A 144,179-nucleotide genomic window follows, 5' to 3' on the forward strand; every position below is an offset into this window, starting at 1 on the left:
TCAATGAAAATGTAATTTATGGAGTTTGAGTTTGTATTCATTTTTCCACTGGTAATTACTTTACCCACCCAAGAGACAGTTATTGAAGAGGTTCAAAATATTAAGCTATTTTTTTAACTCTAGATTTGTAAGTTTTCACTCCTCTGCAGAGACCACATTTTTCCCTCTTAAATCACCTCTTAATTTAAGAATGCAATAATAATAAAATATTAACAGTCAGCAGAACACAAGGATTAGGCTTTTCTGAAGGGCAGTCCTGACTCTTCCAGTATTCACAACATGCCCAGCAGTGTGCAATGAGCTTCATATGTGACTTAAGTGACTATTTACAATAACTCATGAAGTTTGTATTATAATTTACTACTCACTTTACAGGTGGGAAAACTGGGGCTTAGTGAGTTGTCCAGTGTCAAAGAGCTAATAACATGATTCAAATTCAATCAGTCTAATCCCCAAAGCAAGCTCTCCAACCACACCCAACCTGTAGTGTAGTCAGTGAAATTAACCCAACTGACAAGAAACACAAAAACAGACAGTAGAATTTAAGCAGCCACAGACAGGTGAACTTGGAGTAAAGAGGCAACTCCTAGAGTCTAGCAAGCCCCTCGGGGCTGAGTAGAGGCTCAGAGTGTCGCCTTCAGGTATATACAGAAGAAGTCCCTCAGTTGACATGTCCAAGGATGTTATAGCTCAGAAAGTGCTTCTGAACCTGGAGAGTCAAGGAGAGCTCAGACGTAAAGACCACATGCTGCTTCAGTGCAATCCTGAGGGAAAGGACAAATCCTCAGAGGTCCAAACAGGCTTCCAGCAGGTGAAGATCAGGAGACTGGGAGCCCAGAGTGAACAGAACACTCGCAAAGAGCCTTCATCGATGGGGCTCGACATCTAGCGATCGGGATCTGGGGCAGATATAAACCATGGGAAGGAACCACTGACGGCCAGGGATTATGATTGTGGATTATCCTAGAATGATCCAGGATGCTGACAAGAAAGCTCCTTGAGAAGGGCTTCCTGTGTCCCTGCCCCTATCCCACACACCACTCCCACATGACCAGCCCCCTCAGGCCTGGGATGTTTCCCTTACTTCATGGGGTGAGGTGGAGATAACCAGTGGAAGAGAGCAGCGGAAAGGGAAGCAAATTATCACTCTTACAGAAAGAACAATCATGGACTATTCTATTGTTGCTCTCCATACACAAGACTTATAGGGAACTGAGTATGAATAATAATTGCTATCCATTATTGATACTACCAGACCACCACGTATATTAGTCTTGAGGCTATTGAAGACCCTCTTTAACTAAACAAGTAAATACATGAATAAACAGTGTCTTCCCAACTTCTTAAATACCCCTGCACATTTCCTACTGAATTCTTCTTTATTATCTCTGAATATTTCTCACTCACGGGCACAAGTTCTCTCATTGTTGATCCTGCAATTACTTGGCTTTTGTTACAGCAACAAAGCTTGTATTTATGAGTAGAAAGAATTTCATTTCATTTCTGAAATGCCGAGCAGTTATTGATAGAATCTATTCAATTCACATCCTGAACCCATATACACCTATTAAAAAATCAATCAAGGTCTATGCACATGTAAATAACTAATTATTGGTTTTATTATTTTCTGATAAAGCTGAGTTCTCATTTCCTTTTAACAAATCCTAGATCTTAGAACTACTTAATAGGGATTTAAATATAAGTTGTGGCCAATTGCTGATCAGTAGGGGTTGGGAGAATCTGAAGAGTATCTTTTAATTTAGTTAATGACCTAAAAATGAATAGACAGGATATTCATAGAATTTTTAAAAATATTGTCACAAGATTTCAAGCCTGCAAGTGTTTAAATACTGGAAGTTTCCTGCTTGAATTTAAGTGTTTGATTATTTTTTATTATTATTATTGAGTCATAAGGAACATTTAGAGATTGAGTAAGTCGGTGGAACCTCCTGGGAAATAAATGAATCTCAACAGTGAGATACACATGTTTAATGCAAGCACAAGTTCAATGCACAGTATCAGAGAGAAAAAGGGGTTGGTGACCTGAATTCTCAAAGATTCCAACAGGAATTCCTGGGGCAGGGAAAAGGTGTGTGGCAAAGAAGCAGGTACAGGCCCATGTCATTTTAATGTGTTCACGTTATTGTGCTTCAGAGAAAATTGCACATTTTACAAATTGAAGGTTTGAGGCAACTCTGATGGAGCAAGTCTATTGAACCATTTATCCAACAGCATGTAATCACCTCATGTCTCTGGATTGTGATCATAAATTCTTACAATATTTCAAACTTTTTATTATTATTATATTTGTTACAGTGGTCTGTCATCAGTGATCTTTGGTGTTACTACGTAATTGCTTTGGGACACCACACACCACAACCATATGAGACAGCAAACTTAATATGTATGTGTTCTGACTGCTCCACCGGCCAGCAGTTCCATCTCTCTCACTCTACTCCAGCTTTCTTATTTCCTGAGACACAACAATATTGAAATTACACCAACTAATAACCCCACAATAGCCTATAAGACTCAGCGAAAGAAGCACAAGTTTCTCACTTTAAATCAAAAGCTAGAAATCGTTAAGCTTAGTAAGAAAGGCATATTGAAAGCTGTGATAGGCTGAAAAGCTGGACCTTTTTCACCAGTTAGCCAAATTGTGAATGCAAAGGCAAAACTCCTAGAGAAAATTAAAAGTGCTACTCCAGTGATAGCATGAATGGTAAGAAAGTGAAACAGCCTTATTACTAACAGGGAGAAAGTTTCAGTGGTCTGGACAGAACATCAAACCAGCCACAACATTCCAACTCTCTTCAAGTCTGTGAAGTATGAGAGAAATGAGGAAGCTAGTAGAGGATGGTTCCTGAGATTTAAGGAAAGAAGCCCCCTCCATAATATAAAAGTGCAAGATGAAGCAGCAAGAGCTACTTCTTGTACTTCGGTTGAAGCTACAGAAAGTTATCCAGAAGATCTAGTTAAGGTCATTGATGAAGGTGGCTGTAGCTGCCATAGATAGTGATTCCTCCACGGATATGGGCAAAGTAATTTAGAAAACTACTAAACAACAGACTCTCAGGGAAGATAAAATAGCCTAGAGAGAAGACAATGCCTAGCTTCAAAGGACAGGAGTTTCTTGTGAGGGGCTAACACAACTGGTAACTTTTGGTTGAAGCTGATGCTCATCCACCATTCTGAAAATCCTAGGGCCTTCAAGAATTATGCCAAATGGCTCAGCACCCGTAGCCCAGTGGTTACAGCACCAGCCACATACACCAAGAGTGGCGGGTTCAAACCTGGCCTGGGCCAGCTAAACAACTGCAACAAAAAATATCTGGGCATTGTGGTGGGTGCCTATAGTCCCAACTACTTGGGAGGCTGAGGCAAGAGAATCACTTAAGCCCAAGAGTTTGAGGTGGCTGTGAGCTGTGATGCCACGCACTCTACTGAGGGCGACATAGTGAGACTCTGTCTCAACAAAAAAAAAAAAGTGGGGGGGGGTTGATTATGCTAAATCAACTCTGTCTGTGTTCTAGAAATGCAAAAACAAAGCCTGGATAACAGCATATCTGTTGACAGTATAACTGAATACCACCTATTTTTAAGCCTACTATTAAAACCTACTGCTAAGAACAAAAGAGTCCTTTTGAAACATTACTTCTCATTGATAATACACCCAGTCATCCAAAACCTCTGATGGAGATGTACAAAGAGATTAACATTGTTTGGTGTCTGCTAATATAGCGTCCATTCTGCAGCCGTGGGATCAATGAGTAATTTTGACTTTCACATCTTATTAGTTAAGAAATACATTTTGTAAAGCTGAAGCAGCTGTAGATAGTGATTGCTCCATGGATCTGGGCAAAGTAATTTAGAAAACCTTCTAGAAAGGATTCACCATTCTAGATACCATTAAGAATATTTATGATTCATGGGAGGAGGTCAAAATATCACCATTGATGGGAGTTTAGAAATTGATTCCAAATCTTATGGAAAACTTTGAGGAGTTTAAGACTTTCACAGAGAAAGTAACTGCAGATGTGGTGGAACAAGAAGGCAACTAGAATTCTAAGTGCAGCCTGAACATGTGACTGAATTGCTGCATTCTCATAATCAGACTTGAATGGACGAGATGCTGTTTTTTATAGATGAACAAAGAAAGTCACTTCTTGAGATGGAAACTACTCCTGTTGGAGATGCTACCAATATTGTAGAAATGACAGCAAAAGACTTAGAACATTACATTGACTTCACTGATGAGGTCATGGCAGGGTTTAAAGGACTGACTCCAATTTGGAAAGAAGTTCTATTGAGGGTCAAAAGCTATCAACAGCATCACATGCTACAGAGAAATCTTTGATGAGCATCAACCAATGTGGTGAACTTCATTGTTAAAATGAAGAATTCATTGTGAAAATAAGAATTTTAAGAAATTGCCTCTGCCAACCTAACCTTCAACAACAACCACCCTTATCAGCCAGCAGCCACCCACAGTGACAAAAGACCCTCTACCAAAAAAAAGATTATGACTCACTGAAGGTTCAGGTGACTGTTAGCATGTTTTAGCAATGAAGTGGTTTGACATTAAGGTAGGTACATTGTTTTTCATAATGCTATTTCACACTAATGGACTATGGTACTAATGGACTATGCACTGGGAAACAAAAATATCCTGTGACGTGCTTTACTTTTGGTATCTGTCTTACTTAGTGGTCTGAAGCAGAACAAGCAGCAACTCCACGGTGCTCCCGCAGGGTGGAGGAGGCAGCAGCACCAGGAGCTGGCTCTCTGGGCAGCCCAGAAGTGCTGCTGCTGCTGTGTTTTGGCATCAGCAACCAGAAGTATTCCTACAGTTATAAGGGGGAGGCCGTTTCCTCGTAGCTTGGTGTGCTGAACACAAGTGACATCCCTTAGAAACCTCAAAACTGGAGAGGGACTGGCTCGTTCTGTGACTGTGCCTGTGATCTCACTTCCCCCTCCAAATGAGGGTGTAAGTCCTCAGCTTCTGACTGATGGAGTGCAGAGAACACATCACAAAATACATACTCAGTATTTTAACCTAAAGGAAACTGAGATGGTTCTAGAAGCAGGAAAGTCACTCTGACCTTTTCCTGCCCTTCTCCCCTAAAACAAGGCCATAAAAAAATTCTCTGACCTACTTGCCTGAAAGTAAACCATTAAGAACTTCACTCCAAGGAGTCCTGCCGACACCCAGAGGCTAAGAAGAATGAGATCAAACAGGCCTTGCTATGTATCCACCCCCTCACCATGCACACACCCCCCACTACCATTAGATCACACCCTTTTGTCCTCCAATCTCACTTCTGCACAACTGTCCCTAAAAATACACCATCTAGTTACATGACTTTCACTATGAGCCATTCTCTGTTAGGAGGGGCTGAACCCTAAAACAGTCAGGGGGGCCTTCAGTAAATGTCACTTAAACTTCCACCTGTGCCTTAGTTAATTTCCTTTGCTTTGTTATCTGCATGGCCTATGTCTGAGAAAGACTGTCTTTGACCAGACTTGAATGAGGATTCTGAGTTCTTTCTGAGGAGGCCCATCCTGGGACTTCCTTGTCGACCTTTGTAGAATCCTGTTTGAGCAAGAATGCTGCTGAGTCTATTTTAGGGAAGTCCTCCACCCTTAGTGTCTGACCACCCTCTATCCCTTGTCACCCTGGCCTGCTTTCAGCAAGAATGCAAGTTAGTTTCGCCAGAAACCCACCTGTCCTGGATGTTTCCTTTCGGTAATTCTCCATCCACTGACCCCAACTCTGCCCCTTGCTTATAAATCACTTGCCTCCTGGGAGTTGAACCCAATCCCTCTCCTACACTTCAGGACTCCATTGTGGTGGTCCCTAAACCTACCTCATGGCCTCTCCTTGAGTAAAATCTGCCTTACCATCTTAAGCAAGTGCCAGGGGATAACATATTCTTTAACAGACCTGAACATCCTCCTAGATACTAAGTCATAAATTGCTTATGAGTGGAGGGTGTCTAGGTAAAGAGTGTTTTCTACCACATGTTTACATGTCACTGTATCCTTAAACAGGCAAATGCTAGTAGCCATGATGACAGTTGAAGAAAATTCAGAGCCAAGTAGAAATAGTGCACAACATTTACTGGGCACTCTAAAACTGAGCATAAATAAATCCCCATCCCCACCCGTGGTCTCCCTGTCATTTACCAAACCTCCACATGCCCCTTCCTTCTGTAGGTATGGCAGTCCAACTCATCTCACTCATGAGTGAACTGCTCATGGTGTGAATGCTGGTGTCCCCCCAAGATTTATGGGTTGCAACTTAATCACCAATGCAATGGCATTAAGAGGTGAGACCTTTTGAAAGTGCTTAAATCATGAGAGCTCTGTGCTCATATATGGGATTAGAGGCTTTATAAAAGAGGTTCAAAGGAGCTGCCTTACCCTTCCTCCCTTCCCATCACAAGATGATATGGCATGAGGAGCCATGTAAGAAACCTTCCCTTTAGAGAGAGAGCCTTCCCTAAATACTGAACATGCTGGCACCTTGATCTTGGACTTCCCAACCTCCAAAACTATGAGAAATTAAATTTCCATTGTTTACAAATTAACCAGTCTAAGGTTTTTTTGTTAAAGCGGCCCAAACAGACTAAGACAATCACTTTCAGGTTTTCTTTTCTGCACCCCAGTCAAACAAGACACTTCTGTCAGTAGGACTGCACTGGCCAGTGTTTTAAGCTAACTGGGAGAATTGCATAAATGACTATTTCTTTCCACTGTAATGTTATATAAATCATTTTCTCCAGAAATAATTGCTGGGCTTAAGAAATGTATTGGGTTATTTAGAAAGGAAAACAAAGTCATGAGTTCTTACGCTTAGTGACCAAAGTGTCTCATACCAGAACAACAGACAGAACTTTAGATGTTCAGGAATTCAGAACTCTACGCAGAAAGACATGTGAAGGAAAATGGTGAAAACTTAACTGGATCTATAAAAATAGTGAGTAGATTTCACGGGCCTTCAGCAATCCCAGCATAGCAGAGTAACTTTTTTGGCACATTTAGAGACAGGCTGTTTCAAACTCCTTTCCCCCTTTCCTATCACAAATAGACCACATGGTAGTCATTGCCTCAGGTAATCGCAGAATAAAAGAATCAAATGTTTTAAAACTCTAGTCCAGGTTGAAAACAGGAAAGATGTGAAGGGTCCTCAACCAAGAAAAAAGTCAGTTTTTCCTAGATCCAAAGAGAAAAGAGGCAGGATAAGGGAAGAAGAAGAGAGTTGGAAGCAGATAAGATAATTAGACACCAATGAGTGTCCCTGGGAAGAGGTCCTAAGCCCTACCCCATCTCACCTGGGTGGATTCTGGGTGGGAGATGAATCAAAAGCATTCCCGATTACCTTGGCAAGACAAAAGCAGAGATGTAACCAGGGCCTCCTATTACACTCCAGCATGGGGCTCGAGCAAGTGAGTAGACCTGCATGGGGTGTCCAGGATAAAAGGCCCAAGGCAGCTTCCTGAAAAAATAAAATGCTTTCAGTGCAGACAAGAGCAGCCTAAGAATGATCCTGAGAGAGGCTGAGCCACTGGAGCTGCCAGCAGGATGAAACACAACACTGGATGAGCTCAAGGACACACAGGACCACAGAGAGTGCAAGAGCTGCCTGGACAAGCACGTGACTTCATGGCAGCATGTGCCCTGGCCTCCCTGCTTCCTGAACCCTGTGAGAAAAGGGAAAACCATGAATGAACAGAACAAGTGGTGAAATGGTTGTGAAAATGAAATGATGAAGGGAACCATCTACAACTTGAAAACAACTCCATTGGACACAATTGAATGAATACTTTCATATCTATTGTAATTTCATTTATCAAGGCTTTTGCAAGTTTGCATGCAGTTTTTGTCTTGTTAGGATGCTGAAATTGGTGGGAATCAGGGAAGGAGGCCCTCCTGCTTGAGCAGAAGCTCTGGGAGCTGATTGATCTATCTCAGGTGGCCAGGAGGTCCCAGCCAGCTCTCCAGCCATAGCAAAATATTTTGTCTACACAAGTTAATTCATCTCTTTCTGAGCCTGCATTACTGACAGGTAAAAATGATCCATTTTTAAATGAAAGCTATGTTACAAATAGACAATTACTAGTTTGGGTGGGATTAATCGTATAGTTCATTTCTCTATTCAGGATGAGTTCTTGTTTCAGCAATATCCTTTTGACAAAATAATGAGAACTTTGAAGCATTTTGTTTTTCTTTTTATTTGGACATGGGGAAGAACTGACACTAAGTGGGATTTATTGGGGTATAAATGTAGTTACCTAAATAAAAGATTGTTGTTGTAAAGTCTATCAATAAAAATTTAGTGATTATAAACAGAAGTGTCAGGCTTATTTCAAGTCCCATGGCTCCAATTGAATTAGAGTAGATTTTAAAATATTCTTTTAATAGAATTTTTCATGAATGAATTTAATTGGGTTTTAAGATATGCTGCTGTCTATGTGTTTTTAATATAGAAAAGAATAGAACTAAAAATCATATGAAAGAAGGAATAAAGAGGAAAGTGGGAAGGAAAGGAGAGAGGGAGGGAGGATGGAAGGAAGGAAGGAAGGAAGGAAGGAAGGAAGGAAGCTGACTGGAAACCTGCTAATGCTCTATAGCACCTGTAAAATCCTGCTCTCATTTTGTCAATTTTCCAAAAATGACAGTGATGTTTATAAAGCACACACAACATGCTATATACAGTCCTGGTTCTTCTGCTCCCACAGACCTAATCACTTTACTATTACACTAACAAAAAAAAAATGTGTGCTGTCTTGCAAAAATATTGATAATCAGAATCACAGTATATACTAGAGTACACTAACAAAAAGTTTATTTTATCTATCAAAATTTAAAGGTCAAAATTAACACAATAATTCAGAGGTCAAGCCTATTAAATGGGGAATGCATGTGAAACCCAGATTGTCACACCCTTTCTTCCCTTGTTTCCCTACATGTCTAACCTTCTCCAACTCTTCCCAGAATCTATAAAAAATTCATCATCATTGATAAACTTTAGGTATTATTACCCAGTCCAAATTAATCCAAATGTTTAAGTCAGTTCAGTCTTATCTCAAGTTTCATAATTCAAGAGTTTAAGCTATTTATGAAACCCCTAATCAAAATTTTCAAGCAATACCAACCAGAAGTATACATTACTCATGTCACCCTCTGCATGGGAGATGGCCTAAATTATACATATTAAATATTGATGTATTGATTCATCCTCTTAGAAAAAAATAGCTCCCTTTAGTGGGCAGTAGGGTCCAATTGGCTGCATTCCTACAAGTTCTGTGACATACACTCAAATATTTCCCAACTCAGAAAAGTCACCCACAACTAATAGTTTCTTTGGAGATAGGCTAAATAGCTTTCTTTCTGGTTTTTCTCATTCAAAAGTTCTTCCTGTGTATATTATTATTGTATCATTGAGTACTACTTACATGTGCTGGACACTGTTCTAGGTGCCTCAAGTATTTAAGGGAATAGAACAGAGTTACTGCCTTCATGGCTTTGCATTCCAAACAGTAAACAAGGAATGAGACTTGGGAGAGTTTTTCATGAAGTTTAACCCAGGTTTGTTTCTTCAACCCTCCCAATGATTCTGTGAATCAATTAACTTCCTGTACTGCTAAAACTAGCTACACTGGATTTTTTTTTCAACAACAAAACCTCAAGTAATATGATAAGCCAGACTGCTTTGAGAAGTCTCTACCTTGACCTCTCTTTTTCTTCTTAGCAAGGTATCTCAAGAATGGAAGAAAAAGTATCCAGTGTACTCAGCCCTACTATGAAATCTATAACCCAATTATAGCCCATATGAAAGCTACAACGCAATTATAGCCCAAGAATATGGGGAAAGGGGATAGGCAGGGGAGGGGAGAGGGGAGGATGGGTGGAGGGAGTGTAATCGGTGGGACCACATCTACGGTGCATCTTACAAGGGTACATGTGAAATTTACCCTACATGTAGAATCCAAATGCCTTAACACAATAACTAAGAAAATGCCATGAAGGCTATGTTAACCTGTTTGACGAAAATATTTCAAATTGTATATAAAACCAGCACATTGCACTCCACGATTGCATTAATGTACACAGCTATGATTTAATAAAAAAAAAAAAAAACTGTAATAATGGCTGAGCATGGTAGCTCACACCTGCAATCCCAGCACTGAGGGATGCGAAGGTGAGTGGATGGCTCAGGGCTCAGGAGTTTAAGACCAGCCTGAGCAAAAGTGAGGTCCCATCTCTACTAAAAGTAATAGAAAAATTAGCCTGACATATTGATGGGTGCCTGTAGTCCCAGCTACTCTCTTGAGCCCAAGGTTGAGGTTGCTGTGAGCTGATGATACCACGGCACTCTACCCAGGGTAACAGAGCGAGATTCTGTCTTGAAAAATAAAAATAAAATAATAAAATAAAAATGATAGTAAAACTTCAATAAGTATTTCAGTTGACATCCTTTCTTTCAAGTAACTACTTCATTTAAAGGAAATAAAGCCACTGAAAGGATACCAGATCCTAGAGTTGCCTGGAGGGCTAGAGATCCAGGCTTGGAGAACAGACAGGACCAAACAGAGACCAAGCAACCAGACCACTGTGAAGCAGGCTCACTGTTCATCGGTTCCCACTCAGCCCACCCTGCCTTGGGCTTCACTTTGACTACTTGCCCAAGTCCAGTGAAGCAGAACATTCACGCACACAACATGTGATTATACATGAAGTGGGTTTATGACTTGCAGGTACATTGCAAGTGAAAAGTCTAGGATTTATGATGCAAGTGAGAAGTCTAGGATTTATGATGAGCTGATCCTCCAAGGTTCAGGAAAGCTGCTTGGAGTGGATGGAGTCTCATTTGTATGTGCCCCACTTGTGCTACAGCACAGGACCCCTGGAAAGCAGCCTGCCCTCAGGAAATAGGACTGCTAGGCCAACGCATTGGAGGACATTCCATTTCTAGAAGGAACTGGAGCGAAGCCCTCGCTGTCTCAGCCAGTCCCTTCTTATCTCAGGTTGTTGCATTCCTAGCAAAATCTACAGTTATTCTTGAGACTTTTTACAAAGCAAGAATAGAGGGAGAAACTGGGTCAGCTACCCAGGGAAACAAGGCCACTCAGAGAACTATCCTGCAACCTCAGTCCAAGGTCTGAGACAAAACAAGGTCTCTCACACTGCTAACTCCAAGACACTGCCCCCCTCCTGCCTCGGCACACTGTAAATTTCCACAGCTGAGCAGAATTCCCCATGACCACTAGTTCTTCACATCACTGGTTCCATGGGCAACATCCTCAAGGGACTGCTCTGATTGGACAACCCCGCTGACTGCCTCCAGTTGACAAATTTATTTTTCACCTTCTCAAAATGGGAGAGATTATGCCAAGTGTCATATGTTGATGAATTCCCCACATTTAGGAAGAGTGTTTCAAAGCCAGGCAGCTCCTCCAAAATGACAAACATCTTTAACAAATAACTTTTTCTAAACTTTCTCCTTAAATGTGCTGTCTTTTTTTATTAGACAAGGTAGTACTTGCACCTGCTATAAACCCTTCACACACAACTGTAAGACACACAGCAAGGCTTCTTGAAATTCAGATATGAAACCAAATATACAAGAGGAAAAACAAAGCAATCACAAGGCTCAGCATGTGGCCAAACAGCCAGGTTGTGAAGCCCTGGTACTTCTGGTCACAAGGCAGGGGAAGATGTAACCCCATTTTCTGGACCTCAGGCTGGCGTTGATCTAGCACACCTGTGCTTCCCCCATCAAAAACATATTTAAACTCAATAGAAAGCAAGTCTGAAAAATAAATTAAAAGTAAGGGGGGATCCTGTACCTCAATATTTATCCATATCATCACCCTATACTGAATTCTGTAGTCAGCTGAGCCAGAGGACTACAGTATGGGAAGCCTCAGAGCTCCTATTCTTGGAAAACCACCCTTCCCTTCACCCTCACCTATAGGCCAAGCCAGGTCTTCCTGTGCCCCCCACAGAGGCCATCCTTACCTTTATCACTGCTTTCTGTAGATATCTGTTCTGTTCACTTCTCTGTTAACCCTACTGGACTGCATACACTTTGAGAAAATAGGTTTTGTATCTCTAGCACCAAATGGAAATACTTGGTACCTATAGGAAATAAGTACTCTTTGTTAAACAAACAAATGGAATAAAATTTAGTGTTATGACTCTAAAAGGCAAAAACTAAAAATAAGTGCTTCTGTATTATTCCTTACCAACTTCAGAGCATTAGTCAGAATAAATTCTTAGCGTTGTTTCTGCAAAGTGACCTTGCAAGTCATGATGCACCCATGACCTTCAGAAAAGAGTTTCTTAAAACACCAAAACTTTAGAACACCAAAGCTTTGAGAGATGGCCTTCATCGAAAGTCCTCTCCATCTGGGCACCACACTCTATGCTCCTGAGTCCCAACCCCAGCACATTCCACCCCACCAACAAATCATCTTACCGTTATCCTATTTCCCACTTTCCTCTGCAAGTGAATGAGCTACACTGAAGGACCAAAAGTGACAAACATCCCGAGGCTGAAATCAATTACTTTTTGACAACTTTTCCCCACCATACCCCATGCTGAGTAGTCATCCAGTAGCATTTCCAGTGAAATATCTGGTCTCCCAGATGCTGTCCTGAGTAGCTAGAATGGAGGTAATATTTGCTACCTTGCATCAGTTACCTTTCTCTGCATAACACACCATACAAAACTTAGTGGCTTCCTATAACAGCCATTTATTATTGTTCACATGTCTTGGGCAGGCTGTGTGCTGCTGCTAATCTGGGCCAGCATCGGCTGCTGTTGGCTGGGCTTGCTCATGGGTCTGTGGTCAGCTGGCTGGGCAGCTGGGCACTGGCTAGCCTAGGACATCCAGAAGATGGTGTGCAGTAGGCTGGAGCCATGCTGGTGACCCAGCCATGTGTCTCTCATCAACCAGCAGGCTAGATCAAGCTTCTTTCTGGGATAGCCATAGTAGTGGCCCTATGTGTGACAAAAGAGGACGAGCCCCAACGTTCAAGAACTTCTTATACCTCTGACTGTCTCACATTTGCTACCATATCACTGGCCAAAGCAAGTTACCTGGTCAAGGTCAGGGTCAGCGTGAAAGGGGACTTCCCGGGGATATAGGTACAAGGAAACCATGAACAAACTGAAGGCCTTTACCACAACAATATATACACACCCTTGGCCCAGAGCATCTTCATTCTTCAACCTCTTTAAAATATTTGCCTTTCAGAGAAGCTTTTGTTTAAGTCGCTTGCCCATAATGAAATGGCATCACTTGTTCTTTTCTTATGAATTAGTTTGAGTTCTCTGTGGATTCTAGTTACCAAACTTTATGTTTTGTCAGAAACATAACTTGCAAATATCTTCTCCCATTCTGAGGGTTGTCTGCTTGCTTTACTTACTATGTTATTGGCTTTGCAGAAGCTTTTTAAAATTGTGGTATATGTATACCATGGAATATTATGCAACCATAAAAAAGATGGAGACTTTATGTTTACATGGATGGTGCTGGAACATATTCTTCTTAGTAAAATATGTCAAGATTGGAAGAAAAAGTATCCAATGTACTCAGTACTATTATGAAATCAATATATGATCACCCACAGTTTCTATAAATGATAAAACACAACTATAGCCCAGAATGAAGGAGAGAGGAGGGGAGAGGGAAGGCTGTGGGGGGAGGGTAATAAGTGGGACCTCACCTATTGTGCATAATGCAAGGATACATGTCAAATCTATTAAGAATAAAGTATATGGGCAGTGCCTACGGCTCAGTGGGTAGGGCGCCGGCCCCATATACCGAGGGTGGTAGGTTCAAACCCAACCACAGCCAAACTGCAACAAAACAATTGCCAGACATTCTAGCGGCTTCCTGTAGTCCCAGCTACTCAGGAGGCTGAGGCAAGAGAATCGCCTAAGCCCAGGAGTTGGAAGTTGCTGTGAGCTGTGACGCCACAGCACTCTACGGAGGGAAATAAAGTGAGACTCTGTCTCTAAAAAAAATAAATAAATAAAGTATAAATGTCTTAACACAATATTTAAGTAGGAGAGGTGAAGGCTATGTTAACTAGTTTGATGTAAGCATTCCAAATTGTATATAAAATCAGCACATTGTACCCCATAAATGCATTAACGTACACAGCTATGATTTAATAAAAAAAAAATAAAATAAATAGTTGCCCTTCAGATATACATGATGTAAATCTGATGCCTAATTTGAGGGTTGGAAAGTTTCTCTGTGAACAAGGCTTAAATATTTCACAAAGTAGCCAAGGTGGGCTTTGGGATCAACTATCCATTTGCATGTTCATTTACACGAGTCTGAAGTTCACAAAAGACAGATTTTTATGAGTCCCATTCCTTACTCTGTCCCCAGATCCTAGAGCAGAGACAAACATATGGTATGAGGTAATTTGCTCAGCTTTTTATTTTTCTTGCATTCCCACTGTGTGCACTGTGCTAGGGATAGTGGTGCAGAAGTGAAAGATCGTGTTCCTGTCATCAAATATTTCACAGCCAAACAAGAAAGATGAGGAAATCGATAAAGATGTTATAGTGTGACAAATGGGACAGCAGCAAAAGGCAGGCTGCTAAAGGCAGGGTTGGAGGAGCTAAGGTAAAGGGGGAGAGTTCACATAAGAGGCCTTTGCCACAGTCTAGCAAGAACTGATGTAGGTCCAGACTAAGATGAGGCCGAGTGGGTGGAGAGAGGGTGAGAAATGAAGCCGGGAATTGACATGTCTTGGCACTGGATTAAACGGAAAGCCAGTGTGAAGGAGGATCCAGGATGACCACCAGGTGACTGCTGGGTGGAGAGTGGAAACAATGTGTCCCCATTTTATAAGCTCAATTGCAAATAACAGTGTGCAGTTTCCAACTGGCTACTCTATTGTTCTGATAACACTTGTAACTAGAGGAAAACCTCCCCATAAACATAGATGACTTCCCATAGCCCTACACATCTTAAAGAATCCTTCAAATTGGGCGGCGCCTGTGGCTCAAGGGGTAGGGTGCCGGTCCCATATGCCGGAGGTGGCAGGTTCAAACCCAGCCCCGGCTAAAAAAAAAAAAGAATCCTTCAAACTCACAAGTCTCCAACATCCTTGCAACAGCCTTTTCAATTGCTATACCATCTCAAACATGTAATCAAACCTAAACTTGGTAAGATTATTTTTCTAGAGTAATATATTTTTATTGTCCATGTCCACTGAAGCTAGAAGCTTCAGAAGCTAACGATCTTTTTTTTTTATTATTATTGCTATTATCTTACAATCATAAAAGCTCTGTGATCGGGTTGTGATTGCTTCAAATGAAGAAACTTAGTCCAGGTAATTTCTCATGACAGGAGTCCACGAGGAAGGTTAAGTCTGAAATCAAGCATATCAGACGATGCATCCAAGTCCAGACATTTGATTTATTGCCTAGCCTTCCTAATGATTAAATATTCAGCTGCCCCATTGAAACTCCACATATATTCATAGTATCCTCAAAGCAGGTGAACTTAACTGTATACTAACTTTCCACCTTAATCCTCTGGAGGAAAACCTCAGCCTGCGTACAGCTCATAACAAAGAAGGATTGGAGACTAAAATCTAAGAAAGAGTACAAGCAGTTAATGAGGATGCGAGTGTCAAATTTCGTTCCCCAAACACCAGGTTCTAGCAAAGTTTTTCTTTGTGGTGAAGGAACTCAAGAACAGCTGTCAAAAATATGGCATGCCTAACCCTCTGACAAATTAAAAAGTACCATCTGCAGGCACCTCAGTCTGGTTACACAGATGTGCCCCAGTACAAAGCCCAGGGAAGAGAAAGTGGGTTGGCGGTGCCGAGGTTAACGGGTCTGAAAGCAGACAGCATATGTTTCTCCAATAAAAGGAGCACACTGCTACGGAAGCCAACAATTTGTTATTGAACCTCTAAGGCACCTCTAAATACCTGCATTCATGTTTTTAAAGTTTCTTTAACAGTAAGTAGATCCATTACAGAGGACTACAAGTTCAGCAGCTTTCCATGTGTTAGTCGTTCCTGAGTTTAGCTGAAGAAGGTCCCTACACTATCTTTAATCCGTTTCTCCGCCCCCCCCCAACCTCCTACCCAGTAACGCCTCTCATTAAAACTAACTCTTTTGAAATATGCAACACTGGCTAGCTTGTCCCACTTGCTAATGGTCCTGAATTGATTCTTAATTAGTTGCAGTTTTGGAAAGGATCCAATTAAAATAGTGGGGGATTCCAAAAGCAGAAAAGAACTGGCTAATGCGTGTTATGCTCAGAGCTGCTGATCTTTGCATTAAACTTTGCTCAAGCAAAAGGCAGCTATGCAAAATATGGCAGGATTCAAATCATACTAAACATGTTCAGGTTTTAAACAGAAACCTTCACATGGTAATTTATTCTCTAGCCATAAAACATGATCAAAGAAAGGCAGCCAAATGCTGTTAGAAAAATTACATTCCTTCATTCCACTTTCTCTCTCTTCCTAAAAGGACAGTTGACTAATATAGGAGAAGACAGCAGAATCTTTTCAATAAATTATACCATATTTTTTACTTTCTGCGTATTTTCCAGCCCTCTACTTAAATTCCAAAACAGGAGAGGAAGCTTAGTATGGGGAGAATTGGAAAGAAAGGTAGAGTGGGCAAGCTAAATAGGATATTTTCCTACATTCTTTCCTAAAGCAAAGAGTTGCTACCAGTAGAATTCCCAGTGTTGTTTATGAGGGCAACCAGAGGTCATTTGACAGGTATGGCTTTTATGGTTCAGATTTAATTATAGAAAAGCCAGGGCTCTGAACAGCAAGGTCTCAGGAAGCCCAGGAAGGAGAAGGACTGTGCTACTGCTGGTAGGTGACAGTCACGTGGCCAGCTTTTGTATTCAGCAGTAATAACTCACTGCCGGTACTGGGAGGGAGCCCAGCTTGGCTATCCCCTGAGGAACTTCCACCAGGCGTGGATTCATGGAGTCTTTGATCTGCAGATTAACAGGATCAGGAACACAGGCTTTGTCTTTTACAAACATCCTCAGTCCCTAAATTTGTACCCAATGAAAAGTTGAGCCCATTTTTATTTGAGTAATGAATTGCAGTAATTAATGTACACATTGATTTTTTTTTCAGGTCTTCCTAAAGGCTATTTCCATTTTTAATTTATAGAAAATACATACCATTCCCTTAATAAGAGACTGCTCTATATTTCAAAATACACATGGAAAAGAGACACAATCAAGCAAACGACACAAATATTTTAAAAAGTGATAATAAGGATCAGCAGTGACCAAATTAAGCAAAGTCACTTAAAAATCACTGAGAAAAGGACTTGTCTGCGGAATTTCAATATCTACTCTGGATCTGTTCAAACATTTCAGAATGTTCTTTAAAGAAGCTATCATTTGAAGCGTTAAGTATTTGCATGGATAAATATCCTCTTCCTTTCAAACTAAGCTTTTTTCCAACTACTAATATTGTTAGCAATAAAAGAAAGAGATGAAGAAGAGAATTAAATCTGAACCAGATAAAATTGTTGTGAAATTTTAATTTTGCTTTAAAAAGATGTCATATTGTTTCTACCAGTGCCCCTGAAAAACAAAAACAAAAACAAAAAAACCCCAGCAGTTTAAACAGAAAGGGAGAGGGAGAGGCCCCTTGTCTGAGCTGATCCTTAATAAAGTATCCCTAGGGCTCGAAATGATGAGATTTTTCTTACTTGAGAAATAATTTTTTTCTTGCACTGGGGTTCTTAATAAATACCAATACAGTCAGGAAAGTGTGTGTGTGTAACACAATCTGATATTTATCTGAAAGTCACAGGTACCAAATAGTAGAAAATCTCCTATGGCAGGTCTTCAGCAACGGCAGGGTGGCTGCAAGGCAGGTTGGAGCCACATGCAAACGAAAGGATACCTGATTAACCTTTCACTGACTCTGAGCCACGTGATGCGCAGTGAGCCTTCTTAGAGTGATGGTTTTAGAAGAAGATGTTAAATTTAACCTCTGGCGCAATGATAAATTGACAATAAAAAATTCAATGGCTTGGTAATTACCAATCACTTTGGACATCGGCAACATTTTTCAGTTCTGTCACTGCGCATTGGCACAAAAGCTTCAGCTGAAATTCTCTCTATCTTCCTCTTTTTAACTTTGTTTTCATGATGCAGATTAAATCTGCCACCCTATTACTGATTCATTTTCCTAATTTTTCATGTCTGCACCATGCCCCAGCTGCACCAGGCTGATAATTGTGGAGCCCAGCCCTGATGATTAACATCAGAAGAATTAATTATGCCTGCCATTAAAATTCTGGGTTGCACATGGTGATCAAGAAAAATTAAGTTTCTCTAGACCTCTAAATCATTTCACCTTTGCAGGGAAGGATAGCGCCTGGACAGCTAGGCTGCAGCCTGTGTTCCTGCCGAGGTCGAAACCACATGCCCTTTGTGTAATTCAACAAATGCCTTCCTCGTTATTTTTTCCATTATTTGGACTAAAAGATTTAATGCTTAAAAAATAAAACAAACCTAAAAGATATTCTTGATGTTTTGCTTTGAGAGGGAGAAAAAATTCTTTTTCACCAGCTCGGCTGCCGTTTCTGAAATATCTGCTATACTAATTTGTAGATGAATGCATCCCATGGAAAAATGTGCAGCCCTTGGAAATAGTTGATGAAATGAGGGCGGAAAAGGGTCTAGCTTTACAGTCGTTACAAATGGGAAGAAAGGAAATGTTCATTCAAGTAGACAAAGGCAGTGGCATTTCTTGGAAATAAATTGATAACAGAATAAAAACAGATTCCTCAGATCTTTAGGCTAAATAATAATGAGTAAAAGAAGCCTGTTGACTGACGCATTTCCAAAATGATTGTTGCATGAGAAACTCAAAATGTATTCATTCAGTCTAGCCTAAGGTACGAAATTTACTAGAGCTATAAAGAGTAAGATGATATGCATTTATCATGTTCTTTTTCTACTCTATGTTCCATTTTTAAATTACCATAATAATGTATATTACAGGAATGGCTTTAGAAGACTACAAAGGGAGTCATATTTTGATGAACAGATGTAAATATCTTATACCAAATGGTAAATCTCTTGTTCACCTCTATGCAAAGAGTATGCATAAGCTATGCATCATATCTGTTTCATTTATTATATTTAAGAAGTGATATCACAAGACAAGTATTTCCATGCAGATATTCTTGTTAGTTTTTGCTGGCAGTAAATTTATAGAATCATGTTAACCACTCACCCATCCCAGGTGAGGCTGCGGGAGGAAAGGAGGGGGAAGGTGTTAGAGAACAATGTAAAACTAACTCTACTTTTCTAAAAGCTATATTGGAAAATTTTTGAAAGCATATATATTTTGAAGTTGGTTCACTTTCACAGAAAATCTTGGACTCAGTGACATGATAAAATACCAAACTTAATGATTTTAATAGCTTGAACTGAATATTTCTTATATTTCTTGTAGTAACTACTTTCTGTACTAATTAGCCAGGATTATTTAATAACACAGTTTTACAAATGACAAGTTCTACGTGCAAGGCTAACTACCAATTTATTCATCTTGCAGGCATTTTTCAAAGATGATCAAACAAAAACAAGAAAATTCTATTGAAATAACAAAATCTGAAAAGTCATAAAATACATTTAGAGGACCTAAAGAACAGATGAAATAAAAACAGCAGGCTATAAAAATTCCTCAAACTCTCCTTCACAGTGCACAAAACTGACTTTTGAGTATCTAGTTTGTTAATAATATTCTAATCTTTCAGGAGGTTTAGAAACAGGAGGAAATGTTGCCTGCCGACTTTCATATCTACTCCAGATTTAAAACTCTAGAATTAAAAAATACAAGCAAAGAATGAAATATATTCTGCCTTTTCAAAAGCCAGGAAGTTAAAAGTACAAAAGGTGAAAAGTGACGGAATAGAGGCAGCAGAAAGAGGAAGGGAGGAAGAGAAGGAAAAAAAGAAGGAAGGGAGGGAAGGAACAGAATCTGCAAAAAATATATAAATCACACAAGCACCAAGGTTGCATAATGTAAAAGTATATAATGCAACAACTTTGTGATGATCGAGGAAACGAATGTAAGATAAAAATAGGAAAAAGAAAGATTTAACCAGGAGTGAAATGCCTAATACTAAGGGTGCTGCAGAAGGGAATCAAGATGGTGGCTCAGAGGAAATGCCTGGATTTTTCTTGCTGATATTATAAGGAAAAGTAGATTTGGGGGAAGGGAGTGGAGAGGAGAAAATACTCTCAAGAGCAAGAAACAGAAAATAAATGACGGATTTGTGCAACTGTATTGAATAACAAGAATAGAACAAAAAGATGCAAAGATTTCCCACCTGCATTCCTTTTCCCTTTCAAACAGACTAATTTGTTGGTAAATCCGAAATAGACTCACTTTATTCCTCTTTATTTAGGGCGAAGAAAAAAAAAGAGCTTAAGAAATTGGGGTATCATAAATAATTAAATTTTGTTTTTGTTTGATGTACCATTTCTAATGTTCTATTGGTTCTTATTGTTACCGCTGGTCCATATGCTACAAGGATCTGGTGTGAGCTCAGGTGTGTGCTTTACAAGACTGCAAAGGGAGTCATGTTTTGATGAACAGATGTAAATTTCTTATACCAAATGGTAAATCTTTTGTTCACCTCTATGCAAAGAGTATGCATGTGTATGTGTGTTTGTGTATTCCTCCGAGTGAAAATGTGTTTACAATGTTCCTCTAAGGTTGGGGGAGAGGGATAGGAAAATAATTATACTGCTTGAAGGAATTGCCCAACAACATCTATGTAGGTCAAACATGCGTGTGCAGATCTTATCAGAGAATGATGCTGGTACATGGTTTACCGATATACATATAATCATAATAGTGCTGTTCTCTAAATAGGAAAGAATAGTGAACGGTTCACTCAAATTCATATAATTCGTGTTACTAGTAATCAATCAAATAAAATATTTAGGTGTCTTTGTTACTTTCCTCGCACTGTTATAACCAATACCAATGAATTAACATTCTAAGGAACAGTCAGGGCCACTGCCTTGCTGGTGGCACAATTGCCTCCTGACAGGTACAAATAAGACATGTGGCATCACTTACAAAGAATTCTTGCCAAAATTGTTTAACCTGAATTAATCAAGCTTTAGACTCCTGACATATAGGAAATACAGATAATAGAGGGGAAAGTTAAAGTTCTACCAAGTAGAACGTTGTACAGAAAAATGAGTCAAGAGGTCAATGTCATTGCAAATAAAACTAAAAGGGGAACTCTTGATTAAGAGACACTATAAATAAATACATTATAATATATTCTGGTTTGGACAAAATAGCTATAAAAGACAGTAGGGGAAAACAGTAGAAATCAGAAGATGGGCTGAGTGTTAAATGATATTAGAGAATTGTTGTTCATTTCATAAGATGGGATACTGCTACTGTGGTGATATAGAAAAATGTCATTTTTTTATCCTTTTCTTAAAATTACAGGTTAATGTGAGGGTACAAACAACCAAGTCATAATATTTGAATTTGTTAGGTAGAGTCCCTCTTGTAGTTATGTCCTGCACCCAAAGTTGTGCCATGCACCTCTACTTTGTGCCCATTCAGTGGGAGCACCCCAACCTCCCTCTGTTATTTCCCCTCCCCCCAACTTGAATTGAAATGAGTTTTTCTCCTATGTGAGCATGAATTAGATCAGCTACTGGCTTCATATTAGGATGGAGTATATGGGATATTTGGTTTTCCATTCTTGTGATACTTTACTGAGAGGAATGTGGAAAAATGTCATATTTAAAATGTATTAATTCCAGAATATTTAGTGTGAAATATTGTCAGTAACTTTCCTTAAAACAGTCCAGGAAGAAAGATTAAAAATACGGCAAATTATTCTGTAAGATGAGCTTACGGTTGTTTATTCTAATTATCCTCTCTGCTTTTCTGTATGTTTGGAAATTTATTCTAATCAAAAGGTTACCATTGGGCAGAGAGTTTGGGGAGGTAGATGTCACAGAGATGATTGGATCTGAGTAATAACTATCAATAAATTGAATAAAATGGTTCTGAAGGTGATACAATGAATGTCAAGATGGAGTTAGTGCACCCCACTGGGGGTCGTACAGTCATTCTACAAGTCATAGAATCATTGATTTACATAACTTTTTTCAACTGAAAGTTATTTAGTTGTCACCTGGTCCAGCCACAACATTTCACAGAATAGAAAAGAGACATCAGAATAAGTGAGGCTGCTGAGTAGTTTGCGGGGCCACCAGAAGAAGAACCAATGTTCTTGGCTTTCAGCCCACTCCTTCCACTCCATGATCCTGCTTTTCAACAATAATAAGATAAATTTTACTTTTTCACATTGTTTAATTTGAGGTATAATTTTCATAAGTTATTTCTTTTCATTCTTCCAACAACCCTTGGAGGTAGATCATTTTACAGATAGGAGATGAAACAACTTGCCTCACATCCCAAAGAAAAAAACTTGAGGAGGAATCAGAGCATGTCACCAGCCCTACCTCTGTGTCTCCTCATTCCTCGATAAGCAGCACCTCTGCTTTCTCAACGGCATACGTCCAAAATCCACATGTCTGAAAACCCAGTTAGGGGGACCACAGCTGACAGCAGCAAGTTTCATGTGACCTTTACTTGCAATATCAGATAAAAGTCAAATGCATAACATGAAATAACTCACTGAAGGTGATAAGCTAAACTAGTGGTTCTCTCTCAGGCTGCACCTCAGGGACTGTACAGCAGAGCCGCAAACTCTGGGTTTTCTAAAAGTTCCATGGGGCGAGTGGGGGGGCGGGGTGCTGGTGTGTGGCCATGAAACCTTAGAAACCTCTGGGGTAAACTACCACCATCCCAGGGTGCAGCCTTCTAGCCTTCTATCCCTTGATCCAGGGATAGAATTTGGAAACCTGAAAAAATAAATGACATGCTACAACATTGAAGAATCCTGAAAATTATCCCAAAGAAAAGTAGCCATTCACCTAGGATAACACATTCCATGTTTTCATTTATATGAAATGCCCAGAATAGGAAAATCTACATAGAAATAGAAAGTAGATTGCTGGGGGTTATAGGTGTATTGAGGTGATGGTAAAAATGCTAAAAGGCAATTTTACTCTAAAAAGCAATACTGTTGGCAGGTATTAAGCTGGATTACAGAGAGTGAAATTGTCCCCTCTGAGGGGTCCCCAGAGCTGACTCTTGATTAGGAAGATTGAAGATGGAAATGGCTCGGGCAGGTGGCAAGTTTGGCATCTGTTATAAAATCTGGAGGTGCCTACGACCACCCCACCGCATGGGGATGGGCTGCAGGAGTCCCAGCAGCAAGACCAGCCAGAATTGTCCTCTGTCAGCATCTTAGGGCCAGTTCCAGTACATGAAGAAAGTTCTGCTCTATCCCCAGGGTTCCGGGTGAGGCAGCACAGCAGAAATCATTTTGGCTTGGAAAATTTTCAAAGCAGGTGTTGCCAGTCATCTACTGGCTTCAAAAAATGCTCTCAAGCTTCATCTGACGCAGAGCATGAGAATTCTGTTGCTTCCCAGGGGGCTCACAAGGAAGACTGTGCTATAAAAATGCGTTCCCAATTAAACACTTGCAGTCGGGTAACAGGTTTACCCAGTTTTGGAGCTTGGCTACCAAAACCAATCATTTTCATCTTGTACGGGTGATGCTGAATTATTCTTTCTGGCTCTGTTTAGATACCAGAATGTTATTAAGTAAATGAGAAATATGTAGCAAAAACCAACCATTTTCCCCCATAAAATCTTGCTTTGGAAACAGTATTTAGGAAAGGATGGAGGAATTTCAATTGCAGGAAGCATCTTTAAGGCCCCTAAAAGTCTTTTTGAAAGCAAGTTAATACAGTTACGATTTATTGAGTAGCTATATGTGTCAGCCATTATACTGGTTACCTTACTACGTTCACGTGTCTAAAACTCTGTACTATAAACTAGCAAGATGTGTGTGTGTTATTCTCATTTTATCAATGAGGAAACAGAGTCTCTAGAAGGTTAAGTCATTTTCCCAAAATTATATCTTTAATTAACTTTAAATTTGAGGCTAAAAATGAATTCATGTTTATTTCAAAAATGCCCTGACTTGTTCTCCTCCGATGAAGTATAACATATTTTATTATTTACATAAATACGCAAATAACCCATGTGCACTCTCTTTTAAAAACTTAGTATTGTATACAAAAATCCAAATAATATAGAACAACTAAATTAAGAGTTATTGTTAACATTTAAGTAGGTTTTACTTCACTGATTTTTAATAGAAGTGGCTTTTTAAAGGTGATCTGTTTCCCGAGTTTTCATTTACATACACCTATTCTGGAATGTATCTTCTGACTACACTGACGTATAGATTTATAGCCCATTCTGTAGCATCTCCATTTTTGCGTTTTCTTATACTGCACCCCTTTGCACAAAACATGTATAAACCCAGGTGGTTACCATAAAATTCCCAGAGCTTTGGCAAATATGCCAAAGCCTCTTTAAACATTATTATTCATAGTGGCCTGTGGCATATGCATTTATTCAGCCAAGTGCTCCCTTGCCCTTAACACAAATCCAAACTTCTTAGCCTGGTTTACAAGGCCCCCACACTCTCCCAGTGTCTCCCAATCCTGGCTGCCTGCTGCAGATAGAGGGAGGAGCTGCATTTTGGCAAATGGAACAGGCAGGAGGCAGGGAGGGCATCCTGTTAGGTCCAAAGGCACCTCCACCACATAGAGGCCCATTAAATCAGACCAAGGAGGGTGCCCGGGCCTAGCTGTATCTTTTTTTTCCCTTTTTATTAAGACATATACACATTGATCATGAATACATTTATGCATTTGTGGGGAACAATGTGTTGATTTTTTTATACAATTTGGAATGATTACATCAAACTAATTAATATAGCTTTCACCTCATTTATTTAATTATTGTGTTAAGACATTTATGTTCTGTACTTGATAGATTTGACCTGTACCCTTGTGATATGCTCCATAGGGATGGTCCCCCATTTACCCTCCCTCTATTAACCCTCTCCCTTCTCCTCCTTCCCCCTCCACTTCTATCCTTCATCCTGGGCTATAGTTGTGATTCATCTTTCATAAAAAAGTGTGAGTAATTACACATTGTTTTCATAAAAAGTACTGAGTACATCAGATACTTTTTCTTCCATACTATGCAGCCTAAAAAAAAGATGGAGACTTTACCTCTTTTACGTTTACATGGATGGAGCTGGAACATATTCTTCTTAGTAACGTATCTCAAGCATAGCTGCATCTTTTACATGTTTGCTCACCGTTTGTTTATCTTAATCTCTCAGTGATGTCAATGTGCAGACAGGGTTCAAACCCTCCAGCCTCAGCTCACTGTGCTTGCTTTTCCTACTCAAAGCCCCATCCTTCCTTTTGTTCTCACCTCCAGACTCTGCAAAAAATGGTCCCCCTGCCTGAAACACTTTCTTCTTCTGGTCTCCTGTGGCATGCCTCATACCCACTAACTACTGCTCATGTCTCAGACATTCTTTGGGGTACACTGTCTAGGAAGGCTTCCCACTCCCTACCAAATTGGTTAGGATAGAGTCTCCAAAGCACCCTAAGCTCAACTCTAATCCTCAACCCTCATAAGTGCTTCTGAAAATTAATCTGCTTACCACCAACCCCGTGAGTTCCTGGAGGGCAAGGTTTGTGTGCATTCAATTTTGCATTTCTGGTGCCTAGCACAGTGCCTGGCACAGAGTGCATGCTCAAGGACTATCTCTCAAATGACTGAAGAAGTGACTGAGCTCTATTTCCCAGCTTAAAGAGCTTGCCAGTTGATTAGAAGTGACTGAGCTCTATTTCCCAGCTTAAAGAGCTTGCCAGTTGATTAGAAGTGCCTGTAAAACACTGCTAGACGTGTTAAATGCTTCCAGGAGTACATAGAACACCCTTTCAGAGGACGACATCACTCCTGGCTGGCTCATACACATTCCTTGTCCCTTGCTTTGTTCTTAATGACTTGTATTCTCAATCTCAGACAATAGTATTATTTTAGAATTCAAAGTCACGTTCATTAAGAAATCCTGCAAATGTGAACTTGTCTTTGAAGTGACCTTAAGAAGCGGATGTGGGAATGTCATTTCTATAAAATGATTTGTATGAATAATATCTATGAGTATGGACAGAAACACATTTGGTATATTTTCTCCAAACTAAAAACAGATTTGTTACTTTTTTCCCATGATCATTTTTTATTTATAGCCTTTAAATATTTTTTCTATTTTCCCACATTAATAAATACAGATTTCCATCATCATTTTTAATGCCTGTAGGTAATCTGTGGTGTTGTACCTGTAAGTATTGAACAAACCATTATTGGCAGGCATTTAGATTGATTGCCATTTCTGTTATAAACAATGCTGTGACAAATGTCCTCACAAACACATTTTTATGTGTTTATCCAAGTATCACATCCCCTTAAAATAAATTTCCAGAAGTGGAATTTCTAACCCATACATATATCTTTAAATCTTTTTGCTAAATTTCTAATAGAAATGTTAGGCCAGTTTTTATGACTATCAAAAGTTTGTAAAGATGTATGTTTCTCTATTTTCTATCAACATTGAATATTTGTTCATTTCATAGGAGAAAATACCTATGGCTATTTTAATTTGCAGTTCTTCAATTATTCATGGACCTTCATATTCTTTTGTGCATATTTTATAGGAGTTCTTTATATATTAGGAATATAATTCCTCATCATATGTTTGATTATTTCAGTTTGTCTTTATCTTTTAGATTTGTTTATAGGGTGTGTTTTTGTTTTACTATGGTTTTGTTTCAAATGTAGTCAAATTATTAGTCTTTCCTGAAACAAACAAAGCCAGTGTGTTTCTGGCTTGGATGGCATACAATTTTAGTATTTTTATGTAGATTTAAGATGAAATGTTAATTTTGTCAACAATAAAATGTCACCTGGAAATTAAATTAGAACTTTTGAAAATACATTTTAGACTATTTATTACATGACCATAGTCCTTACCACAACTAGAGAAACAAATCTTAATGATGGCTAAAGTTAACATCTCTATCAATATTTTTGAAAAGAAAAAAAAATCAATCTTTTCAAAATCTTATTTGTGTCAATTAGCAGGTGATACTTTGTGTATTCCACATTTACTACCTGAAATAAAGCAATCCCAGTAGAAAACCTAATTTGGTCAGAAAATTATTTTATAAGCTGTCACAGAATATGGATACGAGTATCACAGCTTCAAACTGTGAGGAGAGATCCAGCCCACGCTTGGCTGGAAATGTTTCAATAATGACCACACAGGGGATAAAACAACTGAAAATCATTTGCTCTCCTTGGCAGGTAAAGCATTCTAGAAATGTTTTTCCTTCCTTTCCCAGAGATGCTACTGTAGAAACCCCAAATTGCATGAAAGATACTGTGATGATTATGCCACAGCCTGCCACACCATTCACAGATGAGGACCTGCTCCATGAGCCAACATTTGTCTTCGTCAGCCTTTCTTGTTACATGTCATTAATCTAGACCCTGGTCAGGAGAGTGGATTGGGCTTTTAAATCCAAATGGTTCTGATTTCTTAAAAATAAGTTCCCTTTAAATTCTGGAACAAAACAGCCTTCTTGATGGGTCATAAAATAATGGACTCATAAAAGCCAATAGTAATTCTAAATTTTCTGTTTTAAATCAATAAAATTAAAAGTAACAGCAATAAAGAAATAATTGTGGCAGCATGAGTCAAAGGAACACTCTAACAAAAACAGCTTTGTAAAATAAATATTTTAATATCTTGAGAATATTTTAAAAATTATAGCTGTCTTCTTATTCTTTGTATGCTATTATTAAGTGCTCTTAAAAAACAAATGTTGGATCAGCCTTGGTGGCTCATATCTGTAACGATAGTACTTTGGAAGGTCAAGGCAAGAGGATCACCTGAAGCCAGGAGTTTGAGACCTGCCTGAGCTACAGAGTAAGACCCTGCCCCTACAAAAAACAAAACAAAACAAAAAAGTGGAAACACTAGCCAAGCTTGGTAGGCACCTGTAGTCCCAGCTACGTGTGAGGCTGAGGCAGGGAGGAGCCCTTGAGCCTAGGAGTTTGAGGTTGCTGTGAGCTATGATGGAACCACTACATTCTAACCCAGGCAACAGAGTAAGATCCTGTCTCAAAAACGAACAAACAAACAAATGTTAATAGTTAACTAATAATCTCATATTCACTACCTTTACTGCTGTGCCCTCACCTATGACAGAAACAATGCCTGGTCAGTGATGGTTAAATGCTGACCAGGGGATGTAGAGAACCATTATAGTGCATTTTACAAAGGTATGTGTTAAATCTACTAAGTGTAGAATATAAATGTCTTAACACAATAACTAAGAAAATGCCGTGAAGGCTATGTTAACCAGTTTCAAATTGTATATAAAACCAGCATATTGTACCCCATAATTGCATTAATGTACACAGCTATGATTTAATAAAATAAATAAACAAAGTTGCAGTCTACAAGGAAATTGTCATCCCTCAGGTGGGGCACAGAGACTTAACGGGAAACAATTCAATAACTACACAATACATAGAAAATACAAGTAAGAGGAGCTTATGGTTCAGGAAGGAGAGAGTAAGTATAAATGAGAGTGTAAGATGGCTCAAATGAGAACATGGATATTCAAGAATGGGTTGACACACTTTATGGAGGCAAGACATGATTGCAAGAGGGACTTTACCTAACAATTGCAATCAGTGTAACCTGGCTTATTGTACCCTCAATGAATCCCCAACAATAAAAAAAAAAAAAAAAGAATGGGTTGGCAGAAAGGAGGGAGAAACACTGTGTCCAAGGAGACAAGAAGGCACAGCTCCAACAAGAGCAACAAGGTGGAAATGATCGTGACACATGTGAAGAACAATGAGCCAAACATGGTTTGCTCTGGGGAGCCACAGAACACTCTACTGCATGAAAGACAAGTGCTGTGCACAGGGAAGGTGTGGAGAGTAAGACATGGAGAAGCAAAAGATCCTTGAGGACCAAGATTAGAAGTTTCCTCAGGATCAGTCAGCTATCCCCAGCCCATGTTCCAACTTCCCAGAGTGAAAAAATGAAAAGCTTCTTTTAAAATGTCAAAGCTACTTAGAGTCAGAGGAGTGTGGTGGGAAGGAGAGGCTTGTTCATGTGCTAAAATACTGTGCTCCTCCCCTCCGCCCCCACTACAGCATACTTGGACAATCCCCTTCTACAGGGCAGGTACTCAAGACAATTTCAGAATAAATGAATGAACAAAAGAATGCATGAATAAGGTAATGAACAAACAAAAATGGTAATTATTTTCAGGCACTCATATATATCTGGACATGAACTTCTGGGGGAAACTGAGGGGAGGGAGAGAGGAAATGATAGGAGAAAGGAACACCAGAACTACATAAAAGCAATTATATTATGATAAGGACCTAAATTTTGGAGGTAGAAATGGGAATAAAAACACAGACATTAATCTGAGAAAATTATGGCAAGTCATTAAGCAATTTTAACTCATTGCTGTTTTGTCTAACAGCCAGGTCAAGTTTAAGTGATCTGATCAACTACTAAAATCATGCATCCTCGTGGAAAATAACTATTGAGGACCAGGCCCTCTTCTGGCTCCAGGGGCCAAAGTGAGTTTCAAATTTATTCTCCTCAAATTTCTGACTAATTGCATAAAAGCCTAACGACTCGACTCGTGTGCAATTGCCCATTATCACAGTAATCACCCCTGATTGCCAAAATAACCTGGCAGTTTTTAGGAAAAAAGTTTAAAAGAGTACATTTTAAGGCTGAGTAGCATCAAGATAGTCTCAACTATGTACCTACTGGAAACATTAAACAAGCAATTAAGCACCTAATCTCCAGTCATTCCACATTATTTATCCAGGTGAGACAACGTCCGGGCCAGATACAACATTCCTTCAGGAAGCATGAATTCAGCTATGATTTTTTTATTTGCATAATAATTAAATATGGGTCATGAGTCACTAAATCCAACTTTGAACATATAGTTTAAGTTTGATATTCTTCCTACCATTTAACTCTACTTCCAGGTTCTACCCATCAGTGTCATCCTAAACGTCTACGTTGAGGTTAACCTTCCTAAAACATCATTCAGCAAATCAGTCCTCACAGGAATAAAGCTTAGTGATTTCTTCCTCCATCCCTTACCTTCATCCTCTTTTTCTCACACCTCTCATGCGTTAGGCATGGTCCCAGGCACTGGGGACCCCCACAAGGAACAAATCAAACATAGTCTGTGATCTCACAAGACTGATGGTCAGCTGGAAGGGCCCCTTGACTACAGCCAAGCCCTCCAAAGTAAATACCACCTTCCCCTAGGCTTATCTCCTGATTGTTCCCCAAAATGACCCAATCCTCCTAATCATAGCAATGGACCTGCATGTTAAACTTGGAATTTCTGGAGTGTGTGCTTATGCATTGTTCCTTGGTTTTTTCACCACTCCCTGATAATGCTATTTCCCAACTTGGCATCATCAGACTCGAGTTTGAATCCTGACTACTTTTTTCTAGCTGTGTTGTCTTAGATAAGTCACTTAATCTCTGGGACCTTCAATTTTGACATCAGATAAATGAAAATAATAATATCTACATATCAGAGATGTTGAAAGACTAAATGCAATAATGTCTGTGAAAGCATCCAACACAGACTTTGTGATGAGTTTCTCTGTCTCGGCTACGTGTGAGCAGGCCTTACAAGCTCCCAGAGGATGATTGTGCCACCACACATGTGAGTCTCTGCCCATTATTAGATATCTTTTTTGTATCCGCTTTGACTCCCTACTTAGGATCAGAAGATGGCATGAACTTCTTCACATCTTCCTGATACCTGAAATAGCACCTGACACATAATCAGTCATATGGGAGAAAGGGTGGGTCTGCGTAATGATCCTTGATGCCTCACAGATGGGAGCAGTAGTTTAGAGATGTTGCTGAATTTGAAGACTTCTCATATTCAGATTGTCCCACTGCTGAGTTTTAGATAAGAAAGCAGATGGGGACTTTCCTCAGAATGACTTGCTTTTTTTTTGCTCCTTTGTTAGCCAGTTTAAGTCCAAATGCACAGACTAAAAATATTCATATTTAAGTGTTAGCCACTTAATTTCACACTGCTTTCTCAATGGTGATGGAATGTTTGTGAAGACCAAACCAAAAAGAGTATTTTTGCAAAACAACCCTTAGGTCATCAGGGTAGGAAACAAAGAAGAAAGTTAAAAGGTTAATGAAGAGTCAACCCAGCCCTACAGTCCTTGGTTTCAGCTAGCATTTTAGGACAGTGACTTGGCCACCTCACAAGAAGGGAATTGCAAGCCTATCCCTTCAAAGAAATAATGGAGGCTGAAGGATCTGCTTTTCTCAACCATCTCATGGCCAAACTTACTTTTGCTCTACTTCAGGAAAACTTCTATAAACCTTGCTCAATAAGCTTCAGAACACTTTCCAGAATCAATCACTGTGCTGGCTGATAGTCCCTGCCTCTGTAGAAGTAATTTATATCCTCCTGGATCAAAGCCCTTCCCCTGTTCAATAAAACTCTCTCCTAAATTATAACAGTGGTCATAGTAACTTCACCTACATGGGGCAACATGCAACCCAAAGCTCTCAGCGGCCTTCAGAGAGGGCAAAAGCCCAGATACCTGCTCACCCGCCTCATACCTCTCTGCTCCCCAAGTGGTTTATAGTGGTTTCTCCCCTGTGCCAGAAATCTGGAAAAGATCCACCATGACAACAACCTGCCTTCTTGGATCTAGCTCAGGGGGCGTCTTGCTTCTTCACCAACAAAAGAACATAACCACTTTCCATGAGACTGAAAAGAGACCAAAGGGAATCGACTAAAACAGTTATTTAACTACACCATAAGCTCATTCTGAGTTGTAATTGCTTCATGTGGAAAGGAACCAAGGCTCTCCCAATAGAAAACTCAGATGGTCTAGGAAGGTGACAGGACTGAGAGATTAGAACAGGTTGGCAAGATTCTCAGGACACATTTGGATGCAATTGCTCATTCTGTTTTTCCCCCCCAGAAAAGCCAAAGCAACAGAGAAGGAACCCCACCTTGCCCCCTTCCAGTAAATTCTCCTCATAGCACTTTGTATCTCCTCAGAGACCTTTAGAGGCTGCCATTCATTTAATTGCTTAAAATGCCCAAACCAAACAAGAGTCTCTGGAGCTCAGCCCGCTGTTTGTTGGCTGTCTGCAGGTTTACAATTTAGCACCATGTGGATCTTCAGGGCCAACATGTTAGAAATCTATGGGGCTCATTCTACCCCTCAAAATACAATAGGCAAGAGCAGGAAAAGCTTCAAAGTCCCCAGAAAGCATCAAACCCAATTACATTGCAACACGTGTGCAGCCTTTTAAGCTGCTCATTAACATTTGGAAAATTCTTCTGGTAAATGTCTTCATATCCAATTTAGCCTTCTTTTCCCTCCTCTACCACCCTCATTTCATAGACAGGCACCAGTAATGAGCTATATAAATGTAACTCTTGAAACGAAGAATGTCATCACTTAAAAATACAAGAGAGCCGTACACGTTGTGTATGTCTACAAACTGCAGTTGCTGTCTGTTAGAGTTTGTAGCAACTTTTAAATCTGTCATCACAGCATGAATTTCATACTAAGCTCCTTCCCGGAGCTCGAGCCAGGAAGCAAAAGGGGAACAGGCTGTGTCATTTATGGGCAGACTAGTATTGGGTTGAGTGTGACATCACACTCTGCTTGGGCCATAATGAGGTGAAGAGGTGAGGCTCCAACAACATGACACTCTGTTTACTGGAATAATTAAAGTGGGGCTGTATTTCAATTTATGATTAAAATGAAACAAAGGATGTGGATTATAAACTTTTAACAGTTCCAAACAGAGGAAAGGGGAAAAGAGAGGAAGCATTTAGAAACTTAATAAAAAATGCAAAAAGCCAAGGGATGAAAGTATCTCCAAGCAGGCTGGTTCCTTAGCGTTTATACTAACACGTTGTTCACCCGAAACACCAGCACGTCAGCCAGCTGTCTAATTTTGCCTTCTTCCCGTTGTTAACATTTAAGCAAGGAAGAGAAACTTTAAACCTAAAATAGATGTGTGTATTTGTGAAAATCTAAGTCCTATGTTTAATATTCTAGCAGTATCAATCAAAAAAAAAATGTTTTATTTAAAGGAAGCAAGAATATAATCTCACCTATCACATTCCCTAAGGAGGTTTTTTTGTCTACATTGATAGTGGACACCATGATCAATTTCCATTTTTCCATGTTACTACCTACGTGAACACTTGAAAGTTTAAATAACACATCCAGTACTACATTACACACACAGCAAATGAGACAGAAAAATTTTCAAGACTTAGCTTTATGTACAGTGAGGACAATTTTGTTGGAATTGGAACTAATACCTACATCTTCATGTATTTATTACACCTAATGTGGAGCCCCATAATTAAACAGTACATAGTCTGTGGGGAACTGATTTGTAAACAACTGGCTGTAGGACAAAGTGGAGTGAAATTAGTACAGGTGCTAATGGCAGCTCAGAAGGAAAAGTCATCAAATCCACCTAAATTATTTTGTCTTCTGCAGAAAAAATCCTTACTCTAAAGTTGCTTCTTTTCCTGTATATCAATAAAGCAAAAGGCTTGAGACATTCCCACTGGAATGGTCCAAAGACTTGTGAGGAGCTATGACCCCACTCAAGTGAGAAAGATGCAAGGCTTCACATCACTCAAATTGCATGGAATTCTATGGAGGAGCATGTTTTTCAAATTGCTCTAAATCATTCTACTTTGCTTAAGTGAGAAATTTATTCTAAGAGAAAATATCCCATTGTAGGACTAAAAATCTATAATCATTATTTTGTTCTTAATATTCTCAGCTCTAATAGAATGGAGTAGAAATGGAGTAAAAATTTTACCAATTCTTCCCCTGACTTTTCTGAAATGCTGCTTTCTTCCCACAGGCCCAACAGCAAGCCAAATGTTAATTGGACACGTGCTTTCTTCCCCCTCATTATGGGCCTATTGGAAACCTTGCCTATCTCCATGGTGACCATAGGGTTCTTCATCAGCTGTAGGTTAACTCCTTCTTAGCTGTTTTCCACCTCCTACAGAAAATGTTTCCCTACCCAGATGCTTAGCTGGGAGCACAGACTACTTGATCCTCATTCTCTGCCAAGGGTAGTTAGACTGCTTGATTCTTCAAATAATCAGAATAATAAAGTGGTTAAGGACATGATGCCTAAAATTTTTTTTAAATAGCTCTAATCTCTGTGCTACCTTTGACAAATTATTTTATCCCTCTGAGTCTTAGTTTACTCGCCCCCCAAAATGGGAAGAATAAAGCACCCACAGTACAGCAGTTGTAAAGATTAAATGACATGTGAAGTCCTTAGCACAAGAGCAGTACGTGGTAAATGCTCAATAAATTAGATGTTGATAAAATAATAATTTCATAGTGATGAGAATATAGTAATAACAATTATATGATAATCATATATTATATCATAATCATTATGGGTGGAAACTCATAGACTAACAATATCCATAGCCACAGTCTTTTCTTAGCTAATTCTAAGACCCTAGTATTTTCAATCTTTCTACCTGTAGGGCAAAAACAGTAGAGAAAGAGAAAGACAATGGAAACAAAATGCAGAGGCAGCCAATCAGTCAGCAAAGCCCCCACCCCATGTGCTTACAATCAGCACCAGCTGTAGTCCAATTAAACTTAATCTAGTCACATGCTCATGTGCTCCTCAGAAATTAGAGGAAATCAATTCAAATGCTAATGAGAAAGTCCATAATTTATTATCTGCTGAGGAATGCATGTTACATTAATTTTAACTGTAAACAATTATTTTTATTGCAAGATTAATTACCCTATCTTATACAACTTCCTTTTTTCATATTCTTTTAAGGAATTAGTTTTCAGTTGCTGTTTTGTGGCTCTGTCACAGTTCTTTAGTTTGAGAAAAGTATAATTAATTTAGGGATGCTGCAAATGTTGTTTTCTATTCTTCTGCCAAAAGAAAGTTGGATAAATGGCTAGGTCAAGCATGGAGAAAAATAGCTTCAGCTTCTGGCCAGGATGAAAAGACATTAGAACTCAAGTGGGGATGGGGCGGGGGGCTACACAGAATTTAAAACGTGGGTTAATATTGGTCAGTTCTGACCAAAACATTTCCCAAAGTCTTCGACAACCCATAAGCGAAATCTTCAAATTATTCCGAAGTCTCTGAAAGTCAATGAGACTTGCATGAACTAAAGTTTTCAGAGCAAGAAAGAGACTAAACATTTTTTCTCAAAGTAGCAGGAAGCCTGGACTTTCACGTGCCTGTTGAGGTAACTGGTCCTTTGAGCACTCTGACAGGAATGAAATTTGTGCTATGAGAATTCTCTTCCTTGACAAAGCTGCCCTAACTCTGACTTGGCTCCCAAGGTCAAGGAATATTCAGTACAGTGGCTTGTGGGAAATTATTCTTAAACCAAACACTTCTCAATACAGAGACTAGGATATCACACAGTGGATCACACTCATAAGATGGATAGGGAGTATTCTATTGTTTCTTACAAATCATTTGCTTGATTCTTATTATGCTTTCTAAGTATTAAACAGGTCTGTTTCCTTAGGGGAACAACTATACTTAGCATTTTAAGGGTAAATATTTATGAAATGCAAAATCCATTGATTTGCTTGTTGGGGCTTTCTTAATTTAAACTTCCAGTGAAAGCAACCACAAGTCATTGATTAAAATTAAATTAGTTTAAATTAAATCAATAAGCCTAGTTGTTGATTTCAGTGGGAATTTGGTTAGAAAATGAATGAGAGAATTCAGCCCAGGGAAGATTCAACTGCTAATTACTTGTAAAAGTTTAGGCTTAACGGATGATAAACATTTGACCCAAGAGTGGAAACAGAGGAAGTGGTATCGGCTATGAAGACCCCAGGCCACAGACTCAGACACAGGTTCAGTCATGACTTCCTACCAAGGGGATTGAATCCTAGTTAGTCCTAAGATGTTCCAAACTGATCTGCTCTCAGTACTATGGCCTGGGAGGCCATGAACACACACCACAATCGGCTGGCCTGGAGAAGACAGGATGAAAAATAATCTTGCCCATCAGCAACAAGCTCTCAACATTCCACACTGTAAATTCAAACCAAAAAGAGTGGGGGATGCCTTTCTACATACTTTTGTGATTTCTATTGAATATTTCAGCAAGTCCTTACCAGGAAAGCATGTGCTACTTATCAGAATCACACTTAGTCGCTACAAAAACCAGGAAAGGGTTGGAAGGGACAGGCTGCGGTGATACAGGTTACACCTGGTTTTAATTTGATTGTCAGATGTCATAGGGCAGAGTTATGAGACTAAACTTCATTTCTGCTCTAAACCAATAGGGAATTATTACTGATTTATTTTAGCAAAGAATGTTTCATGCTCATGATTTCCATTCCAATTTCTCTGCTTAATAAAATAAGATGTCACGTGTCAAGCTACATTGCAATGAATTATTTCAACAACCCAAAGCCATTCAATTCAGCTTGAAAATTTGCTACAAAGCCAAGGTCTGTCACAAAGCATTAGGATTAGTTGCCCCTGGAAAACACTCCTACTATCAGACGAGCCAGTATGCAGCTCATAAGAAGAAATCCATGAAGGATTTCCAAACTTTGCACACCAAAGAGCTCTGGTTCAATATGAATCAGGGTTCCATGGCCCCTTGAATTACTCAGTGCTTAGACTTTAGTTCCTCTGATTTTGATCAAACAAAAATCATCTTATCATCAGTCAAATTTGTGACAGACTTTTTAAGATTAGTTTCAATGTGAAGTTCCACAAAATACATAGACAGAGCTTCCAATAATTTCACAGATTTAATATAATAGGAATTTGCATTCTGTTAAAGCCCTCTGATTGATGAAGAGCAAGGCAGTCGAGTAATAAGCCATAGGTCACATTTCAAAACCCTTGTTTTCTTATAGCAGAGCAGGGAGGCCATTCAAGTGAATGCTCGTACTAACCAAGGTGAGTCGGAGCACCCCCACTCAGTATTTCACACATTCCAAACCAAAGTGGTTGAATAAAAAACTACTTTGGAGAGAATCTATAGAACATAAATGTGATGAATGAACCCAGGGAAGCCCTTCTGTAAGCGCTTATGTGTTCCATATGAAATGAAAGAGCGTCAATGCTCTAAACTCTCTTCAAGACAGATTCTTTATTATGACAAGTACATGTGGAGTGTCCTGCAGAACTCCAGGATTTCATTTCTTGAATGTTGGTGTGTATGGGAATAAAAATGAACCAGGAGAATCACAGGTACCATGTGACACTTCCTTCCTAAACTTTCTTTGTCTGTTGGGAAGCAGGAAGCCCCAAACATCTCACCAGAAAGTATTCTCTTTCACAATTCCCAGCACAGAAATAATTCAGTCTTTAATAAAAACAGTGATTTGGATCTGGTTCAAGGAAGCATCCCTAGATCCTCAGTTCTAAGAAGCTTTTTCAATCTCTGGTCACATTCGAGGGTTCTCATAATGCCAGGTTTTGGCAATAGTTTGTTGTCAATTATCTCCCTGTGTGGCTCCAGCTCTGTGGCCCCATCTGTCCTTGGAGGAGCTGATGGACTTCCACCTCCAAGCCCTGCCCCATCAGGGGTCTAAACAAACTCCCCAGAAGTCAATGGGTAGAATTCAGGATATCTGTGTACTTGGGTAAGGAAAAGATATTTTTGCTACATTCCAACTAAATGTATTATTTCCTTACATTGTGAAAACAGACAACAAACTACAGTGGAATTAGTGCATTAGGACTTACAGAAGTCATACATTTTTTTCATTTCAGCATTATTGTTAAAGGCATCTTAAAATACCATTTATACTCATTGCTACTTCAAAATTCTGATAGTTATTAGAGCCATTGCTAGATTTTGTTTTTAATCTACCAATAACAGATGTGTTATTATATCACAATTTTAGAATATTTTGTCACTATGTCGATTTGGGTTTGTTGTGATTCTAGATATTTTATGCATTCAAAACATTTTTCTGAGAAAGGATTTAATCGCTTTATCAGACTTCCAAAGAAGTCACACACACACAAAAAAAGATATACACACACAAAGAATTCTGATCCTAGCATGACTCTGGAATTTCTTACAGGATCATTATCACATAACCCAGTTCCAAAAAATACTTTCTATTTGGTCCTTCCAAGCATAGTACTATGGTATTTATAGCCCAATCCTTCTATTTTTATTGCTTCAATCTCTGTCTTCGAAACTTGGTTCATTCTCTCTTCCTTCCAGGACTGGATCCTCTGATTTGCTCATTGGTTGATCAATAAGTACTCACTAAGCACCTACCATGTGTCAGGTACTGTGTGATATGGAAGAAGAGATAGAACAGAAAGAGCAAGAGAGACAAGTTCCCTGTTCCAGCAGAGCTCACATTCTAGTGGGAGGTTGGGTAGATCAAGAATGATTTAACAATAAAAATAAATTAATTTTTAAAAAAAGAATAGATAGACGATGATGATGATGTGTAGATAGATTGGTTTTGTTTTGTTTTTTTTAAGAAAGGCAGGAAGCTATGTAGGAAATTAGAATAAGCTAATGTCATAGAAATTGACCTATGATCATGGACAACCTCTCTATGATTTGTATGTTAGAAGGAGCAGCCATGTGACATCCAGGGAGGAAAACCATTGGAGTGTTTGAGTGATCAGGGAAGACACAGCCCTGAGGTGGACAGCAGTCACAGATGAGATCTGAGTGGAAAGAAGGGGCTATTTCATAAAGGACTTCCTAAGCCAGAGTAAGAATGTTGATTTTTTTTTTAAATTCTGGACAGCCATTCATGGTTTTTAAGCAGGGGAATATCATGATATGATTTACAATTATAAAAACATTGTTTGGCTGATGTATAGAGAGTGAATAGGCTGTGGAAACATGGCAGCAAAATCAGGGAGTGAAGGAGAAGGCTGTTGGCGGTAACAGTGGAGCCCGGAAGAGTGATGGATGAATCAGGGTGAGCATCAGGCAGGGTCAGGACAGGAAGCCAACCATGGGCCATGGACCAAAACCAAGATAATTTGAGTTTAAAAAGAGACAGTTTGTAAATGTGTGGTCTGGGTATAAAGAAACTACAAGGATTGTGCAGTAGCTCAAGGCTATTACCCCAGGCCCACAGTTTGCAAAGTGAAGCAAGTTATCAGTGCCTCGGGGGAGAAAGTGTGTAAGATAAGCAGATCTGACCTTCAGGCAGGGGGGACAGCCAGCCCTTGGCTATGCAGCTGCTTTGGAATAAACATCCTGACCCCACCAACTCTCCTCCTTCCAATCTCCTGTCAGGACTCACTATTGTCCAGAGGGAAAGCAAGTCCAGCAACGAGTCCACACAGAGAAAAGGATGAGTGATTTCGGATGGGGAAATGGAATGTACTGGACATGTGCTATGTCTGGAGGTACTGTGGACTCAGCTACTGGAATTGTTCTTCCCAGCCTGCCCCCAAGCATTGTTGATGAACTCTGAGGCTGCTTGCCTGAAAGTCCACCTGCTCGGTGGAGGAACACTCTAGGACTTGTGCACCCATCAGCTGTGGAAGTTTATCTCCTTGATTTTGAATTATTTATTTACATCCCTTTTCCCCATAAGACAATAAGCTTTTGAGGATATCCACTTGTATCTGCTGCTCCCAGGACAGTTCCTGTTTAATGAAAAACCATGATTGGTGAATGAGTGAATAGGCCCTTCTAGGTTCCTATGGAACGCTGTCACTCCATGTTGGACAGGTGACAGGCACCTCCAGATCACAAATTGTGACGACTGACACACTGGCTCTCCTCCCAGTTCCCTTTGTCTATCTCTAGGTCTCACTCACCTCTTTTATCCCCTCATGTACCTAGTGAATGCTGCCAAGTTGCTCAAAGACAATTATCTGAATTTTTACAGGTTTTGTTCAAAGGACTCTTAACTTTTCAGAAATAACAGATACTGTTCTACATCAAATTAGTGGTCTTATCATTGTCTCTTCAAACCTTGGTGAATACACACACACATATATATCATCTATATCTCAAAGCCAAAGAGACACAGTCTGTTGCTGTATTCTGTGTTGGAGTTTCATGCTAATGTATGTCATTGTAAAAACATTACAACCAGATCTCCTTTGGAGATATATACTGAGCCTCTGCTTTAGCTGATGAAAATAAAATACCAAATATCCATGTACAAATGACTTATTTCAGCAAAGAACAAACTACTTTATACTTACCAACTGCCATATCTTGCCCGTCCAGTACAGTAGCATACACAACTTTTCAGCTCTGTCTTCAAAATGTGATAAATCTTCCCTCTGGAGCAAAGAGTGTATCTCTGTATTTACCCAGAGAAAGAATTTAACTCTTGTCTACATGTTTTTAAAAAAAGGGAGGGGGGAGAAGGAAGAAAAAAATAACAGATTGTGAAGGATTGATTAGTATAGCAAAAAAAATCAATCTTGATACTTTGATGATTTAACCAGCCACAAAAGCATAGAAATGTGTGAGAAAGCCCTGATTGATTTTAACTCCACAATCCTTCCCACCCCATCTATTATCCTGTATGGATCATATTAACCATCATTATGACTAAGACAAGATAGGACGCTGACATCCCTCTGACATGATATAACTGTAAATGGAATCGGCTTATACACAAAGGCTTTTACCTGGTTATTAATAGTGTTCTCTATGGGTGATGGACTGGACTGATACTAAAACCCCCATCACCTGTGTGGAGCCATTGCAATTTGATTTCGGTCCAAGAAGCAGCTTCTCAAGGTAGTTATCTCACAGTGCCCTGACAAACTGCTTGAGTATCATTCCTGGATACTCACCCTTTTAAGAGGCTAATAAATACTAGGGGGGATGACGTCTTGTTGGCACTGAGAATTCCAAGCCCTTCCTGCTAGGCTGAGCGACACCAAGTATGTTCACAGGTGCCTTGATGACATCCCTAATCTGCTTGGTGTGAATGCCAAGCAGAGGAAGAGTCAAGGTTTCCAGCTGTCAGGTGACAGGCATTGTAGTAAAACACAGATGAATATGTGCCAAGAGGTCACTTGATGACTTTTGCTTGTTTCATTTATCTTTGATGACTCGATGAAAAATATTTACATCTTAAGAGCGCTGCCTACTTTCTCAGCTCTCTAAGGCATCCAGGGCGGCACCTGTGGCTCAGTCAGTAGGGCGCCGGCCCCATATACTGAGGGTGGTGGGTTCAAACCCGGCCCCGGCCAAACTGCAACCAAAAAAATAGCCGGGCGTTGTGGCAGGCGCCTGTAGTCCCAGCTACTTGGGAGGCTGAGGCAAGAGAATCGCTTAAGCCCAGGAGTTGGAGGTTGCTGTGAGCTGTGTGAGGCCACGGCACTCTACTGAGGGCCATAAAGTGAGACTCTGTCTCTACAAAAAAAAAAAAATGTCTAAGGCATCCAGCCACTATTTCATTTCTAACCAAACTAAATAGGTAAGAGGGAATAAATTAGAAATACTAGATGACTTGCCCAAGATTACACAGAGATTTATAAGCAGTTCCAAAGAGAAAATCTAGATTTTCCTTACTTTATTTAACAAAATGCCCTCTTTTTACTCAACAAATATTTACTGAGCATTTACTATGTGCCAGGTACTTTCTTTTTTCTTTTTTTTTTTTTTTTTTTTTTGGCCAGGGCTGGGTTTGAACCCGCCACCTCCAGCATATGGGGCCGGCGCCCTACTCCTTTGAGCCACAGGCACCACCCGTGCCAGGTACTTTGTAATGAGTGGAGGAAAAGCCCTGAAAAAGTGGAAGAAACTCCTGCTCTCCTGGGGCTCGCAGTAGCAGTTGCTGTCAACCTGCAAAACTGCTGGGATGCTGGATATACAATTATGTATTGTGTGACCCCGGTGTCTGTTAAGTCCAAGAACTGAACACATTTCCCCAAAATACAGTAGCTTCCTCCCACCCACAAAGCCAAATGGGGCTGTCAAATTCTGAATAACATCCTGAGGGACAGGTGGGCAGGTTGGGGAGGGGCACACTTTGTATTTAAAAACATTGACTCTTACCTTTTGGAAACTTGAAAATATCTCCCCATTTGTAATAAGGATAAGTTTGAAAATTCCTGTTCTAGAGAATTACATTGATGCGTTCTGAGAAGCAAATAAGGTTTTAGACAGACAAATGATAAATAGGACTTAAAACAGTGCCTGACGTGCAAAATTTCCATAAATGTTGTCCATGAGGGGAGTGGGAGGGTGTGCGGATATGATCCATCTGGGTCAGCTAATAACACATTGTCATTTCCACTCCCTTACCCACTGACATGGAGGCAGAAATGCTATATATGAATATATATAAAGCTATTTTATGACCTTTCAGGTGCTATGATACTGCCACCAGTGTGTCACATATTCTTGGACATGCCCTCGCCCTCTGCCTCCCGGACTAACATTGCACCCAGGGCTCAGCCAGATGCCCCTCTCTTCTGTACCCTTTGACAATCCATCCAACTTGGGACCTTTGGTGTCCTTCTCAGGGGAGTCCTGGAAACGCTAGAGTACCAGAATCAGGTTCACCAGCTCACAGATACCATCATGCAGAGAGAAAACACTCTGTTCAGAGACACTTCTTTCTTTTAAAAAAAAAAAATTGTTTATTTTATTAGCATATTGACAATTTTAATTATTATGGGTACATATTAGTTTATGTTTACAGAGTACATATGATGTTTTGATACAGACATAAAATGGGAATTAATCAAATCAGGGTACTGTCATATCCTTCACATTAGGCATTTAATGTTAACTAGTTTCTTCTTGATGTGATGTTTCCCAATGGTCAGAGGGTGCCACGGTGATCAATAATTTTTAATCCACCTAGGTGTAGGAGTGGGAAGGGAATGCCTTAATATGTATAATACATCTGCTTGGAGATACACTACATTTCCGTCTCATTTACACACACCTATTCTCAGTTACACAATGGTCATCATCATTAATTTATAAGCAGCTAGCCAGAACTGTATAATTTAATAGCTGGTGTAAGGGAACTTCTATTTCCTTGAGACAGTCACATACAGATTTGATGATTAGTAGAGATACAATGTTCATTTATTTCTAGACTCTCAAAGAGAGTCATTAGCATCCACACGACGTTACAGTCTTTTCTAGCCCACTGCCCCAATTTTTCTGGAAAAAGAAAATAATCAATATCCATTTAAATTTGTTCCCTTGTTACATTCTTTTAAAGAAGAGCACATTTTTCTTTCAGATCTCTCATCCCAGCCAAGTATACTACATATGTGGTATGTGGGTGATGACTTCTGCCTCCCCGCTGACTGGAAGCTCCCTAGAGCCTCTTTGTTCCTTGCTATAGATGGGAATAGCCCAGGACCAGGAACATAGTAGTCATTCAAAGAATAATTGTGGAATAGAAAAAACGATGAATTTTGATTTACCCAAGTCAGGGGAATAGCTAAGTATTTGCTTGTTTTCATGGGTTCACCCTCACATGTCACTAAACACAGATCCTTATTATCTCCCCCTTAGACCTTCTGCTATGTAAACAGCATTCATGCAGACACTGACACTCAGATAAATGAAGGGAAGAGATTTATTGAACTGATATTTGGTGTAGATGTCATTAGCAGTGCTCCTCTGGAGCTACTGCATCAGATTAGATGCAGTCTCTCCCCAAGAGCATGTAGAAAATCATTTAACTGCTTTTCTGAAGTTGTTTATATGGCACCAAACCTCTCTGAATCGTTGAATTTGTGTGAGACAATCATGAACCTTCTATGATTGTTCTTCATTGATGCTGCTGTGTCTTTTCTGAAAAATATGTTCTGCATTAAATCACATTGTTGTGGTTTTACCTTTTCTTGTCTCCCTTCTTCCATCTTCTCCATTAAAGACTAGAAAAAAATGGCAATAGTGAAACAAGATCAACAGAGCTTCAAATAACTTTATCAACAGGGTGACACGTGCCAAGTGGTCTTAGAAGCTAGGAATAAGGGCTTCATAGGTTCAGGTGGTCTTAGAAGCTAGGAATAAGGGCCAGATAGGTTCAGGTGGTCTTAAAAACGAGGAATAAGGGCCTGATAGGTTCAGATGGTCTTAGAAGTTAGGAATAAGGGCCTGATAGGTTCAGGTGGTTTTGCTAGTTCATCAGAAAGTTATGGACTGGGATCATTGACTCAGCGCCCGGGAGAAGACCACACATAAGGTCGGTGAGGGCTGTGGAGGCCCTCTGAAAATTCACCATCTGAATTTTCAGATGATGGCGGATGGGACGGACATATAACCCACCTCTCCCAAGTCATCAGTTGAGAGGAAGAGGGATCTGGACCCTTTCCAAGGTGGATTATTGGTGTGGAGAGACAGCTGGAGATGCACAGCAAATTGGCAGATTGCTATATATGAGGTGTAATTTAAAACCACGGACTCTGTTGTAGAGATTTTCCCCGCTTGGCCATGCTGGCCAGCGGGCCCCTCCCTCATGAAGGACAGCAGCCTGCAACTCCTAGCAAAACCCAATTGACAAAAATTTATTCCTGAGCTGAATGTGGCACCCGAAAGGGGAGCCAGTCAGAACCACAAGGTGCTAAGCAACCTGATAGAAAATTGAAGGGAAGGGATCCCACCTGGGAAACAGACATTTTGAATTATCTGAAATGGCGGGCACCTTCCCCCAGAACAACAGGAGTGATTAAATAGACCAGACCATTCCTGGTGGGGAATATTGGAGTGGGCTGGCAGTTCAGGCTATGTGGCAAACTGGCAGGTGGCTGGACTCAAAATTCCATATTCAAAAGTGAGACTCTGAGCCACAAAAACTGAGGGTACGTTTTCCATGTGCTGCAGCCGCGGGGCTGTCGGCTGCTGTGGGAGCCAGCAGCAGCTAAAGCCTGCAGCAGCCAGCACCCTTCCCCACAGGCGATTGCACTCGCCAGTCTGCAGGATAAGGTGGGAGCAGAATGGAAAGATTTGTGAAGCATGGACTCTTGCACTGAGTTGGAAGGTCGGATAGGAGTGCTGTCTGGAAGAGAGCAGCTGAGGTTACACAACAATTAGATAATAAACTTTTACAGAAATTCCATAATGGCAACCAGCCAGGTAGAGTAGTTACCGTGGTAACAGTATAAACTGTGAATCAGGTATAAGCCTGGGAACCACTCACAGCGCCACCTGGTGTGCAGAAAGTAAATGACAAAATATATATATATTCCTACGAAAGTCGATCCCTACATCATACATATAGATGTATATTTCTACATATATACAAGAATAATACTTATGTGGTTGCTGCCTTTTTTTTTCTTTCCTCCCTATTTTCTTAGAGGAGCTATTGTTAATTTTTATTATATTTTATATATATATACTTTTTTATTTTTATTTTTAATTTTTAATTTTTTCTTTCTTCTATTTTAACATTTTTATGAACACCACTTTTTTTCTCTCTTCCTTCTCACTTCCTCTACTTCCCTCCTTATGGTTTCTGAGAGTGCTTACATTGGATTTTTAGAGGTTATTTGTTTGTTCATTTTGTTTGTATGATTTTTAGCATTTTTTTCCAATTTTTTACGATTATCATTATTTTTATTGTAGTTGTTTTTTGTTGTTGTTGTCATTGTTATTATCTGTATGTCCATGTGTGTCTGATTGTTTGTGCATCTATGGGCTTGTGTGTCTGGTAGCCTTTTTATCTGTTTATTTGCTCATTTGGTCTCAATGAGTTTGGTGTTTCGACCTACAATTCTGAGCCCCCAGAACTCCCCTCTACTCTCATTCTGAGGTCTGGAGGCCTGCCCCCAGGAGTCCAGATTCTTGGGTGATTTCTCAAGGGGCGTGGGGGCCTGGACTGCAGCTGGTCAGTGCAGATTCTGTGGCACGGGAGTGAGGAGATGATGGTCAGCTGAGAGGAAATCACACCGGAATGGCAGTGCCCTGAGGTACAGAGCAGCTGCCGATTTAGACAACAATAAGGCCAACCCCCGGATATCCTGAAGCCACACCCCCTGTCTCCCTGGGCAACCAGAGGAGGCCAAGCATCTTCTCAGATGGCAACCACCCTGAAACAGACCTGGGACTGAAACATGGGCTCCATGAATAAAGGGTTTGCCTGAGGCGGTATAGGCCTGGGTAGAGTGCAGGGACTAGAAAACGCATGCACAGAGCCGGGAAATTCCCAGGATGGGGCTGACCCAGAGGACTGCTTTACTGAGCCTAAGACACACCTGGCCCTCAGGGGATCATCAGCCTATAGACAAAGGAAGGCAGGAAGCTACAGCTGACAGCTAACCATGCTGCGAATACAAACCTGCAGGGGTAAAGACAAGTCCTAAGGCACAGGTTCTGGGAACTCAAATCACCTCCTCTTCTACAGAGAAATTTAGCATGGACAGAAACAAACTCCCACAAAGTTGTTCTGTTCTGCCAGTAACATCAATCAGAGGTGGGGCTGGAACTGAGTGAACACCCCCCAGCCTCCATCAAGTGCCCGAGGTTGTCAGGCCTCACTGCCCCCTAATGGATAGAGGCAGAGAGCAGCAGGCTGGCTGAGCAGATACAGATTTCCTTGTGATTCAGGCAGGTGCAAACCTCGGGAGAATCTGCTGACTGGAGACAACTGGGTCACAGCCCTGTGCGGCTATCAGTGACTGGGTGTGACAGAGGTGCAAGGTGGGGAAGGAGGCATCAAACTTCACAGACTAATATATTTGCTGGGTGGGTCCTCCTGACTTCACAGAGCACCGGAGCAAGTCATATCTTACTTGACACCAGACCCCTGCGATCCAGTTGCCAAAGACCTTTTAAACTCTCCCACCTGAGACAGGTGCTGACTGAGACAATTGATTTAGACCTTTTGAACTGAGCCAATCGCCTAAGGACTATTCAAGTGGTGCCCTGGGTGTGTAGTTGTAGGAAGGTTTGATTTTCCTTTTCCAATTGTTGCCTGTGGGGGGTGGGGTGACTTAATTGCTGGTATTTCTCCACAGCTGAGACTTCAACCCAGAGTAATTGTTTCACTAGGGTTGAACAGAGACCAGCTGAAAGCAAGACAGAACCACTTAGCCCACCACACAAAATAGGTCACCAGTTTCTCAGGCCATAACACTGTACGAGTCCTCGACAAAGATCCAGGGGAAAAGTCAAATGATATAAAGTAATCATGGGGCGGAATCAGCAGAAAAACTCTGGTAACATGAATAACCAGAATACATCAACCCCCCCAAGGAAAGATATGGCAGAAGCAACTAAGGATCCCATCCATAAACAGCTGGCCGAGATGTCAGAAATCAAATTCAGAATTTGGATTGCAAACAAGATTAATAGAATGGAGGAAAATTTGGAATTAGAAATTCCAAGAGCAATTCAAAAGTCAGAATTAGAAATTCGAGCAGAAATTCAAAAGTTATCTCAAGAATTTAATGAATTTAAAGACAAAACCACCAAACATTTTGATGCACTGAAGCAAGAATTTGAAGCCCTGAAAGATCTGAAAAATACAGTAGAATCCCTCAGTAACAGAGTGGAGCAGGCAGAAGAAAGGATTTCTGACATCAAAGACAAAGCGTTTGAACACTCACAAACTCTCGAAGAGGAAGAGAAATGGAGAGCAAAAACAGATCATTCTCTCAGAGAGCTCTGGGATAATTCAAAGAAGGCTAATATTCGCCTCATTGGAATCTCCGAAAGAGATGAAGTGGCATCACAAGGCACAGAGGTCCGTGTCCATGAAATTATGAAAGAAAATTTTCCAGACAGGCCAAGAGATTCTGAAATTCATATAGCAGACAGTTTCAGAACCCCAGCACGACTCAATCTGAATAAGACATCCCCCAGGCATATCATAATTAACTTCACTAAAGTTAATATGAAGAAGAAAATTCTGAAAGCAGCCAGACACAAGAAATCCATTATCTACAAAGGGAAGAATATTAGAATGACCGCAGATCTCTCTGCTGAAACCTTTCAAGCCAGAAGAGGGTGGTCATCGACTTTTAATCTCCTAAAACAAAATAACTTTCAACCCAGGATCCTGTATCCAGCTAAACTGAGTTTCATTTATGATGGAGAAATTAAATACTTTAATGACATTCACATGTTAAAGAAATTTGCCATAACCAAACCAGCTCTTCAGGGTATTTTCAGACCTATCCTCCATAATGACCAGCCCAATCCTCTATCACAAAAGTAAACTCATTCAGAAACTTTTGATCAAACTCCATCTTCCACAATGGTGAAAGGATCAAAAATGTCCACTGGACTTTTGAAAAATTTGATACCCAAAATTTTACCAAATATATCAATATTCTCCATTAATGTGAACGGCTTAAACTGTCCTCTCAAGTGGCATGGGTTAGCAGACTGGATACAAAAACTCAGCCCAGATATTTGCAGCATCTTACCTTAAAAGATAAATATAGACTCAGGGTGAAAGGATGGTTGTCCATATTTCAGGCAAATGGTAATTAGAAAAAGGGAGGTATTGAAATTCTATTTTCAGACACAATAGGCTTTAAACCAACAAAAGGAAGGAAGGATAAGAATGGTCACTTCATATTTGTTAAGGGTAATACTCAATATGATGAGATTTCCACTATTAATATTTGTGCACCCAACCAGAATTTATGCACCTCAATTTATAAGAGAAACTCTAACAGACATGAGCAACTTGATTTCCTCCAGTTCCATAATAGTTGGAGATTTCAACACTCCTCTGGCAGCGTGAGATAGATCCTTCAATAAAAAGCTGAGCAAAAAAATTTTAGATTTAAACCTAACCATCCAACATTTGGATTTAGCAGACATCTACAGAACATGTCATCCCAACAAAATGGAATACACATACTTCTCATTACCCACGGAACATACTCCAAAATCAATCACATCTTAAGTAACAAGTCTAACCTCAGTAAATTTTAAAAAATAGAAATTATTCCTTGCATCCTCTTGGACCACCATGGAATAAAAGTTGACCTCAGTAACAACAGGAATCTGCATACTCATACAAAAACACGGAAGTTAAATAACCTTATGCTGAATGATAGCTGGGTCAGAGATGAGATTAAGAAGGAAACTGCCAAATTTTTGGAACAAAACAACACTGAAAACATGAATTATCAGAACCTCTGGGATACCGCAAAGGCAGTCCTAAGAGGGAAATTTATAGCACTACAAGCCCTCCTCAAGAGAACAGAATGAGAGGAAGTTAACAACTTAATGGGACATCTCAAGCAACTGGAAAATAAAGAATATTCCCACCCCAAACCCAATAGAAGAAAAGAAATAACCAATATTAGAGCAGAATTAAATGAAATTGAAAACAAAAGAATTATACAACAGATCAATAAATCAAAAAGTTAGTTTTTTAAAATGGTCAATAAAATAGATAAACCTTTGGCTAACCTAACCAGGAAAAAAAGAGTAAAATCTCTAATTTCATCAATCAGAAATGACAAAGACAAAATAACAACAGACTCCACAGAAATTCAAAAAATCCTTAATGAATATTAAAAGAAACTTTATTCTCAGAAATACGAAAATCTGAAGGAAAGTGACCAATACTTGGAAGCACATCACCTTCCAAGACTTAACCAGAATCAAGTGGAAATGTTGAACAGGCCAATATCACGTTCTGAAATAGCATCAACCATACGAGATCTCCCTAAAAAGAAAAGCCTGGGACCAGATGGCTTCTGTCAGAATTCTACCAAACCTTTAAAGAGGAATTAGTACCTATATTACTTAACTTGTTCCAAAATGTAGAAAAAGAAGGAAGACTACCCAACACATTCTATGAAGCAAACATCACCCTGATCCCCAAACCAGGAAAAGACCCAACAAGAAAAGAAAATTATAGACCAATATCATTAATGAATATAGATGCAAAAATATTCAATAAGATCCTAACAAACATAATCCAGCAACATATCAAACAAATTATACATCATGACCAAGTCAGTTTTATCCCAGGGTCTCAAGACTGGTTTAATATATGTAAATCAATAAGTATAATCCAGCACATAAACAAATTAAAAAACAAAGACCATATGATTCCCTCAATTGACACAGAAAAAGCTTTTGATCATATCCAGCATCCCTTCATGATCAGAACACTTAAGAAAATTGGTATAGAAGCGACATTTCTTAAACTGATAGAGGCCATCTACAGCAAACCCACAGCCAATATTGTATTGAATGAAGTTAAACTGACATCATTTCCACTCAGATCGGGAACCAGACAAGGCTGCCCATTGTTTCCACTGCACTTTAACATTGTAATGGAAGTTTTAGCCATTGCAATTAGGGAAAAAAAGGCAATTAAGGGTATCCATATAGGGTCAGAAGAGATCAAACTTTCACTTTTCACAGATGATATGATTGTATATCTGGAAAACACTAGGGATTCTACTACAAAAGAAGTGATCAAGGAATACAGCAACATCTCAGGTTACTTGGAAGTAACCTGAGATTACAAGGTCAATAAAATAGATAAACCTTTGGCTAACCTAACCAAGAGAAAAAGAGTAAAATCTCAGGTTACAAAATCAACATTCATAAATTGGTAGCCTTTATATATACCAACAATAGTCAAGCTGAAAAAACAGTTAAGGACTCTACTCCATTCATAGTAGTGCCAAAGAAGATAAAATATTTGGGAGTTTATCTAATGAAAGATGTGAAAGATGACTATAAAGAGAACTATGAAACTCTAAGAAAGAAATAACTGAAAACGTTAACAAATGGAAAAACATACCATGCTCATGGCTGGGAAGAATCAACATTGTTAAAATGTCCACACTACCCAAAGCAATGTACAATTTTAATGCAATCCCTATTAAAGCTCCACTGTCATACTTTAAAGACCTTGAAAAAAATAATACTTTGTTTTATATGGAATCAGAAAAAAGCTTGAATAGCCAAGCATTACTCAGAAACAAAAACAAAGCAGGAGGAATCATGCTACCAGACCTCAGACTATACTACAAATCGATAGTGATCAAAACAGCGTGGTACTGGCACAAAAACAGAGAAGTAAATGTCTGGAACAGAATAGAGAACCAAGAGATGAACCCAGCTACTCACCGTTATTTGATCTTTGACAAGCCAATTAAAAACATTCAGTGGGGAAAAGATTCCCTATTTAACAAATGGTGCTGGGTGAACTGGCTGGCAACCTGTAAAAGACTGAAACTGGACCCACACCTTTCACCATTAAATAAGATAGACTCTCACTGGATTAAAGATTTAAACTTAAGACATGAAACTATAAAAATACTAAAAGAGAATGCAGGGAAAACCCTTGAAGAAATCGGTCTGGGTGAGTATTTCATGAGGAAGAACCCCGGGCAATTGAAGCAGCTTCAAAAATACACTACTGGGACTTGATCAAACTAAAAAGCTTCTGCACAGCCAAGAACACAGTAAGTAAAGCAAGCAAACAGCCATCAGAATGGGAGAAGATATTTGCAGGTTATGTCTCTGACAAAGGTTTCATAACCAGAATCCACAGAGAACTCAAACGTACAAGCAAGAAAAGAACAAGTGATCCATCACGGGCTGGGCAAGGGATTTGAAGAGAAACTTCTCTGAAGAAGACAGGCGTGTGGCCTTCAGACATGAAAAAATGCTCATCATCTTTAATCATCAGAGAAATGCAAATCAAAACTACTTTGAGATACCATCTAACTCCAGTGAGACTAGCCTATATCACAAAATCCCAAGACCAGAGATGTTGGCATGGATGTGGAGAAAAGGGAACACTTCTACACTGCTGGTGGGAATGCAAGTTAATACATTCCTTTTGGAAAGATGTGTGGAGAACACTTAGAGATCTAAAAATAGATCTGCCATTCAATCCTATAATTCCTCACTAGGTATATACCCAGAAGACCAAAAATCACATTATAACAAAGATATTTGTACCAGAATGTTTATTGCAGCCCAATTCATAATTGCCAAGTCATGGAAAAAGCCCAAGTGCCCATCGATCCAAGAATGGATTAATAAACTGTGGTATATGTACACCATGGAATATTATTCAGCCTTAAAGAAAGATGGAGACTTTACCTCTTTCATGTTTACCTGGATGGAGCTGGACCATATTCTTCTTAGTAAAGTATCTCAAGAATGGAAGAAAAGATATCCAATGTACTCAGCCCTGCTATGAAACTGATTTATGGCTTTCTATGAAAGCTATAACCCAGTTATAACCTAAGAATATGGGGAAGGAGGAGAGGGAGGGGAGGGAGAGGGGATAATGGGCAGAGGGAGGGTGATTGGTGGAATTACACCTGCGGTGCATCTTACAAGGATACATGTGAAACTTAGTAAATGTAGAATATAATTGTCTTAACACAATAACTAAGAAAATGCCAGGAAGGCTTTGTCAACCAGTGTGATGAAATGTGTCAAACTGTGTATAAAACCAGTGTATGGTGGTTTACCATGATCACATTAATGATCACATTAATGTACACAGCTATGATTTAATAATAATAATAAGAAAAGAAAGTTATGGACTTTCACAGATTCTTGGGGTTGGAAAGTTAAATTTGCCCATTAGGTAACAAGGCAAGATTTGGGAAAGAACATACATACCCGCTACTTTCCAGGTTTCCGGATACCTTTGTAGATGGTCTCTAAAGCAAATGGTCCAGTTTCCTGCTTGTTTTTCTTAGGTTTCCTTTCTCAGCTCCACTGATAAGACAGCTATAGGCCCAAGACCTTGCTGCCTTCTGCCCATCTACAACTCCTTCCACCTGTCACCTATTGATCATCCACCTGACTTCACATAACATCCCTGACTGGTGAAGAGCCTTCCAGACTCCGCTGACCACACTTCAGTGGCAACCTATTCCCTGTTAACAGGTTCGGCTGTTAGAAATCTCTGTATGTTGTCGGGCGGCGCCTGTGGCTCAGTCGGTAAGGCGCCGGCCCCATATACCGAGGGTGACGGGTTCAAACCTGGTCCCGGCCAAACTGCAACCAAAAAATAGCCGGGCGTTGTGGTGGGCGCCTGTAGTCCTAGCTACTCGGGAGGCTGAGGCAAGAGAATGGCTTAATCCCAGGAGTTGGAGGTTGCTGTGAGCTGTGTGAGGCCACGGCACTCTACCGAGAGCCATAAAGTGAGACTCTGTCTCTACAAAAAAAAAAAAGAAATCTCTGTATGTTGTGTAGAAATTCTCCTTCTGAAAACGTGCACCTGTCTGTCCTAGTTATGCCCTTTAGAGTTACACAAACTAACCAATTATTCTTTCACAGTTACATTCATTAAGGATTGCATTTCCTCACCTTTCTATAATAAAACACATAGTTTCTAGACCTTCTCTCCTTATCAACATATTCAGTGGAATCATTTGTTTCTGGAACTGAAAGATCTTTTCATAACACTGTATGTAATATCACTAACAGTCAAAGTCAAAGTAGGCTCAGAGATGCAGGTTCACGATATTTTCAGACATCAGTTATGAAAAACTGGCTTTTGGGTATTTCTCTGCACAAAAGCTCCTTGCCCCACTGCCGTCACAGCCACCCACTGTTTGAGCTTGTTACATCACTTTAGCCTTCTTGACCTTCACTACCTGGCATTTGATTCTCCTGAAATACAAATAAAAATAATTAAATAAGCACTTAAACTCTGTACTGCAGTTGATCTTCAAAGGTCAACTTCCCATCTGAGTTCAGTCTTCTGCTTTTGTGCACATTTGTTCCTGGAGTTTAAGAATTAATACCAGGGCTGTTTGGCAAGGAGCAAAGAAAGAATGTCCTTGAAAATACAGCTTTGCCTAGCAATTAATACTATGACATGAGCATACATTGAATAAAAATAAGATTAAAATTTTCCTTTTTTTCTAAAAGTCATAAAACAAGATTAATGGTCAATTTACAACTAAAATCAATCTCCAGACAAAATTATTTTTCCTAAACACCAGCAGCACATGTGAATAGACCACTTCCCTTACCCTGTTATTTTTCACTGTTAGCATCTTCCAGGTTTCCAGCCAGAAGTCTGAAACACTAAAAGCCTTCCAGGAAGCCTGTGCTGATGAGATTTCCACCAGACCTGACAGCACCAAGAAGGCAATAGAGTAATTGCATCATCCTTGTTTATCAGAGGGTAGTTTATTCCTGGCTATAGCCTGATACAGGTCTCTCTTTGACCCAAGAGGATACTGTAGAGGTGGTGCTTCCCACCCTATACAAAAGACCCAAGCATGAATACTTTGGAGGGGCTGTCTGCTACATATATCCAAAAGAGTAAAAACATTCATACATGGGTTGTAAAGGGAGGATCTTGACAAAAAACAGATGCTGAGAACTAAAAGTATTTGTCCATTTCTTATTCTGTGGTTCTGTGAAATTTCCATTTAAGATTTTAAGAGATTAACATAAAGGAATGTGGCAGAATCCTTAGAGTCTGTGGCCTTACTAATGTGATTGTCGTCAGCTATCCTGTGACTAAGACCACCTTCTTGATTTGATGGTTCCATTTACTCATAATAAACATTTTAAGATGCTATAACCACTGGGCACTGAGCCAATAGCTGTCTATTTTAAATTGCACACAAACTTTATGGACACCCAAATCTATAGTAACTAAAAAAAATGTTACTGGTATAAAAACAGATAAATACACTGGTGAAATACAATACAGAACCCAAAAATAAATACATTTATTTACAGCCAACTAGTTTTCAACAAAGGCATCAAAACATACATTGTGTAAAGGACAGGAATCCTTTTCAATAAATGGTGCTAGGGAAACTATAAAGAAGAATAAAACTAGACCTCTATATAGATATCGTGTACAAAAATTAACTGAAAATAGATTTAAGACCTAAACTATGAAACTACTAGAAGAAAATATTAGGGAAACATTCAGGACACTGGTCTGGGTAAAGATTTTATTAATAAGACCTTAAAAGCATAAGCAACAAGAGCAAAAGTAGATAAATAGGATTATATCAAATTAAAAATCTTCTGCACAGCAAAGGAAATAATCAACTGAGTGAAGAGACTATCTGCAGAATGGGAGAAAATATTTGCAAACTAGTCACTCCATAGGAGATTAATATCCAGAGCATACAGGGAACTCAAAAAATTCAACAGCAAAAACCAAACAATCCAAAAATGACCTGAGGCTGTGTCTCAAAAAACAAACAAACAAATAAAAAATGCAGAGTATATGAGTAGTGATAAAAATGCTAAGGAGGAAAAGAAAGCCTAGGAAGACAGAAAAATTACATATGGGGAGACATGCAGCCGAACACTAGGTTTAAGACAGGAGAAAGAAGATTAAATGAAGTCATGGGAGCATATTTCTCCTTGACTAGAAAGATGGATAAATAAACAAGCAAACAAAAAAGGAATACTGCTCTGGACCTTATCCCCCAGAGCTTCCCATCAGAAACCACAAAGGCTCCTGCTCAGCTGTGTTCCAGGCCTTTTTCCAAGTTGATCTGAACAGTTCACCCTTTCCCTGGCTAATTCCCCACAAAAATCTTTGTCTTCTCCTGTCCCGAGTATAAGTGCTATTCTCTCTCTGACACCCCGGTCCAATAAAAATAATGCTTCACATTCACCTAGCACTTCCTGATTTGCAAAGCATTCTCATACATTAGCCTTAATAATGATCCTGAACGGGGAAATTGTCATCACTCTTTCTTCACTAGAGAAAACTAAGACTCAGGGGATATAAGTGACCTGGAAAGGTGGAACAACCAGAACTGAGGCCCAGATGGTCTAAATCTAGGCATACATTGTAGACTTGAAGAAGGATGGAGTCAGGGAAAGAGCACAGCTTCGAAGTCTGAACCTTAGTTTCCCCATTTACAAAATAGGATAATGAGACAGACAGGACATTGTCCTGGGAGGGTAAATGGCAAGGCCCCACCCCAGTGCCTGGAACCTAGGGGGCCCCAGAATATTTGTCACATCTTCCCTGTCTTCCTCCCACCTTCCATGGCACATCTGTCACCACAATTGCTCTCCCAAATCTCATGAACCTTCTCTCCTCCACACTTAGGGAGAAATTGTGATCTGTACCACATAATTTAGTATCTATTCAAATATTAATTGTAATTCTTTGTCATAAGGGACCAAAGCCCAGGTCAAATTGCAAAGGCATTTATTTATTCCAACAACTAAAAATGGCAGACATAGGCAGAACATCATCTAAGAAGGCTTGATCTGGATATTCTTTTGTCACCAGGGCTCTGGCTCCCCTTCCTTGCAGTTTTTCTCTGACACTACTTTTGTCCATGCACAGGCCTTGTTCTCAGGCTGGCTCCCACCACCATAGCAGTTTATCCCAGCAGACTCAGCCTTCCTATCTGCATGCTACTCTGACCAGCAGATGTCCTGCAAGTCCCAGCTCGGGTTCCATGCCTACCCCTCAGCCAATCACTGCGGCCAGGGGATGAACCAAGCTCGTAGTCTCAGCCCAGGATGTGCCCTTCACCCCGACCCCTATCCCAACCCCAGCCCTAGACCAGACATGGAGCCACTGCCCAGGAATCACTTGGATAGCAGTGGAAGTCAGAGCTATGAAGCCCACAAATATTTTGATAGATCTAATAGCTGCCTTCCACTTTCCACTGGCCCCATTGCCCCTCCCAGAACTTACAGTGAGCAATGCTGAGTGTGAACAGCCTTGACAGTCCACAAGACCTGGCTCTCCTGAGGGCTTCTGTGGCCCAAATCTCAGACCAAACCAAAAATTTCTTTAAGTATTGCACTTCCACCTCATAGATAAAATGTTCCTTCTTGCAGGAATCCAGAATACATAAAATTGCAAGGGATTAGATTTTATCCCTAAACTGATTTTTGGCCTTTCAAAGCTTTGCACTGTATCTGTGTATGTATGTGTAAAATTTTTGATTAAATAAGGTATTAAATGATAGTTTTATAGAGAATCACCCATCCATTTGCTTTTCATAGAAATAAAACCCTTCATTATGGCAATGACCTTCAACAAAGGTTAAACATGCAAACTTTGGTTAAAAAAAAATAGTCCTTAACTCAACTGCTTTTATCTTCAGGCCTTTGAAGTAGAAGGTAAAACATAAAAATCAAATATTTCATTCTTGACATCTTCAGGGAAGGTATACGTAAATAGGAAATACTCATAAAATCCCTGAGCACAAACAGAAAACAAATGATTACATATAATTACAATCCCAGAAATATAGATGGGAAGTAAAACAGATTAAAGACATTGCCCTTCAAAGCCACTTTCTGTCTATAAGACATAGATTTGCTAGCCTCATATTTCTCTGATTCACAGGTTAAATTTGCCATCCTCTGATTCCCTGTCACCATTTCAAATATCAGTCTGAACACCATGTATTCCTCTGGAGTATTCACAACCTTCAGAGAGTTGTTGATAGTGATCACATTTCTTCTGAAGTCTTTGTTGATCCAAGAGTACCTATTTTGTTGTGTAAGTCTTCATAAATCAGTCTTTCCGCCCGTTCATCATCCTTGTTGCTTTTCTCTGAACACTCTCCAGTATGTCTCACTTGCTAATGATGAAGTTCCCAGACCACACTGCATCATTCCAAAGTCAGTCTCTCTCATTGTGCAGGGATGGACTTGGCCTTTTAGCTTCCTGACCTACTGTTTTCATTTACAAAGTTCTTGTGCTACCAGATCATATATGAACCCATGATTCATTTGCTGTCCTGTACAATGCCAAGGGTACGGACTGCCTCACTGTATAGGTCAGTGCCTGACATGTAAAAGGAAAATTCCTTTGAATAAATGAAGAAATAAAAGCCAGGACTCCCTAGAGTTGTGCCTTCACCATACCAAAAAACTTAAATTACAAAAAAAAAAAAAAAAAAAAAGAGGGAGTGTGCATGTTTGCATTGAGGATGGGGCTATGGAAACAGAGGAAACACAAGAGAAATCAGGCATGGATTATGTAGTCTGTGCTATTCACATGCTTCTACTACTTTGATTTGATTCAGACATATAGTTCCACTCCCATTTAGCAGAAGACAAACAGAAGTTCAGAAAACTAAGGTATTCACCACAGTAGCTGAACAGTTGAATTACAGCTGAAAACATATCTGAAATCTAAAGTTCGAGGGCCCAGTGTAGCCTCCAGAGTAAACCAATCTGAAAATACCATTAGTGAAGTCCTTACAGTTTACCCAGCAACTAGTTCCTGCATCTCAACTAAAATGCTTGAAGCATGTTTTTTTCACTAGGGAATAAGCCCTTTAGATCTTATGCTTTAATCTCGCTTCTATAGCAATCAAACCAAGGTAGAAATTTGCACTTGCAAATATTTTTAAAAGATCTGACTAAGCCATTTTTAGATGTTTTCCAGTCTTCATGTTCCTTTCCCTCCCACAGAGCACAATTAAAAAGGCACCTTTTAAAGGCTATTAAAAAACATTGATTGGCTTAACTGTGCTAATGTCATGGCTTTAAAATAAAATTCTATTAAGTCCTTAAAATATTGCAGACAAGTACTTTGTAACGGAAAGTCAGAACAGCCATCCAGAGGCTTCTGATATTTAGTTATTTGAGTTTAGCACATCTTTCTTATCATTTTTGTCTTTAAATTCGTATTCATCTTCTAATCGCTTTTGTGAAATGACTACCCTTATGCATACTAGAAGCCAGTACTTAGCAGGCACCTATCCCTATCATGACGACAGACACACTCACGTTGCCCTGTACTTTGTTGCTATCGATACATAGGAAGATGTTGGCATTATCTTCTTAAATTTAATTGTAAACACCACAGAGTAACTTCCATCAGAGTATTGTCCCAGGGATTATGTTAGATCCTTGTTAAGCACATGGTATCTCATTCTTGTTTATGTACTAACTCACTCTTGTCTCTAGAGAGTCCCTAAGGAGCTCAATACAAACATGCACAATTCATGTCTTCACTTCTCTATTTTAATTCTTGCTGTTTTTCTGCCTTGGATCAGCAGACTTTCTCTTATAGTGCATGAGGCAAGTTCAAGAAAGGAGACCTTGGGAAGAGATCTCACTTATGGTGGTAGTTCACTCAACATCACGGATTTGGTGGGCCTACAACGGGTGGTGACAGAGTGTCCTGCAATGTTCTTACATAGTCTACCAAGCTGGAAGGCAGAGAGAGGAGAGCCAAGGGGATAACACTTGTGAAGATATCTGTAAACTTCACTTTGTTTTAGGAATGTTAGGTATTTGGTATTATTGCTAATAACAATGATGATGGTGGTGGTGATGATGATTTGAGGTTTTGGTTATTACAGCAGGATTTGCTTAACAACCACATGGACTGACTCCACTCAGACTCTATGGAAACCAAGCAGTACATGAAACAGTCTGTTGGTTAGGTGTCTGACTTAACTGCACACTGCTGGGAAGCAGCTTTATGAGTTAGAATGCAGATCCAGCTAAGAAACATGAGAACACAGGGGCCAAGTGCCCATTTACCCATGAATGGCTTCACAAACTGTGGTATATGTGTACCATGGAGTACTATTCAGCCATAAGAAAAGATGGACATTTTACATCTTTTGTGCTTACCTGGATGGAGTTGAAACACATTCTTCTTGGTAAAGTATCTCAAAAATGGGGGGGAAAGTATTCAATGTACTCAATACTAATATGTAACCAGTATATAAATAACTACACACCCACACAAAAGAAAAAAATTAGTAGACTCTAGCAAGGGGGAGGGGAGAGGAGGGTGAGGGAAGGTGATTGGTGGGATCTCAGCTAATGTGCACAAGGTGAAGGTCTCCAGCACACTCCCTGAATAAGGGGTTCATCAGCAATTTGAACTTTACCTTGGAAATGAAAATTATGTAACCTAAAAATTCGTACCTCATATTAATCTAAAAAAAAAAAAAGAAAGAAAGAAATGTAAGGATGAATGAGTTAACTATGTTGAGTAATTGCTCCACAGCTCAAAGTCTGGGATTCACAGCCTTGGGAAAGGAATCTCCAGACCATGATGTCCCCTACAGAAAATTTCAAAGTTAACGAAGACCCTCACCATCTTCCATCCAGGGTTACCTTCCCTTGAGTCCCTGACCTCACTTATTTCCTTCTCTAACCCCAGTGCTATCATACCTTCCCACCCTCCTAAGCCTAAATTGGTAAGTCAGAAATGATTAAATTTTGGAATATTTATGAATATCATTTAATTTACTCTATTCTCACCTTTTCCCTATACTTAAGTAACTGCCTATTAGTAATGAGGCCCACGAGTGGACTAATTAAATATTCCTTCCCTTTGTAGAACAGAAGAAAACACTTATTGCTATTCTACAAGTAATAGTTTATTTTCCCGATTTTTACAAATGCTGAATGGACCAACATGGGTGGAGGAGAGTCTGGGACAGGCCAAGCAGCATGACCCGGCAAGGTTCAGGACTCAGAGAAAAAGGCCTTAGTCCAAGACATTCCTTCCTCACTTCACCACCCTTCAGAATGGTGACAGCCATGGAGACTCCCAACCTCGTCGAGTCAGAGTCTGAGCTTGCCAGGACTGCCTAGGATTTCTCACGTTCATTCTTGGGGTCACTCTGCCTTAGCTCTTTCCTCTCTCATCCTTTAATATGAAGGACTGAGATCATCTCTAAGGTCATCTGCCACAGCACCATCTCCACATCCTCGTACACCTGGGAACTCTGAGCTTATACTCCTGGTTCATACCTCTATTCGTATCCACACACGGCTCACTAGTTTACTAGGAGGGACTATGAAATGATTCTTTCTGAAAGCACCCTGTGATGAAGTACTAGCAAAATGATATTTGAATTTGTGGAATCAACATTGGGCAAACCTTTCCATATTTCCAAGCTAGGACCCCATATATTTCAATACCTGGGCACCTTTCAAACACATATTCTTTAAATATCGATTAATCATGTATTCAGTGGTGCCAAGAAAATTTGTCCATTAATAAAAACAATAATTTTCTTTATGTCTAAAATAAGAACTATGAGGTCAATTAAGTTCATGAACTCATCCTAGAAAAAGTGCTGTATACCTCATTGCTGAATATCACATTACGATAGTCACCTTCAAAGTACTCCCCTGGGGAAACTATGCACCAACCTCGTATCTTTGGAATATATCATAATATTTAGGTTTATTTGGAACCATCTTTCATTCCACTCTCATATTATTATGTATAACTGGATAGTATTGGCGTGTTTATTTTCTATCACTGCCACAACAAATTTCCACAAACTTAGTGGCTTAAACAGTGTAAATGTGTTACTTATAGTTCTGCAGTTCACAGATTGAACACAAATCCCCCCAGAGTAATATCAACATATTTTACTTTTCTTGTTTTTTCCAGCTTCTAAAGGCCACTAACATTCGTTGGCCCGTGGCTCCCTCTCCGTCTTCAAAGCCAGCAATGGTGGGCTGAGTCCTTCTCTCAATGCCATCTCCCCAGTTCTCTGCAGCAGAAAATGATTTCTCCACGTTAGGAGACTCATCTGATTAGGCCCACTGGGACAATCCAGGGTAATCTTATGTTTCACAAGGTTCTTAACCTTCATGACATCTGCAAAATCCCTTTTGCCCTATAAGGTAACATATTCACAGGTTCTGGAGATTCAGATATAGACATTTTCAGGGGCCATTATTCTCCCTGCCACAATTGGCTTTTTCACTTGCTTCAAATGAAGATAACCAACATGGATAAAATTATCAAGGATAGGATTGAGAGCTATTTTAACAACCTCCTACTGGACACGTGTCTTCCTGTCCCTCCCTACTCTAATCCATCCCTCAGGCTGTCAGCAGATGACTCCTCTGAAGCACAGATCTGGTTTTGCTATTTCCTGCTCAAAATCCTCCACTGACCTATATGACTTTACAAAGTAAGTATAAAATATTCTCTGAAAGGCAATGATAATGAGACAGTCATCTAAGTATCTCTTATGAATTATCAAACATAATCTTCACAACAGTCTGAAGAGGCTGCTCCTATTACTGTCCCAAGTTTATAGAAGAGTTTATAAATGACAGAACAGGGTCAGAAAGGTCTGGTAAGCTGCCTTGTACTCTACAGCAAATGTTAACAGTGACCCACAAAGTAAAGTTGGGCCCTTGTTTCTGCACAAAATGTAAGCTAAGAATGGCTTTACATATGAATGTTTGCAATCTATTTGACAATAAGGAACAATAAACACCAATTGAGTGAAATGTTATCCCCATCAGAAAAAGAAATTCATGGGCGGCGCCTGTGGCTCAGTCAGTAAGGCGCCGGCCCCATATACCGAGGGTGGTGGGTTCAAACCCGGCCCCGGCTGAACTGCAACCAAAAAATAGCTGGGCGTTGTGGTGGGCGCCTGTAGTCCCAGCTACTTGGGAGGCTGAGGCAAGAGAATCGCTTAAGCCCAGGAGTTGGAGGTTGCTGTGAGCTGTGTGATGCCATGGCACTCTACCGAGGGCCATAAAGTGAGACTCTGTCTCTACAAAAAAAAAAAAAAAGAAAAGAAAAAGAAATTCATACTTCTCAGTAGACCCATATTACAAAAAAATTATATTCCAATATTATTATAATTCATATTTCATCAACAACAAATGTGAGAACATTTGCTTTCTTTTTCATTATAAAAGTACCTACATAATATTCTCAATTTTGCCTCTTGATCTATAACTATTAATGATATGACTTTTTACAGAAAATGTTTTCCAACTCCCAGTCTAGACAATTGTTTCTCAAATTTGAGTAAAATATGGACTCCTAAAGGAAATACGTTATTTCAGATGCCCAGTGTTGGATTGAATCTTATCATTGCAATGATATTAAACATGATCAAACACGTTATTAAATATAAGTCAAAAATTGTTTATGCTTATAGCTCTTAAAGTATGCTACAAGTCAAAAATTGTTTGTGAATTAAATACAAATAAGCTTACAAAACCAATAAAATTCAAGTAGCATCAACTTGGTGTATCCAATCATGATGTTCTAATTCAGCTCACAGCCCTGTGAATGTGATTTACACTGCTCAGCACAGATTATAAAACGGCCTAATACAACTGGAATATGAAAAGGTGTTGAACATCATTAATCATCAGGGAAATGCAAATCAAAACCATTATGAAATACCACCTCATATTCCTTAAGACAGCTATTACCCAAAAGTCAAAAGATAACAAATGCTGCAGAGGGTGTGGAGAAAAGGGATCGTTGTACACTATTGGTAGGAATGTAGATTGGTATAGCCATTACGGAAAACAGTATGGAGATATCTAAAGAAATTAAAAATAGAACTACTGTATGACCCAGCAATCCCTCTTCTGGTCATATACCCAAAGGAGATGAAATCACCACCTTTTAAAGATGTCTGCATTCCCACCTTCACTGCAGCACTACTCACAATAGGCAAGATGCGGAAACAACCTAAGGGTCTGTCTCAATAGTTGAGTGAATAAAGAAACCGTGGTATACAAGCATACTTTGTTTTATTGTGTTTAACTTCATTGTGCTACACAGATCATGTGTTTTTTTGCAAAGTGACAGTTTATGATAACCCTGCGTCAAGCAAGTCTATTGGCATCATTTTTCCAAAATGTGCCTACTTCATGTCTCTGTGTCACATTCTCATAATTCACACAATATTTCAAACTTTTTCATTATTATTGTATCTGCTATGGTGATCTTTGATGTTACTATAGTAATTGTTTTGGAACACTGTGCCTACATAAGACAGTAAATTTAATTGACATATGTCTTGAGTTGTGACTATTCCACTGACTGGCATACTGTTCTATTTCTCTCCCTCTGCCTGAGACCTTCCTATTCCCTGAGGCACAATATTTAGTTTAGGCCAGTTAATAACCCTGAAATGCCCTTTGAGTGTTCAAGTGGAAGGTAGAGTCTCACTTCAAATCAAAAGCTATGAACAATTAAGTGCAGTGAGGAAGCCACGCTGGAAACTGAGGCAGACAGGCTGAAAGCTGGACCTCTTGTGCCATCAGTTAGCCACAGGCAAATGCAAAGGAAAACTTTTTGAAGGAAATTAAAAGTGTTATTAGGGGAAAAGTTTTATTGGTTTGGATAAAAGATCAAATCACTTGTAACATTTTCTTAAGCCAAAGTCTAATCAGAGTAAGACCATAACTCTCTTTAACTCTATGAAGACTGGGATAATTGAGGAAGCTTCAGATGAAAAGTTAGAAGCTAGCAGAGGTCGGTTCATGAGGTTGAAGGAAAGAAGCCATCTCTGTGGCATAAAAGCACAAGGTGAAGCAGTAAGTGCTCATACAGAAGCTGCAGCAAGTTACCCAGAAGCTCCAGGTAAGATCATTAAGATCATTGATGAAGGTGGTGACACAAAACAATAGATTTTCAATGTTGAAAAAAACAACTTCATATTGGGAAAATACATCTTCTAGGACTTGTATAGCTAGAGAGGAGAAGTCACTGTCTGACTTCAAAGCTTTAAAGAACAGGCTGACTCTCTTTTAGGGGCTAATGCAGCTGGCAACTAAACCAATGTTCATCTACAATTCTGAAAATCCTAGGGCCTTTAAGAACTATGCTAAATCTGCTCTGCCTGTGCTCTATAAATGGAACAGCAAAGTCTGGATGACAGCACAGCAGTTGATAACATAGGTTACTAAATATTTTTAAGCCTGTCAAAACCTACTGCTCAGAATAAAAGATTCCTTTCAAAATATTATTGCTCAAAACTAATTTATGGCTTTCACATGAAAGCTATAACCCAGTTATAACCTAAGAATGTGGGGAAGAGGGAGGGGAGGGAGGGGGGAGAAGAGGCAGAGGGAGGGTGATTGGTGGGATTACACCTACGGTGCACCTTACAAGGATACATGTGAAACTTAGTAAATGTAGAATATAAATGTCTTAACACAATGACTAAGAAAATGCCAGGAAGGCTATGTTAACCAGTGTGATGAAAATATGTCAAATGGTCTATAAAGCCAGTATATGGTGCCCCATGATCGCATTAATGTACACAGCTATGCTTTAATAAAAATAAATGAATGAATAAAAATTAAAAATTAAGCCGAGGCAGAGCAAGATGGCAGCCGAGTAACAGCTTCCTTGCATCTAGGCACCGTGAGTCTGGGGAGATAGAACTCCAGGCAGCTCTGGCTGGTGGGATCTGCCTATCATCACTCCTATGAGGATACAGGCAGTCAGCGAGAGACTTCTGGACCCCAAGAGGAGGACTAAAACAGTGGAAAACCGGCAAGTGGTCGCATGTGTTCAATCCGTCTAAACCCGCCCACAACTGTAAGTTCAGTAGCAGTGAGACTGCAAACCAGAAAGGCCTTACCTGTGAACTGTTTTGGTGTCCTTGGACTTGGCACTGAGTTGAACTGCCTTGGGGAGGGCCTGAGCGGGAGTGCGGAGAACTTTGGCCGTTGTCTAGGGCCCCAGTCTGAGCCGCTGAGCCAGACGGAGCTCATAGTGTTTGGTGGTGGGTCACACGGAACCATTGTCAGTGATCTGCCCCGGCAAGCTCCGCCCTCAGGGTCGCAGAGCTAGAAACGGGTGGGAGCTGGTAACCCAGCAACCAAGTAGCCTAAGGGTGGGGTCTGAGCCGCCTTGCAGCCCTAACCCTCAGGAGCAGAGTGAGACCGGTTTTGGCACACTGGGTAAGTGGATAGCCACTTCAGCAGTGATTCCAGCGAGAAAGCTGGGAAAGCTTCTGCTCAGCAAGTGAACAAGTTCAAAGTGCCTTTTGAGTGGGCTGAAGAGAGATTTAGGGTGTCTACCTGCTGGGGTTTGAGAAAACAGCAGCCTCCAGTAGTATCAGAACTGTGACTAACATCTCATACCCCAGAAGACCACGTGTTGCCCAGACAATATTCAATAACATATACAAACTGCTATGTTTTTGGTTGTGTATTTTTTTCTTTTTTTTTGTTTGGTTGGGTTTTTTTTTTTTGTTTTTTTTTTTTTTTGATGTTTTTGATGTTCTTTTGTTTTTTAATTTCAATCTTTTCCATACAGATCCCTTTTTCTTTCTCAATTTTTCTAGTTTAATTATAATTTCCCATTGCTGCCTTTTTTAATAACTAGAACTTCATTTTTGCTAGTGTTTCTACCGCTATCATTTGGTTTTTCACCCAATTTTATCCCTGTAAAGTTTTCTGTTTGCTTGTTTTGGTTTGATTTATAGCATTTTTGTCTTTCCTCTCTACTTGGTGGAGGTGGGGTACTGTGTCTGATCAGGTTAGCAAAGAGCTGCTGACCTCAAGGGAACCACCCAACTGGGCACCCCCAGAAGGTGGGTTTTTTTTTTAAGCTTGTATCAAAGTACCCTACTGTACACCTATATTGCCCTGTCTCCCTCTTTCTGTGCCTCTCTTCTTTTTGTCAATATTCCTTATACCCACCGCCTCTCCTTTCTCTATCTTTCTCTTTTTTCTTATCACTTGGTCCTCCTTTCTTTTATCCCTTTTTTGCTCTTCAACCTTCTCACCCTTCTGGTCCTGTAACCCTTAGTCCACAGGCACAAGAACTTAAAGAGCAAGAGGAAGTGAAAGGAAAATTAGGGCAAGGACACAGATAAAAGAAATTACTCATGAGGAAGAATCAGCAGAAAACTCCAGGCAACATGAAGAACCAGTCTAGAACAACCCCACCAAGGGACCATGAGGTAGCTACTGCAGATGATTCCACCTGTAAACAAATGTTAGGAATGACAGAAAGGGAATTCAGAATACACATGTTGAAAACAATGAAAGAAATGATGGAAACAATGAAGGAAATTGCTAATAAAGTGGAAAATAACCAAAAGGAAATCCAAAAACAGAATCAAATAAGAGATGAACGATATGAAGAATATAAAAAGGATATAGCAGAGCTGAAGGAACTGAAACAGTCAATTAGGGAACTTAAAGATGCAATGGAAAGTATCAGCAACAGGTTAGACCATGCAGAAGAAAGAATTTCAGAGGTAGAAGACAAAGTTCTTGAGATAACTCAGACAGTAAAAGAGGCAGAAAAGAAGAGAGAGAAAGCAGAACGTTCACTGTCAGAATTCTGGGACTTTATGAAGCGTTCCAACATACGAGTTATAGGAATTCCAGAAGGGGAAGAAGAATGCCCCAGAGGAATGGAAGCCATACTAGAGAATATTATAAAAGAAAATTTCCCAAACATCACCAAAGATTCTGACACACTGCTTTCAGAGGAATATCGGACCCTAGGTCGCCTCAACTCTAACCGAGCTTCTCCAAGACACATTGTGATGAACCCGTCCAAAGTCAAGACAAAAGAAAAGATTCTGCAAGCTGCCAGGAGCAAGTGCCAGTTGACCTACAGGGGCAAATCCATCAGAGTGACCACAGATTTCTCTAATGAAACTTTCCAAGCAAGAAGACAATGGTCATCTACCTTTAATCTACTTAAACAGAACAATTTTCAGCCTAGAATTCTGTACCCTGCTAAGCTAAGCTTCAAAATTGACGGAGAAATCAAATCATTTACGGATATACAAACATTGAGGAAATTCGCCACAACAAGACCAGCTCTACAGGAAATACTTCAACCTGTTCTGCACACTGACGACCACAATGGATCAGCAGCAAAGTAAGAACTCAGAAATTAAAGGACAGAACCTAAACTCCACACTGATGCAAAAGATAAAACTAAGCAATGGACTCTCACCAAATAAGACGAATAGAATACTACCACACTTATCAATTATCTCAATAAATGTTAATGGCTTGAATTCCCCACTGAAGAGACACAGATTGGCTGACTGGATTAAAAAACACAAGCCATCTATTTGCTGTCTGCAAGAAACACACCTGGCTTCAAAAGACAAATTAAAGCTCCGAGTCAAGGGTTGGAAGACAATTTTTCAGGCAAATGGAATTCAGAAGAAAAGAGGAGTTGCAATTTTATTTTCAGATTCATGTGGATTTAAAGCAACTAAAGTCAAAAAAGACAAAGATGGTCACTTTTTATTGGTCAAGGGAAAACTACAACGAGAAGACATTTCAATTCTAAATATTTAGGCACCCAATTTAAATGCTCCCAGATTCTTAAAGCAGACCTTACTCAGTCTGAGCAATATGATATCTGATAATACCATCATAAAAGGGGACTTTAACACTCCTCTTACAGAGCTGGACAGATCCTCTAAACAGAAATTAAACAAAGATATAAGAGATTTAAATGAGACCCTAGAACAACTATGCTTGATAGACACATATAGAACACTCCACCGCAAAGATAAAGAATATACATTCTTCCCATCACCCCATGGAACATTCTCCAAAATTGATCATATCCTGGGACACAAAACAAATATCAACAGAATCAAAAGAATTGAAATTTTACCTTCTATCTTTTCAGACCATAAGGCACTAAAGGTGGAACTCAACTCTAACAAAAATGCTCAAGCCCACCCAAAGGCATGGAAATTAAACAATCTTCTGTTGAATAACAGATGGGTGCAGGAAGAAATAAAACAGGAAATCATTAACTTCCTTGAGCAGAATAACCATGAAGACACAAGCTACCAAAACCTGTGGGATACTGCAAAAGCAGTTTTGAGAGGAAAATTCATCGCTTTAGATGCCTACATTCGAAAAACAGAAAGACAGCACATCAACAATCTCACAAGAGATCTTATGGAATTGGAAAAAGAAGAACAATCTAAGCCTAAACTCAGTAGAAGAAAAGAAATATCCAAAATCAAATCAGAGATCAATGAAATTGAAAACAAAAGAATCATTCAGAAAATTAATGAAACAAGGAGTTGGTTTTTTGAAAAAATAAATAAAATAGATAAACCATTGGCCAGACTAACAAGAAATAGAAAAGTAAAATCTCTAGTAACCTCAATCAGAAATGATAAAGGGGAAATAACAACTGATCCCACAGAGATACAAGAGATCATCTCTGAATACTACCAGAAACTCTATGCCCAGAAATTTGACAATGTGAAGGAAATGGATCAATATTTGGAATCACACCCTCTCCCTAGACTTAGCCAGGAAGAAATAGAGCTCCTGAACAGACCAATTTCAAGCACTGAGATCAAAGAAACAATAAAAAAGCTTCCAACTAAAAAATGCCCTGGTCCAGATGGCTTCACTCCAGAATTCTATCAAATAAGTTCTTCAAGGAAGAGCTTATTCCTGTACTGCAGAAATTATTCCAAAAAACTGAGGAAGAGGAATCTTCCCCAACACATTCTATGAAGCAAACATCATCCTGATACCAAAACCAGGAAAACCCAAACAAAAGGGAGAATTTCAGACCAATCTCACTCATGAATATAGATGGAAAAATTCTCAACAAAATCCTAGCCAATAGATTACAGCTTATCATCAAAAAAGTCATTCATCATGATCAAGTAGGCTTCATCCCAGGGATGCAAGGCTGGTTTAACATACGCAAGTCCATAAACGTTATCCACCATATTAACAGAGGCAAAAATAAGATCACATGATCCTCTCAATAGACGCAGAAAAAGCATTTGATAAAATCCAGCATCCTTTTCTAATTAGAACACTGAAGAGTATAGGCATAGGTGGCACATTTCTAAAACTGATTGAAGCTATCTATGACAAACCCACAGCCAATATTTTACTGAATGGAGTAAAACTGAAAGCTTTTCCTCTTAGAACTGGAACCAGACAAGGTTGTCCTCTGTCACCTTTACTATTCAACGTAGTGCTGGAAGTTCTAGCCAATACAATTAGGCAAGACAAGGAAATAAAGGGAATCCAAATGGGAGCAGAGGAGGTCAAACTCTCCCTCTTTGCTGATGACATGATCTTATACTTAGAGAACCCCAAAGACTCAACCACAAGACTCCTAGAAGTCATCAAAAAATACAGTAATGTTTCAGGATATAAAATCAATGTCCACAAGTCAGTAGCCTTTGGATACACCAATAACAGTCAAGATGAGAAGCTAATTAAGGACACAACTCCCTTCACCATAGTTTCAAAGAAAATGAAATACCTAGGAATATACCTAACGAAGGAGGTGAAGGACCTCTATAAAGAAAACTATGAACTCCTCAGAAAGGAAATAGCAGAGGATATTAACAAATGGAAGAACATACCATGCTCATGGATGGGAAGAATCAACATTGTTAAAATGTCTATACTTCCCAAAGCAATCTACCTATTCAATGCGATTCCTATCAAAGTACCTACATCGTACTTTCAAGATTTGGAAAAAATGATTCTGCGTTTTGTATGGAACCGGAAAAAACCCCGTATAGCTAAGGCAGTTCTTAGTAATAAAAATAAAGCTGGGGCATCAGCATACCAGATTTTAGTCTGTACTACAAAGCCATAGTTGTCAAGACAGCATGGTACTGGCACAAAAACAGAGACATAGACACTTGGAATCGAATTGAAAACCAAGAAATGAAACTAACATCTTACAACCACCTAATCTTCGATAAACCAAACAAGAACTTACCTTGGGGGAAAGACTCCCTATTCAATAAATGGTGTTGGGAGAACTGGATGTCTACATGTAAAAGACTGAAACTGGACCCACACCTTTCCCCACTCACAAAAATTGATTCAAGATGGATAAAGGACTTAAATTTAAGGCATGAAACAATAAAAATCCTCCAAGAAAGCATAGGAAAAACACTGGAAGATATTGGCCTGGGGGAAGACTTCATGAAGAAGACTGCCATGGCAATTGCAACAACAACAAAAATAAACAAATGGGACTTCATTAAACTGAAAAGCTTCTGTACAGCTAAGGAGACAATAACCAAAGTAAAGAGACAACCTACACAATGGGAAAGGATATTTGCATATTTTCAATCAGACAAAAGCTTGATAACTAGGATCTATAGAGAACTGAAATTAATCCACAGGAAAAAAGCCAACAATCCCATATATCAATGGGCAAGAGACATGAATAGAACTTTCTCTAAAGATGACAGATGAATGGCTAACAAACACATGAAAAAATGTTCATCATCTCTATATATTAGAGAAATGCAAATCAAAACAACCCTGAGATATCATCTAACCCCAGTGAGAATGGCCCACACCACAAAATCTCAAAACTGCAGATTCTGGCGTGGATGTGGAGAGAAGGGAACACTTTTACACTGCTGGTGGGACTGCAAACTAGTACAACCTTTCTGGAAGGAAGTATGGAGAAACCTCAAAGCACTCAAGCTAGACCTCCCATTTGATCCTGCAATCCCATTACTGGGCATCTACCCAGAAGGAAAGAAATCCTTTTATCATAAGGACACTTGTACTAGACTGTTCATTGCAGGTCAATTTACAATCGCCAAAATGTGGAAACAGCCTAAATGCCCACCAACCCAGGAATGGATTAACAAGCTGTGGTATATGTATACCATGGATTACTATTCAGCCATTAAAAAAAATGGAGACTTTACATCCTTCGTATTAACCTGGATGGAAGTGGAAGACATTATTCTTAGTAAAGCATCACAAGAATGGAGAAGCATGAATCCTATGTACTCAATCTTGATATGAGGACAATTAATGACAATTAAGGTTATGGGGGGGGAAGCAGAAAGAGGGATGGAGGGAAGGGGGTGGGGCCTTAGTGTGTGTCACACTTTATGGGGGCAAGACATGATTGCAAGAGGGACTTTACCTAACAATTGCAATCAGTGTAACCTGGCTTATTGTACCCTCAATGAATCCCCAACAATAAAAAAAAAATTAAAAATTAAAAAATTAAAAATATATATATTCTTGCTCATTGACAATGCACCTGGTCACTTCGGAGCTCTGACGGAGACATATGACAAGATTAATGCTGTTTGCATGCCTGCTAACTCAGCATCCATTCTGAAGGCCCATAGATCAAATGAGTAATTTTGACTTTCAAATCTTCATTAGCTTAGAAATACATTTCATAAGGCTATAATAGTGCCTTCGCTGCCATTGATAGTGATTCTCTGGTGAGTCTGGGCAAAGTAATTTAGAAAATCTTCTAGAAAGGATTCACCATTCTATATGCCATCAAGAGTATTTGTGATTCACGGAAGGAGGTTAGAACAGCAATGTTAACATGAGTTTAGAAGAAGTTGACTCCAACTCTTCATGGATGACTTCGAGGGGTTCAAGACTTCTGTGGAGGGAGTAACTGCAGATGTGGTGGTGGAAACAGCAAGGCAACTAGAATTCCAAGGGGAGCCTGCAGTTGGACTGAATTGCTGCAATCTCTTGGTCAAACCTGAATGGATGAGGAGTTGCTTCTTACGGATAAGCAAAGAAAAATGATTTCTTGAGATAGAAACTCCTCCTGGTGGAGATGCTATGAACATTGATGATAGAAATGACAGCAAAAGAATATTACATTGACTTTAGTTGATTAAGTAGCAGCAGGGTTTAAAAGGATCAGTTCTAATTTTGAAAGAAGTTCTACCAGCTGTGGCTCAAATGCTGTCAAAGAGAATCATATATACAGAGACATCTTTCATGAAAGGAAGAGTAAATTGATGAGGCAAACATCATATTGTCTTATTTTAAGAAATTTCCATAGCCACTCCAGCCTTCAGCAACCACCACCCAGGTCAGTCATCAGCCATCCACATCAACCCAAGACACTCCATCAGCTGAAAGATTATCACTGAAGGCTGAAGTGCTTGTTAGCATGTTTTTGCAATGAAGTGTTTTTACATTAAGGTAGGCACATTGTTTTTTTAGACATAATGCTATTGCAAACTTAATAGACTATGGTCTATAATAAACATAACTTCTATATGCCCTGGGAAACCAAATAATTCGTGTGACTTGCTTTGTTGCAACATATGCTTTATTGTAGTGGTCTGGTGCCCAACCTGCAATTGCATGCGTGTGCATACAGTGAAATACTATCCAGCCCTAAAAACAAACAAGATCTGTCACAACATGGATAAGCCTAGAGGACGTTACGCTAAGTGAAATAAGCCAGACATAGAAAGAAAAATATTGCATAATCTCACTTACATATAAAATCTGAAGAAAAAAAGAGAGGATAAAAGCAAATATAGAGAGAAATAAAATAAGACAAAGGGTACAGGGGAGAGGGGGAGGCTGGCACGGAGAAATGTAGGTCAGAAACTACAAAATAGCACATATGTAGGATGCACAAGTCCAGAGAGTTAACGTCCAACATGAGAACCATATTAATAAAATCATACTGCTTTTGGGATTCATGTTAAATGGATGCATTTTAACTGCTCTTGCCACATGCACAAAAAAAGTAGGTAACTATGTGAGTAGATGGTTATGTTAATTTGTTTCCCTAGAGTAACATTTTTACTATCTATGTGTACCCCATAACAGTGTGTTATATACAGTAAATATATACTATACAATTTATTTAAAATAAATATATGGAATGGTCACGCAGATGGCCCCAAATATGCTTATTTTCATTGTCTGGGGGTTATTACTGAAGTAAAACTAAAGTTCTAATCATGCAGAAAGGGAATTCACAGCTGTCCAATAATACCTTTATGGACCCTTAGAAGGTCTCAGGCTGCTAATTCCTCTCTAACAAACAGGAATCATTTGATGTTCCCGTAAACATGCTCTATACAACTCTAATCCCTGCCTCCAACCAGTTGCAAAAATCCTACATCCCTATCTCCATTTTTGGAGAGGTGAGTCCCAAGCTACCGGAGAGGCCAACCCACTTGGGAACTAATAGAAAACGTGTGCCCTTTAGGGAGCTGTGTGCTCCGGGTGCTGGGCATGGGCAACCCCCAACCAATAAGGGTCTACTTCTGGGATGGGATAAATGCTAGGTGACCAAGAAGGAGGGGGATCATCAGGACAGGGGATGTGTCCCCCTGAGCTCCAATCATGTTAGCACTGGGGCCCAACACAACTGTATAATTATGTAGAAGGTTTTCCTTTTTTTTTTTTTTTAGACAGAGTCTAACTTTGTCACCCCTGGTAGAGTGCTGTAGCATCTCAGCTCACAGCAACCTTCAACTTCTGGGCTTAAGCAATTCTCTTGCCTCAGTCTTCCAAGTAGCTGGGACTACAGATGCCCACCACAACACCCGGCTATTTTTTGTTGCAGTTGTCATTGTTGCCTAGCTGGCCCGGCTGGGTTTGAACCCACCTGCCTCGGTGTATGTGGCTGGCGCAGTAACCACTGTGCTACTGACGCCAAGCCATGTGTAGAAGGTTCTTAAAGTGGCCCAATACTCCCACATAGACTTAGAATAATCTCTCATCCATGATGATCATTGGTGTGCTCTCTCCTTTAGGAATCCAGCTTATGACAAATATTTTCCCTGTTGGCCCCGAATTCTTTCTGGAAAATTCTTTAGAATCTTTCATGCCCTGTTCCTTCTTTCTCCTAGCATCCATATCATTTAAGGAGATTGTTTTTTTTTTTTGTTTTTCTTTTTGTAGAGACAGAGTCTCACTGTACCGCCCTCGGGTAGAGTGCCCTGGCGTCACACGGCTCACAGCAACCTCCAACTCTTGGGCTTACGCGATTCTCTTGCCTCAGACTCCCGAGCAGCTGGGACTACAGGTGCCCACCACAACGCCCGGCTATTTTCTTGTTGCAGTTTGGCCGGGGCTGGGTTTGAACCCGCCACCCTCGGCATATGGGGCCGGCGCCCTACTCACTGAGCCACAGGCGCCGCCCTAAGGAGATTGTTAATGGCAACAGACAATAGTTACTGAGAACAAGGAAGCTTACGAAAATGGAGTGGGCTCTCATAGGAATTTACTATGTAGTCTTAAGCTTTATTGAGCAGATATTTTTACCTCAGTTTTCCTATCAAGAATATAATTGCTATAAGGTGGCACCTGGGGCTCAGTGAGTAGGGCACTGGCCCCATATACCGAGGGTGGCATGTTCAAACTCGGCACCGGCCAGCTAAAACAGCAGTGGCAACTGGAACAAAAAATAGCCAGGGCATTGTGGTAGGCACCTGTGGTCCCAGCTGCTCGGGAGGCTGAGACAAGAGAGTTGCTTAAGCCCAAGAGTTGGAGAATGCTGTGAGCTGTGACATTACAGCACTCTACCAAGAGCAACAGAGTAAGACTCTGTCTCAAAAGAAAAAAAAAAAAAAAATATATATATATATATATAGTTGCTGTGAAGAACAGTTTTTCTAAAGGACACATATGTAGCATTACTCATTCTCTACCAATTTAGAGTTGGCATGAGCCAAAGTAACAAATCAGTATGAAGTTAAATGAAGTTTGTAACTAGACAGGCAATAAATCTTCAGTTATAACATAATACTCACCACACATTATACTTACCAAACATTACTTTTGTGCAATAGAAAAGAAATGTAAACTATAAAACAGAATTAACAAGAGTGAATAAAATAATCAACTACCCCAGAATAAAACTCAAAAGGCAAGAAGGTAACATTTTTATGTCTTTGTTATTGTATTAACATAGTATAGATTCTCTCACTCCACAGTTTTTTGTCTACCCTATAAATATTTGATGCTGAGTCACAGGAAACACAATACTTGGCCCCAGACCTAAGAAGCTAAGAAACACAGATGGAAAGACAGACCATATTTATTAGCTGAAATACCAGGTGCTTTGATGTAAACTATATTATTTATTTCTCCCAAGTAATAGAGATATATATTATTACTAATTTTGTATCAGAAAAGAAAACAGAAGCTTAGAAAGATAAAGAAAATGTTCCTCAAATACACATCTTGCAATGGCTAAAATCATGATTCAAAGCTGGGTTTAGATCCACAACCCTTGAACTTGTCATAAAGATAAGTTTTCTCACATGACAACTATGGGAATAATCACAATTTTTTTTAATATCAGAAGATGATGCTATAGATCTTCAAAGGGGATAGAGAACATAGACTGTTTCTCTAAAGTCCATAGACATTAACAGGCAATAGCAAGGAAGAGGCAAGGCCTTACCATCTGCAACAAAATGTACATGTGACTGAAAAATCGTAAGCTGCTGTCATGAACATCAAGGTCAGAATATAAGAAACACTCATGTTGTGTGCTTCAGTCTCCCTGTCAGCCCACCTAGCCATAGTGCGCTCTTTTAAACCACCCACTATACAGTTATACCTTTTTATTTCTTTTCTTTTGACCTTCACATTCATTTCTAAGGGCACCTGTGTTCTGAGTCACTAAGTCTTTGTGGTTTCTATTTTGACTTCTCCTTTTAAAAGCTAAACCTTTTCATCCTTATGTACAATATGTGTACTCTGTCCTTACATTCAGCATCTCCTGGGCTCCCGCTGCAGCTGAACTTGGATGTGCTAGTTTGGTGTAAATGTATCAGTTATTTGTGGCCTGGTGCAGAAAAAGAGCCCTAATGAGATTCTATATTTCAAGCAGGGGACGTCTAGAGTCCCAAGCTCAAGATAGAGTTTCCAATACTGAGATGGCATTAATTAGTATATCACCTATGACCTGAGAGGTTGGGTATTATGTGGATATAATTTATCATGGCAGAAAGGTGAGGGCATTTCATTTGAAACAAGACCATGTTCTCAGTGTGTAAGAATGAGAAAACCGTTCGCCTTCGTCCTATCCCACTCTTATCGCACAACCAGAAGCAACATCCAACTATGAAGATGAATGTGTGCCTCTATGCACCTGTCCTGCAGTTCTGCACAAATGGGAAACTGCACATGTAAGTATCTCTGATGTCCCCTACCTCCCAGAAAGGACAGCCAGACTTTTATGCTGATCTTGATATTAGTCAGCCCTCATTTCCTGGAGAGGAAGGAAGAGATGTAAGAATTGAGTAAACTCCTAGGATCAGGTCACTTAAGGTTCCTAGAGACCAAGCACCAATGACAACACACACCGTTAAGAGGCAGTGGGGCAGAAGCAAAAAGATGGAGCCTCTCACCAAATAAGATACAAATAAACAAACAGGGGAGACCCAGGGTAAAGCGAATTTGGGACACTATGTCACTCAAAGATAATTGTTTTATATCAAAAATATCTGGGACAGCGCCTGTGGCTCAAGGAGTAGGGTGCCAGCCCCATATACTGGAAGTGGCCGGTTCAAACCCGGCCCAGGCCAAAAAAAAAAAAAAAAAAAACAAGAATATCTGAGCAAAGAACAGAGCGACAGATCCACTAGCCATTTTTTGACCTCCACATAGGAGATAAGGGTCACCCTATGGTCTTAATTTCCTTCTGTTCACACACAAGCACACCACGAATGTCTGTTAAGTACATGGCTGATGTACCTGGGGACCAGCACCCTGGGGCAGGAGGTCATCCTTCATTCTCCATGTTTGCATTGCCTTCTGGGTTCCCAAGCACCTGCAGATTTGTTATTCCATGTTTTTGCAATAATTGTATGGTGTAACAGGACAGGAATATTACTCAGAGGAAATTATGATTCCGAAAGGTGAATTATGATTCACCCAAGGTGACACAGGTACAGTAGAACTTCTATAGCTGATCACCTCCCTACATTGACCACCTTAACTTGACGCAATTTTCGTAGACCAGACACATACCACATGCATGTATCAGTACAGTAGGCCTCGTTCCTTATGTAGACCACTTCCATACATTGACCAGTTTGTTACAGTCCCTTGGGTGGTCAACTTAAAGAGGTTCCACTATATTTTGTAGCAGAAGGTTACCTGGAACACAGGGCTTCTGCTTCAGAGCCTTCGTTTTGTCCCTGGAGAAGACTGAAGATGAGAAATCCCGTCTGTGTTCCCCTTATCTGTCCCTCTCATTTTTGTGAAATTATTGGCCACATATCACTGGGAACAATCCAGGTCATTATTAACAATCACTAACTCTGATGAGCTCCATAAGTGCTACCTTTGTGTTTCAGACTCCTCATCTCTAAGGTGGACTATTGACAGTCAGTACCTGCGTTACAAGGTAAGACAATTTAATTCTCAGAAGTGGTCTTGAGAATTGAATGACTTATTAATGCATTTGGAAAAGCGGCTGGCACACAGCTGATGTTAGTAATAACCCTTGTCTTCTTTCTAACATTGCAACCAAAGCCCACCCACCCACAGATAAATAGGCTAGTTTCCTGTTTATTCAGTACAAATGTACTGATGCTTCTCAGTTCTGTTGGGATTCCAGAGTCATCACAAGCTTTAGCTTAGAGACTGAAATACTTCCTCTCTTTTAAGGGGTATCACTATGTTGTCCAGGTTAGAGTACAGTAGCCATTTACAAGCATGACCATAGTTCCCTATAGCCGTAACCCCTAGGCTCAAGCAATCCTCCTGCCTCAGCCTTCTGAGTAGCTAGGACTACAGGCGCATGACACCATGCCAAGCTACTTCCTGTCTTTTAACTACCAAGAAGACTTTTATTAGTATTATGTGTATTCATGTTTTAAAAGAGTTAATCTACTATCTGGATTTATTAAATAATAGAGTATGTGGCCTCCTTACTGAGAAATACACTATTTCTTTAGGTTTTTATAGTGCTATAGTCTTCTGTTACTCCTGAAGATTACAGATGGAGAATCACTGTACTACTCTAACTTCTCATTTCAAGGATAAGTAATGGAAGACCCAGATGCTCAGGGACTTGTTCAGGTCACTCATATTATTACAGTCAAAGCTTAGTCCAGGATGTGAATCTTTTGACCCCACTGAGGACCCTGACATCTTCCTTCCTCTACATCCATCTATCTGGGTAGGTCCTGTCTTCCACTGAAACCATCATACCAGTGCACCACTGCTCCCTGCACTAGACTTAGCCCTTATCAGCACTATAGGGGATCTGTTTTACTAACCTCAGGGCAGAGTCAATGTTTTACAACCAGGCAGCAAAGGACCTAGTGTTAGATATGTCCACATTGATCAGGTCATTCCAAGGGATGAATTTTGATTTTCCATTTGCTGTAGTTTTGGTCTGTTACAACCTTCAGGTCACCACTCTTGTGCTATATGGTTAGATGGTTTCCCTAATATTAGCTGGGAACCATCCTTCTGAACTTCTGTAATTTTCAATCACCCCTTTCTTTTTCTTCTCCTTTCTTTATACATTTTAATACTGGCTCTCTAAGCTACCTTATTCGGTTTTTTTATTGGAAAATTCCTATTCCATCATCCCCATCATGAAGGAAATGTTGGATAGGACTGGACCAAGGATGGTCATCATGGAAATCCGCTAAATCTTCCCATCGCCTCAGATGGAACCAATAACGTCATATTGAGCTATAATGCAGAGCTCTAAAAACTGCCTTTCCAGTCATCTAGAACAGATAAAACTCCAAGGCCACAAAGTTATCTCAGCTATGTCTGGGGGGAAGGACTTTCAATTGAAAACAAATTTCACCTACATTGGGTATTCTACTCCCCAATTACAAAATCTATATATCTCTCCCTGAAAGAAGTCACGCATCCAAAGGGAAATAGTGGAAATTTAAACTAAACTTTTGGTCTGGACCTTCCCTGTCTGTGGATTATTGGAGTGGACAGACAGCTGGAGACGCCCAGTGAACTGGCAGTTTGCTATATATGAGGGGTACTTTAAAATCATAGACTCTGTTGTAGAGATTCTTCCCTGCTCGGCATGCCGACCAGCAGGCCCCTCCCCCACAGAGGTCAGCAGCTTGTAAATGCTGACAAAATCCAATTGACAAGTAATTAATCCTGAACTGAGGGAGGCATCCGAAAGGAGAGCCACTCAAAACCACAGGGAGCTGGGCAAACTGTTGGACAATTGAAGAGAAGGGATCCTGCCAGGGAAACAGACATTTTGAACTACCCAAAAGGGTGGGCACCTTTCCCCCAGGTGTTGGAGGGGGCTGGCGGTTCAGGCTGCGCAGCAAACTGGTGGACGCCCATCCAAAACTCTGAACCATAAAACTCAGAATAAATCCCCCGAGTGCTCCAACCACGGGAACCGGCTTGAAGCCTAGGACCCGGCTTTGGCTTCTGGAGCCGCGAAGCTACTGAAGCCACAGACCGGCTTTGGCTGCTGAAGCCCCCGGAACCAGCTACAGGAGATACCGCGCGAACTCAACACCACTCCCCTTATGGCCGATTGCAGTCGCCAGTTTGCGGGGGAACCTGGGAACAGAGTGGAGGGACTTAGGAAGCATGGACACCTGCACTGAGTGGGAAGGTCGGTCGCAAGTGCTGTCCGGAAAAGAACAGCCGAGGTTGCACAATTCTTAGGTGACAAACTTTTACGGAAACTCCAAAATGGCGATCGGCCTTGGAAGGTGGTTACCATGGTAACGGTATAAACTGTAAACCAGGTATAAGTCTCAAAACCACTCACAGCACCACCTGGTGTCCAGAAAGTATATTGCAGTATGAATATATTCCTATGAGAGTTGATCCCTACAGCAGACATAGATATTTATAGGTATATTTCTACCACAAGAATATTTTTGCAGTTGGTGCCTTTTTTTTGGTTTTGTTTTGTTTTGTTTTGTTTTTTTTGGTTTTCGTGAGGTTTTTTTGGTTTTTTTTGCTGTTGTTTTCTTTTTGTCTGATTTTTCCTCACCATTTTCTTAGAGGGGATTTCGATAATTTTTTATTATTACATTTTATATAGATATATTTTTTTATTTCTGTGTCTTCTAATTTTAATTTCTTCTTTCTTCTCACTTAACATTCCTTCTAACACCACTTTTTTCTCTTTTTTCCTTTCTTTCAATTATTTTACAATTATCACTATTTTTATTGCAGTTGTTCTTATATTGCTGTTGTCGTGGCTATTGCTTGTATGTTTATGTGTTTCCATCTGTCTCTGTATCTATGGGCCCATGTGCCTGGTAACCTTTGTATCTGTTTATTTGTTCATTCGGTCTCAATGAGCTTGGTGTTACGACCTGCAACCCTGAGCTCCTAACACCCTCCTCCACTCTCACTCCGTGACCTGGAGACCTGCCCCCTCAGGAGTCCAGATTCTTGGGTGAACTCTCAAGAGGTGTAGACAGGACCTGGACTGCAGCTGGCCAGTGCTGACTCTGTAGCAAAGGAGCGAGAAGACAACGGTCAGCTGAGAGGGAATTACACTGGAGCGGTGGTGCCCCGAGGTGCAGAGCAACAGCCGTCTTCAGCAATAACAAGGCCCACCCAGATATCCCATAGCCTCTCCTCCTGTCTTCCTGAGCAACCAGATGAGGCCGAGCATCTTCTCAGATGGCAACCACCATGGAACAGACCTGGGACTAAAACACAGGCACCGTGAGTAAAGGGTTTTCCTGAGACGGTACCAACCTGGGTGGAACACGGGGACTAGAAAACACACCCGCAGAGCCGGGAAACTCCTAGGGTGGGGCTGATCCAGAGAACTGCTCTACTGAGCCTAAGACACACCTGGCCCTTAGGGGATCACCAGCCTATAGACAAAGGAGGCCAAGAGGCTACAGCCAACAACTGATCGTGCTGCGAATACAAACCCGCAGGACTAAAGACAGGGCCTGAGACACAGGTTCTGGGAACTCAAATCAGCCTCTCCTCTGCAGAGGAATCTGGCAAGGTCAGAAACAAACTCCCACAGGGTTGTTCCCTTCACCCAGTAACATAAAATAAGGGTGGGGCTGGAACTGAGTGAACACCTCCAGCCTCCATCAAGTGCCCGAGGTTGACAGGCCACACCACTCCCTGCTGGATAAAGACAGAGAATAGCGGCCTAGTCAAGCAGACACAGACTACCCTGTGACTTAGGCAGGTGCAAACCCCTGGAGTATCTGCTTACTGCAGACAACTGACTGGGTCACAGCCCTGTGGGGCTAGCAGCGACTGGGTGTGACAGAGCTGCAAGGTGGGGAAGGAGGCATCAATCTTCCCAGACTGATCTATTTACTGGTGGCTCTTCCTGACTCCACGCAGCACTGGAGAAAGCCATTTTAGAGCAGTCACCAGACCCCTGTGATCCAGTTCCCAGGGACCTCTTGAATTCTCACACCCAAGGCAGCTGCTGACTGAGACAATTGACTTGGATCTTTTGAACTGAGTCACTCACCTGGGGACTATCCAGGTGGTGCCCTGGGTGTGTGGTTGTAGGAAGGTTTGATTTTCCTTTTCCATTTGTTGCCTGTGGTGGGCAGGGTGACTTAATTGCTGGTATTTCTCCACACCTGAGACTTCAACCCAGAGTAACTGTTTCACTAGGGTCACATAGAAACCAGCTGAAAACAAGTCAGAACCACTTAGCCCCTCTACACAAAACAGGGCCCCAGTTTCTCAGGCCACAGCACTGTACGGGTCCTCGACAAAACACCAGAGGAAAATCAAAGGGAGTAAAACAATCATGGGGCGGAATCAGTGGAAAAACTCTGGTAACATGAATAACCAGAATAGATCAACCCCCCACACACAAGGAAAGATACAGCAGATGTAATCGAAGATCCCATTCACAAACAACTGGCTGAGATGTCAGAAATCGAATTCAGAAATTGGATGGCAAACAAGATTAACAAAATGGAATTAGGAATTCGTGGAGAAATTCAAAAGCTGTCTCAAGAATTTAACGAATATAAAGACAAAACCACGAAAGACTTAGACACACTGAAAGAAGAATTTGCAGCCCTCAAAGATATGAAAAATACAGTAGAATCCCTTAGCAACAGAATGGACCAAGCAGAAGAAAGGATCTCCGATATCGAAGATAAAGCCTTTGAACGCTCCCAAACTCTCAAAGAGGAAGAGAAATGGAGAGCAAAAATGGATCACTCACTCAGAGAGGTCTGGGATAACTCAAAGAAGGCAAATATCCATCTCATAGGAATTCCTGAAACAGATGAAGTGGCCTCACTGGGCACAGAGGCCCTTCTGCATGAAATTATGAAAGAGAACTTTCCAGACATGCCTAGAGAACCTGAAATTCAGATAGCAGATAGCTTCAGAACCCCAGCACGACTCAACCCCAATAAGACATCCCCCAGGCATATCATAATTAACTTCACTAAAGTTAATATGAAGGAGAAACTTCTCAAAGCGGCCAGGCAAAAGAAATCTATTACCTTCAAAGGGAAGAACATTAGAATGACTGCAGATCTCTCTGCTGAAACTTTTCAAGCCAGAAGAGGGTGGTCATCAACGTTTAATCTCCTCAAGCAAAATAACTTTCAACCCCGGATCTTGTACCCAGCTAAACTGAGTTTCATTTACGATGGAGAAATTAAATACTTTAATGACATACATATGCTAAAGAAATTTGCCACAACCAAACCAGCTCTTCAGGATATTCTCAGACCTATCCTCCATAATAACCAACCCAATCCTCTACTACAAAAGTAAACTCACTCAGAAACTTCTGATCAAACTCCAACTTCCACAATGGCAAAAGGATTAAAAATGCCCACTGGACTTTCAAAAAACTCAATACCCCAAATTTCACCAAACTTATCAATACTCTCCATTAATGTGAATGGCTTAAACTGCCCTCTAAAGAGACATAGGTTAGCTGACTGGATACAAAAACTCAGGCCAGACATTTGTTGCATACAAGAGTCACATCTTAACTTAAAAGACAAATACACACTCAGGGTGAAAGGATGGTCATCCATATTTCAGGCAAATGGTAACCAGAAAAAAGCAGGAGTTGCAATTTTATTTGCAGACACAATAGGCTTTAAATCAACAAAAGTAAGGAAGGACAAAAATGGTCACTTCATATTTGTTAAGGGTAAGACTCAATATGATGAGATTTCAATTATTAATATCTATGCACCCAACCAGAATGCACCTCAATTTATAAGAGAAACTCTAACAGACATGAGCAACTTGATTTCCTCCAACTCTATAATAGTCAGAGATTTTGACACTCCTTTGGCAGTGATGGATCGATCCTCCAACAAAAAGCTGAGTAAAGAAATTCTAGATTTAAATCTTACCATCCAGCATTTAGATTTAGCAGACATCTACAGAACATTTCATCCCAACAAAACTGAATACACATACTTCTCATCAGCCCACGGAACTTACTCCAGAATCGATCACATCTTAGGTCACAAGTCTAACCTCAGCAAATTTAAACCAATAGAAATTATTCCATGCATCTTCTCGGACCATCATGGAATAAAACTTGAGATGAGTAACAACAGGAATCTGCATACACATACAAAAACTTGGAAGTTAAATAACCTTATGCTGAATGATAGCTGGGTCAGAGATGAGATCAAGAAGGAAATTGCCAAATTTCTGGAACAAAACGACAATGAAGACACGTACTATCAGAACCTCTGGGACACAGCAAAGGCAGTTCTAAGAGGGAAATTTATAGCACTGCAAGCCTTCCTCAGGAGAACGGAAAAAGAGGAAGTAAGCAACTTAAAGGGACATCTCAAGAGACTGGAAATGGAAGAACACTCCAACCCCAAATCCAGTAAAAGAAAAGAAATAACCAAAATCAGAGCAGAATTAAATGAAATTGAAAACAAAAGAATAATACAACAGATCAATAAATAAAAAAGCTGGTTTTTTGAAAAGGTCAATAAAATAGATAAACCTCTGGCCAACCTAATCAGGAAAAAAAGAGTAAAATCTCTAATCTCATCAATCAGAAATAACAAAGACGAAATAACAACATACTCCTCAGAAATCCAAAAAATCCTTAATGAATATTACAAGAAACTTTACTCTCAGAAATACGAAAATCTGAAGGAAATCGACCGTTACTTGGAAGCACGTCACCTTCCAAGACTTAATCAAAAACAAGTGGAAATGTTGAACAGGCCCATATCAAGTTCAGAAATATCATCAACCATACAAAATCTCCCCAAAAAGAAAAGCCCGGGACCAGATGGTTTCACGTCAGAATTCTACCAAACCTTTAAAGGGGAATTAGTACCTATACTACTCAACCTGTTGCAAAAGGTAGAAAAAGAAGGAAGACTACCCAACACATTCTATGAAGCAAACATCACCCTGATCCCCAAACCAGGAAAAGACCCAACAAGAAAAGAAAATTATAGACCAATATCACTAATGAATATGATGCAAAAATATTCAACAAGATTCTAACAAACAGAATCCAGCAACATATCAAACAAATCATACATCATGACCAAGTCGGTTTTATCCCAGGGTCTCAGGCTGGTTCAATATACGTAAATCTATAAATGTAATACAGCACATAAACAAATTAAAAAACAAAGACCATATGATTCTCTCAATCAATGCAGAAAAAGCTTTTGATAACATCCAACATCCATTCATGATCAGAACACTTAAGAAAATTGGTATAGAAGGGACATTTCTTAAACTGATAGAGGCTATCTACAGCAAACCCACAGCCAATATCATATTGAATGGAGTTAAATTGGAATCATTTCCACTTAGATCAGGAACCAGGCAAGGTTGCCCATTGTCTCCATTGCTCTTTAACATTGTAATGGAAGTTTTAGCCACCACAATTAGGGAAGAAAAGGTGATCAAGGGTATCCACATAGGGTCAGAAGAGATCAAACTTTCGCTCTTCGCAGATGATATGATTGTATATCTGGAAAATACTAGGGACTCTACTACAAAACTCTTAGAAGTGATTAAGGAATACAGCAGTGTCTCAGGTTACAAAATCAACATTCATAATTCAGGAGCCTTTATATATATCAACAATAGTCAAGTTGAAAAAATAATTAAGGACTCTATCCCATTCACAGTAGTGCCAAAGAAGATGAAATACCTGGGAGTTTATCTAACAAAGGACGTGAAAGATCTATATAAAGAGAACTATGAAACTCTAAGAAAAGAGATAACTGAGAATGTTAACAAATGGAAAAATATACCATGCTCATGGTTGGGAAGAATCAACATTGTTAAAATGTCCATACTACCCAAAGCAATATATAATTTCAATGCAATCCCCATTAAAGCTCCACTGTCATACTTTAAAGATCTTGAAAAAATAATACTTCGTTTTATATGGAATCAGAAAAAAACCTCGAATAGCCAAGACATTACTCAAAAATAAAAACAAAGCAGGAGGAATCACGCTACCAGACCTCAGACTATACTACAAATCGATAGTGATCAAAACAGCATGGTACTGGCACAAAAACAGAGAAGTAGATGTCTGGAACAGAATAGAGAACCAAGAGATGTATCCAGCTACTTACCATTATTTAATCTTTGACAAGCCAATTAAAAACATTCATTGGGGAAAAGATTCCCTATTTAACAAATGGTGCTGGTGAACTGGCTGGCAACCTGTAGAAGACTGAAACTGGACGCACACCTCTCGCCATTAACCAAGATAGACTCTCACTGGATTAAATATTTATACCTAAGACATGAAACTATAAAAATACTAGAAGAGAGTGTAGGGAAAACCCTTGAAGAAATTGGGTTGGGCGAGTTTTTTATGAGAAGGACCCCCCGGGCAATTGAAGCTGCTTCAAAAATACACTATTGGGACTTGATCAAACTTAAAAGCGTCTGCACAGCCAAGAACACAGTAAGTAAAGCAAGCAAACAGCCCTCAGAATGGGAGAAGATATTTGCAGATTATGTCTCCAACAAAGGTTTAATAACCAGAATCCACAGAGAACTCAAACGCATTAGCAAGAAAAGAACAAGGGATCCCATCGCAGGCTGGGCAAGGGACTTGAAGAGAAACTTCTCTGAAGAAGACAGGCGCACGGCCTTCAGACATATGAAAAAATGCTCATCATCTTTAATCATCAGAGAAATGCAAATCAAAACTACTTTGAGATATCATCTAACTCCAGTGAGACTAGCCTATATCACAAAATCCCAAGACCAGAGATGTTGACGTGGATGTGGAGAAAAGGGAACACTTTTGCACTGCTGGTAGGAATGCAAATTAATACATTCCTTTTGGAAAGAGATATGGAGAACACTTAGAGATCTAAAAATAGATCTGCCATTCAACCCTGTAATGCCCCTACTGGGCATATACCCAGAAGACCAAAAATCAAACCATAACAAAGATATTTGTATCAGAATATTTATTGCAGCCCTATTCATAATTGCTAAGTCATGGAAAAAGCCCAAGTGCCCATCGATCCACGAATGGATTAATAAATTGTGGTATATGTACACCATGGAATATTATGCAGCCTTAAAGAAAGATGGAGACTTTACCTCTTTCATGTTTACATGGATGGAGCTGGAACATATTCTTCTTAGTAAAGTATCTCAAGAATGGAAGAAAAAGTACCCAATGTACTCACCCTTATTATGAAACTAATGTAGGACCTTCACATGAAAGCTATAACCCAATTACAACCTAAGAATAGGGAGAAGGGGGAAAGGGAGGGGAGGGAGGGGGGATGGAGGGGGAAGGAGGAGAATTAATGCGATTACACCTGCGGTGCATCTTACAAGGGTATATGTGAATCCTAGTAAATGTGGAATGTAAAGGTCTTAGCAAAATAACTAAGAAAATGCTACAAAAGCTATGTTAACTAATATGATGAAAATGTGTCAAACGATCTATGAACCAAGTGTATGGTGCCCCATGATCATACTAATGTACACAGCTATGGTTTAATAAAAATAAATAAATAAGAATAAAAAAATAAACTAAACTTTGCTGTTATACCATGCATTCTTCCCAGCATCTCTGGTCAAATTATCCAGCATCCTGTCGTCAGGGAATTTTCAGGCAGCTGGTAATGCACAGTCTCACCACCGGCATGGCTTGCAGAGTATGACTCTCCCCAGAGGACCAGGCTATGACATCTAATGAATAGATTATAATGAGAAATAAATATTTTAGAATGTTTTTCATCTGACACAAAAAGCCTATCGTTCCAGTATTATTATTGTTTAGTTATTGTCTTGAATAATAAAATGAAAAGCTATGATAGTTGAGTGAGCACAAAGACACCATGGAACTGATATCACCCTCCAATTTGGTGAAAGAGGCATTTCCCTTTCTTCACAATTTTCTGCTAGCTTGAATAAGAACCCAGTGGAATCCAAACCTGAGCACATGGCATTTCTGGCCACCATACAAAGGTCTACAACATCCTCCTAAATATTTGATGACCCCTGGGCTACTGCAGTGTAGCACTGCTGTGGGAACATCTGAAGCTGCTAACGTGCACAGCTGTTTTGTCTTCCCACACTGCTCGGAAGGATGACGGCAGGGGGTTGTGGAAATGGAGGTAGAACGCTGTTTGATAAAATGAGACATACTTGCCCAGGTCCACACGGCAAAGCCAGGCCGTCTGTCTAAAGTGCTGATCTCTGCTCCCCACAGACTGCCCATCTGTACCCATTGCCCCCAGTCTCAGCCCTCCCCTTCCTCACCGTGCTGACAGCCCGCGTGTTACATACAAGGCAAGCTGTGGAAGAAAGCACACACTCTCAGGAGAGGGGCCAAGGCAGGTAATCTGGGCCTCTGTTCCTAGGGGCCGCAAAATTGGGAGGTCATGAGGGGGAGGCCATCGGGAAGATTCCATCCCCAGGAGCTAGTTATGCTGTGATGATAGGCTCCAGGCACGTGTTTTCATAGGCTTGGGGGAGAGACTGGTGTTTTTTGATGAAGAACAACCTGCAGATGCCTTGGTAATGAGAAACTCAGTTGTTTATTTCCTGATTTCTGTGAAATAAAGGAATATCACTGACTTTTCCCACTTGGACATGGCCATTCCAAGGGTGGCTCTGGGTGGGGACCGGGGTGAGAGATCAGGACCCTTAAGCCTCCCACGCCACTTCGGTAAGCAGCTGTAGTGTGTTTGCTGCACAAGTGCTGCCTCAAAACACAATCCCTGTTTCTCCCGGTCCAGTCAGCTACTCCTAAGACCCTTCTACATTATCACTGCGCAGCCATCACTGAGCACTGGGCTGATCCAGGCAGCAAGTCAGAAATTACCCAGAACAGTAAAATCACTAATGAGAAACTTAATGGAACAGCAAAAGAAAAGGAAATATATTGTGGGTTTCATTATTGTAATTTAAAAAGCGAAGTGTGTGTATAAAGAAGAGTAAATGCCATGAACAAACCCTTCCGATGAAAACCTGTGTCGGAGGAAACAACACTGACCATCCTCAGATAGGTAAGCGCAGCGCCCGGGGAGCGAGCGCCTAGTCGGAGCAGACAGCCAGCATCATCTGCAGCGCCGCCTCTTTTTGTTCTCATCTGCTTCACTTTCCCCTCCCCCCACTTCTTTTTCTCTCTCAGATACAATTGAAATGAATCTTAAGAATTAACTGTGCACCTCTGAGCCTCCCTGGCTCTCCCGAATGATGCACACCCCCTACACAGAAGTTTGACCCATCATTTCAACGCACAGAACTTTGTTAAGTGTGCAGCTACGTGCTCCGAAGCCACTTTAGCTGCTGTTAAGCAGGCTGCTTCAAACATCACTATGCCACAGCCATGGCTTTAGTTGCTGTGGGGACCTGCCCAGAAATGCTGCCATTAGTCTGCTGTGATAAGCAGTCCTCCTTTTACAAACTCTTGGCCCGTAAAGGTGACGAGTGACATTTTGCCTAACCAGTGTCAGGGACAATCCATCACAGGTCACCCCTTAGGATTATCTGCCTTTCTGTGGAGATGGTCTTTTTCCAACACCATTCAAAAAATGCTTTAGTTAATGTAATTTCTGGGCCTAAATAGATCAGGGAGGACACAGACTACACTAGATCATTCTATTTTGCACAAGCACAACCCTACATGAGTGCCTTGGTCGGGTGCCAGTTTCTGGCTACTTGTCACCTCCCGTGTCTCCAGTGCTGCTCCATTTGCATTTGGAACTACAATCCCTCTCATAGTCTCATATTTTCAGCTTTGCAGCCTCAGTAAAATGACTTAAATAAGCTCATATTCTTCTAAACCATGCTGCACTGCTCACCCTTTGGGGCAGGGTCTCTCATCCCCCTCTGCTTCCCAGAACGTTGGTCTCTGACCTCATCGTGGCTAAGTCCCTCCCCAAGAATTGCCCCTGATAGAATGCAGCCACCTGGCTTAGGTTATTTTCCCATCCCTAGAGGCAGCTGGCATCCAGCAACTGGGTGGCTACAAAAGTGTCCTGTAGAACTGGGACAACTCTTAAAGGTCATTCTGGCTCCAGAAGTCCCCTTGGATTAGCTGAAGCCCTATTCCTCTTGTCCTGTAGTTCAATGTCTCCCTGTGCCCAAACCTCTTCCCCCACTCCCTGGAAGTGTCCCCAAGGGAATTCTCTAATAAACCTGTCCACAGAGCTCCCAGAGTTTGCATCCCCAGTAACCAAACTTAGGACAGCATCTGAGAAGAAACCACAGTAATTCAGGAAAAAGGTGTCCCATTCTTCCTAATCACAATAACAAAGAAGATGGAATGTAATATAAAGAGAGCTCACACTGACCTCTGTTATGATTCTTAATGATTAATTTGCAAAGTTCCTCCTTGAGCAGTGATTCTCAATGTGCAGGGGGATGGGGAAAGTAATTTTTCTTTCAGGGAACATTTGGAAATGTCTGGAGACGTTTTTGATTGTCATCATGGGGAGAGTGAGAGATGCTACTGGTCAGGGATGCTGCTATCTATGCTAAACTGCACAGGACAAAACAAAGAATTGTCTGGTCCAGAATGTCAGTGGTGTTGCTGCTGAGAAACCTTCCCTAGAGGTATCAAGTAGCACTTGGCATATCCTTCAAGTGAGTTATTCCCTGTCTTGCAGGCAGGATACGTAATGTCTACATGTGGTCCAGACATCTGGTCCAAAAAGAAATGTGACCCTGCTTTGTAAGACCAGCCACAGATAAAGCAGGATTGATGTGCCAAAGAGCTGCTAAGCTCAGACATTCATCCAGGATGGGGACAAAGCCCAGGAGTTAGTCACAAGGAGCCCTTCTGACAATGGCCACTCACTGACTAGTAGGAGTTCAACTAGCAAACAATCAGATGCTCTGCACACCTCCTGATGGGAAGAGGGTGGTTCCTTAGGGAGGGGACATCAGTCTCCATTATTGAGAGGTAGGCAGGACACCCAAGCTAGAGAAGACTCATTCCCATATTTATAAATGGTAAGGCTGCAGGAAGGAGAGTGTTTGATGCTCCAGGAGGAGAGACTACTCAGTGAGTCTCCAGAATTTGAAAAGTCCCCTCTTTCATATGCAAATATGATATATTAGGTTTGTCTTCAACTACCTGGGCAATCAGTTTGGGGGAATAAGAATCACCATGTGTGAAGCTCTTAAAAAAAATACTAATCCTGGGCAGCACCTGTAGCTCAAATGAGTAGGGCGCCTGCCCCATATGCCAGAGGTGGTGGGTTCAAACCCAGCTGCGGCCAAAAACTGCATCAAACGCTCTCCTTCCTGCAGCCTTACCATTTATAAAAAACTGACTTTGTGGAAGAGTCCCTAGCCACAGATGGCCTGGACACAATAAGAGTCTTTGCTCAGGGCTTCAGAGAAGGCCTATTGTGAGCTACCACTCAACAGATAGTGTGAAACTCTGTGATTTTCCTGAAAGATTCTTGTGAACAGATTTCTTGTAACTTGGACAGTTGGTGCCAACCTGCTGGGCTCTCCATTAAAGGAGATCTCCCCACATTTCTAGAGGGAGCTCTAACCATAAGAACGGAGACCACAAAATAAGAGGGACCTTCATTCCACTGCCACTTGGGATTCAAGGTTTACCCCAATTACTACAACTTAACACAGCTAAGCCATTCACCATAGATCCTAAAGACTTTTAAAAATGGCCATGATTAACTCAGCTGGAGTGATCAAAAGTGATCACAAGGAGAGATTAAAGATGGTGGCCAAGTAACAGCTTCCCTGCAACTGGGAACAGCGAGTCTGGGGAGACAAGACTCCAGGCATCTCTGGCCAGTGGGATCTGCCTATAATCATCCCTTTGAGGATACAGAGAGCAAGCAAGGGACTTCTGGACCCCAAGAGGAGGACAAAAACAATGGAAAACTGGCAAGTGGTTGCGTGTGTTCGATCGACCTAATCACGCTGGCAACCGTAAGTACAAGCAGCAGTGAGACTGCAAACCAGAAAGGCCTTACCTGTGAATTGTTTCGGTGTTCTTGGACTTGGCACTCAGTTAAACTGCCTTGGGGAGAGCTTGAGCAGGAGTGTGGAGAGCTTGAGCAGGAGTGTGGAGAACTTTGGGCATTGTCTGGGGCCCCAGACTGAGCCACTGAGCTGGGCGCAGGAAGCCATTGTGAAAGAACTGCCCCGGCAAGATCTGCCCTCAGGGTCTCAGAGCAAGGATTGGGCAGGTCAAAGTAACCTACTGACTGAGCAGCCTAAAGGCGGGGACTGAGCTGCCTTACAGCCTTAATCCTTAGGGGCAGAGTGAGACGGTTTTGGCACACTGGAGCCTTGGGCTGTTGCCCTGGGTAGAGTGCCATGACATCACAGCTCATAGCAACCTCAAACTCCTGGGCTTGGTGCCGCCCAGACCTCCATAAGAGCTGTGCAGTAACCCCCGACTGGTGACCCGCACCCACCAGGCCTCCACATTCCCTGACCAGGAACTGCGGGAGCCATGCAACCCTGCATCCTCCCTCCTGTGTCCTCCGAGCTTCCACACTAGCCCATTCATCTGGACCGGGACTCTGGTAGCTGCGTGCCCTTTGGAGCCCTCCCTGCTTCTGCACAGAGCTCTTCTCCTGGCCAGAGATTGCTGGAGCCTTGGGCTCTCTGTGCCAAAGTCACTGGGCACCTGGCACTCCCAGAACCGTGTGCACCACCCCCAGCCCTGTTGCTGGATCCGGGTGTGTCACAAACTGGAGCTGCTTCCACAACCAGAACTCCCTAGCTAGAGCAGCCCCAGAAGAACTACACAGGGTCACTCCCTACAAAGATCCAGCAACAATAGAGTGATCCCGCTGGGATCTAACCTTGGAGAGACACCTCCCCAACTCTGAGGACAGCAAAAGGCAATGGTGAAAAACAATCATGAGGCAAAATCAACAGAAAAACTCTGGCAATATGAATAATCAGAGTAGATCAACTCCCCAAGGATCAATGGGGCAGAAACAGCACAAGACTCCATGCACAAACAAATAGCTGAGATGTCAGAAATTGAATTCAGGATCTGGATAGCAAATAAGATCGAATTAGAATTCCAAAAGTTATCTCAAGAATTCAATGGATTCAAAGACCAAATGACCAAAGATTTTGACACATTGAGACAAGAAGTTGCATCCCTCCAAGATCTGAGAAACACAGTAGAATCCCTCAGTAACAGAATGGAGCAAGCAGAAGAAAGGACTTCTGACATTGAAGACAAAGCTTTCAAACACTCTCAAACCTTCAAAGAAGAAGAGAAATGGAGAGCAAAAACAGACCACTCTCTCACAGAGCTCTCGGATAATTTGAAGAAAACCAATATTCGTCTTATAGGGATCCCCGAAAGTGACGAAGTGCCTTCACAAGGCACAGAGTCTCTTCTCCATGAGATTATGAAGGAGAACTTTCCAGACAAGACAAGAGATTCTAAAATTCAGATAGCAGACAGTTTCAGAACTCCAGCACAACTCAACCCAAATAAGACATCCCCCAGACACATCATAATCAATTTCACTAAAGTTAATATGAAGGAGAAAATTCTGAAAGCTGCCAGACCAAAGAAAACCATTACATACAAGGGGAAGAATATCAGACTAACTGCAGATCTCTCTGCTGAAACCTTTCAAGCTAGAAGAAGATGGTCATCGACTTTTAATCTCCTAAAACAAAATAACTTTCAACCCAGGATCCTGTACCCAGCTAAACTGAGTTTCATTTATGATGGAGAAATTAAATACTTCAATGACATTCACATGTTGAAGACATTTGCCACAACTAAACCAGCTCTCCAGGACATTCTTAGACCTATCCTCCATAAAGACCAGCGTAATACTCCACCACAAAAGTAAACCTACCCAAAAAATTTTTGATCAAATTCCAACTTCCACAGTCGCAAAAGGATTAAAAATGTCCACCAGTCTCTCAAAAGACTTATCAATACTCTCAATTAATGTGAATGGTTTAAATTGTCCTCTAAAGAGGCATAGGTTGGCGGTCTGGATACAAAAACTCAAGCCAGATATCTGCTGCATCCAAGAATCACATCTTACATTAAGAGACAAATATAGACTCAAGGTGAAGGGATGGTCATCTATATTCCAGACAAATGGAAAGCAGAAAAAAGCAGGCATTGCAATCCTGTTCGCAGACGCAATAGGCTTTAAACCAACCAAAATAATTAAGGATAAGGATGGACACTTCATATTTGTTAAAGGTAATACTCAATATGATGAGATCTCAATTATTAATATTTATGCACTGAACCACAACACACCTCAATTTATAAGAGAAACTCTAACAGACATGAGCAACTCGATTTCCTCCACTTCCATAGTAGTTGGACATTTTAACACCCCTTTAACAGTCCTGGATAGATCCTCCAAAAAGAAGCTAAGCAAAGAAATTTTAGATTTAAACTCAACCATTCAACATCTGGACTTAACAGACATCTACAGAACATTTTATCCCCAAAAAACTGAATACACATTCTTCTCATCTGCCCACGGAACATACTCCAAAATCGACCACATCCTAGGCCACAAATCTAACCTCAGCAAATTTAAAAAAATAGAAATTATTCCTTGCATCTTCTCAGACCATCATGGAATAAAAGTTGAGCTAAATAACAACAGGAACTTGCATACCCATATAAAATCATGGAAGCTAAACAACCTTATGCTGAAGGATACATGGGTTATAGACGAGATTAAGAAGGAAATCACCATATTTTTGGAACAAAACAACAATCAAGACACGAACTACCAGAACCTCTGGGATACTGCAAAGGCAGTCCTAAGAGGGAAATTTATAGCACTGCAAGCCTTCCTCAAGAAAACGGAAAGAGAGGAAGTCAATAACTTAATGGAACATCTCAAGCAACTGGAGAAAGAAGAACACTTCAACCTCAAATGCAGCAGAAGAAAAGAAATAACCAAAACCAGAACAGAATTAAATGAAATTGAAAACAAAAGAACTATACAACAGATCAATAAATCCAAAAGCTGGTTTTTTGAAAAGATCAATAAAATAGATAAACCTTTGGCCAACCTAACCAGGAAAGAAAGAGTAAAATCTCTAATTTCATCAATCAGAAATGGTAATGATGAAATAACAACAGACCCCTCAGAAATTCAAAAATCCTTAACGAATACTACAAGAAACTCTACTCTCACAAATATGAAAATCTGAAAGAAATCGACCAATACCTAGAAGCACACCAGCTACCAAGACTTAGCCAGAACAAAGTGGAAATCTTGAACAGGCTATATCAAGTTCTGAAATAGCATCAACTATACAAAATCTCCCTAAAAAGAAAAGCCCAGGACCAGATGGCTTTACGTCAGAATTCTACCAAACATTTAAAGAAGAACTAGTACCTATACTACTAAACCTCTTCCGAAATATAGAAAAAGAAGGAATATTACCCAGCACATTCTACGAAGCAAACATCACCTTGATCCCCAAACCAGGGAAAGACCCAACAAGAAAAGAAAATTATAGACCAATATCACTAATGAATATAGATTCTAAAATACTCGATAAGATCCTAACAAACAGAATCCAACAACACATCAAAAAAATTATACACCATGACCAAGTCGGATTTATCCCAGGATCTCAATGCTGGTTCAATATACATAAATCTATAAATGTAATTCAACACATAAACAAACTTAAAAATAAAGACCATATGATTCTTTCAATTGATGCAGAAAAAGCTTTTGATAATATCCAGCATCCCTTCATGATCAGAGCACTTAAGAAAATTGGTATAGAAGGGACATTTCTTAAACTAATAGCGGCCATCTACAGCAAACCCACAGCCAATATCGTATTGAATGGAGTTAAATTGAAATCATTTCCACTTAGATCAGGAACCAGGCAAGGTTGCCCATTGTCTCCATTGCTCTTTAACATTGTAATGGAAGTTTTAGACATTGCAATTAGGGAAGAAAAGGCAATCAAGGGTATCCACATAGGGTCAGAAGAGATCAAACTTTCACTCTTCACAGATGATATGATCGTATATCTGGAAAACACTAGGGATTCTACTACAAAACTTTAGAAGTGATCAAGGAATATAGCAATGTCGCAGGCTACAAAATCAACACCCATAAATCTGTAGCCTTTATATATACCAACAATAACCAAGCCGAACAAAGAGTCAAGGACTCTATTCCTTTCACAGTAGTGCCAAAGAAGATGAAATATTTGGGAGTATATCTAACAAAGGATGTGAAAGATCTCTACAAAGAGAACTATGAAACTCTAAGAAAAGAAATAGCTGAAGATGTTAACAGATGGAAAAACATACCATGCTCATGGCTGGGAAGAATCAACATTGTTAAAATGTCCATACTGCCCAAAGCAATATATAATTTTAATGCAATTCCTATTAAAGCTCCATTGTCATACTTTAAAGATCTTGAAAAAATAATACTTCATTTTATATGGAATCAGAAAAAACCTCGAATAGCCAAAACATTACTGAGTAATAAAAACACAGCAGGAGGAATCACGCTACCAGACCTGAGACTGTACTATAAATCGATAGTGATCAAAACAGCATGGTACTGGCACAAAAGCAGAGAAGTAGATGTCTGGAACAGAATAGAGAACCAAGAGATGGATCCAGCTACTTACCGTTATTTGATCTTTGACAAGCCAATTCAAAACATTCAGTGGGGAAAAGATTCCCTATTTAACAAATAGTGCTGGGTAAACTGGCTGGCAACCTGTAGAAGACTGAAACTGGACCCACACCTTTCACCATTAACTAAGGTAGACTCTCACTGGATAAAAGATTTAAACTTAAGACATGAAACTATAAAAATACTTGAAGAAAGTGCAGGGAAAACTCTTGAAGGAATCGGCCTGGGTGAATATTTTATGAGGAGGTCTCCCCAGGCAATTAAAGCAGTATCAAAAATACACTACTGGGACCTGATCAAACTAAAAAGCTTCTGCACAGCCAAGAACATAGTGAGTAAAGCAAGCAGACAGCCCTCAGAATGGGAGAAAATATTTGCAGGTTATACCTCCGATGAAGGTCTAATAACCAGAATCCACAGAGAACTCAAACGTATTAAGAAAAGAACACGTGACCCCATCTCAGGGTGGGCAACGGACTTGAAGAGAAACTTCTCTAAAGAAGACAGACGCAAGATCTACAAACACATGAAAAAAAGCTCATCATCCTTAATCATCAGAGAAATGCAAGTCAAAACTACTCTGAGACATCACCTAACCCCAGTAAGAGTAGCCCACATAACAAAATCCCAAAACCAGAAATGTTGGCGTGGATGTGGAGGAAAGGGCACACTTCTACACTGCTGGTGGGAATGCCCACTAATACATTCCTTCTGGAAGGATGTTTGGAGGATACTTAGAGACCTAAAAATCGACCTGCCATTTGATCCTATAATTCCTTTACTAGGTATATACCCAGAAGACCAAAAGTCACAATATAACAAAGACATCTGTATCAGAATGTTTATTGCAGCCCAATTCATAATTGCTAAGTCATGGAAGAAGCCCAAGTGCCCATCAACCCACGAATGGACTAGCAAATTGTGGTACATGTACACCATGGAATACTATGCAGCCTTAAAGAAAGATGGAGACTTTACCTCTCTCATGTTTACATGGATGGAGCTGGAACATATTCTTCTTAGCAAAGTATCTGAGGAATGGAAGAAAAAGTATCCAATGTACTCAGCCCTACTAAGAAGCTAAATTATAGCTTTCACATGAAGACTATAACCCAACTATAGCACAAGACTATGGGGAAAGGGCCAAGGAAGGGGAAGGGAGGGGGGAGGTTCTGGTGGAGGGAGGGTAATGGGTGGGGCCACATCTATGGTGCATCTTAGAATGGGTACAGGCGATTGCACTAATGTACACAGCTATGATTTAACAATAAAAAAAATAAAAAATAAAAAAAAGGTGATTACAAGAGTGATGGAAACGTGTGGTTTGGACAATTATCTACTTATCTATTTACATGGCTAATTTCAGAGTAATCTTTTGTATATACATACATGTGTATATATGTATATCGCTGTGTGTGTATGTATTATATATGATCACTATACAGTAGTTACGTATGTAAAATATATTACATCCTATAAAAAATTTTATAGTGGAAATTAGAAAGATAATAATTTAGAAAAATGTTACACCTGAACTTTGGTTTATAAGATATTATTAGAACTTTTTAAAAAGATTTCTTGAGGTTTCAGTCCAGTCTTTCAAGATGAGGAGAGTATCATTGCTGACTAACTTCCAGAGCTGGTGTTAATAGTAAAGAGGAGTATCATGTTTCCCAGCTATAATGAGCAACTTCAAAACGATACTAACTCATAAGAATGCTAAGCTGCTAAAAATGCTGTCTGATCGATTAGCAAATTCCAATTTCCTCCCTATTGCTTAGGAAATAGTGACAGATAATTTGCTTTATGAAGGTGTGTCTTGTGGCCAAACTTCATCTGGAAAAGACCCATTTAAAACTTCGAAACCAGAGGCTTGGACTCTGGCCTCTACCCCTGACTTGTGCAATGTGCTCTGAGCAGCTGAGGCCAGAAGTTAGCATTTCTGACCCTGAATTCAAATATCCATACATCCATACATTCTGTACTCACTAAGTCCTGGTGATTGTCCCAAGTACTAATGAGAAGAGAAGAAAACTAAAAAATAAAAATCTTCCAGACATTTTTTTTGTTATAATAAAACTTCCATGCTTATGTATAGCCAAAAGATATTTCAAAACACTGATGATGCATAACCATCATAGACTAATGAGTTGAATATCGAGTCGCTGATGACTTGAAGAGAGACACCCCGATAGATGAAGTTTCTCGAGCAAACCTTGCAGAATGCCCGGCAGCAGGACCCGGCTACACAGCTCAGCTTTCACTACTCTCCCTGATTAACACTTTTCTGATTACGCAGCTTATCTCATTTTCCCAAGAAGAGAACTATTTATGAAGAGTCACGGCCCTTTCTTCGGCTGGATGGAAATGCTGCCCTCAAGCCACCAGCATAACCTGGAACAAGAATGCTTCATTGCCTCAGATAGGACCCTGGGGACTCTGAGGCACACACATATTTATCTTCTCCCTGTGCATACAAAACCCCACTGAGAGGAAAACCCCTGCTCTCCAAGTCACTGGGCTTTTCACAACCTGTGTCTTCCTCAGATGAAGGGAACACATCGCCTCATCTAAGGGGCTCTTCCCCTGGCTCACGGTGAGTGGTCAACCATCTCTCCAACCCGGGGTGTTTGCCTTCCTCTTCTCCTTTCTCCCTTACCTACCACTGCTCTCTCAAAGCCCCTTCCCTCTGTTCAGTGGTCCTCAATCTCCCTGTGACCCTGAACAATAATCCTATTACATCCCTGAACTCTATCCAGGACATTCATCTCCATCCACCTTTTTAATGGCATTGTTAATGATTTGAGGGGAGTAAATCACAGTCAAGATAATGGCCACAAAAAATTAATAGACATGATTTTTATGATATAATATACTAGTGTACTAATCGTGAGAACAGTTAATTGAAAAGCACTAAATATTTTATTATCCATTCAGCATTCTGTCTCCTTTTACTATTCAGCATTCTGTTTATTCTTTCCCCCATTCTGAACTTTTTACCTATTATTCTTTCATAATTCCCCATAAAGGAAAACTGCAGAGTAAGATAAAGGGGATTCTAATCACTACATCTAATTACAGAAAGGAATAAATCACAGTTTAACATGTCATAATCTTAAAAAAAAAAATGTTCAAGGCACAATTCAAGGAGAAGCTAATGCCTTAAGCTCCGGGAGAAGTCTAACCTAAGAATTGTTAAAATACTTGAGAAAATGGGATCTTTTTCCTTGCTATTCTTGAGCAAGAAGTATCAGTAACTCTTTTTAAATGACAATGTTCTTCAATTCACTAAGCTGCTCTTTTGGCTTAAGGGCTGTTAGCTACACACCTGGGAGAGGGCAGCACTGGCGCCTCCTTCGTCTCTGTAGCCTCAGCCCAAAGCCCAGCTCCCAGGGCTCGCCTGAGAGGCTCAGTAAATACCCCAACCCACTTTCCCCACCACACACAACATGAGAACCCTGTTGCTTTTAGAACTGCTGAGCATCCTTAATGATTGTGTACCTACTTTCTTCAACATTCAAAAAAATACCATACTCATAAACTGGAACATTCAGCTCCCCACCATCAGATTATAAAAGTGGCCTCCTCCTGTTGAAGTCAGATATTTTCACAACTAATAAACTCTAATAAAAAAATTCTCAGACTGCACTCAGTATCCAGACTTGCTGGTTAGTTTACATAACAGTTCAATTTTGTTTTGCTTCTTAGGTTGGAAAGAGGATAAAAATCGCAATACCATATAAATTCTTGAAACCTAACAACCCTCTACCCCATTGACCATTATCACCTTCATCTCAAAGGAAGTAAGATAGCAAAGGTTACAAGCCCTGCTCTCTCATGCAGAGCTGGCCCTGGGCACATTTGTCAAACAGGCCAAGTTTCTCTTTGATTCTCCCACCAGCCTTTTGCTTGTTCATGCTTCAGGCCTCACCACCATCTTCTCCCCACTCCACCCCCACTATCTCTCTGCTGCCCCACCTGCCCAGACCCAGGGCTCTCCCCTATAAGATAAAAGGCCTTTAGTATTACCTTGTCCAGAACACTTACGTGAGAAAATTATAGTTGGAATCTCAAGTCCCTGGAAATATATTCTTTGATCATTAATCCCTAAATCCAGAGGAGTTTCAGAATTATCTGGGGAGCCTGTTAAAAATATAGATTCTAGGATCTGTACCACAGGGGCAGAACCTCCACAGAAGCCCCAGTGATGTACAAAGCGAGGCCAGGATGGTCAATAGGTTGACCTCCAGGATCATCCCATGATCTGCTATAAGCTCCTTCCCTCAAACTGGGCCTGCCTTGGACAAGTTAGAGTAGAACATTGAAAGGGTTCATTTACCAGAAAAAAGGTGGAAGCCACAATGATATGTGCAGAGTAGAGAAAAAGAATCAATTAACCATAATCAATTAACCATAACCTGTTTTGCTAAACAGGATGCTAGCTTCAACTCGGTCAGCCAAATTTACCAAATTGAGATATTCAATCAGCTAATTGTATCAACTAAGAAACTGGCATATTTTTAATTCCTTCATTCCATTAGTCTATTATAAAAGGCAGGATTTATAGGTGTGCATAAAGTCCTTTCCTTTCCTCCCCCAGAAATGAGAATGAAACCTGGCCATCTCCTAAACCCAGTCTTGACATGTTTTTAAAGCCAGACTAAGAGCGAGCTCCATTTCCCCTTTGTTAATTAGAAGTCTCATAATAACGCCAAGGAGCAGGACATTCTTCAGAGTCTACTCCCACCCTCGCTCTTCATACTTCTACTCTTTAGAAATTCATCTAAGAAACCCTGGCCTAGAGAAGGGTGCTCTGGCTTTGAGTTCCTGTTTACCAATTCCGTGATTCTGGGCATAATACTTAGCTTTTGGGTTTTCTATAAAATGAACATCAAATGACATTACCCACCTGCCTAAAGCAAGACATTAGGCCCCTCACTTTCTCAAAGTCTCTTTCAATAGTTTGATCTCAACTCAGCCAGGCTTCTATCCTGTCATTCCCCAATTAAAACTATTTGGTGGAAATGAGGACTCTTGCAGTTCAAATCTGATTGATTAAGGAGGTATTTTTTCGTACCACAAGTATGCTTCTATCTCAATAGTAGGTTATTATAATGCAATTAGCCATGTTGTTATAAATTAAGACTATGTTTATCGGAACCATGACAACTGTTATTTGTTGAGGAAATAATGTCAGTGGACTTCTAGGTAGCTGAAGGTGGATAAGCATGGCTTGGTGACCCTTTAGAGTGCAGGAATAAGTAATTATTCCTAGTGAGTAATTATATCAAGAACTGTTTCAACTACAGTCTGTGAAGTTATTATTAACCCCAAATACTTGGCATTGTTACAAGTATTATTAAAATCAATCTATTTGTCTTTACTCAAAGATGCACCCTTGAAAATTACATTCTGACAAATCAAGTCCTATTTCATGTTCAAATACTGTGATCCTGCTACTCCAAGGGAATGTGTCCTCAATCACTTTGAGAAGCAAAGAACATTGATCAGTGTGAATAACTCCCTCATTAGCCTATTTTTAAAACCTAGATTTTTTTTGACCCATTTGATTCTTTTTCAAGCAGCACACCCTTGATTTATGAATAGAGATTTTATACTTCTACAAGAGTATAAAATTATGAATTACGGAAGTTGAAGAAAGGAGTTCTCCTCCCTTCCACCAAGTACTGTAACTCAGCCTTACCAACCATAAATAAAACAACAGATCCCTTTTTTGTCTTCAATGCATCATTTCCAAGGTGTCCTTGTCTCTAACCTATCACAAAAAGTACAGGATCCAACATCACCATTATCATTACTAAAGCACTGGATCTGTGACCTCCCACAATTCTGCCTGAGTCTAGTCAGCTGGCATACAGTCAGCAAAAACCATAAGGTCACTCAGTGGGTGCAGAATATCTTTGGCATGAACAGTATCCCCAGAGAACATATTTATCCACTGGCAGATGTTATGTGTAGCTTGGTGACTCCTTTTGCCTCTTCTGGTCCCACTAGCCACACTTTTCCTCGCTGTTCATGGTGACCTATGAGAGCTGATCAGTGGACTTCCAAGAGTTCAGCAGCAGGACTATCATCCAATCAAAGGGAAAGAGGAGAGTGAGAGAAAATATTTACTTTATTGACTGCCACCCAGCATGGTGGCCTTGGACTGGCTGTGTGCCTCGGCTGAAAGGCCCAGTAGTTGTCAAGTGCCTCTCTCTTCACAATACTCTCTCTGTCTGGGTCCCCGTGACCACTTTTTCCTCTGCTCCATCAGGCCTGGTGCTGGGGTTAACTCAGCAGCTCCACACTAGGCTTCGTTGCTTCTCCCAAACCCAATTCACCCTTTATTAAATAATCCACTCATTAAGCTCTCTTCAATTACCCATCTTGAATATGATATCTGTTTCCTGCCAAAGTCCTAAAAAATTACTCTTTATATCAAAATTTACATCATTGACCAATTTATAAGGTATAGGTATCAGGGTATTCCTTGCTGTAACACTGGGAGATACAACCAGCAGCTCAGGTTCTAATAACAGATCCAGGGCTTTGAGAGTGAAATAAGTCAGGCTGGGGAGGGGTCAGAATAAACGTTCAACAGATAGATCTTACAAGATGCAGAAAGCCTGGGAATCAAATGCGGTAGTTCAAGAAGAAAATTCATTTTCCTGATAGCCAACATTTGCCAAGAATTTACTATGTTCTAGGAACCAGGTTTTACCTGCATCTTCTTATTATATCCACATAACAACACTACAAGGCGAATATTCCTATTACCTCCTATTTTATGAATAAGGTAACTGAATCTTAGAGAGAATGAACTATTTTTCCAAAGTCAGAAAGTTAAAAGTAGATTCAACTCCATGCTGAGGGTGGGAGGTGCCCTCTCAGCTACTAAGACGCAGTCTCTATTGCAACATGAACAGTCAAAAGAAGCCGTGCCTGTCAGTCACCAGCAGAGTAAAGGTGAGTGGCAGTGTGTGGTGGTATGTGCTTATTTAGACAAATAACTGCATAGCTATAAGCCCTTTGGGAGTTCTGTCATGCTGCACAGAACTCTCATATGTTATTGCTTAGGACAATAATTTCATTGTTTTCAGACTGCAATGTTATTTTTCTCCAGGAGAGAAAGTTTGCCTGCCTTCTCCCAAGTGTGAGCAGCACCTAGGCCACTCAGTGTGACATTCAATGTCCTTCTAATTTACCCCACTCCCCTTACAATGCAATTCACCTTTTGGGCTCCTAGTCAAGGTGAAGGGAGGAGATGAAGGTGAGAACGGAGGACCTTTATAATGAAGTATTAGGTTTTCAAACGCTTTCAACTGTTTTTTAGCAGCAAAAACTTAAGTGCTGCTTATTCAGAATCTCAATATATAAAGTCCATAAAATCAGAACTTCTCTGCTCTAAGTTTTAGAAGCAGACCCAAAGTTTCTCTAGGTACTCTGAAGCATTAAGTTAAAAAAACATGGATGTTGTGGCAGTTCTTATAAAGCTCAATCTAGTCTAACCATGTGATCCAGCAATCAGGCTCCTAGGTATTTACCTAAATTATCAGAAACTTATATCCACACAAAAACCTGCTCCCTGGTGTCAATGGCAGCCTGAGCAGTAATTGCTAACAATCAGAAGCAAGTAAGATGGCCTTCAATAAGTCACTGGATAAAGGAACTGGAGCACCATCCCATCCATACAACAGAGTAGTGGTCAGCAATAAAAGGAAATGAGCTATTTAGCCACAAATAGACTAACCCAGGAGGATCCTCAAATGCAAGTTATTAAGTGAAAGAAGCCAGTCTCAAAAGGCTAAATACTGTAGATTCCAACTGTATGACATTCTGGAAAATGCAAAACTATAGACACAGTGGAAAGATCGCAGTTGCTAGGAGGAAAGGGGAGAGAGTGATGAATACGTGAACACAAAGGATTTGTAGGGCAGTAAACCTATTTGTAAGCTACTGTAATGGCAGATACACAGCATTACACATTTATCAAAACCCATAGAATGTACAACACCAAGCCCTTAAGGTAAGGCATGGACTTTAGTTAAGGATAACATATCAACACTGGTTCATCAGTTGTAAGAAATGCACCCACCGGGCGGCGCCTGTGGCTCAGTGGGTAGGGCGCCGGCCCCATATGCCAAGGGTGGTGGGTTCAAACCCGGCCCCGGCCAAATCTGCAACCAAAAAATAGCCGGGTGTTGTGGCGGGCGCCTGTAGTCCCAGCTACTTGGGAGGCTGAGGCAAGAGAATCGCCTTAAGCCCAGGAGTTGGAGGTTGCTGTGAGCTGTGTGAGGCCACGGCACTCTACCGAGGGCGATAAAGTGAGACTCTGTCTCTACAAAAAAAAAAAATAATAAAAAAAAAAAAAATAAAAAAAAGAAATGCACCCACCAATGCAAGATGTTACTAATAGAGAAGCATGAATAGGGCAGAGGGAGTGTATGAGAGCTCTTTATACTTCCTGGTCAATTTTTCTGTAAACCTAAAACTGCTGTAAAAAATAATAAAGTCCATTCATCTTTAAAAAAACTGATCTCAAGAAATACTGAGTGCTCAATAAGCTTAATAAATACTTGTTGAAGAAAGTCACCAATTTGGTATTAACCTTGGTTCATTTTGACACCAGGTATCTCTACAAGAGAAGTTAGTGCCTTCTAGTACAACAGAATGCTTGTTGTACTAGATATGGTAGACAGAGCAAAGGTCCCTCAAAGATGCCCATGCCTTCATCCCTTACACCTGTGGGTATGTTATTTTACATAGCAGATGGGACTTTGCAAATGTGATTAAGGTCAAGAGCCTTGAGATGGCAAAATTTTCCCAGATTATTCAGGTAGGACCAATCAAATCATAAGTTTTGAAAGCAAGAAATCTCTCCCTAGTCAGTGAGAGGGAAGAGTGATTACAGAAGATAGGTCAAAGTTGCAACATTGCAAGCTTTGAAAATGAGGGCACCACAAGTCAAGGAATGTGGGTGGCCACTGTCTAAGAGCTGGCAAAGGCAAAGAAACATCTTGTCCTACAGGGCAGAAGTCCCCAAACTTTCTGGCACCAGGGACTGGTTTCATAGCAGACAATTTTTCCATGAGCTGGGGAGCTGGGGAGGATAAGACAGGAGATAGAGTTCAGGTGCTTATGCTATGCAACCTTGTTGCTAACAGGCCAGATCAGGACCAGTCTGCAGCCCGGGAGTTGGAACCACAGATCCAGAGCCTTTAGAAAGGAGCACAGCCCTGCTGACACTGTGGGTTTAGCCCACTGAGACCCATGTCAGACTTCTGACCTACCAAACCACAATATAAATAAATGCATGTTGGTTCAACCACGAAGTTTGTGGTGATTTGTTAGGGCAGCAACAAGAAACTAATACAACACATGAATGAACTAGAAACACGACTTGGGCTACTATCCTGACTCTACAGTCCACTTGAATCCTTCCCCAAGGAAGGCTCTAGCCTCTCTCCCTCCGCTAATCAGTGACCACCTGTCCAGTCATGAACTTAAGCAGTATATTTTGGGGAGAAATAATATATCAGAACAGTTAAACAAATTCACTTACAAAGAAAAACCAAAAACTACCATCCCCATGAACTCTTTTATTAGAAAAATGCAGCCAGATTTACTACAAAGAGTTTGTGCTTTGGAGCCAAATAGAGTCAAATCTCAACTCTCTCATTAGCCTGTGGTTTTAGACAAGTCACTTAACTTGAGCTTCAGAATTCTTGACTGGGAAGTGATAAAATAGCAATCACACATTAAAAATACAAAATATGTAATCATACATATATAGATAATAAGAATCATAACATATATAATATTTCCAAGAAAATAAGCACTGGCAGAAGTGTTAAGTTGCCCTTGTTCTGTTTTCTGTGAAGTTCATTGTACATGTGATATTACTGGCATCTCTAAGAAAATCACAAGTGCCAGAGATTGTAACAGAGGTAGTATAAAAGTAAAGAGAAGAGTGTGAATAGATAAAAATACAGTCTATAGTTTTTGTACCCATGTAGTTTTCTATTTTAAAAAAAGGCATTAATATTAGATACCACAGTGATACAGGCCTAGGACCCCACACTGCAAACTCGAAAGCCTGGCCCCATCAAATGTTTCTGTAAGCCTCTCTGATCCTAGGAACTCACCAGACTGCATTTTCAAGATTATTTCTGTTTCTAATTCATTGATAAACAAAGCAAAATGCCTTGCAGCAGAACTGGATCGATACCATGTATTGCTCTCTAGAAGACAGCAAAAGTAACCCTCTGATGTTCGGAGTAATAATCACATTGAGCCCATCTATGCTGCCATGGACATCACCACAACTGTTGTGCCCAGTTTACCTGCAGAGGAAGCTACACAGCCTGGTGAAAAGCGGTTCTAACGAGAAATACTGAGGTTCTCTCTCCTGAGAGATTTGTAGAGAACTACACCATTTTTTTTTCTTCTTCAGAAAATGTACAAATTGTTTTTAAAATATAATCACCAGGAAGGCTCCCATGAACACAGAAAATGTAACGCACCCTTTCAAATGTAGCAAAAACAGGCTGCTGTCCCTGTGGAGGGTCGACACCAGCAGGCAGAGCAAGGCTTTCACTGTACACTGCCATTTCTGCGGATTATCACACAGCGCTGAAAACACAGCGGTCTCATTACCCAATCAAAAGGTACTCGACAAGTCAGGAGATTTGATTTTAGTATCCAAATAAGCATGATGTTTGAAAATACCAACTCCACGTGTGTCTTACACTTTTCAGCTTTCTGAGGTAACTCTATAAAGTAATGAGACCAAATTTTAATAAACATTCCAGGGTTTACACATCTCAGCAAAAGGTGTCTCCCTCGGAGAAGGAAGCTTGGCAGCTGCATCAATTCACATGATACCGCTGTTACCCAACATATTTTTGTAACTCCTTTCGAGGAGCTGCATTCTGAACTTAGGAACATCCTTTTGATATAACCTTATTGGTTGCAGATGTTGGTCCCTAGAGGGATGGATTTTATCGCTGCCAGGAGTTCAAAGTTATTTGCAGCCTGGTTTAATGAGTAATGTAGGCTATCAATGAAGATCATGCCTTATAGATCAAAAATAAGGTTTGAAGATAAAATCATAAAGCTGGGTTTTCTGGAAAGCTCAAAACTGGCCCACAGACAGCTCCAAGTGAGAGATTTAAAAGGGACTGAATGACATTACTATACTAAGAGTGAATATGGGATTTCAAAGCGATTATTTTGAAAGGGGAAACCTTTGCTTGACGTGTTCCTGTAGCATCTGTTTGAGAGAGAGAAATAGAGACAGAAATCTCAATGCTTTAGAGCAATGGTTTTTTAAATGTTTGGCCTCAGGACTCCTTTATACTTTTAAGATACTGAGGACCTCAAAGAACTTTTACTCGTGTTAGTTATAGCTATTGATATTTACCATGTTAGAAATTAAAATGGAGAAGTGTGGGTGGCGCCTGTGGCTCAGTGAGTAGGGCGCCAGCCCCATATGCCGAGGGTGGCGGGTTCAAACCTAGCCCCGGCCAAACTGCAACAAAAAAATAGCCGGGCATTGTGGCGGGCGCCTGTAGTCCCAGCTGCTTGGGAGGCTGAGGCAAGAGAATCACATAAGCCCAAGAGTTAAGAGGTTGCTGTGAGCCGTGTGACGCCATGGCACTCTACCCGAGGGCGGTACAGTGAGACTCTGTCTCTACAAAAAAAAAAAAAAAATGGAGAAGTGTATAAAATATCTGTTGATTTTCTTTAAAATAACAATAATAAATCCACTACATGTTAATATAAATAATGTATTTCCATGTAGAATTGCTACATTTTCTGAGCCAGGCGTGGTGGCTCACGCCTATAATCCTGGCACTCTGGGACATGGAGGCAGGTGGATTGCCTGAGCTCATGAGTTCAAGACCAGCCTGAGCTGGAATGAGACCTCATCTCTAAAAATAGCCAGGTGTTGTGGCAGGTGCCTGTAGTCCCAGCTACGTGGGAGGCTGAGGTGAGAGAATTGCTTAAGCCCAAGAGTTTGAGGTACGGCACTACACGAGGGTGACAAAGTGAGACTCTGTCCCCCCCAAAAAAATTATTACATTTTCCAAAACAAAACAAAATCTGGCAAGAATAATGGCATTGTTTTACAATCCCATTAAATCCCTTTAATGTGTGGCTTAACAGAAACCAGCCAGATGCTCCTACCTGCCCCTACGTTCAGAATGTTTCACATCATATGTCATGTAAAGTGGAAGACTCCACTGCATACCATGAGAGAATGACGGGGAGAAAGACTGGTGATGTCTCAGTGCTTTAATGTAAAAGTTCTGAGCTTACAGGTTCCCAGAAAGCATGCTGGGGATCCCCAGGGACCCTCAGACCACACTGCTTTAGAGTCACACTGGGAATGAGACAATAAATGTAATCGTGTGAGGAATTATGTGTGTGTGCACGTGTGTGTAAAGACTGAGAGCCAAAAACATGCAGAGTGGGCGGTTATTTGCTCCTTACATTGTCTGTGAGGAAAGTCTACTTTAAGTCTCCATGTCCCTAACTTCACTGTTCACCCTGATTGGATGTTATGCTAACTTGCCCCAGCAGCTCAGCTAAATCGCCATGGTCTCCTGGACTCAGCCACTCTCTGTGCCCTCCCCGCCCCTGTCTCCTGATTACTGTAACTAGGCGCTGCAGTCTACTGCAAGCAAAATTTACCAGAGCAGCAGCCCAGCCCAGCCACCACTGTCACTTAAGGAAACCATTTAAAATGGCTGGGAGGAGGGCATCCCAGACTTTGGGGGTGTTACCTGATAGTTCAATATCAGTTTGTTCGTTGTCATTCCAAACACACAAACCGTTCTCATCCTAAAGAGACCACTGATATTACCCAGCTAACAGGTCTTCAAGGGAAGGCCTGAGCCATCCCTGTACAAGACACCAGAAAGGAGTAGTTTGGTGGGGTGAGGGCGGTTCAGCCTCCAGGCCTCCAAACAGTACAGACATGAGATGTATTTTCTCAGATAGCTTGGAAGGCATTTCTCAGATCTTTTGCTGATTCAATGGAAAAGGCATTACAAATGTATATATCCTGGACCAAACATTTGTGGAAAAGATACAGTTTATTTAAAAAATATATATATCATTGCAGCACACATAAGCAGAGCCCTGTGTTCCAGGCACTGTTTTGGGTGTTTGCTATCATAGTAGCAGGAACAGTGAACTGGGTAACTCTCGATAGGCAAGATCTGGTCCCGGACTACATCATTAGTCCAGCTGTGTGTCTTACCTAACAGCTCCAATCCCAAGTTTCTGCAGCGGGAAAAATGGTGACATTAAAACAAATGAACTCTAATAAACTTTCCATTTAAAACTTTTTTTTTTTGAGACAGAGTCTCACTATGTCACCCTCAGTAGAGTGCTGTGGTATCACAGGTCACAGCAACCTCAAACTCTTGGACTTAAGCGATTCTCTTGCCTCAGCCTCCCAAGTAGCTGGGACTACAGGCGCCCACCACAACACCCAGCTATGTTTTTGTTGTTGCCATTGTTGTTTTTTTAGCTGGCCCAGGTCAGATTCAAATCCATCAACCTTGGTGGCCAGCGCCCTACCCACTAAGCTACAGGTGCCACCCATTTAAACTTGTAGGGTCCTAAAACCCAGAGCAGCCTATAAAGACACAGAGGAAAAGACATTTAAGGTATGTGAGGAGGGGAGACTGAGTGGGTGCCCAGCAGAGGAATCGAGGTACTGAGACATGATGCAGACACTACCTAGAAATGCTTCTAGAGCTCAGGAACGGGGCTGCACACACACACACACACCCCCACCTGCACCAACATGGCCTCTCCCCCAAGGACCTGTCCTCTCCTGTCCAAGGCCCTGATACTCCCAGGGCCCCAGACAGAACACACAGCCCACCCATCCCCCTAGCCCCCGCGAGGATGAGCATATGGCCTGGCTCAAGAAGTGCTCTTCTGCACAGAGGAATAGGACAAGTCACAAAGACAAAAACACCTGCTGGTAACCAGGACTCTCGGTGGAATTATCCTCATCCTTGAAACATGTGAGCACCGCTAATGTTAGGCCTTCAGCTAAATGTGAAAATAGTAGCAAGCAAGACCATAGTCCCCTGAATGACACGTCCCCCTCCTTCTCGGCTCTGCCACATGCGCACATGAAATATCAAATTGCTCGCAGCCCATGTTGAATAATGAATATGCCTGCCTCAGCCTATCACCAAGCCTTCAGCAGTCCGCCTGGGGAACTGGGAGAGATGTTAGAGGTTTGTAGGCCAAGCACAAAATTGAAGACAAGCCTGAATTAATAATTTGCTTATTTCTATACATGTGCTTCAAAAATAAAGTGAAAATTGAATAAGGTAATAACAGAGTGCAGGGGGAAAAAAAAGAAAACCCTTCCTCTTGCAAACTGCTGACACTTCAATTTCATTCTCTCACCAGCCCAAATGTGATTTGCAAATGTGTTCTCCCTATGTCCTCATGTGGAAATGTCTTCAGGAAGAGCCAAAAATGAATGGAAAACAATTCCATGGAGCTGCAGGGAAAAAGAAATTAAACCTCTCATTTTAAGTTGATTTTTTTAGAGCCTTGTTTCTTAAAACTATGCTCCGTGGACCTCTGCACCTGAACCACCTGAGCATTCCTAGGAAATCCCAGAGAAATTTCACAGATTGTCTATTCCTGGTTACTTCTGCTTTTTCCTATGTTGACACAAAATCTGTATCATGTTCTTGCCAATCACAACCACATACACACGTCTAGAGCCATGGTTTGTGGACTATAATTTTCAAGCATCTCTGCCGCTCTATGTTTGTACCTAAAAATGTAGATTCATTTCCCCTCCTGGTTTCTGTTTTGTTGGGGGTTTTTTAGATTAATATGAGGGTACCATCGGGCTACACCTTCGGTGTTTGTTAGATGGAGTCCAAGTGGTAGTTGTGTCCCTCACCCAGGAGGTGTGCCATATACCCCTACACTGTGCCTACCGCTGAGAGCACGCTGCTCTCCCTCCCTCTCCCTTCTCCCCACCTTGAGTCTAATTGGGTTTCTCTCTTGTGTGGGTATTTGTTCATCTTGCTTTTCCAACCCAAGTGTCCATCAACACACAAATGGATTCATAAACTATGGTATATGTATACCATGGAATACTAGTCAGCCATAAGAAAAGACAGAGACTTTACATCTTTTGTAATCCCTTTGTGTTTTTAATCATTGTCTTCCATATGTCATATTCAGGCCCTTGCAGAAGAATGAAAACAATGTACACTTGAATCCAGGCACTGATGTCTTACCTCATTTAATTCATCAAGCCCATTTTCTGTAGTCTGGGGACTTTCAGGGAATAATAATTTAAAAGGGAGTAGGGAAATGGCTCTACACACACAGAGAGACAAACTTAGACTCAAATATTTTTTATTAGTTTTTATTGTTATATACTGTATTTAAGGTGTACAACATGATGTTTTGAGAGACTCAAAATATTGAAGGAACGCCATCCCATACAAACCTCCAAAAACAACCAAGCTGAAGATGTGGCCTGTTTCCCAGCTTCCTTGGCATAGAGTCCTCTGTGAAGGACTCTAGCTCTCTCCCCCATGTGTGGTAGACAGTGCCATGCAAAGATCACCCAGGGGTGCAGTAGAAAATTGTTCCCTTTATTCATGCCTTTCCTTGGCAAAAGTACATCCCCCTCTTTCACCTCCCAACCCCTTCTCCTGTTCACTCCTTCCATCAAGTCTATGCAAACCTTCCTGCTTTCCTAAGATTGGGTAAGGTCTCCCTTGTGCATGTTCCCATAGTAATTACCACCCTGGATTAAAATTTCCTAACAATTTGTCTATAATTCCACTAAAATATAATCTCCTGTTACATAGAAACTCCAACTCATGGGGTTTTGCATACTCAACACTCTCTGCTCATTACCTGGCATAAGATAGAAACAAGCTATTAGTTAAATGAATGAGTATGCTTAGGCCAGTCTGACTCATTGTCCAGAGGAGTGAGAGGGAAGCAAGCAGAGGAAATGGTGATTACAGATTTAGGCACTAGCAATGGAACATCTGGGTTACTGGTTTGCGTTCACACTTGATAGGCAACTTATGAATACTGAAATCAGTAAATGCTTCTTTGGTCATGTGTAGTAACACCACTTCCACCGGCCAACATCCAAAGCCAGAAGAAATGAATAATCACTGTTGTTCATTTTAATTACCTCTAAGACATGAAGGTCTGGTTGGACCATGAAGGTTAAAAATCACCTTTCCTCCAAAGATAGCCTATTCATTTTTTGGCAGTTACAATCCATGAAAACACTCCAAAAACGATGTCTCTGAGGATACTCACCTTGCAGTGTCTCTTATCTTCCATTAAGAAGGCAAAGATGAGGAAGATGACTTAGCAAGGCCAATCATGACCACCTCCCTCTTTCCTTCTTTGCAAGGCACCCTCCTATATCTAGAAATTAGAAATAATGAGACTATAACACAACTTCAGAAAGATTTCAAGAAGTAGAAGGAAAGAACAACAACCAGAGTCATATAGATCATGATACATTCCAAGTTATTAAACTTATCAGAATCATAGCAAGTTCCCAGGTGGAGAGAGAAGAGAGAGAAACAAAAATATACCCACTTGGAGGTTTCGAGGGCATCTCACCTCCCCACATACCAAGCTGAATTCTTACTCCTTCCATTCAAAATCTGCTTTTCTTCTAGTGTTCATTATCTTAAAAAATGGCACTAGTGAGCGCCGCCTGTGGCTCAGGCGGTAAGGCGCCGGCCCCATATACCGAGGGTGGTGGGTTCAAACCCGGCCCCGGCTGAACTTCAATCAAAAAAAATAGCTGGGCATTGTGGCGGGCGCCTGTAGTCCCAGCTACTTGGGAGGCTGAGGCAAGAGAATCGCTCCAGGAGTTGGAGGTTGCTGTGAGCTGTGTGATGCCACGGCACTCTACCAAGGGCCATAAAGTGAGACTGTCTCTACAAAAAAAAAAAAAGGCACTAGTGCTTAACCTGTTATCCAACTCAGAAACTTGAGACTCATTCTGCCCCATTATTCATTTGTCCTTCTCTGTCACCATTCCATTGAATCAACCTCCAAGAATGGGTGTTTCCACCTTCAAAATATCTCTCTTCATCTCCATTGCCAGTACCTCTCAGCATTATCTATTATCCACATTCCATATTACTTAAGTTAAGCATTTGTTACTGTAACAAAAAAGCTCAAAATCTAGGCAATGTAACACAATAAAAATTTATTACTTCACCCCACAGAGTTCAATGAGAGCTGGTGGTGAGACTCTTATTACAAACAGTTGTTCAAGGACCAAAGCTCTTTCTTTTTATCCTGTAGTTTTATCATCTTCTAGGGCCTTAGGGTTCTCTTCTGAGTCCACTGCTTTGGTCCAGCAGAGGAGGAGAGAGAGGATGGAGGGTTACCAAGCAGAGAGTGGCGGGCATCACGCCCACTCTCATTCCATTGGCCAGGACTGCATCGTGACCTTACCAAATTGTGGAAAGGCTGAAGAAGTAATCCAGCTCTGGGCCAAGAAGAGAAAAAAGAAAGATGGTTATTAGTTAGCATTAGCATTCTCTGCCCACTGACCTCCTCACATTTGTTCTTAACAACTCCACCTCAAGACATTTGTCACATTGCAAACAGAATGGGGGAAAATTCTGGTCACGTCACTGTCTGGCTTAGAACACTTCAACAGATGCCATAGTTGTAAGCGTTAAACAACAAAATCCTTTTCATGTTGCATCAGTCAGGGTTTGATCAGTGTAAAAGAACCACCATGCTGAAGAATAAAGGATTATTAAAGGGAGTAGACTGTACAAGCTGTGAGAGCTAATGGAGCAGTCTACGATGGCCATTGTCTCTGCATCCAGTTCTATGCCTAAGGTCATCAGAGATCAGTCAGACAGCCGAGACATCGGCAAGTTGGATGTGGGCGAGACAAGGGACAAATTGGATGCCATGAAGATGAGCAGGGATCCACAAGGACAGCTGGAAACTGAGCACAGCCTGGAACCTGTGTCCGTCTCTCACCAACTTTAATACCAATCTTAGCCATGCAGCTGCCCATGCAGGTGGCCCAGAACCTGAGGAGGCTGCAGGAGAAGCTCCAGCAGGAAGGAGCAGCAGATGCAGGTGCTGCCCCTGACACTGAGGTGAGCGAGGAGGTCTCAGACAGCATCGCAAGCTCCACAGCACCAGCGCCACGGCAGGGGAAGGCTGGCTGCTGCTCCTCTATGCCTTCCCAATCTCCTATTACTGTCTCTTGTGGCCTCCGCCAGCAGCCTCCAACCCCCAGGCACAGACTGGAGACTGGGCTGCACAAGAGGCAGTGTTAACCCTGCTCCCCATGGCGCCCATCATCGCCTGAGCTCTGCCTCCTGTCACATCAGCTGCAACCTTCGATTCTCAGAGGAGTGTGAATCCTACTATAAACTGCTATAAACTGCACACCTAAGGGATCCAGGTTGCAAGCTCCTTATGAGAATCTAATGTCTGATGAGCTGAGGTGGAGCTGAGGCGGTGGTGCTCGCACTAGGGAGTAGCTGCAAATACAGATTATCATGAGCAGAGAGGTTTGACTGCATGGAGACCATAATCAATCAATTGCTTGCAAACTCACATCAAAACCATCCTCTTGCTCAGTCCATAGAAAATGTGTCTTCCATGACATCAGTCCCTAGCTGAAAAGTGTGGGAACACTGTTCTATACTAACCCAGAACCATGCAAGAAAGAGAATTCTGGGGAAAATAGCACAGCTCAGCTAAGTGGACAAAGTTCAAAACCACCACACATGGCCCAGAAAACCTCTGCCTACTCCTCCAGCCTCATCTGACTCGCCCCCTTTAAAAAAATATCTCCCCCAGAAAGAACTCTTTGACCAAAATCTTCTCTAAAATACCCAATGCACTTTTAATTGCATGTTCAGAGTCTCGCCTTGCTCGCTGTTAGACTAGAAGGTCTCAGAGGGCAGGGATCATGTGTGCAGTACGCACTACCATACCACATCCCAGCCTGGGGCACGGTGCCGATACAGAACCTCTTTTTAGATAAGATTCCCATTAAGCCACACAGGATTGATACTAACCCAGCTAATTTTTAAAGAATGTCTAAAGTCGGAAAGGCAGCTACCCAAACGAACATTTATTCCTAAGTCTGACATTCACTTCGTTGTGCCTCACCTAAATCCTTAATGCCTTTAAAACTACTCAATGAAGTTCTTATTTAAGAAATATAGGCCACTAAATTATTATATATTAGCAGCCAGGAAGATAAGGCATTATTTCTTTTGGAGATTTATTAGAAATAGTGCACAGCTAACATTTCTACATTATATTAGAACCACCTGCCCAAAAGCAGGGAGATGGCGTCTATGACCCTTCAGGGAAATTCCAGTTCAGTGAGCCTATCAAAGTTATTTTACTAGCATAGCCACGTAAGATTAACCATCTTTGTGAATTCTTAATTGCTGTGGTCAGACAACCCCCGGAGAGTAATCATCCGCCGTGGCAGGATTCATACTCCTTTTTCATTCTTCCATGATGAAGGAGAAAGCAGGAAGAGGCAGCAGTTCACTACCATTCCCTCTTCAGTCTGTTCGAGAAATAATCACCATGTTTCCTGTAGAGTAAGTACTAGGGATACAAAGATGACTAAACGGACTCATATTTTAGTGGGGAGGAAGGCAAGTAAACAGACTTGGTATTTTTTTAAAGGCAGTTGCTATTTAAAAAACAAACAGATACTTGACCAAAATATCATAGGGAAGTGCTCAGTAAATATTAGCTAAGTGTCGGACACTGATGTAAGCCCTTTACGTGAATTCCGACATTTATTCCTCAGAACAACACAGTAAGGGAGCTTCCTTTACGATTCTCCTCCTTCACAGATGAGAAAGCTGAACCACAGAGAGGGTAAGCAACTCGCGCAAGGCCACACAGGAGGTCTTTAGCACTTGCTGTTTAACAACAGTACTACCCTGCCTCAATCTCCCTGTTCCCACCATGATCTCTCCATGACTACTAAGTCGAATGATTACCAATTAAGTTATTAGAGGTCCAATGATTAATTTTTAAAATATAATTATTAGCATTTTAATAAAACTGGCATTTAAAATCTATAAAGGGATCAAATTTGTAAATTACATCACTTGTTAATATAAATGCCTATGAATTCTCAAAAGATGAATATAAATTATTACCCAGAAGAATTTGCTACCTCTAACCAGCTGGCTTCCTTGTCTGCACCTGTGCTTCCCCTTTACCCAGAGCTGGACGAAGGCATAACCCTTCATTATCCATTACACAAGTCAAAACACTTTTCAAGAGAAAAGTGACAAAGTCTATCCAAGAACTTACACAAAAAACAGACTAAAATAGTTTCTACTCTTCCCCGTCAATCCTGGGATTGCTTTAGCAGTATCCACTGAGAAACATGGTCTCCTCAGTCAGTCAGCTTCTCGTGGAATGGGAACTGAGTAATGGCCTAAGAAAAGTTTCTCTGTTGCCCCTGATAATAACAGACTGGAATAAAAGATCAGAAGTAGCCAGTGTGATGGCACACAGGAGGCTGAGGCAGGAGGATCACTTGAGCCCAGGAGTTGGAGGCTGCAGTGAGCTATGACGATTCTAGTGCACTCCAACCCAGGGTGATATAGCCAGACCTTGTCTCAGGAAAAAAAAAAAAACGGGAAAAGGTTCTTTTTCCTTTTCTTTAGCTATGATCATAGAATATACATGAACCAAAATTGGATCCAAATGTTGACGGCAAAACTCAGTGGAATTCCTAACTCCCAAAAGAGAGAGATTGTCTGGGAAATGACTGATGAGAAGTTGAGATTGAAGCCGTGAGAAACTAAGAGTCTTTCTGAACTTTTTTTACAAGGGGCTAGGTAATGGCCTTGCAAGGGAGTCCAGCTGATGACAGGAAAGCATCAGGAATGCTTAAACGACCTATATTGAGGACTGGCTTTAAAATCTGAGGAGGAGGACATGGAAATGTATCCTCAGGGCATGGGCTGTCCTCTCTTCACGGTGGCCTGCCCACAGATCGCACAGGAGTGGAGTGCCTGGATTCAGGGTGGTTTATGATCCTTTGTCTCATAACATTTGATCAGAGGAGAAGTTTTTATGATACTTTACAGTATATAATAGTTAAGTTGAACAAATATTATGACCACAATAAAACACATTCTTATCACTGGAACATAAATCAGTAATTGCTACATTATGAGGGAGTTTCCTCCACAAGTCACGGGACACTGCTAGCATCGGTTGGGGGGAGAAGTTTAAAGAAAAAGCCACAGCATCAAACATCATTTTAAAATCAAAGCACCACAAAATTAAAATCTGTTCCCTCCAGAGGTCCAAGGCTGCTTTTCAAACCTTTTACAAAAAGCTTTTCTCTTACTACTCTATCACCAAAAAGTCACCTAAATAAAACCTAATATTAAGGACTCCAGTGGAGAGAGTGACTTGCCATAAAACTGGGAATGCTTTGGAGCTCAGTGGAGATTCACTCCTGCCACACACAGCTTGGCAGCCGCAATCAACTCCATCCCAGCACACATGTTTCCAATTACAAACTGAAGCTTTCTCTCAGAGCTAAAGTTCATTGTTTTATACTGCTAGTGTAGGAGAAACTCTTTGAGGAGGAAAATAGCTGCACCTCACGTAGTTGGACTTCTCAGGGAGAAAGACGGACCACCCTCATCAAGGTGGTGGGAAAGTGTTGAGACCCTGGTAAAATGAAATCTGTTTTGCTCCTTTGGTTTGAATTGCTTGAGTTATTGCAACTTCTTTAAATAGTGAAATCGAAAGTGCATCTCACAACAATCTCAGGGGTACTTCTTTTTTATAAACTCCTTGGAACATGGCAAGTTCTGGACATTTGAGACAACATTGAACGTCCACGTTCTGCTCTCCCTAGAACTTAAAGTGATAAATAAAGGGAGCTCTGAAGACAGTTTGAGAAACTTCTAAGGAAAACAGGCTTCAGGGAGTACTGATCTTTCTCTTTGATTTGGAACCCTATGAGTTTATAAGATTATTATCTCCCTTTTTTTTAAACCTCATTTTTATGGATTTTATGATCCCAGACTAGAGCATTGTGGAGAATTTTGAAAATTTAAAACAACTAATTCCCTCACAACATGCAAAGTAATAATTTAGTCTATACATTTCTTTTTTTTAAGTTAGCACATAATGAACATCTAGCATGTTTAACAGCCGTTGTGTTAAGAGATCACTCAATCCTCACGGCAATTGATCAGATAAGCGTCCTGGTCCTTCATTTTAGAAGAAATGGAGGCTCAGTTTAATTAAGTTGCTTCATGTCACCCAGCTGAGTGCTCGCAGTAGAACTTGAACTCAATGCTGTCTGGGAGTTTGTCACTATGATACAGTGCCACCCCTTGAGAAATAACAGTAGGAGACGCACTGGTGTGGTGCTTCCGTTTTCCTTGTGATGAGTCCAGACAAAACCACTGATGCCCTAAACACATAAATGTTCATAACCATCACGCCTCCACTCTTTCAGCAGCCACTTCAGTTATGTAAGGCATGTATTTCTGGTGGGGAAGGGACTTGAGTGCTTTCACTCTTAGCAACAGCAACTCCTCTGTTCCGGCATTCTCACCCCATGCAAACTTTTGCTAACGCTTACAAAGGTGAGTTTCTAAACTCTTAAAATTGCAGACACATTTACTTTCAAGAAAGGCCATAATAGACAATCTAGAAAGAATTTGTTCATCTATGATTTTTTTATTTACAGCTGTTTTCTTGTTTATATAAAGGAAAAGATGAAAAAGATATATGCAAATGAGATTGGGTTGCCTTTCTTTTTACCTTCTAAAAACCAGACACACAGATCCTCCCTGTGTGCTCCAGACACCCGTCGGGTTTTGTTATACTCCAGGTAAGCACTGTATTTATTGCACGCTTCAACTTTTTTCTTTTTTTTTATTGTGAAATCATAGCTGTGTACATTAGTGCAATCAAGGGGTACAATGTGCTGGTTTCATATACAATCTGAAATATTCTCATCAAACTGTTCAACGTAGCCTTCATGGCATTTTCTTAGTTATTGTATGTAGACATTTGTATTCTGCCTTTAGTAAGTTTCACCTGTACCCATTCTAAGATGCACCATAGATGTGGCCCCACCCATTACCCTTCTTCCACCCTAACCTCCCCCCTACTTTTCCCTTCCTTGGCCCTTTCCTCATAGTCTTGTGCTATACTTGGGTTATAGCCTTCATGTGAAAGCTATAAATTAGCTTCATAGTAGGGCTGAGTATATTGGATACTTTTTCTTCCATTCCTGAGATACTTTGTGAAGAAGAATATGTTCCAACCCACTCAATCCATGTAAACATGAAAGAGGTAAAGTCTCCATCTTTCTTTAAGGCTGCATAATATTCCATGGTATACATGTACCACAATTTGCTAGTCCATTCGTGGGTCGATGGGCACTTGGGCTTCTTCCATGACTTAGCAATTATGAATTGGGCTGCAATAAACATTCTGGTACAGATGTCTTTGTTATGTTGTGATTTTTGGTCTTCTGGGTATATACCTAGTAAAGGAATTATAGGATCAAATGGCAGGTCTATTTTTAGATCTCTAAGTATTCTCCAAACATCCTTTCAGAAGGAACGTATTAGTGTGCATTCCCACCAGCAGTGTAGAAGTGTGCCCTTTTCTCCACATCCACGCCAACATCTCTGGTTTTGGGATTTTGTGATGTGAGCTACTCTTACTAGGGTTAGGTGATATCTCAAAGTAGTTTTGATGTGCATTTCTCTGATGATTAAGGATGATGAGCTTTTTTTCATGTGTTTGTATATCTTGCGTTGGTCTTTTTTAGAGAAGTTTCTCTTCAAGTCCCTTGCCCACCCTGAGATGGGATCATCACATGCTCTTTTCTTGCTAATACGTTTGGGTTCTCTGTGGATTCTGGTTATTAGACATTTATCGGAGGGATAACCAGCAAATATTTTCTCCCATTCTGAGGGCTGTCTGCTTGCTTTACTTACTATGTTCTTGGCTGTGCAGAAGATTTTTAGTTTGATCAGGTCCCAGTAGTGTACTTTTGATACTGCTTCAATTGCCTGGGGAATCCTCCTCATAAAATATTCACCCAGGCCGATTCCTTCAAGAGTTTTCCCTGCACTTTCTTCAAGTATTTTTATAGTTTCATGTCTTAAGTTTAAATCTTTTATCCAGTGAGAGTCTATCTTAGTTAATGGTGAAAGGTGTGGGTCCAGTTTCAGTCTTCTACAGGTTGCCAGCCAGTTCACCCAGCACCATTTGTTAAATAGGGAATCTTTTCCCCACTGAATGTTTTGAATTGGCTTGTCAAAGATCAAATAACGGTAAGTAGCTGGATCCATCTCTTGGTTCTCTATTCTGTTCCAGACATCTACTTCTCTGCTTTTGTGCCAGTACCATGCTGTTTTGATCACTATCGATTTATAGTACAGTCTCAGGTCTGGTAGCGTGATTCCTCCTGCTATGTTTTTATTGCTGAGTAATGTTTGGTGATTCAAGGTTTTTTCTGATTCCATATAAAACGAAGTATTATTTTTTCAACATCTTTAAAGTATAACAATGGAGCTTTAATAGGAATTGCATTAAAATTATATATTGCTTTGGGTAGTATGAACATTTTAACAATGTTGATTCTTCCCAGCCATGAGCATGGTATGTTTTTCCATTTGTTAATGTTTTCAGCTATTTCTTTTCTTAAAGTTTCATAGTACTCTTTGTAGAGATCTTTTACGTCCTTTGTTAGGTATACTCCCAAATATTTCATCTTCTTTGGCACTACTGTGAAAGGAACAGAGTCCTTGACTGTTTTTTTTTTTTGGCCTGGTTATTGTTGGTATATATAAAGGCTACAGATTTATGGGTGTTGATTTTGTAGCCTGAGACATTGCTGTATTCCTTGATCACTTCTAAAAGTTTTGTCGTAGAATCCCTAGTGTTTTCCAGATATACGATCATATCATCTGTGAAGAGTGAAAGTTTGATCTCTTCTGACCCTATGTGGATAACTTTGATTGCCTTCTCTTCCTTAATTGCAATGGCTAAGACTTCCATTACAATGTTAAAGACCAATGGAGACAATGGGCAACCTTGCCTGGTTCCTGATCTAAGTGGAAATGATTTCAATTTAAATCCATTCAATACAATATTGGCCGTGGGTTTGGTGTAGATGGCCTCTATTCGTTAAGAAATGTCCCTTCTATACCAATTTTCTTAAGTGTTCTGATAACAAAGGGATGCTGGATATTAACAAAAGCTTTTTCTGCGTCAATTGAAAGAATCATATGGTCCTGATTTTTTAGTTTGTTTATGTGCTGAATTACATTTATAGATTTACGTATATTGAACCAGCCTTGAGACCCTGGAATAAATCCCACTTGGTCGTGGTGTATAATTTGTTTGATGTGTTGTTGGATTCTGTTTGTTAGGATCTTATTGAGTATTTTAGCATCAATATTCATTAGTGATATTGGTCTATAATTTTCTTTTCTTATTGGGACTTTCCCTGGTTTGGGGATCAAGGTGATGTTTGTTTTGCAGAATGTGTTGGGTAATATTCCTTCTTTTTCTATATTTTGGAAGAGGTTTAGTAATATAGGTACTAGTTCTTGAAAAGTTTGGTAGAATTCTGACATAAAGCCATCTGCTCCTGGACTTTTCTTTTTAGGGAGATTTTGTATAGTTGATGTTATTTCAGAACTTGATATAGGCAACATTTCCACTTCATTCTGGTTAAGTTTGGTAGGTGGCATACTTCCAGGTATTGGTCGATTTCTTTCAGATTTTCATATTTCTGAGAGTAGAGTTTCTTGTAGTATTCATTAAGGATTTTTTAAATTTCTGAGGGGTCTGTTGTTATTACATCGTTACCATTTCTGATTGATGAAATCAGAGATTTTACTCTTTTTTTCCTGGTTAGGTTGGCCAAACGTTTATCTATTTTATTGATCTTTTCAAAAAAACAACTTTTGGATTTATTGATCTGTTGTATAATTCTTTGTTTTCAATTTCATTTAATTCTGCTCTGATTTTGGTTATTTCTTTCCTTCTGCTGGGTTTGGGGTTGGAGTATTCTTCCTTCTCCAGTTGTTTGAGATGTCCCATTAAGTTATTAACTTCTTCTCTTTCTGTTTTCTTGAGGAAGGCTTGCAATGCTATAAATTTCCCCCTTAGGACTGCCTTTGCAGTATCCCAGAGGTTCTGGTAATTCGTGTCTTGATTGTTGTTTTGTTCCAAAAATTTGGTGGACCCTTCTTAATCTCGTCTATAACCCATGTATCTTTCAGCATAAAGTCGTTTAGCTTCCATGTTTTGTATGGGTATGCAGGTTCCTGTTGTTACTGAGTTCAACTTTTATTCCATGAAGGTCTGAGAAGATGAAAGGAATAATTTCTATTTTTTTTAATTTGCTGAGTTTAGATTTGTGGCCTAGGATGTGGTCGATTTTGGAGTATGTTCTGTGAGCTGATGAGAAGAATGTGTGTTCAGCTTTGTTGGGATGAAATGTTCTGTAGATGTCTGTTAAGTCCAGATGTTGAATGGTTAAGTTTAAATCTAAAATTTCTTTGCTTAGCTTCTTTTTGGAGGATCTATCCTGCATCATGAAAGGGGTATTTAAAATCTCTAACTACTATGGAACTGGAGGAAATCAAGTTGCTCATGTCTGTTAGAGTTTCTCTTATAAATTGAGGTGCCTTCTGGTTGGGTGCATAAATATTAATAATTGAAATCTCATCATATTGAGTATTACCTTTAGCAAATATGAAGTGTCCATTTTTTTTTTTTTTTTTTGTAGAGACAGAGTCTCACTGTACCGCCCTCGGGTAGAGCGCCGTGGCCTTACACGGCTCACAGCAACCTCTAACTCTTGGGCTTACGCGATTCTCTTGCCTGAGCCTCCTGTGCAGCTGGGACTACAGGCGCCCGCCACAACGCCCAGCTATTTTTTTTGTTGTTGCAGTTTGGCCGGGGCTGGGTTTGAACCCGCCACCCTCAGCATATGGGACCAGCACCCTACTCACTGAGCCACAGGTGTTGCCCTGAAGTGTCCATTTTATCCTTCCTTATTTCGATTGGTTTAAAGCTTATTGCATCTGCAAATAGAATTGCAACGCATGCTCTTTTCTGCTTTCCATTTGCCTGGAGTATAGATGACCATCCCTTCACCTTGAGTCTATATTTGTCTTTTAATATAAGTTGTGATTCTTGTATGCAGCAGATATCTGGCTTGAGTTTTTGTATCCAGTCAGCCAACCTGTACCTGTTTAGAAGACAGTTTAAACCATTCACATTAATTGAGAATATTGATAAGCCTTTTGAGAGTCCAGTGGACATTTTTAATCCTTTTGCGACTGTGGAAGTTGGAATTTGATCAAAATTTTCTGGGTGGGTTTACTTTCGTGGTGGAGGATTACACTGGTCTTTATGGAGGATAGGTCTAAGAATATCCTGGAGAGCTGGTTTAGTTATGGCAAATTTCTTCAACATGTGAATTTCATTGAAGTATTTAATTTCTCCGTCATAAATGAAACTCAGTTTAGCTGGAAACAGAATCTTGGGTTGAAAGTTATTTTGTTTTAGGGGATTAAAAGTCGATGACCGTCCTCTTCTAGCTTGAAAGTTTTCAGCAGAGAGATCTGCAGTTATTCTAATATTTTTGCCCTTATAGGTGATGGTTTTCTTTCATCTGGCTGCTTTCAGAATTTTCTCCTTCATATTAACTTTAGTGAAGTTGATTATGATGTGTCTGGGGGATGTCTTATTTGAGTTGAGTAGTGCTGGAGTTCTGAAACTGTCTGCTATCTGAATTTCAGAATCTCTTGGCATGTCTGGAAAGTTCTCCTTCATAATCTCATGGAGAAGAGACTCTGTGCCTTGTGAAGCCACTTTGTCACTTTCAGGGATCCCTATAAGACGAATATTGGTTTTCTTCTAATTAACCCAGAGCTCTCTGAGAGAGTGATCTGTTTTTGCCCTCCATTTCTCTTCCTCTTTGATAGTTTGGGAGCATTCAAAAGCTTTGTCTTCAATGTCAGAAATCCTTTCTTCTACTTGCTTCATTCTGTTACTGAGGGATTGTACTGTGTTTCTTAGATCTTTGAGGGCCGCAACTTCTTGTCTCAATATGTCAAAATCTTTGGTCATTTGGTCTTTGAATTCATTGAATTATTTTTTGGGTTACTGCTTGGAATTCTTTTGGGTTACTGCTTGGAATTCTAATTCGATCTTATTTGCTATCCAGATTCTGAATTCGATTTCTGACATCTCAGCTGTTTGTTTGTGCATGGGATCTTGTGCTGTGTCTGCCCCATTGATCCTTGGGGGAGTTGATCTACTCTGATTGTTCATATTGCCAGAGTTTTTCTGTTGATTTCGCCTCATGATTGTTTTTCAACATTGTCTCTGGCCGTCCTCAGAGTCGGGGAGGTGTCCTTCCAAGATTAGACCCCTGCAGGATCACTTTATTGTTGCTGGATCTTTGTAGGGAGTGGCCCTATGTAGTTCCTCTGGGGATGCCCCAGCCAGGCAGTTCTGGTTGCGGAATCAGCTCCGGAGTGTGACACACCCGGATCCAGCAACAGGGCGAGGGGTGGTGCACACGGTTCTGGGAGTGCCCAGTGACTTTGGCACAGAGAGCCCAAGGCTCCAGCAGTCTCTGCCCAGGAGAAGGGCTCTGCACAGAGGCAGGAAGGGCTCCAGAGGGCACGCAGCTACCAGAGTTCCTGGCCTGATGAGCGGGCCTGAGTGGAGGCAGGAAGGGTACCGGAGGGAGGATGCAGGGTTGCGCAGCTCCCGTAGTTCCTGGTCAGGGCATGTGGAGGCCCAGCAGGCGTGGATTGTGGGTCAGGGGTCGCGGCACAGCTCTTATGGAGGTCCAGGTGGCACCAAACTCAGGAGTTTGAGGTTGCTACGAGTTGTGATGCCACCCCATTCTACCCAGGGCAACAGCCAAAGGCTCCAGTGTGCCAAAACCGGCCTCAGTCTGCCCCTGAGGGTTAAGGCTATAGGGCAGCTCAGTCACTAGGTTACTAGCTCCTGCCTGATCCTGCTCTGCGACCCTGATGGCGGAGCTTGCCAGGGTAGTTCTCTCACAATAGCTCCCTGCAGCCCACAGCTGAACACTATTAGCTCTGTCCGGCTCAGCAGCTCAGTCTGGGGCCCTAGACAATGCCCAAAGTTCTCCGCACTCCTGCTCAAGCTCTCCCCAAAGGCAGTTCAACTGAGTGCCGAGTCCAAAAAAAACACTGAAACAGTTCACAGGTAAGGCCTTTCTGGTTTGCAGTCTCACTGCTGCTTGTAGTTACAGCTGCCAGCAGGATTAGGTGAATCAGACACACACAACCACTTGCCATTTTTCCACTATTTTTGTCCTCCTGTTGGGGTCCAGAAGTCCCTTGCTGACTCCCTGTATCCTCAAAGGGATGATTATAGGCAGATCCCACCAGCCAGAGATGCCTGGGAGTCTTATCTCCCTAGACTCACCGTGCCCTGTTGCAGAGAGGCTGTTACTCGGCCGCCATCTTGGATTGTCCTCCATGCTTCAACTTTCTTACTGAAGTTTTTGTATGTCTATCTTTTTTCACAAAAAGAAACAAGATATTGTTCTACTACACATAAGCAGAAATGGGAATCAACTTTCCTGTTTGAATTTTCTGTTTACATAAGTCATTATAATTTAGCCTCATCCAAATGAGGGGAGGAGGCACAAGGAACAAAGTGGAAACATCCTAGGGTGGCACCTGTGGCTCAAAGGGGTAGGGTGCCATCCCCATATGCTGGAGGTGGCAGGTTCAAACCCAGCTCTGGCCAGAAACTGGAAAAAAAAAAAGTGAAACATCCTCCTGAAGTTGCTAACTGCTCACCCTCTGCACAATTGCAAAAACAAACAGATAAATAATAGCACTTATTCTGTAATATTGTCATTTTCTCATGCTACCCAATAGTTTCCCACCAAACACAGTTAACAATATATAACACATTTCACTGCCCCAATAAATGCAGAAAAAAAGCTAAATCATTCTTAGGGCAACCTGCAAGAGGAACTCAAATCAACCTTGAAAAGAGCACCCGTCTCTGGTTTTATGCTAATTGCCATGTAAATTAACAAAAAGCACAGCCCCACCAGCAAGAAAAATGAACGTTTCTTCACAGACCATCAGCAAAGTCACTCCCAACAACCTAAATAACATCATGCTTGTTTCTTTACACAATAAAATGCCAAAGTTTTTCTTTTGCTGTCAGCAAATGATGAATACATGTGGTACTGATTATTTAATACCACTAGACCACCAGGGAAGAAGATTTAGGTGAACTGCAGCAGAACTATGCCATTTATTTTTATTACCATGCATTAAAAATTACGTTTACAGATAATTGTTTTTCTCCTTCCAATAAAGCAAGATTAAAAAAAAAATCCAGAAGAATATTTAATAATACTAGACCACCAGGGAGGAATTTTAAAAGTTGATTTTTTTAATTGAAAAAATTAAATTTTCTTTTTTAAAGTTTCCAATTATTTTTAAGTACAATTTGTGAAGAAATTATTTTAAACCAGTTGAGTATGATGAGTTTTCTGCTGGGGGAGTGTCTCACAGATTAAGTTACTCCTTTACAAGGGTAAATTACCTAACTCAATCACCCTCAAAACTATCAGTTTTAAAATACCTGTGTAACTGCATGTTTTAAAATTCTTCCATCACACATTCTCATAGGTTTCTATAAGAGGCTACATTACTAAAATCCCCATATTAAAATGAACTCTTGATTTTTTCCCCCAGTTTCTTTTAATAGGAGAATGAGAAGGAAAAGCAGCAGAAAAATGAGAGAAGAAGACAAAAAAAAAGAAAGGGAAAAAGAGAAAAAAAATCAAAAGAAAATTAAATTAGGCTTCACACAGTAGTTGGAATGATGATCTCTCTCAATTCTGCCTGGTACATGCACAATTAGGAGAGGAATAAGTGTACAGATTGGGCATCCCTAATCTGAAAATTCAAAATCCAAAATGCTCCAAAATCTTTTTGAGAGCTGATATGATACCATATTGGAAATCCCACATCTAATCTCACATGACAGTTTGCAATCAAAGACCAGTCAAAGCTTTGTTTCATGTTCAAAATTATTTAAAATATTGTATAAAACTACCTTCAGCATATTTTATGTGAAATGCAAATAATTTTGTTTTTACACTTGGGTTTAATCCCTAAGATAGCTCATTATATATATGCAAATTTTCCAAAATCTGAAAAAATGCTACTGCCAAAACCCTTCTGGCTCTAAGCATTTCAGATAAGGGGTACTCAACCTGTAACCGTTTTCCTTCCCTCTTCTTTTTCCCTCCTTTCTTCTCCTCTTTTCATGTCTGTCTATCTCTCTCTCTGTGTCCCTAGAATGCACAGTCCTAGAGTTAAAGAATCTCCTATCACCTGTCACTATCACAATACCCTCCCTAGCATTCCTCACAGATACCTACCAATGGTCTCAAAGCATTAGCTGATTTGCCCCAAAGTAGGCCTGTCCATTGTCAGACACCCTCACGCCCCAAGTTGAGAGAAGTTCCTTATTTCCCTGTAACTCTCACTTTGGGATCCTATTGCTGCTCTCTGAAGCAGTGAGAAAGAAAGAAGAGTGATCTTTGGATAGTATTGCAGATCCATCAGCCAACCCAAAATCACTCTTGTACAATATCCACTGTTCTGCGTTTATACCAACAGTGTGGTGACAAAAGCAGAGTCTGGAGCTGAAATTATTCACAGACCTGGAAGGACATGTGCACACACACCACACATACCTCAAGTCTGGTTTTCCAAAAAGAAACATTCTTCCTCTCAGGTAAAAACTGTCTTTTTAAAAAATCACAAAAGTTGCCTTTGGCTCCTCCTACTTCTCCAATTTGTAGATTAAAGGATTAATTCCAACACTGTATTGTCTGCCAAAAATATCCTAATTTTGTTCAAATAACACTGTAAAATAGTTCAAATGACCCCGTATTGTGGAGTTTGTGCTCCTAATTGTACAGTGGCCATCCTCATGAGGATTCTAAGGGACATATCTCCGCTGTGACTCAGGTCTATCATAGAGCTGTCAAGTGCCCATCAAGTCATGAGTAGATTAAAAAATGTGGCGTATATATGAGATCTGGCAAGTTTGTGAACTTACTACCACGTGCTTATGTGGGCAGCACTGTACAAGCACCTTAATAAGGTTTCACAACCTTGGTGTATCAGTGTCACAGTTGTGTTCATGGCAGCATGTGGTGGTGTCTGGCTCAGTGGCATTCATTATTGTCATTGGCTGTTTGTGTGTGTCATTTTAAGAATGTCGAAGATTGAATTAGAGCAGCAAATTAACATTAAATTTCTTGTTAAACTTGGCAAGAGCGGAAGTGAAATCAGAGACACGTTAGTCCAAGTTATGGAGATAATGCCATCAAGAGAATGGCAGTGTACAAATAGATTAAATGTTCTTCTGAGGGGAGAGAAAGTGTCACTGATGAAGAGAGGTCAAGGCAGCCAGTAACAAGTAGAACTGATGAAAACACTGCAAAAATTCATCCAATTGTGTGTCAAAATCGTCCTGACTGTCAGAAGCATAGTACACCACATAAACATCCAGCGGAAAGAGGAAAAGCTTAACTGAAAATCTCGGCCTGAGAAAAGTGTGGCTCTTTCATCATGACAGTGCACCAGCTCACATTGAACTATCTGTGAGGGAGTTTTTAGCCAATAAATAGCTGTATTGGAACACCCTCCCTAAATACCTGATCTGGTCGCAAATGACGTTTTTCTTTACCCAAAGATAAAGGAAATATTGAAAGACAGACATTTTGATGACATTCAGGACATCAAGGGTAATATGATAACAGCTCTGATGGCCATTAAAAGTGTTCCAAAATTACTTTGAAACATGGAATGTGCACTGGCAGTGCACAGCTTCCCAAGGCGAGTACTGCAAAGGTGACTGTAGTGATATTCAGCAATGGGGTCTTTGCCACTTTTTCTGGAATGAGTTCACAAACTTAATTTTCAGACCTCCTATACCACAGAGTACTACTGATCCATTACAAAGGAATGAAATTATATCTTTTGCAGCAAGAGTTCTTGGATGGACCTCAAGACCATTATCCTAAGTGAAGTATCTCAGGAATGGAAAAACAAACACTGTAATTACTCTCTAATAACGGGAGCTAATTGATGGGCAGAAAGAGATGCAAAAGTCATTGCAAATCAAGAAGGAAGAAGGTCGGGAGGAGGGCAGGAGTAAAAACCTACCGATTCAGTTCAAGAACACTGTTCAGTGATGGGCAGACTAAAAGCCGACTTACACATTATAAAAGATACCAATGTGCCTTAAAAAACAAAAAAAAGATATCAACATGCCTTTATGTAAACCAGAAAACAGTTTCAGTACCAAAAGTTGCACTTGTCTTCTTTGTACCCTCAATGAATCCCAAGCAATAAAAAAATAATAATACTTCAAAAAAAGGTTGCACTTGCCTTGAGAGACCAAGAATGTTCCTACAATTTGGATAACTTCAGATCACACAGTAGATTTCAGTGTGAACCTTGGATATAGGCTTCCTTTGATTTTAGAGCTAGCTTCACTACAATGGAAAGTTTATTTGCTGTGCTCTGTTGTTTCTAATGTTAAAAAAGAAGAGGAGGAGGAGGAAAAAGGAAAGGAAAGGAAAAAAGAAGAAAATAAATAAAAGAAAAGAAGATAGAGAAAAAAAGAGCCACAAGCTGGCCGCCATGGATGGTCAGGGCCAATTGGAATTAAACTGGCAGTGAGAGCAGCATGTGACCACAGCCAGGCTCTGGGAAGACTTCTGAGCATGGCCCTCACACTGGGCCCTGGCAACATTGACCTTCTTCTGACTTCAAAGTAAGTAGTCTTCTCTGCTGCCAAAAAGCCAAAAATAACCTGCCTCTATATTTTCTCTAATGCAAGGAAATTTCTGGCCCATCTACACCAACCAGGCTAAACTTCTGGAACATATGCCTCCAGATTGCACTTCTCTGGCTCCCACAAGCAGAGGTCTATGAACTCCACGGACCTCCAAGCAAAGGTCCAAAGAAGGAGTAGTAGGATCAAATGCAAATCTGGTCTTTTCATTTCCAGCCTAAATACCTTGTATGGCTCCCTATTGCCAACAAGGACAGCTGCAGCCTCCTTTCATAGGTTTTTGTTTTGTTTTGTTTTGTATTGTATTGTTTTGTTTTGTTTTTTTGCTATTCCATTCTTCTGATACTTTATTTGGGTGGGGGGGGACCATACACTGGTTTTATAGACCATTTGACATATTTTCATCACACTGGTTAACATAGCCTTCCTGGCATTTTCTTAGTTATTGTGTTAAGACATTTATATTCTACATTTAGTAAGTTTTCACATGTACCCTTGTAAGATGCACCATAGGTGTAATCCCACCAATTACCCTCCCTCCATCCATCCTTCCCCCTCCCTCCACTCCCTCTCCCCATTCCCCATATTGTTAGGTTATAACTGGGTTATAGCTTTCAAATGAAAGCTGTAATTAGTTTCATAGCAGGGCTGAGTACATTGGATACTTTTTCTTCCATTCTTGAGATACTTTACTAAGAAGAATATGTTCCAGCTCCATCCATGTGAACATGAAAGAAGTAAAGTCTCCATCTTTTTAAGGCTGCATAATATTCCATGGTATACATATACCACAGTATAGTAATCCATTCGTGGATCAATGGCACTTGGGCTTTTTCCATGACTTAGCAATTATGAATTGGGCTGCAATAAACATTCTGGTACAAATATCTTTGTTATAATGTGATTTTTGGTCTTCTGGGTATATACCTGGTAGAAGAATTATAGGATTGAATGGCAGATCTATTTTTAGATCTCTAAGTGTTCTCCAAACCTCTTTCCAAAAGGAATGTATTAATTTGCATTCCCACCAGCAGTGCAGAAGTGTTCCCTTTTCTCCACATCCACACCAACATCTCTGGTCTTGGGATTTTGTGATATGGGCTAATCTTACTGGAGTTAGATGATATCTCAAAGTAGTTTTGATTTGCATTTCTCTGATGATTAAGGATGATTAGCATTTTTTTCATATGTCTGTAGGCCGTGCACCTGTGTCCTTAAGAGAAGTTTCTCTTCAAGTCACTTCCCCAGCCTGCGATGGGATCACTTGTTCTTTTCTTGCTAATACATTTGAGTTCTCTGTGGATTCTGGTTATTAAACCTTTGTCACAGACATAACCTGCAAATAACTCTGAGGGCTGTCTGCGTGCTTTACTTACGGTGTTCTTGGCTGTGCAGAAGATTTTTAGTTTGATCAGGTCCCAGTAGTGTATTTTTGAAGCTGCTTCAATTGCGCGGGGGATCCTCCTCATAAAGTATTCGCCCAGACAGATTTCTTCAAGAGTTTTCCCTGCACTTTCTTCTAGTATTTTTATAGTTTTATGTCTTAAGTTTAAATCTTCAATCTAGTGAGAGTCTATCTTAGTTAATGGTGAAAGGTGTGGGTCCAGTTTCAATCTTCTACAGGTTGCCAGTCAGTTCACCCAGCACTATTTGTTAAATAGGGAATCTTTTCCCCAATGAATGTTTTTAATTGGCTTGTCAAAGATCAAATAATGGTAAGTAGCTGGGTTCATCTCTTGGTTCTCTATTCTGTTCCATACATCTACCTCTCTGTTTTTGTGCCAGAACCATGCTGTTTTGATCACTATTGATTTATAGTATAGTCTGAGGTCTGATAGCGTGATTCCTCATGGTTTGTTTTTATTTCTGAGTAATGTCTTGGCTATTCAAAGTTTTTCTGATTCCATATAAAATGAAGTATTATTTTCTCAAGATCTTTAAAGTATGCTGGTGACCATATCATACAATCATATCATCTGCGAAGAGTGAAAGTTTGATCTCTTCTGACCTTATATGGATACCCTTGATCACCTTTTCTTTCAAAATTGCGATGGCTAAAATTTCCATTACAAAGTTAAAGAGCAATGGTGACAATGGGCAACCTTGTCTAGTTCCTGATCTGAGTGGAAATGATTTCAATTTAACTCCATTTAATACAATACTGGCTGTGGGTTTGTTATAGATGGCCTTTATCAGTTTAAGAAATGTCCCTTCTGTACCAATTTTTTAAGTGTTCTGATCATGAAGGGATGCTGGATATTATCAAAAGCCTTTTCTGCATCAATTGAGAGAATCATATGGTCTTTGTTTTTTAATTTGTTTATGTGCTGAATTATATTTATAGATTTATGTATATTGAACCAGCCTGAGACCCTGGGATAAAACCAACTTGGTCATGATATATAATTTGTTCGATGTGTTGCTGGATTCTGTTTGTTAGGATCTTGTTGAATATTTTTGCATCTATATTCATTAGTGATATTGGTCTATAATTTTCTTTTCTTGTTGGGTCTTTTCCTGGTTTGGGTATCAGGGTGATGTTTGCTTCCTAGAACATGTTGGGTAGGATTCCTTCTTTTTCTATGCTTTGGAACAGGTTGAATAATATAGGTACTAGTTCCTCTTCAAAGGTTTGGTAGAACTCTGACGTGAAGCCGTCTGGTTCCAGGCTTTTCTTTTTAGGAAGATTTTGTATGGTTGATGCTATTTCAGAACTTGATATTGGCCTGTTCAACATTTCCACTTGATTCTGGCTAAGTCTTGGAAGGTGACAGGCTTCTGAATATTGGTCAATTTCCTTCAGATTTTCATATTTCTGAGAATAAGGTTTCTTGTAATATTCATTAAGGATTTTTTGAATTTCTGGGGAGTCTGTTGTTATTTCATCTTTGTCATTTCTGATTGATGAAATTCGAGATTTTACTCTTTTTCCTGGTTAGGTTAGCCAAGGTTTATCTATTTTATTGACCTTCTCAAAAAAACAACTTTTTGATTTATTGATCTGTTGTATAATTCTTTTGTTTTTAATTTCATTTAATTCTGCTCTAATTTTGGTTATTTCTTTTCTTCTACTGGGTTTGGGATTGGAATGTTCTTCCTTTTCCAGTTGCTTGAGATGTCCCATTAAGTTGTTAACTTCCTCTCTTTCCGTTCTCTTGAGGAAGGCTTGCAGTGCTACAAATTTCCCTCTTAGCACTGCCTTTGTGATATCCCAGAGGTTCTGATAATTTGTGTCTTCATTGTCATTTTGTTCCAAAAATTTGGCAGTTTCCTTCTTAATCTCACCTCTGACCCAGCCATCATTCAGCATAAGGTTATTTAACTTTCATGTTTTTGTATGACTATGCAGATTCCTGTTGTTACTGAGTTCAAATTTGATTCCATGGTGGTCCAAGAAGATGCAAGGAATAATTTCTATTCCTTTAAATTTACTGAGGTTAGACTTTGGACCTAAGATGTGATCAATTTTGGAGTACGTTCCATGGGCTGATGAGAAGTATGTGTAATCAGTTTTGTTGGGATGAAATGTTCTGTAGATGTCTGCTAAATCCACATGTTGGATGGTTAGGTTTAAATCGAAAATTTCTTTGCTCAGCTTCTTATTGGAGGATCTATCTAATGCTGCCAAAGGAGTGTTGAAATCTCCGACTATTATGGAGCTGGAGGAAATCAAGTTGCTCTTGTCTGTTAGAGTTTCTCTTATAAATCGAGGTGCATTCTAGTTGGGTACATAAATATTAATAATTGAAATCTCATCATATTGAGTATTACTCTTAACAAATATGAAGTGACCATTCTTATCCTTCCTTACTTTTGTTGGTTTAAAGCCCATTGTGTCTGAAAATAGAATTGCAACACCTTTTTTTAATTAGCATTTGACTGAAATACGGATGACCATCCTTTCACCCTGAGTCAATATTTATCTTTTAAGGTAAGATGTGACTCTTGTATGCAGCAAATATCTGACCTGAGTTTGTGTATCCAGTCATCTAACCTGTGCCTCTTTAGAGGACAGTTTAAGCCATTCACATTAATGGAGAATATTGATAAGTCTGGTAAAATTTTGGGTATCAAGTGTTTCAAAAGTCTAGTGGACATTTTTAATCCTTTCACCACTGTGGAAGTTGGAGTTTGATCAAAAGTTTCTGAGTGAGTTTACTTTTGTGGTAGAGGATTGGGCTGGTCATTATGGAGGATAGGTCTGAGAATATCCTGAAGAGCTGGTTTGGTTATGGCAAATTTCTTCAACATGTGAATGTCATTAAATTTCTCCATCATAAATGAAACTCAGTTTAGCTGGATACAGGAGCCTGGGTTGAAAGTTATTTTGCTTTAGAAGATTAAAAGTCAATGACCACCCTCTTCTGGCTTGAAAGGTTTCAGCAGAGAGATCTACAGGCATTCTAATATTCTTCCCTTTGTAGGTAATGGATTTCTTACGTCTGGCTGCTTTCAGAATTTTCTCCTTCATATTAACTTTAGTGAAGTTAATTATGATATGCCTGGGGGATGTCTTATTCAGATTGAGTCGTGCTGGGGTTCTGAAACTGTCTGCCATCTGAATTTCAGAATCTCTTGACATGTCTGGAATATTCTCTTTCATAATTTCATGGAGAAGGGCCTCTGTGCCTTGCAAGGCCATTCATCACTTTCAGGGATTCCAATGAGGCAGATATTAGCCTTCTTTGAATTATCCCAGAGCTCTCTGAGAGAATGATCCATTTTTGCTCTCCATTTCTCTTCCTCTATGAGAGTTTGGGAGCATTCAAAGGCTTTGTCTTCAATGTCAGAAATTCTTTCTTCTGCTTGCTCCACTCTGTTACTCAGGGATTCTACTGTATTTTTCAGATCTTTGAGGGCTGCAAATTCTTGCTTCAGTGAATCAAAATCTTTGGTGGTTTTGTCTTTAAATTCGTTAAATTCTTGAGACAACTTTTGAATTTCTCCTCGAATTTCTAATTCCGACTTTTGAATTGCTCCTCAAATTTCTAATTCCAAATTTTCCTCCATTCTATTAATCTTGTTTGCAATCCAAATTCTGAATTTGATTTCTGACATCTTGGCCAGCTGTTTATGATGGGATCTTCAGTTACATCTGCCATATCTTTCCTTGGGGTGGGGGGGGGAGTTGATCTATTCTGGTTATTCATATTACCAGAGTTTTTCCACTGATTCCCCCCCCCATGATTATTTTACACCATTTGATTTTTCCCCTGGAGCTTTGTCAAGGACCTGTACAGTGTTATGGCCTGAGAAACTGGGGACCTGTTTGGTGTGGTGGGGATAAATGGTTCTGTCTTATTTTCAGCTGGTCTCTGTCCGACCCTAATGAAACAGTTACTCTAGGTTGAAGTCTCAGCTGTGGAGAAATACCAGCAATAAAGTCACCCTACCCCCCACAGGCAACAATTGGAAAAGGAAAATCAAACCTCCCTACAACCACACACCAGGGCACCACTTGAATAGTCCTTGGGCAATTGGCTCAGTTCAAAAGTTCCAAATCAATTGTCTCAGTCAGTACCTGTCTCAGGTGAGAGAGTTTAAAAGGTCTCTGGCAACTGGATTGCAGGGGTCTGGTGACAACCCAGATATGATTTGCTCTGGTGCTCTTTAAAGTCAGGAGGACCCACCCAGCAAATAGATTAGTCTGGGAAGGTTGATGCCTCCTTCCCCACCTTGCACCTCTGTCACACCCAGTCACTGATAGCCCCAGAGGGCTGTGACCTACTTGCCTCCAATGAGCAGATACTCCAGGGGGTTGCACCTGCCTGAATCACAAGGAAATCTGTGTCTCCTCAACCAGGCTGCTGCTCTCTGCCTCTATCCGGCAGGCGGAGGTGAGGCCTGACAACCTCAGGCGCTTGATGGAGGCTGTGGGGGTGTTCACTCAGTTCCAGCCCCACCCCTGATTGATTACTGACTGAACAGAACAACTTTGTGGAATTTGTTTCTGTCCCAGCTGAATTGACCTGCAGAAAAGAAGCTGTTTTGAGTTCACAGAACCTGTGTCTCAGGCCCTGTCTTTGCTGTTGCAGGTTTGTATTTGCAGCACCGTTAGCTGTCAGTTCTAGCCTCCTGCCCTCCTTTGTCTAGGCTGATAATCCCCTGGGGGCCAGGTATGTCTTAGGCTCAGTAAAGTGGTCCTCTGGCTCAGCCCTGCCCTGGGAGTCAGCTGGCACCACGTGTGCATTTTCTAGTCCCTGCACTCCACCCAGGCCGGTACTGCCTCAGGCAAACCTCACGGGGCCTGCGTTTCCATCCCAGATCTGTTCCACCAGTGGTTGCCACATGAGAAGATGCCCGGCCTCCTCTGGTTGCCCAGAAAGACAGGGGGTGTGACTCCAGAATATCCAGGGGTGAGCCCTATTGTTGCCAAAAACGGCTGTTGCTCTGCACCTCGAGGCACCACTGCTCCAGTGTGGTTCCCCCTCAGCTTACTGTCCCCTCCTCACTCCCATTCCGCAGAATCAGCACTGACCAGCAGTGTCTATGCCCTGTCCACACCTCTCAAGAAAACACTGAAGAATCTAGACTCCTGGGGAACAGGCCTCCAGACCTCAGAGTGAGAGTGGAAGGGAGTGCTGGGAGCTCAGAATTGCAGGTAGAGAATATATACAGTTTTATACAATTTTATGCTTGGCAGGAGAGCACTATGGCACCCTAGTAGGGGAAGTAGGTCCACTTTTCAGAGGGTCTCTCCCGTGTAGTGTAATAGGAGGACTTTTGAACTCTGCTTATTTGTTTATGGAGTACTCCGAGCCATTCTCATGGGGGAGGGGACTCCCGTCTGCTTGGTGATGGATTTTGTACCTTTTGTTTGTATCCTTGGGGTCGCAACTCGCCTCAGCAGGGTTGATGTGAGTTCTTCAACCTTCTCACTTGGCGCAGCTCTAATACATCAGGTTACTTGTTAAATTTCTGTCCTTTAACTCTCCTTCTGGATGGGAGCCTCTGTGGAAAGCTGCCTTCAGTCATCCATCTTGTCTCCACCCTCCCTTTCATAGGTTTTTGAAACCAGGCTGTGTGGCTCCTTTGCCCTCTCCTGCTTTAGTGCCTCACACTATGAATCCTGTGAGTACTTGAAATTATTAGACAATTTGGCAATTTATTTATAATTCTTTGAAATGCTACCCACAGACCTCCAAGGCTGAGTGATATCTGAGCTTTTCTGTATGCAGTTTTCTCACCAGACCCCTACTAAAAATTTTACCCCATCTTCATCAGCAAGATTAACATAGGCCACTGATGAAGGTAGAACTCTAAGACGGACTTGAGATAATTGTTGGAGGGAATTTTGTATGTCTGGAGCAAATTCTCCCAAATGTTTGTATTTGTGGGATTTCACTACACCCCCTCCCCCCAAAAAAAGAAGAAGACAAGACAAAATCAAATCAAAACAGGACTAAGAGTTCAGTCTGTCATGTCCTATATTCCCAAGCAACAGAAAGATTCTTGTGACTGCTCATGAATTGTGTTTGCCCTCCTGGCCACCTTACTAAGACCACTTCCCTGTGGACCTAGGGGAGTGGCAGAGGTTAGCAAAGAAAAGATGTGTTGGAAAGCAGAGGGGAATGATAGCAATCCAAGACTTCTTATTTTCACTAATTACCTGGAGTCATCTGAAACTTCTGAGATGGCCTCCCCTAGTAGGTTGGATGATACCCAGAGAAGGTATCCATCAATTGGCAACAATATTCTGGATTTGATGGTATACTGCTGGTTGTCAGGTTCTTGGATCACTGCATGAATGTGTGGGCCATACAAGCTTTACTGTTGTCTGAGTCCATTGGGCTGCTATAACGAAACACCACAAACTGGGTTGCTTATAAACAACAGAGATTTATTTCTGATAGTTCCAGAGGCTGGGAAGTCCAAGATCAAGCAAGGTGCCAGCAAATTCAGTGTCTGGTGAGAGTTATTTTCTGATGCATGGATGGTTCTTTCTCACTGCATCCTCACATGGTAGAAGGGGCAAGGCCACTCTCTAGGGCCTCTTTTCTAAGGGCACTAATCCCACTCATGAAAGCTGTGCCTTCATGACCTAATCACCTCCCCAATGCCTCACCTCCTGATGCCATTACCTTGGGGGTTAGGATTTTAACATGTGAACTTAAGGAAAGCTGAAACATTTAGACCATCATGCCTATAACCAGCTTAGCATACTTTTCATCTAGCTTACAACAACCTAATTTACTAGAACATGGGCCACTACACTGAAAATCAACTACAACTGAAATAGTAATAATAAAACTACTACAACAATAACAGAAAACAATATCTCTCACATGGCAATGGTGCCTCCAATTTTAGAAGACATTAACAAACATCATCTTACTTGATCCTCCCAACTTCCTGTGAAGCAGGTGATCTTCACAGTAGAGATTCCTTACACCACAAATGAGAGAACCGAGACTCTGGAAGCATGAATGACTGGCGAAAGACTTCATAACTTATAAATGGAGTTAGGATTCTAAGTAAATGTCTCTACATCAGGTCCTATGCTCCTTTTACTATTCTTCACTGATTTTAACCGGGACTGAACAGCAAAGCAATAAGGTTTGAACTCAACAGCAAAGCTTAATTCTGTGATAAGACTCAAACTCAGTCTAACAAATGTTTGTTCAGCTTCAACTCTGTATTGGACCTGGTACTACCCCAGCATCTCTCACAGGTCACAGGCCCTCTGTGGCTTTCAGTTGTCAATATCCAGTTTTATTAATGCAAAATACATTGTGCTGAAACAGTTATAAGAATTGTGACTTTTTAAATGTTTGTAATTAATAAATTAATGTTCTGAAAACACACACACACACACAATTACAGTGATTGGATACAGATAACTCATTTGGAAATAATCTCCCATTCTAAATAAGAGCTCTTAGTCAAGATGAGACCTTTCTGGCCCTGGGCACAGACCCTACCTGTGCCAGGAATGCCTAATTCACTAGAGAATCTAAACATTTTTATTCTAAAATTGTTTTCATATAGAAAGATAACATTTCAAAGAATTATAAATAAATTGTCAAATTATCTATTATTTTCAAATAATAAAGGAAACTGGCACTGGGAAAGAGCACTGGATTAGGAGTCCATAGATGTAGGTTCTAGACCCAGCCCTGAATGAGCCAGGAAGCCATAATGAAGTTCCTCAACTCCCCAGGGCCTTGAGTCCCTCACCCATCAAGGTTGTTGGACTGTATTCTATGAGACGCTTATGGCTTCTTGTTCTGTGATTTGAGTACCCATCCCTAGAGAAGCTCCTTTCTGGCCCATGAACTAAAACTAATGATTGCTTTTGGCACACAGGACTGCTGCAAAAGTATGCTGTGCAATCACCAAAACAAGTCCTGACTTCAGAATGGCAAATGGCAGTAACTCCGAGACTGGCTGCACCCAAAAGAGTATTTTGCTTTATGTGAAGCACAGAACCATTGTGTATTTTCATCAATACTCATGCACAGAAATTTCCAGAGCAAGCATTCTTTGGAAGTAAAAACTGCAGTCTTAAATGTCATCATTTTCCCTGAGCTAGGAGCTGCTTGGATGACTGCATTCTGTAGGGTTCCTCATAGGGGTTTAAGGAATCTTAATTTGCCCAAAGATGCTAATCAAGCTTAGAGGCTGAGAGTCATGGGCTTTTGCGCTGATGGGCTGTGTTTGTTTTAAATCAGAACGCCTACTTGGTGTGAGGCTACACCCTCTTATTAAATCTCCTTTTGTTCTATGTGTACACCTATCAATCTTACATTACAAATCAAATAGAGAGGGGATAGAATGTTCATAATGAATCTCTGTAAGCTGCCTCCAAATATCTATTCAGGTGCCCTATACAATGTATACTCATAAATATCCTTTAATTATACAGTGAAGTTTATCTTGACACTGTTTATAATACCTCTTGCAATAAAACAATGCCCTCTAATTTCTTCTGGTTTTAACATATATAATTTAGACTATAGAACTTGCTTTGTGTTAGAGTATTATTCTGATTATTTGGATGATATCCAAGCCAGGATAGTTTTGTGATAAATAATGAAAAGGATTAATTATAACCAATGCTGATAACTTTAAATTTTTTTTATTAAATCATAGCTGTGTATATTGATATGATCATGGGGCATCATTCACTAGCTTCACAGACCATTTACCAAGTTTCACATATACCCTTGTAAGATGCACCACTGGTGTAATCTCACCAATCACCTTCCCTCTATCCACCTCCCCCTCCCTCCCCTCCCTTTCCCCCTTCCCCTATTCTTAGGTTGTAACTGGGTTATAGCTTTCATGTGAAAATCCTAAATTAGTTTCATAGTAGGGCTGAGTACATTGGATACTTTTTCTTCCATTCTTGAGATACTTTACTAAGAAGCATATGTTCCAGATCCATCCATGTAAACATGAAAGAGGTAAAGTCTCCATCTTTCTTTAAGGCTGCATAATATTCCATGGTGTACATATACCACAATTTATTAATCCATTCGTGGATCAATGGGCACCTGGGCTTTTTCCATGACTTAGCAATTATGAATTGGGCTGCAATAAACATTCTGGTACAAATATCTTTGTTATAATGTGATTTTTGGTCTTCTGGGTATATGCCCAGTAGAGGAATTAGAGGATTGAATGGCAGATCTATTTTTAGATCTCTAATTGTTCTCCATATCTCTTTCTAAAAGGAATGTATTAATTTGCATTCCCACCAGCAGTGCAAAAGTGTTCCCTTTTCTCCACATCCACGCCAACATCTCTGGTCTTGGGATTTTGTGATATAGGCTAGTCTCACTGGAGTTAGAGGGTATCTCAAAGTAGTTTTGATTTGCATTTCTCTGATGATTAAAGATGATGAGCATTTTTTCATATGTCTGAAGGCCGCACGCCTGTCTTCTTCAGAGAAGTTTCTCTTCAAATCCCTAGCCCAGCCTGCGATGGGATCCCTTGTTCTATTCTTGCTAATGCGTTTGAGTTCTCTGTGGATTCTGGTTATTAAACCTTTGTCAGAGATATACCCTGCAAATATCTTCTCCCATTCTGAGGGCCGTTTGCTTGCTTTACTTACTGTGTTCTTGGCTGTGCAGAAGCTTTTTAGTTTGATCAAGTCCCAGTAGTGTATTTTTGAAGCTGCTTCAATTGCCCGGGGGGGTCCTCCTCATAAAATACTCGCCCAGACTGATTTCTTCAAGGGTTTTTCCTGCACTCTCCTCTAGTATTTTTATAGTTTCATGTCTTAAGTTTAAATCTTTGATCCAGTGCAAGTCTATCTTAGTTAATGGTGAAAGGTGTAGGTCCAGTTTCAGTCTTCTACAGGTTGCCAGCCAGTTCACCCAGCACCATTTGTTAAATAGGGAATCTTTTCCCCAATGAATGTTTTTAATTGGCTTGTCAAAGATTAAATAACGGTAAGTAGCTGGATTCATCTCTTGGTCTCTATTCTGTTCCAGACATCTACTTCTCTGTTTTTGTGCCAATGCCATGCTGTTTTGATCACTATCGATTTGTAGTATAGTCTGATGTCTGGTAGCGTAATTCCTCCTGCTTTGTTTTTATTTCTGAGTAATGTCTTGGCTATTCGAGGTGTTTTCTGATTCCATATAAAACGAAGTAATGTTTTTTCAAGATCTTTAAAGTATGACAGTGGAGCTTTAATAGGGATTGCATTGAAATTATATATTGCTTTGGGTAGTATAGACATTTTAACAATGTTGATTCTTCCCAGCCATGAGTATGGTATGTTTTTCCATTTGTTAATATTTTCAGCTATTTCTTTTCTTAGAGTTTCATAGTTCTCTTTATAGAGATCTTTCATGTCCTTTGTTAGATAAATTCCCAAATATTTCATCTTCTTTGGCACTACTGTGAATGGGATAGAGTCCTTAACTTTTTTCAACTTGACTGTTGTTGGTATATATAAAGGCTACCGATTTACGAATGTTGATTTTATAACCTGAGACGCTGCTGTATTCCTTGATCACTTCTAAGAGTTTTGTAGTAGAATCCCTAGTGTTTTCCAGATATACTATCATATCATCTGCGAATAGTGAAAGTTTGATCTCTTCTGACCCTATATGGATACCCTTGATCGCCTTTTCTTCCCTAATTGCGGTGGCTAAAACTTTCATTACAGGGCGGCGCCTGTGGCTCAGTGAGTAGGGTGCCGGCCCCATATGCCGAGGGTGGCGGGTTCAAACCCAGCCCCGGCCAAACTGCAACCAAAAAATAGCCGGGCATTGTGACGGGCACCTGTAGTCCCAGCTGCTCGGGAGGCTGAGGCAAGAGAATAGCGTAAGCCCAGGAGTTAGAGGTTGCTGTGAGCCGTGTGAGGCCACAGCACTCTACCGGAGGGCGGTACAGTGAGACTCTGTCTCTACAAAAAAATAAAAAATAAAAATAAAACTTTCATTACAATGTTAAAAAGCAATGGAGACAATGGGCAGCCTTGTCTGGTTCCTGATAACTTTAAAATTTTTATACTTACATTATTATTGGTGTTACTATTAATAATTTGAAAGTTGGGCAGTGCCTAAGTGTCTGAAAATTAACTGCTTCTTTCTGTCTTTTAGAAATAACAATGCTCTCCCAATTCTTAGCAAGGCACAGAGCTACCCAGATAAAGACCAAATACATCTCTCAGCCTCCTGTTCAGCCATGTGACTAAGTTCTTTAAAACATGATGTGAGCAGAAATAATGATGAAACTTCCAGCTCTTGACTCTTAAGAACCCTGAGTCTTCACTCTCATCTCTCTTTCTTTCTCCCTTCTATGAGCTAGAATATGGAATGTTATATGGAATGCTACATTCTTGGGAGCAACAAGAGAGAAGAACTATCAATTCCTAGATAACTGGGACTGCTTTCCTTGAGACTATTTTATGAAAGAGAAAGAGACATCTATCTTGACCAAGCCACTGTATTTTGTTACAACAAGTTTGGTAAATACCACAATAAAGAAAATTTACGTTTAGGGCGGCACCTGTGGCTCAGTCGATAGGGCGCCGGCCCCATATACCGAGGGCGGCGGGTTCAAACCCGGCCCCGGCCGGACTGCAGCCAAAAAATAGCCGGGCGTTGTGGTGGGCGCCTGTAGTCCCGGCTGCTCGGGAGGCTGAGGCAAGAGAATCGCGTAGGCCCAGGAGTTGGAGGTTGCTGTGAGCCGTGTGAGGCCACAGCACTCTACCGAGGGCCATAAAAGTGAGACTCTGTCTCTACAAAAAAAAAAAAAAAAAGAAAGAAAATTTACGTTTATATTGTTCAACTCCTTTTCCTAAAGAAAATCACATTTCCCATGAATTTTTCTTACTGTATTCATAGTCATAAAATAAATGTCTTAATATGTGCTATATGCACATATGAAGGCAGTATATTGTAGTATCTAAATGTGAGGGCTCTGATGTCATCACCAAAGCTCAAGTATTGGCATTGCCATTAAAAGAGATGAAGACTTTACATCTTTGTGTATTAACCTGGATTGAGGTGGAACACATTCTTCCTAGTAAAGCATCACAAGAATGGAGAAGCAAGAATCCAATGTACTCAATTCTAAGATGAAGGCAGTATATGATCCAATACAAGGTGGGGGTTAGGGGTATGAGGGAGAAGGGAGAGAGGGATGGGGGATTATGGTGTAC

The sequence above is a fragment of the Nycticebus coucang genome, chromosome 7, assembly GCF_027406575.1.
Source record: "Nycticebus coucang isolate mNycCou1 chromosome 7, mNycCou1.pri, whole genome shotgun sequence".
Classification (NCBI taxonomy): domain Eukaryota; kingdom Metazoa; phylum Chordata; class Mammalia; order Primates; family Lorisidae; genus Nycticebus; species Nycticebus coucang.